This window comes from Taudactylus pleione, unplaced genomic scaffold (genome assembly GCF_031769625.1).
Source record: "Taudactylus pleione unplaced genomic scaffold, aTauple2 ptg000519l, whole genome shotgun sequence".
In the NCBI taxonomy this organism is placed as follows: Eukaryota; Metazoa; Chordata; class Amphibia; order Anura; family Myobatrachidae; genus Taudactylus; species Taudactylus pleione.
In genome coordinates, this window is record NW_028284921.1 from 3,769,751 (window position 1) to 3,892,749 (window position 122,999).

Here is a 122,999-nt window from a genome sequence, read left to right on the forward strand (position 1 = left end):
TTATTTGCATTCACTAAAAAGCTGCAGCTGCCACTATGACTACTATACGTGCAGATTGGCACCAGTAGCATACATATATACATTTACACCAAAGTGTATAGCCATTTGTTTTGTTTGCAAAATACTTATTAAACTTTTAGACATCAATAAAACTTAAAAAATAGTTCTATACTAATAAATCAGACACTGAGGGCCTGATTCAGAGCCGCTCGTAAGCGGCCGCTCATTCGCTCCGAGCGATGTTTGCACATCTGCGCATGTGTATGGGTCGTAATGCGCATGCGCCAACCAGTCATTGCGGTCGGAAATCGTGTGTTCGCAAAATTGCCAGTGCCTACTAATTTGAGTGACAGGATGAGGCGTTTGTGGGTGGTAACAGGGGAAGGTGCTTGAAAACGGGGAGTGGAGATCCGAACGCAGGCGTGCCAAACGGTCAAAACGGGCGTTTTAAGGGTGTGCATAATTAACAAAGCAGCGTCATCGGCCACGTCACTTGGTTGTCTCTTAGCCTGATCTGTTCGCATGATTGCGGTACGAAAATCCAACCACAAGCACTGCGAGCAGTTCAGATGCCTTTCGATGTACTCGATTAATCTAATAAATAGCGAAGATAACGTATGATGCGAACGGCCAGGGGGCGTTTTTACAAAATAGCGAGCGCATATTTCGTTCGCTCGCTCAGACATAGAGGCATCAACAGACCGCAAAGAGCGAGCGCTGTATTTAAATATCCGGCCCCTTTTTCTGAACGAGCGAGCGCAAATAGCGTCCGGCTCTGAATCAGGCCCTGAGTTCATTCATCTCATTTTAAAATTGTTTAAACATGTGCCCAAGAGCACAATATATGCCCAAGCAACAAAGTACCTACAAGCATCAGTACTGCATTAATAAATAGCCAATCACAAGAAGTTTGCTAGTACTAGCAATCGTCATCAGCATCATCCACTATTTGCACTTGTCGTTGATCATATATTGCGGCTCTCTCGGGCATATATACGTCTGTGTTCCAAACTGCAAGTGTTCCCAATTGCATGAACAGGACCTTAGTGTACTCAGCCTATGTGGGAACGCCCCTTCCCTTCCCATCATGCCTCTCTAGGTGCAGGTTAACGTAAGTGCCAAAATCATGCAAATGTGCATATGCTTGCTCCCACTTATCTGGCCATGCACAGAACATTTTACATAAATTGTGCTAAGCCAACTAAAGTAGTAAGTAGCAGTGGCGTAACTAGGGCAGGGCGAGCGGGGCATGTGTAGTGCCGACCGCAGTGAGTGCGGTCAGCACTACACATTTACATAGGACCGGCGCTAGGCTTCCCAGCGCCGGTCCTGTGCTGCACAGCCGAGCCCCTTCCCTCCCCCTGAGTGCTTGCTCAATAGCGCCAGGAGGAGGGAGGCAGGCGGGCTCAGGCTGTGCATAACACAAACATCGTCGCCAGCGCTTGCGGCGATGTGTGTGTTAACCAGCAGCCAATGAGAGTCAGATGACTCTCATTGGCTGCTGCTACTACAGCACACACATCACCGCCGAGCAGCAGCGATGTGTGTGTGAATCAGCAGCCAATGAGAGTCAGAAAGACTCTCATTGACTGCGGCAGCCGCAGCGCCCACTGCAAGAGCCAGCTCCCTTCTGGCTCCTGCAGTGGGTAATGGGAGAAATGATGCAGAGCGCGCCAGCCCGGGAGGACTGATATGTGGACGGCGGTGGGAGCCGGAGCGTGGATTCAGGTAAGAATCTTTCTTTTATTTATTGTTTAATTTCAGTGTGTATTTATCAGGGGGGACTATTACTAAGGAGGGGACGACTACTAAGGAGGGGACTACTACTGGGGGCACTGCTTTGGGGGGGACGATTACTAAGGAGGGGACTACTACTGGGGGCACTGCTTCGGGGGGGACCACTACTGGGGACTACTACTGGGGGGGATACTACTGGGGGCACTGCATTGGGGGGACCACTACTGGGGACTACTACAGGGTGTACTGCATCAAGAGGGACTCCCACTGGAGCCACTATATAAAGGGCACTGTATAGGGGGGACTACTACTGGGGGCACTGCATCAAGGGGGACTCCTACTGGGGCACTATATAAAGGGCTTACTACTGGGGGCACTGCACAGGGGGGACCACTACAGGGGGCACTGAAAAGGGAGGACCACTACAGGGGGCACTGCATAGGGGGGATAACTACTGGGGGCCTGCATAAGGGGGACAACTACTGGGGGCACTGTATAAGGGGCACTACTGGGGGCCTGCTTAAGGGGGATCACTCCTGGGGGCACTGTATAAAGGGTACTGCATATGGGGGATCGCTACTGGGGGGCTGCATATGGGGGATCATTACTGGGGGCACTGTATAAGGGGAACTAATGGTGGGCTGCATAAGGGGGACTACTACAGGGGGAACTGTGTAAGGAGCACTGCATATGGGGGATCACTACTCAGGGCCTGTATAAGGGGAACTAATCGTGGGCTGCATAAGGGGGACCACTACTGGGGGTACTGTATAAGGGGCACTACTGGGGGCCTGCATAAGAGGAACCACTACTGTGGGCATTGTAAACTGGGGGTACTATATAAGGGGTACTACTGGGGGCCTGCATATGGGGGACAACTACTAGGGGCACTGCATAGGGGGGACTGTATAAGGGGCACTGCATTAAGGTGCAAATGGAAAGAAATGTTCCCAGTGACAAGAAAGGGGTGTGTGTCATGTTGACACGCCCCATTTTTCAGTGGCCATGTCCCTTGTGACCCCGCCCATTTTTTGCGGTGCGTGCACATAGTGGGGGTGGGGCTCCATTTTCAAATTTGCCCTGGGCTCCAAATACCCGAGTTACGCCACTGGTAAGTAGCCTGCATCAGGCCCTAGCTGTGTTCATCTTCCTCTGAGGAAAGCACTAGTATTGTGATGAAACGTATAAGGTTTTGAGTGAATTTGAGCAGCTATAATTGCACAGACCTTGCTCTCATTCTAATATGGCTTTCTACTAATTGGGGGACTTTCTTAATTCTTGGATGAGCCCCAACCTCATCACCTTCAGAATGGTAATAATACCAGATTAAGGCCCCTATTCAATTTGAAGCGTTAAGTCCGGATCTGTGTTAAGTTTCCGCTGAGGACGTCATTATCGCCTGTTTTGGTTTTACCCCGTATTCAATTTGAAAGACTTTCCGCCTAGGCGGAAAGTCAATGTAATGTCATAGGCGGTAAAGTATCGCCTATGAATGGCAGGCGGAAAAGAGGGCAGAATTGAGATTTTGGGGTGCAACGTTGCAGGTACCCCGTGCATCCTTCAGACAGTCCCCCAAAGGTAATCTGTGTCAAAAAATGTAAAAAAAAACACTTAAGGACACCCCAAAAAATGACTTTGAAAAAGGGGGCAAAAAAAAAAAGTTGGGGTATAAAATTAAAAACTAGCGAACTTGACTCTAGGGGGGTCCCCAAGTATGCCCCAAGTGTTTTTTTTTATTGCAGGTGTTCGCGGCAGGTGGATTTTACATGATTTTTTCAACTTCACTTTTTCAACTTTAATTGTGCTGACCCCCATTTTCAAGTACCCCAAATTAGCTGGGATAAGTTTTTTTCTGGAAAAATACTCCTAAATACTATTCTGCATCAGGTCTAGAAAAACGCAATTTAGCAGCTATTGAGCCCGTTTAAAAACACCAAATACCTTCAGCGAGCCAAATTGGGGGTACCATAGTGAACCCCCATGTCAGAGCATCATTTGGGGGGTGACAGGCTGATTTCCTCAAAAATGACAGTACTTTCCGCTTGTTACAGTATCACTGGGTGCCGTTTACGCCTACTTTCAAATTGAATAAGGGGTAAAGCGTGTATGCTCGCGATAATTTAACGCCTATCAAACAGGCGAAGTCGGCGTTAAGTCTGGGCCACATTAACTTAACGCGGCTCGGCTCAAATTGAATACGGGCCTAAGTATTTCTACTATTTCCCAGTAATCATCACAAGGGTTAGATGGGCAATAGCATCTCTGTTATTGAAAATATGTGAATTTACTGTATGTGATCTGTTTGTACTGATTTTTACTAAGGTCCATGGATAAGCAGTTTTATTTAGATTTTATCATTAGTTATAAAATGTATTTGTTCTTAACTATTTGGATAATTCTTTAAGCCTGATTATTTAAGATAGAACTTTAGAGTTTACCACAACCACTGACCGTTTCCTTTGTTTGTTCCTAGCAGAGAATACTTAAAATGTTACTGGTGTTTTTTGTCTTTAAGGATTGGTTACTGTAAGTCCATTGCTCCAACACCACATCATATGTGTGACAGTGTGAGTCTGTGTTTGTTGTGTAACCGAGGTGGAAACAGTAGTAAATACCTGAACAGGTTTAAACTGAAAAGTAAGTTTTTTAATGTGGATGTTGGTAGAAATGAACAATAAGATAACTAAGGTCCAGTAATAACAAGCTAATAACTGTAGCAGGAACAAACCGTAGTGGGAATAAATAATTGTCCAGCACGGTGACAGAGATGAATAAGGTGAATCCAGATAGACTGTAAAAGTGAAATGGAAATCCGGGTATGCAGGGTAATGGTTTGAGAGGGATATCCGGAAATGCTGTGATGTTGGCTGTATAGGAATGGGTTAACTGAGGAGACAGGTTCAGGCAGGAGTGGGTCTGGTGGAAGGTGCTGGGCGATCTCCAGCAGAGTGCAAGGGAAGGCAGAGCGGTGCTGGCTGCAGGGAGCCGAAGGCAGACAAGGAGTTAGGGCAAGCACCGGAGCACAGGTCTCAGGGTCAGGAGCGCAGGAACTCTCTCTCACAGCTGACACTGTGAAACACGTTGCACTGGCAACTACAGGGCGCTCCAAACCCCCTTAAGTACCCAGCAACAGAACGTGACAAGCCAGAGAGAGCCGGTGACCCACAGACGATTGGCCTGCTATGTCACATGGCCAAAGACAACATGGTGGTGCCCAGACAGCCATGACGCGGAGATGCCACTAGTCTTACCCATGTCAGGACGGCACAACGCTGGCAGACCTCTGTGTACACGCAATGCCAATCTCCACACACCAGCTCCCCTGCCAGAAGGACCGCGCCACAGCGCCCTCACCGGTAAGGACCGCAAACCTCCACGTCGCGAATCCTGGGTCATGACACAGTGTGTTTAAAGTAGAGATGTACGCAGACCCCATGCTTAAGTTTTGACAAAACCACTCTCAAGTGTTTTGATTCGTATTCGGTTTTCTTTAGAATTGATAATAACAGCTAAAATCATATAATTTTGATGGAGATTCGGTTTTAAAATCCTTGTTTCAAACTTACAGCAGACTTGAGCCGAGACTCAGTTCTACTCGGAACCCCAAAGTTCGGGTGAGTTAATTTTTCAGGAAAACCAAAATACACATCTCTTGTTTAAAGATTGTAGTGTCCTCCTGAGGCACTATATTTTCAGAAGCTATATACTGTTAGAATATTCTCAGTAAAGCACTGTGTAATCTGTAGGAGCTATATAAGTAACTTTTTATAAATAATAATAAATAAAAACATTCATCAATAAATCAATGATGTATATACTACATGTATATATCCATTAGCAGCACTAAGCATTATTGGTTGCTCATCTACTGTATGATAACCTAGTGGTTGACACTTGCTGAGAAGACAACACAAATTAAAAGTGTAAAAGGTTGTGTAGTCCTAAAACTGATTAGCAATGTCTGTTACCCATAGTAACTATACTAAACTGTAATAGACCACAGGAGTTCAAGCATTGCTGTTGTTCTAAAGCTCACATGTACTATCGTATATTGGCGAGGACGAGTGTTTGCGAATTTATACACCCTACAGCATGGTTACTAACAGATAACAAATAATGCCAAGCCTGTGTGCCATGTAACATAGAATAATGCTGGCAGACATAACAACAGAGATTTGTGCTGTCTTCTACCTTTTTACCTTCTACCTTAAACATAAACATTTTAAAACACAGTTAACAATGCAAAAAGTCCATAGAGCAAGGCACAGGGGTATGCTACAAGAAGCTGCTGTCCTTCCATTCCCAATGTAGTGATGAATATTTTTGAAGCTGAGAAACTGCACCACCCGATTATAGAAGCAGCTAAGAACGTCCCAACAATTCCCCTAAAATGAAATAAAACAGATTTTAATGTGAGATCTACATGAAAAACAGTATTTACACTAAAGAATAGTTCGCTACAATAACTAATGACACATATACTAAATATAGTAGTATAGTATATGCGTCATTATTTATTGTTGCTAATTATTCTATATATATATATATATATATATATTATATCTGAAACCCAGTACTGACACATATAATAATAATTTGACCTGGTGCTAGCTTGGCAAAATTGATTTTTTTTTTTTTTTAAAGGTGGCACTCAGGGTCTCAGAAACACACAAAATGTAATTACAATGTATCAGTTTTTAATACAAAACTTTCTTCAGGTATAAAATGAATAGGCAACACACTGGGCCTAAACATACAGCCATGCTCAGCTGATTCTGAGTTGGGAGCAAATAAAAAAGAAAAAAAGAAACTAACTTTGCTTCTGGAGCAAATCATCCTGCATGCAAGGGGTGCAGATTTATTAACTTTTTTCTTCAGGGTAAATATAGTCCACAATACTGGACAACCATATTTGTTATCTAAATCTCACGGGAATTGCCTTGACACCCACCAACTGGCCACAGTGTCCCACAGGGAGGGGGTGGTCACTCTCACACCGCTGCTCTGCATAGTGTAGGGAGAGAGCCTGGGCGCAACCCAGCATCTCCAGAAATGTTGGGCACACCCCCACAGTGATGGAAATAGGGGCATGCCATGAGACCACACCCCTTTCCCACGAGGCCACACCTCGTGATGCTCCAATTTTACCTCCCATATGCATTAGTGCAGGCATCTCACTGTACAGTGACGGCCAGTGTCTTGCCTTTTTTGTATAATCCCTGCATTAAATATTGTAATAAAACTATAACATTGAAATATGTATCTCAAGACGATGTAGACTAAACAGAAAAATAGTATTTATACAAGGTGCACATCAAGCGTGTAAGTGTGCATAATTATATCATATAGTATGCAGCTTGGCAGTGTTAGTAAATGTTGAAGTGACATTACCATATTTGTACACAGGGGGAAATACTGGTTGTGCAGTGCATTGCACAGGGGCCGATGGAAATGAAGGGGTCCGCAGCCGGTGCCCAGGGCCAGCTCTAGGGGTGTTTGACCAGTGCGGTCGCACAGGGGCACCACCCGTGGAGGGCGCACCCTTCCCCAGCATCCCGATTTCAGTGGGACAGTACTGTCCCGTTGTTCCACCCGTGGGCTGAAGTGGCCCGTGGGTGGTCAAATCAGGAGGTTGGGGACCCCCACTGCTCTGTGGTGAATTTAGGTGCTGGACCCCCAGAGTGAGAATGGATGAAGGGATGCTGGACCCCCAGAGTGTGAATGGATGCAGCACGCATACGCGCGGTATCCAATCGCTGACGGGAGAGGGCTGGGGGAAGCAAAGCCAGTGACGGAGGGCTGGGCCTTACCCCCAGCATGACGTTATTTGGAGGTGTGCCATGTGGGCACGCCTCCAAATAACGTCACTTAGGAGGCATGGCCTATGGTAATTAGGCCATGTCCCCAATTTCGGCCTCGCGATGTAAGGGCACCTTATTAAGGGCCGTCACAGGTAGCTCCGACCCCTGGAGCCGGCCCTACCGGTGGCATTATCAGCTGTACTAATAATGAGTCAGACTAACTTATTATTACACAGTCCATATGAAGAAGGAGGAGGAGGTCTGGCTGGAGGAGTTATGGGGGACCCTTCCATTCCCCAGTCCCCGCATGGGCGCCACCACAGCTGGCCACCATTGCCATGACACCACCACCCAGGAGACTCCAGCTGTGGCCATCTGCTTTCACTGCCGGTGCCAGCACCCAGTGGCACCTGATGACTCCAGCAACGTTACCCACGTGATGTAACAGGTTGCGATGTTGCTTGTCAGAGAATTCAGCACTCACCCTGTCTGGACTGTAGTGGAAGAAACCCGCTGCTGCACGATGCTGCTGGAGTGTGTGAGGAGGAGCAGAGGCAGTTGCCCAAGGAACAGGACAAGCAGAGGCCAGGTAAGTTACTGTATCTAGTGGGGGGAGCTCATTACATTATTTACTATAGGCAGGGGGAGGCACAATACATGCTATAGGGACGGGGAGGCACATTCTATACATATACTATAGGGTAGGGTAAGGTACATTATATTCTATACTATAGGGAAGGGGGGGCACATTATATTATATACTATAGGGAGGGGGAGGCACATTATATTATATACTATAGGGAGGGGGAGGCACATTATATTTTATACTATAGGGAGGCATATTATATTTAAAGGTGTAGTTACAGTAGGTAGTGGTACTAGGCCCAGCCCTCCCCCCACCCTCAGAACAAATGATGTCATGATGGGAACAAAGACAAGCTGAGCATCCTAAGGATGCTCCAGGCGGCTGTATGATAGCTTGCCACCAGGGAGAAGCTGAGTGCATGGAGCCTCTTAAAGATACTCTAGATGGCAGCATTCTAGGGTGCATGTTGCTATTTCAGGCACCCTGCATGCAAAATACAGGTGCGACATGGCAAAATTTGTGTCGCCCCTTTGGCCCTGCATCCTGGGCAGTGGCACCACTCGCCAAAAACTAGTTTCGGCACTGGCAACATGACACAAGGAGTGTAACTGATTTTACGCCATTACTAATGGTTGATCATGCGTACAGCCCACTTTACTGGGGAAGTGAGTGGGATCTGGGAAGCTGGTCTACTCTCCAGTAGTTGTCTGAAAGTCCAGAAGGGCTCCCCAAACTTCAAGAGTCTCCTGAATATCCCAGGAGAGTAAGTATGTAATACATATATAAAAATATTTGCTAGTATAAAGGAATATTAGTAGACATACTGTGTATCTATGTATAGAGGCAGTATTTTCTGTGCTGAAATTACCTTACTAATTCTGACATGTATGCAGTACTGTTAGATGCTCTCTGAGCTGTGATTCATTTTGTGGCTCTACTATGATCAATTCCCCTGTATTCTTTATCCGTACTAAAGCAGAGTTATCCAGCCAAATCCCGTGTTGTACTATCAATCGTTATCTAAATGAATCAGTAAGCAACACACGTCCTTTTACATAACTCCAAACATGTGGTCTCTCTATGACCCTCGAGGAATGAAGCATTACATTTTCATTAGTTAAAAATCAAGATGAATTATGTCTTAAAACATTGTTATTTATGGTGGCTATGCCTAACATTTATTTTAATGAAGACATCTATGGTAATGCCCTGTGGAATATATTCTCAGTTTTACTACTAACATTATATTCTGAAGCTAAAATTATCATATGAAAAAAAAACATTTATATGTCTCATCAAAGTTCCTATTTCCATATGATCTTGCTGCTAGGGAAATATTAATTTAAATAAATTGGTATAGTGTAGATCAGCATGTTTCAACCACAGTGCGAGCGGCTGTCAAGTAGGCCGTGAGGTCAGTGCAGTTAGAGATGACTCTACTTGTACTGCTGGGCTTTTAGAGAGGCTCAGGACCATGATCTTTGGAGACGTGGCAACCAGTGGTGTAACTATAAACTTTGCTCCCCCCTGCCAAAAGAGTTTCAGGCGCCCCCCCCAAAAAAACAAACAAACAAACAAACAAACACACCCAAAGATGACGATTAAGGTGTGTGGTTTCATGATACAGTAATGTCCCTTATACATTAAGACACAATAAGTAATGCCCCTTATAACACATTATGCCACACCATAATGCCCTTATAACAAATTATGTCACATCTTAATGCTCCTATAACACATTATGCCACACCGTAATGCCCCTTACAACACATTATGGCACACAGTAATGCCCCTTACACATTATGCCCCTTATAACACATAATTCCACACAGTAATGCCCTTTATAACACATTATGCCACACAAAGTAATACCCCTAATATAACATTATGCAACACAGTAATGCCCCTTACACATTATGCCACACAGTAATGCCCATTACATCCCACCCTGACAGATCTACTTCACAAACCCTCCTTTCTGCTCCTACCAGTCTGTCACCTCAGCTCAAGACAGGTTGAACAGTTTCTATGTCCGTGTAGAACCAGATTATTGGGAACATAACTTATAACCTGTAAACTGACTGGATCTAAGTTGATCCAGCAGACGCGGCTGCGCAGGCTCCTCACACCGCAGGTGACGTCATGACGTCACCCACGTGCTGCGGAACTGGGAACGCTGGCCTCTGATGCGATCCGAGGCTTCCTTAGCCTCTGATCACTTCAGAGGCCAGCGTTCACAGTTGCAGTGGTGAAGCAACGGCCCCCGGTACCCCCAAGCCACATTGCACGCTCGCCTGCACACTGCTCCCTACTCTGAACTGTGTACTCAGTCACTGAGTGTGACTGAGCTACCCCAGCCAATGAGGGTCAGGACAGGGACAACAGTGAGCCTTCTCCGCGGGTTATTTTATTGGGGGCCAATGTGATTTTTTTTTTACTGTGGGGAGCAATGTGATTGTTTGAGGGTTTTTTCTGTGGGGACCAGTCTATGTTTTTTTTTTCTGTGGGGGCCAGCCAATGTAATTGTTTTCTTTCTGTGGGGATGATTTTGTTTTATATTTTTTTCTGTGGTGCCCGATGTGTTTGTTTTTGTTCTGTGGGGGCCGCTGTGTTTTATTTTTTCTGTGGGGGGCAATGTATGTGTTTATTTTCCTGTGGGGACCAATGTCCTGTGAGGGACTGATGGTGTGCCTATGCAACTTTAAAATCTTGTTCAGTGTGCCACGAGTTGAAAATCACTGGTGCAGATCTACCAGTTACCAGTTACTTTTTGGATAGCTTATAGTATATACAGTTGTTATGTTGCTACAATCATTGAATAAATGCAAAGTGACATAAACTGTAATAAGGCCCAAAATTAAATAATATATCCTGCTTTTACAAATGTTATACAAAAAGTGGCTTATGTGTAGTTGGACGCAATTTCCAGCAAAGACATAGGCAAAAATCGTGTCTAGAAACATACGCAATTTGTTTAATATGCAGAGAGATAGAGACCTTTGCATGCCGCAACTATGCATATTACGTAAAATGCAGATGTTTCGTAATAAACACAAGTTGTGTAAGATTACACAAATATCATAAGATGGATGTAGTTATGAGACCGGCGGCCGCAATGCCGCCAGTCTCGGTACCGATTGGGGAATACTGACAAGGGACTTAAGATAGGCATCAAAATACTGACGCCAGTCTTGCTCCCGATGCCAGAACGCCAAAGAACGCCAGGCCAAACGAGGTAAGTCTGGGGCACCCTTAGCGTTAACCCTGGGGGGGATTGGGTTTAGGGAGTGTAGCGGGGTTAGGGTTAGGTATTGGGGGTAGAGGTTAGGGTTAGGCACCCCTAGGGGGTAGGGTTAGGGTTAGGCTCTAATGGTGCATACACACGTAGCGATCTGTCAGCGATACAATATCGCTGACAGATCATTATGCACCCTCCCTGGTAAGCTGGATGATCAATATCGATCATCCAGCACACCACCAAATTTACTGTCAACTCGATCGCGGGTCCCTATAGTAACTTGCTCGATATCGAGTAAGTTAACTGGCATGCACGGCCGATGGACGATATCGCTATTGTCCATACGTGGCCATGCATCGCTGGTCAAACGTAAGTTGGTAGGGACCATTTAAAAGAAAGATTTGAAAGATAACGGTAACAATAATGATATCATTCAAATCTTCCTTTTAAATCGCTATGTGTGTATGCACCATAAGGGGGTAGGGTTAGGTTTAGGCAAGAAGGGGGAGACTTAGGTCTAGGCACTAATGGAGGGTTATGGTGCAGGGTGGGGAGGGTTAGGATTAGGCTACAAGAAGGGAGGGTTAGGGGGAGAAGGAGGGAGGGTAAGTATACTTATCCTATCCCTGTCAGGATACCAACCATCGGGTTGCCGCAGTTGGTATTCTGACAAGAGGCATCCCGACAGCCGGCATTACATACCGATTCCCATATGATATAGTAACAGCCTAAGATACACTATTAGCATAACTTACACTCGTGGTGCATCTCAATCATTTAGTACATTGAGGAAACCCCCTGGCCTGACCTGAGACTATAGGAAAACTCCACTGCATAAATAGAAGTGTGATGGCGCTTTTTAGTGGTACAGTATATTGGGGTCTGTAAGCAGCAAGTCAGCTTTGTTAGGGCCATGTAATGGTGGCATTGATGCCTACATGGACCAAAGAGGTCTGTGTTCTTCTTGGCGCACTAGAGGTCCAGTGTGCCCTTGACGCATCAAGTGCTTACAAGCCGCATGGGCATACGTGCGCCAAGTACAAGTGCTTTTTAACCTTTTAGTTTTTAACCCATACCACTGCTCAGAGTTATAGGAATAGCCCTAATGCTTTCTCTAGGGAATACAGTCCTGTGCTGCCTAGCTAAGAGGAGGTTGGTACTAAGGCAGTGGGTTCCCACTTGTCATAGTACAGCCAGCCCTGACTGGCATAGCCTAGTGTTTTTAATTGCATTCTCAGAGGGATCCCAGTGATACACACTTATGTGCGCACACACCATCCTGCCGATACCAGCCTACCAATGAGCACTAGGACCGATTTCACTTGCTAGTTTTATTAATATAATGATTTATTCCTTTTTTTACATATAAAACAAGGTCTGTGCTGGTGATTCTTACCAGTGGCGCAGATATTGCATGCCTCCTAAATGGTGTACTGTATATACTGTACACCTGCTTCCCATCTGCATAGGACATAAATCTCATTTTAATCCCAAATACTTAAATGTTAAATATCTTTACTGGTGAGCAACATATAATCCTGATGTTGTCATTAATCAATCACCTGTACATTTATATATGAAAAGACATCTAACATGACTATAAAATACAGGCAGATATTAGGTTACTATAACAATATATTATGGTCAAGACAAGTGCGCCCTAAAAGTGCAAGTAGGCCCACAGGTGCAGTAGTGTCACCCCACACTTCATCAACAATGCAAACCAAAATAAATGTCACCACTGGGTTCACAGGTGCTAACGACACCCACTCCCTGTATATGGAGTGTTATATGATTGAAGTCCTCAATAAATGAGAGAGGTCAGAAGATCCAATCCTTCCGGATTCTCAGATTCTGCAGAAATACCAAAAATCCCATAGTATGATTCTGTTATATACAAAGAGTCTTATAAACCATTTAATACAGGAACTCGTATCAGAGTAAGTGGTCTACTTAACATAATACACAATCTCGCATCATAGGGATAGAACAACACCCTGTGCTGCTCTGGCCACACTGCTCCTTTACTTCACCTCCTGCTGTTCTCACCACCAATCCCAGGTCGATTGGTCTACACAAGCAAAGTAGACAGAAAGGCAATGGTACAGTAAAAAGCCAGGCCAGTCCCCTGAAAATAACGTCCACCAGCCAGGTCATGTCCAATTCTCCCTGATGTTTCCTCTTCACCAATGCATTTTGACCCCAGGGTAGTATCTTCCTAAAATCAATCAGGTACTATAGTTTGTCTTGGAGCCTACTATAGTTTTTGTGTTCAGCATACTAGAAGTGTCCTGGTGCAGTACTTACACATTGCTAGAGAGACTTTTGCAAAAATGAATGTTAAATTAAATGGCTTTGCTCTATCCATCTGCTTACAAAAATATAATAAGACTCTGCATATGTCTTGGAGAGCTAGAATGAGCATGTTTCCTGAATACAACCAGTATCGTGCTGAGGGTGAGTAGCTACAGGAATAGGGCACCTATGCCCCTTTGCTGTGCGAGGCATTGTAGAGGGGTGTGGTGAAATCTTTCCTGCACTAATGGGTCCCTACAGAGCCCTGGTGAATCTATACCTGCTCCTTCTCCTCCATAATTGTCCCTGATTACAACACCCTTTGCCAGAGACAGAAAATAGCAAATGGTCATTTGAGTGGTGTCAGCCTAGCTAATTTTGCAACTGAGGCACAGGCTCTGAAATCTCAAAAATACCTCCCTAACAGTGGCGGATCCTACCTAGGGGCTGTGAGGCTGCAACCCCCCCCCCCTCCCCCAGTAAAATCCGCCACTTCAGTGAGCCAGTGCAGTCCATGACTGCACTGGCTTCACTGTGACTGGAGGTGGCTTCTCATAGGAAGCGCCACCTGCCAATCATCCTCCCCGTGGGGATGCCAGTCCAGGCTGTGATCAGCAGAGAGCGGCTTCCAATGGAAGCCACTTCTCTGCCTTTAGGGCAGCCCTACAAGGCTTCTCGGGGCTGCATTGTTTGAGAAGCTGGTGTTAAGTATGCGGATCTAACGCTTGCCAGATTCATTGAGCAGGTGCCGGGACTCAAGCCAGCAGCAGCCCTCCTCAGATAAGAGGGCAGGTATCTGCTGCTCCCTAATGACTTATTTTGTGTCCTCATCTGACAGGAGGTGACTCTGATATAAAGCCTTTAGAATCTTGAAGAACCTGAATGAAGGGCTAGCAGCTCTGATAAACAAGCATGAGAACTTTAATTCCAGGAACTGGATTAGGATGCAACATATTGTCATACTGGGGCTGATTCTGAGTCACACGCAATCTGCAAGCAATGCGCAAATATGTGTAATACTCCCTACACGCATGCGTTACAAAGTTTGTATGCACAAAACTGTTGATAAAAAGTGATGGGTGTTCCTGGGCGATGACAGGGAGGTAGCTAGTACTGCACTTAAAAATGGGCAATAGCATGAGTGTTATGGGATTGTCATGTGCGTGTCAGTGCAAGAGGCTGCGTTCCCAGACGCACAACCACAGGCATAAGAGACCATAGTCAGATGGAGAAACTGCATCTGCCATAGGACTGGTGCAAGTTTCAATGGTGCAACCAACGGAGCATATAAAGTCACACCAATCGGACCTCATTCAGAGCCACTCACAAAATGCAAGCGCTCGCTCTGAATGAGGGCACCCACAACCTTAACGAGCGACCAGGTTGATGGTCGCGCTGGTCAAGACCATCGCGACCATCGGGGCTTGCAACGAGACCCTTGTGGTAGGGTCACATCTGCCGCAAGCCCCAGAGAGCTTTCGGCTCTAATAGAGCCGGAAGCTCTCCCACTGACATCACTGGTGACGTCAGTGGGGCCGCTCACAAATGGCAGGCATTCGCTTCCGTTTGTGAAACCACCCCCCCGCCATGCCTACAAAACGGGGCGAGCTGTCGATCAACATCGACAGCCGCCCTTTTTGTAGTGAGCCCCGGAGCAAGAGAATTTCTCTCTCCCTCCGGGGCCTGCGCACGCCGCTGCGCGTGTGCAAAGCAAAACATTGACCCACTTGCGATCGCTCAGGCACTTGCGAGCGGGTCTGAATGAGACCCTAAGAGTGGGCCTGGATTTGAAATACCAGCACCTTTATCATCGGCACCGCAGGCCAAGGATTCCACTACTTGCATTGGACTCTCAAGCAGACCAGAACCATCGCTAATTAGGATCCTCATTATTGTTGCCACAAGCCGGTAATGACATTTTAATTAGCTGGACATTCATTTCTGCCGGACTCCACTGAATTATCAGAACTGTACAGATTATTCTAGTACCCAAGTGTCCATTCAGATATACCAATACTAGCTTCATATATTTATATATCTATATCTATTATTGCTTGTTTTGCACATTCCAGCTGTCTTGATTTTTTAATTTATGTTTTGTTTTTCACATGAAATTAAATGATGTTTAATACTTTTTACTATTATCATTGTTTCTAGTGCTGTTTCTATTATATTGTTCCTCTATATCCAAGAGACTGGCCATCTCCTAATAACAGCAGCTTGGGGAAACAGCTTTAGCAGCTCCCTATTTACTATCTTTAGTCATTTTACTTTTAAAAACATGTGAGGGGCTTTATCTATCTGTAATGGAGCAGAGGGGTGTTTGTTTATGTTTTTAACAGTGTTGCAATAGAATGTGAAGTATATAATGAACAATGTATTTATGGATTATGGCCCTCATTCAGAGCCACTCGCTAGCGGCAGTACGCTCGTTCCGAGCGATGTTCGCACATCTGCACATGCGTACGGTTTTTAGTACGCATGCGCGAACCAGTCAGTGCGGCCGAAAATCGTTGGTACGCAATATAGCGAGGGCCTGCTATTTTGAGTGACAGAATGAGGCATATGTGGGTGGTAACAGGGGAAGGTGCTTGAAAACGGGGAGTGGAGATCCGAACGCAGGCGTGCTTAAAGGTCAAAACGGGCGTTTTAAGGGAGTGCATAATTAATACAGCAGCGTCATTGACCACGTCACTTGGTTTTTTTGAACTCAGAACTGCTCGCAAAATAGCGGTTGAAAACACCAACCACAAGAATAGCGAGCAGTTCATACGCTGTACGATGTACTCGATTAATCTAATAAATAGCGGACATGACGTATGGTGCGTGCGGCCAGGGGGCGTTTTTATCAAAAAAACGAGCGTATGTTTTGCTCGCTCGTTCAGACTTAGAGGTGGGAACAGACTGCAATTTGCGAACGGATCATTTGAATAGCCACCCCTTGTTTTTGAACGAACGACCACAAATAGCGAACGGCTCTGAATCAGGCCCTATATCCACAAAATTTTGGATTTAGGGGTTTAGTGGTCCTTGCCAGTAACATGAGGTGAGACACATCCAAAGTGTCCATCAGTGCTCAAGACACGCCCCCCATACTCAGTGGCATGCCTCTATTAGCTATCTTTCTGTGCAGCTTACTGCCAGTAGTGTGGACCTGCCCCCAGCTCTGAAAAAAGTGTGTAATGGGTTGGGTGTGAGAGACCGGCCATCAAAATACTGATAGCGGCATCACGATGCTCTGAATCCCAAAGCCCTCCCCCTTCGCCCCTAACCCTCTTTTGCTACATCCTAACCCTAGCCCTCCATACCCCTCACCCTAACGCTAACCCTCCCGGTTAGTGCCTAAACCTAACCCTCCTTCCTTAGTGCCTAACCCTTCCCCCCCCCTTGGTTGTGCCTAACACTAACCCCCCTGTCTGCAGCTTAACCCTAACCACCCCCTCCCAAAGCCTATCCCTAACCCTCCCGTGGTGCCTAAACCTAAAAGCGGGTAATAGGTAACCCAGCCTGCTATACTTATGTTCGGGGTGCCGGCTATCGGGATTCCGGAATCGGCATCTCAACTTATGTTGGGATTCCGATGCCGGGGTTGGGAATTTGACTGGCGGCATCCCTTGTTGAGGTAAATTGACTACATCCTGTATCTGATTACACAGAAGCGAGGCTGAGCTGTTGCTGCCTCATCTCTTGTCTCCCTGCAAAAGTGGGTGAGTGTTAACTATAAAACTTATTACAATAAACAAAGAAGATGTTTATAAGTTATAAATATCTTCTTTGTATTATTCTAATCACTTTATATCAAATCTCAGAAATATGACAAGGGAAGCCTGCCTACCCTGACTGCACGTCCCTGGTCCTTGCCCTCATTCACTTATACAGGAAAAACAGTGTGTATAACATCTTACACAGGGAACATTACAAAATCTAGGAGTTGCTAAAATGTTTTGCTAATGTTCAGCTGGAAATATAATTTTTGCTCTTCTGAACATTTTTTTCTGCTGCTGTAACCACTTTCAAGTTATGAAAATATGTGCCTAATTTTGCGGGATGAAAACACAAACACTTTTGATGAAATTGATGATGACCACAAAGATGAAAATGACTTGAGCAATACCATCGCTCCTGTCATCTTTATCTTCTTTCTTTAAATAACTGGTTTACATCAGAGAGTAGAAATTCAATATACAGCATTCTCCAAGCCTATATATTTTGATGCTCCATTAAACAGTCATATAATATGGTATTTTGTTTCAAATATTTTTGAAAGGGATTTAAATTAGCTTTTATTTTTTAGAAAAAAATAAGCAAGATAGCCCTGCTAGAAAAACAGTTTATATATTTATTTATTTATTTTTATTTGCTTTCAATTTTAATATGGGCAGCAATGTTAATAGTATTTATGACTTACAATTGCTAAGGACATTTTAGATCTAAAGTCGGCTATCACCACCATTTTTCCACTTGAAAGTGAGTGATTGCATTAAAGTACAATCAGATCAATATACAATTGATTATTTTACAGTGCCATCATATTTGTATCAATATGATTGTTTTAAACCAATGTGGTGATTATATCACAGCATAGAAAGATTTGTTTAGTCATTTTAGTTGTCGGCTAATTGGACTTTATTATAGACACATATTAATTTACTTTAAATCAGTCACTTTTCTAAAGCACATTGTCTGATGTTGAATTATCAATCAATCTGGCCATTCTCCGAGATTGCTAGCTATAATGTTTCCCACACACAAATAGTCATTTTATTCAACAATTTAATATGAAATGATCGGACTGAATGTTTTATGAATATACAGTATGGCAAATATACCTTAGTAACTGCTTATAGGGGGCATATCACTTAACATTTAAATCCACCATTAGAATGAAGATTTCCAAAAAGTTACCTGTCATCCTTCCTCCTTGTTCACCGGTTGGAATCAATTATGGCATTGGGTCCTCAAAATGGAGTGCCCAATGTATGAGGAATCCGAAAACCGAGATCTATATTGGTCCATGTCATGCTCTCATCATCCCGCTGTCAAGAGTCTGAGTAGGATCACCACAATGTAGTAACAGAGCTGAGGATATGGAGGATGATGGTTGGGGGTACCCCTTGAGAAACGTTCACTGATGCAGCCTTTGGGCTGAGTAGCCACCTTGAAGAGAGAAGATGTGTCCTCTGGACTGTGTTGCAGTCTTTTGGACTGGTAGAAGGTGCAGTCACAGGACTAGGTAGCAGCCTTTAAGGCTGATGAAAGATGCAGCCACTGGGCTGTGTAGCAGCCTTGATGGCTGGTGAAAGATGCAGCCACTGGGCTACGCTGCAGCCTTGAGGGCTGGTAGAATAGGCAGCCACTGGGCTGTGTTGCATCCTTGAGGGCAGGTGGAGTATATAGCCACTGGGCTGTGTAGCAGCCTTGAGGGCTGGTGAAAGATGCAGCCACTGGGCTGTGCAGCAGCCTTGATGGCTGGTAGAATAAACAGTCACTGGGATATGTAACAGCCTTGGGGGCTGGAGAAAGATGCAGCTACTGTGCTGTGCAGCAGCCTTGTGCCGCCGAGTTGACACAAGTGGTGAAAGTTGCTGGAGTGCGGCTTGTGCCGCCTGGATGACACAAGCTGCAACTGATGCTTGGATGCGACTTGTGCCGCCGAGTTGACACAAGTGGCGATTGTCACTGGGGTGGGACTTGTGCCGCCTGGATGACACAAGCGGCAGGGAAAACTTGAATGTGACTTGTGTCGCCGAGTTGACACAAGTGGTGGATGATGCTGGAGTGTGACTTGTGCTGCCTAGATGACACAAGCAGTAGGAGACACTTGGACATGACTTGTGTCACCGAGTTGACACAAGTGGTGGATGACGCTGGAGTGTGACTCATACCGTCTAGATGACACAATTGGCAGGAGGCTCTTGAAGACAGACAGACTGAGATACTGGATACGCGATCAACATGATGCAAACCTCAGAACTGGAAACACGTGAACGCTATCACCACAGCAGAGCAACGCATCAGCAGGGCAGAAGAAGGAAGGAAGCACCAATCCCATTCCAGCAGAGATGACATACAGTGTAATGGGAGGGCCTCAAGAACAAACAGCATGGCATTTCCATCTCCCAGCAACTGGCCTGTGAGAATCACCAGGAGTACAACAAAATGCGGCTGCGGCTTGTGACTGTACCCCCCCCCCATTCACGAAGGGTCAAGGAACCCCTAGATCCAGGTTTATCAGGAAAGTTCTGAAAAACTTTCCTTATGAGGACAGGAGCATGTAATGCCCCTCAGACACCCAAGAACGCTCCTCCGGACCGTATCCTCTCCAATGAACCAGGAACTGCAAAACCCCACATGAAACTCTGGAATCCAAGATTTTTTCAACAGTAAACTCCTGATGTCCCTAGATAAGAACAGGTGAAGGCCTAACTGACCGTCTGGAGCGGAACCTTGAAGAAGAAAATACCGGCTTAAGTATTGAGCAATGAAATGTGTTGTTGATTTTGAGAGTATTTGGTAACTTCAGACGGAATGGCACCGGATTGATCTGGGAGAGAATTCAAAATGGACCTATGAATTTAGGACCCAACTTCTGAGACTGTTGATGAAGTTTAATATTTCTGGATTATAACCAGACCAGGTCTCCCACCTTGAAATTGCATGGTCTACGACATTTATCAGCCCAACTTTTGGAGTGACAGGATGCCTTGACGAGACTTTGATGAACCCTCCTCCAAATGGGCCGAAGTCTAGAGACTGCTGAAGAGGAAGAAGCCTTGGTTGAAACCATCTCAAAGGAATTAACTCTAGGGTGCAGCCCAGAGTTACAGAAGAATGGTGAAATAGAAGATGATGAGTGGCATGAATTGTTGAATACAAACTCTGCTAGAGGAAGAAGGGAAACCCAATCATTCTGGTATTTAGAGATGAAGCAGCGGAGATACTGCTCCAAAGACTGGTTTACCTGCTCAGTCTGTCCGTTTGACTGGGGATGGTATCCGGAGGATAGACTGAGGTTAACACCGAAGACTGAACAAAACATCTTCCAGAAACGTGCCTCGAATTGAGTCCCTCAGTCTTAAACAATATCCACAGGAAGACCATGTAGTCGGAATATATGTAAAATAAACAGAGATGACAATTCCTTGGCAGAAGGCAGATTGCTGAGTGGAACGAAGTTAGCCATTTTACTAAAACGGTCAACCACTGTCCAGATGACTGAACAATGAGAGAAAGATGGGAGATCCACAATGAAATCCATAGCAAGATGTAGTAAGTAGAAGACCAGGAGGAGTGGTATGAGGAGCTTTGTTCTGAGCACAAATGTTGCAAGCCAACACAAATTCATGGACATCTTGGACCATGGACTGCCACCAGACAAAGCGAGATAGTAACTTAATGGTCTTGGTGATGCCCGGATGACCAACTGCCTTGGAATAAGGAAAATCCAATAGGACAGACTTACGAAACCTCTCCAGCACAAACAACACTCCTGGAGGCTTCCCTGGCGGAGCTTCGGATTGAGAGAATTCACTAAACATCTGGTCAGGGAAAAATGGATTTTGGAAGCAAGTCTCCTCCAGGACAGTGGAAGGCTAAACAGGTTGGAAACTATGTGACAGTGCGTCTGCTTTGATATTCTTGGAGCCAGTGTGAAACGAGATGACATAGTTGAAGCAAGTAAAAAACAATCCCCACCGTGCCTGTCTAGTATTCAACTTCTTAGCGGTCTCAATATAGGACAGGTTCTTATGATCCGCCAACATGGTGATAACATGAATCACCCCCACCAGCCATTGCCTCCAATCTTGGAAAGCCCACTTACTGGCCAGAAGTTCCCGGTTACCAACGTCATAGTTCCTCTCAGCAGATGTGAACTTCTGGGAGAAAAAGGCGCAGAGATGCAATTTATTATCTCTGGAGTCTTTCTGAGACAGGACCACACCAACACCAACCTCGGAAGCATCCACCTTCAACGATGAAGGGAACATCTGAATTGGGATGCCGGAGAACAGGAGCAGAAGTGAAAGTGGACTTCAAAGACTAAACTTCACACTTGGAGTGCTTCGACTGACCAGTTGACAAAATCATCCCCTTTTTTGGTAAGTTCCACAATTGGTGCAACAATAAATGAAAAGGATTTGATGAACCTCCTGTAGTAGTTGGCAAAGCCAAGGAAATGCTGCACTGCTTTCAAGGTGGTAGATTGAACCCTGCCTAGAATGGCTTTGACTTTGCCTGTGTCCATAGAAAACCCTTGGGAGGAGTTGATGTACCCCAGGAAAGATACTTCTTGGACATTAAAATCACACTTCTCTAGTTTTGCAAATAAATCATTCTCCAAGAGTCTCTGTAACACATGCCTCACGTGCTGACGATGTTCCTGCAGGGAGTTCGAGTAAATCAGGATGTCGTCCAAGTAAACAACTGCAAATACTCCCAGAAAGTCCCTCAAAACATCGGTTATAAAGTTCCAGAAGATGGCTGGAGCATTGAATAATCCAAACGGCATCACCAGGTATTCGTAGTGGCCAGAATGGGTGTTGAAGGTTGTCTTCCACTCATCACCCTCCTTGATACGGACAAGATTATACACCCCTCTGAGATCAATCTTGGAGAAGATGGACACTCCACGAAGTCGATCGAACAACACAGACATCAGAGGCAGCGGGTAGGAGTTTTTCACAGTGATGTTATTTAATCCTTGCAAGTCTATGCACGGTCGGAGAGACCTATCTTTTTTATGCACAAAAAAGAAGCCTGCTCTGACCGGTGACTTGGATGGACAAATGAACCCTTTCTGTAAGGCTTCCTGGATATATTCCTGCATTGCCTTGCTTTCAGGTATTGACAGAGCATATAAATGACCTTTAGGCAATCTCGAACCTGTAAGTAAATCAATAGCACAATCATAAGGTTGATGTGGGGGAGTGTGTCTGCCTTACACTTAGCAAAAATCTCAACCAGATCATGATAAGATGCAGGAACCTTGAAGGATACTTCAAATGGAACAGCAGCTGCCAGATGGACTGGAAGAGTGATGCAATGAGACGAACAGGAAGTCCCCCATTTTAGAATCTCTCCAGTCTGCCAGTGTATAACTGGGTTATGTCTTCTGAGCCATGGTAGTCCTAAAATCAACAGAGCCAGAGGACACTGGAGCAGCAGGCAGGTAATATTCCCAGAGTGTTAGGCCCCTACTGACAATCAGATGGATGGTGTCTGAGAGTTAATGGCAACTTGGGATAGTTCTTTGCCATCCATTTCTATAATAGAGATTGATGGCAGATGCGGTTTGGAGACCAATCCCACAGCATTGAAAAAAGAAATGTCCATGAAGTTTGCGGCGGTGCCGCTGTCCAGAAGGCAGAAACAGGTATTTGCAGATCTTTAACCTGAATGACTGTGGGGATAAGAACATAATTATTGGGAGAGGCAGATGCTAGGCCTAGATGCAGCTCTCCTGAAACACCTAGACCTTGCCTTTTCCCATCTTGACAGGACAAATAGCAGCAGTATGTCCTTTCCCTCCACAGTACATGCAAAGACCTTGGGAACATCTTCTACATTTCTCTTCCCGCAGAGAGACGGTAAGCTCCTAACTGCATGGCGTCCTCAGGATCTGGCAGAGTCACCCACACCGGTGACTGAGGGGCAGATGTTGGAAGCTCTTTCTCCAACCTTCATTCCTGAAGCCATCGGTCTATGTGGATGGCTAGCTGCATTAAGGCATCCAAAGTCTCAGGAGCTGAATACTGCACAAGAATGTCCTTAATTTGCTCTTAAAGCCCTAGGCAAAATTAACTCCATAATGCAGGATCACTCCACCCAGAGTCAATTGGCCACTTCCGTAACTTGGGGCAGTAGTCCTCCACAGCTCTTTGACCCTGTTTAAGAGATCTAAGAGTTTATTCTGTCAATGCTGCCATGTACAGATCATCATAAAGGAGACCTAGGGCAGAAAAGAAGTCATCCACTGTTAGAAGAGCACTGTGTGTAGGAGGAAGACCAAAGGCCCAGGTCTAGGGATCTCCTTGGAGCAGTGAAATAACTATACCCACTCATTAGGTTTCAGAACCAGATGACCCAGGTAGAAGCTGGAAATAGAGCTTGCAACTTTCTCTAAAATTTAGGAAGGCCTTCCATTTGCCAGAAAAAATGGCCGTGCAAATTCAACAGAGAACTGGCTGGAACAGGGGCAGCTTGAGACTCCTTGACCCGGAGAGAGAAAGATGCAGTCATTAGGCTGTGCAGCAGCCTTGTGCTGCCGAGTTGACACAAGTGGTGACTGATGCTTGGATGCGACTTGTGCCGTCGAGTTGACACAAGCGGCAGGAGACACTTGATGTGACTTGTGTCACCGAGTTGACACAAGTGATGGATGACGCTGGAGTGCGACTCGTGCCGCCTAAATGATACTAGGTGCAGGAAACACTTAGATGTGACTTGTGTCGCCGAGTTGACACAATTGGATGATGCTGGAGTGTGACTCGTGCCGCCTAGATGACACAAGTGGCAGGCGACACTTGACCGTGACTTGTGTCACCGAGTTGACACAAGTGGTGGATGACACTGTAGTGTACGACTCATACCACCTAGATGACACAAGTGGCAGGAGGCTCTTGAAGACACACAACTGAGATACTGGATACTCGATCAACACAATGCAAACCTCAGAACCAGAAACACATGAATGCTATCACCGCATCAGAGCAACGCATCAGCAGGGCAGAAGAAAGAAGGAAGCACTAATCCCATTCCAGCAGAGATGGCGTGCAGCCTAATGGGAGGACCTCATGAACAAACAGCGTGGCATTTCCGTCTCCCAGCAACCGGCCTGTGAGAATCGCCAGGTGTACTGTTGTTCAACAAGACGCGGCTGCGGCTTGTGACACCCGCCAGTTCAGACCAATACTCTCTGAGGTTCCAGCACTGGTACCTTAAAATTCATTGGCCTGAAGTGTCTCAATGACAAAATCAGTAGGTGAAGCTATAATAGAGAATAGCTTGTATATCGAGCCCTTAATTGTGGGGTCCCTATCAAATCATAGCCTCAAACAGGAATTAGCCGCCCCTTTTTTCTGGGAGTGCAGACGGCAGGCTCTGCATCGTATGGTGATTTGATACTGCGTCTTCGGACGCAGCACTTGGATATCTATTTCCTTCAGATGCCTCCTGCTGCATTAGCATATTTACACACAGCAGCTGTGTCTAAAGACGCAGATGCTGTATGTTCTGTATCCGCAACTGAATCAGGGCCATAGTACACAAACAGAAGCAGTGCAAACAAAACAAGACAAAATGCAAAAGCCTTACAGTACTAAATATTGCATAACATGGGATACAAGCTGTAATAACCACAAAATATCCACAAAAGCGTTGGCAACTGGACCCAGAGGTTTCAGTGCCATCGCAATGAGGAGTACAGAGTGGAGGGTTAGGATGAGAGCTGGAAGGCTTCAATAAAGAAGTGAGTTTTGAGAGCCAATTTGAAGCTTTGGAGAGGGTGGATTGTCTATATGCAAAATGTATAAATCCTAACCTGGGCGCTATGAAAGGCAGCAGATAATAACCTGAAAACAAGTCAACAAGTCTTGCTTATACATAAAGACAAAAACAAAAAGGAATTAATATCTTCCTTCAGTCCTGTTCATGTCAAGCGATCCATCTCACTTCAATATGTGATGAGTTGTGTGTGATTTTGTCATCAACAGTGTCAGAATTCCTCAATTGGAATATATGAAACAAAATCACATCGAAAAACACTTGCTAGGAAAATGATCTGGAATCTATGAGCACACCCTGAGCGATAATTCTAGAATGGCCACCGAGATGAGGTCAAGTTTAAGGTATGGAACGTTTCACCATAAGTAATCACCAATGTGATTAAAAATAATATAGATGCTAACATTAATGCTTACATCCTCTGTTGAACCGTTGCGCAGCTCCAGGAACGCGTTAAGACTTGTGACCTTTTTATATTACTGACCTCCAGAAAATATCCCCTCAAAGCACGTTAACTGGCTACAGTTATTGGTCCATTCAGCACATATACTACTTAGACACCCGCTGACATTAACAGCAGAATATACGAAGCAGTGGCTTCTGGGTTGCAGGTGAATATTTTAAAGGGCACTCTGAGTCAGTGTAAAGCACGCCAGACTTTACACTGACTCCAGGTGCCGTTTTAAATATGTACCTGCAACCAGTGGTGTCACAAGGTGGGTGCGGGCTGCACCTGGGTGTCACCCGCCGAGGGGTGACACCAGGGTGCAGGTTTCCCCTCAGTGACAGGAGCCGGGTGCTGCACTGTAGAATAAAGTGCAGCACTCGGCTCCTGTCACAGTGAGAGAGCCTGCAGTGCCCACACCTCTGGCACCCCCCACCACTCCATAGAGATACACGGGCCAGGGACCGGGTTCGGGCCATGAGGCCACACCCCCTTTCTGAGGCCACACCCCTTTCTGAGGTCACACTCCCTTTTTGGGGCGTGCACAACTTTGCAGAGCACAAGGCATCCCTCCCCGCACCAGGTGTCACCTTGGGGTGGGACGCCAGTGCCTGCAACCTGCCAGGAATCAGCAGCTTATAGAAGTCACTACTTCATAAATTCTGCCCTTAGGCTGGCTTACAGCAGGTGAGAGCCATGAATAGCACACCTACACGGGCTGCCACTGAAATTAGCTGACAACAAAAGTGAATTACAGCCAGACAAAACGGAGATTCAGCAAACACAAGATCAGCATATAGCGTGTGCTTCTGCTGGAAGTACCATATATTGGATGTGTTGACCGAGATAATTGGCCTCTGGCAGGTGAGAGGTGCATAGGATTGCCAAGAGACTGTAATGTGTCTGCACTCAGGGCCTGATTCAGAGCCGAACGCTCTGACCAGAGCGCTCGCTCTGAATCAGTGCCCTCCTCCATGAAAATGGAGCGGCCTCCTGGCCGCTCGCATAGCTGTGGGTGACCACCCACAGCATATGCAAGCGTCCATGATGATGGTCGCGATGGTCTTGACCATCGCGACCATCGGGCTTGCAACGGAGACCCTGCGGTGGGGTCTCGCTTCCGCAAGCCCTGGAGTGATTTTGGCTCTATCAGAGCCAAAATCACTCCCACTGACATCAGTAGTGATGTCAGTGGGGCCGTCTTCAGACGGTAGGCGTTCCCATGGGATGTATGTACACATCTTATGGTCCAAACATAAAATAACAACAAGATCTGTCTTTCAGCCTGCTGGGTATTACTGCACTTTCCTTCTTTTGTCTTCACTTCCTGAGTTTTGTTTACCAAGAGCAGAGGAGTGGAAAAAGACAGGTGAGCTGGTCCCTGATAATCAACATCGACAGCACGCCCCCTTTGGTGCGAGACCCGGAGCGATGGAGAGCCCGTCGCTCGCCGGGTCTCGCGCATGATGGAGCTCGCTCCATCATGTGCATGCGCAGTGGGGGAACATCGACCCGCTTGCGAGCGTCCTGCGCTCGCGAGCGGGTCTGAATGACCCCTCAGTAAGTGGGAGCTGTATAATACAACTGAAAGCAGATTTGGCTATTAATGAGTGTAAGTCCACTGACTGATTTACAAACTGCCAGTCTGTGATTTTTTTTCACCCTGCTAGACAGACCCAGTACAGATATATGGGAATAGGGGATTGTAAAAGATAGAGAAACTTAATCCTATCATGAAAGGTGATATTTAAGTCTGGAGACTATTTTAAGCCAGAATCCACAGAAATACTGGTATCTGACCAGCTGGACTATACTAATATATCCTATTAACTCACAAGAGGAATAACAATTTGTACTGATTCAGAAGATTATATACAGTAGTATGATAAGTACTGATGGTGATTCTGTATAATTATGCAAGCTTGCTAGTTATTTTAATGTTGTAGATGTATGTATGTAAGCAATAAATGTTTTTTATCTTTTAATTATGTACATTTGACTCCATCAATCTTATAGTGGTTGGTTTGCGCAACCTGACTTTTAGCTTTTTGTTACATCAGAAAGGTGTTTGGGACCTGTTGTATAAGGCTAGAGATGAGCGCGTTCGAATCTCAGAGATCTGAACCCACCCGAATTTAGAGATCCGGGGCGAAAACCGAACGTACGTTTGGTTCCCCCACCGGCCCTGGATCTCAAACCGAAGCAAAACCTCAAAGACGAAATCTCGCGGCTCGCAAGCTTTCGTCTCTGCTATATAAGGAGTCCCCATGGCGGCGCCAATTCACTCCGGTTGTGGAGAGTGAACAGGGAGTGTCGGTAGCAGGGCCGCCATCAAGGGGGGACAGCCAGTACTCCTGTACCGGGCCCGGACAGCTGAGGGGCCCGGACGCCGGCAAGCAGAGTTAATTGCTAATTTATTGCCCTCATACAGGACAGCTGAGGCTGCTAAGTGCTGGCCGGTGAGTTCTATGAATGAGTCATCACTCACTGCTCAGCAGTGTGTGATGACTCATTTATTAATGAACTCTCTGGGCAGCGCTGCATGATCAGTGTCCTGCTTCTATTACTGTGATCAGGAGCAGCTGCAGGAGGACCAGCTTATATAATAAAGGTAGGAGTACTGGTCCCCCTCACAGACAGCTCCCCTCTCAGGACCATATCAAATTAGTTACTTCAATCACCTCTGCCTCCATAGTTGCTCCACCCTCAGCTCTCCTCCTCTCCTCCCCCTGCTCTCATTGGCCAGATAATGTGTGCACTACACTGAGGAAGGAAATGTGAGAGAGCAACTGCGGTGCACACACAGAGGTACCTCTGCCCCATCCCTCCCTCCTATACAATCTGCCCCATTGTCCCCTGTACTATACCTAAATCCTGCCTCTGCCCTCCCCTCCCCCTCCTGTACAATCTGTCCCCTGTACTATTGCTGAATCCTGCTCTGTCCCCCTCCCCCTCCTATACAATCTGCCCTGCTGTCCCCTGTAATATTCATGAATCCTACTTCTGTCTCCCCCCTCCCCAAATTTCTATCTCTGTACTCTCCCCATATGTGTCCATATCTGTGCCCCTGTTCCCCCATACCTGTGCCTTTGCCCCCTCTCCATCTCTGCCTCTGCCCGCTTCCCATTTTTGACTCTGCTCCTATCCCATCTGTGTCCTTTACTTAAGTGTGCCTCTCTCTATTTGCACCTCTGCCCCCTTGCCATGTCCATGCTGGACCTGATTCAGACCCGGTCGCTAAGGAGCGATCACTCGCTGCCGGGGCGATTGTTGCTCAATGCGCATGCATCCAATTCGCAGTCTCAGCGATGGGAAATTGTGCACTCATAGCACACAGACTGCCTGCTACTTTGAGTGACAGTGCCGTTTGTGGGTGGATAACAGGGGAAGGTGCTTGTAACGGGGGAGTGTTGTTGCGAACGCAGGCGTGTCAGGCCAACAAAACGTCGTTTAAAGGGCGTGCATAATTAGCAAAGTAGCATCATTGTACACGTCACCTCCATGTATTTCAGCCAGCACTGATCGAAGTGCTTGCGGCGGGGTAAGGCTACCTCAAGGGCTGCGATCAGCTCCGATGCCTCTCGATGTTACTGATTCATCCAACAATCCCAGGAGATGACGTGTTGTGGGGGGAAAGGGGGCGTCTTAACACACTTGCGAGCGCTCAGTGCCGTAGCTCGCTAAGACATAGAGGGCGTCCTTACGTGACGCAGTGCGATCACATAATTTAAATATCCGGCCCTTTTTTTGCAGCGAGAGAGCGCATCTTGAGAGCGGGTGTGAATGAGGTCCAGTGTTCCATACCACATACAGTAATTGAACCTCCGGATGGCAGGTTAGTACAGTTCTGTTGTAAATCATTAGGCTTTTCTCAATTTAAGAAACAAAAAATATGTTTATTCTTTTTTAATATTTAAAGAAAAAAAAAAAAAAAATATATATATATATATATATATATATATATACTCCAGATACCAGAGCTCAACCCCACCCCTTTGCGTCCACCAGACCTTTGGGGGGAAGAACAAAGGGGGTGGGGGGCCCTGCCTTTTTCATTTGTACCGGGCCCCACGATTTCTGATAGCAGCCCTGGTCGGTAGTGTAGGGCTGGTGCTGTCTGCTGTGTCCATCTGGGCTGGTGCTGTCTGCTGTGTCCATCTGGGCTGGTGCTGTCTGCAGTGTCCATCTGGGCTGGTGCTGTATGCAGTGTCCATCTGGGCTGGTGCTGTCTGCAGTGTCCATCTGGACTGGTGCTGTCTGCTGTGTCCATCTGGGCTGATGCTGTCTGCTGTGTCCATCTGGGCTGGTGCTGTCTGCTGTGTCCATCTGGACTGGTGCTGTCTGCTGTGTCCATCTGGGCTGGTGCTGTCTGCAGTGTCCATCTGGGCTGGTGCTGTCTGCTGCGTCCATCTGGACTGGTGCTGTCTGCTGTGTCCATCTGTGCTGGTGCTGTCTGCTGTGTCCATCTGGACTGGTGCTGTCTGCTGTGTCCATCTGGGCTGGTAGCGTGCTGCCTGTGTCGTCAATCGCTGCTGCCTCGGTCAGGGGTGCTCCGGGCCCCAAGTTCTGGACAAAAATATATATATATATATACACACACATATATATATATATATATATATATATATATATATATATTATATATATATATATATATATATAATATATATATATATATACTAAAAGTGTATTTTTTCTGTATTTTTTTTCTGTGTGCGCGTTAGCCGCACTTATTATCAGACAGCAGCAACCTAGTGCTGCCTGTGTCGTCAATCGCTGCTGCCTCAATCAGGGCTCCGGAACCAAAGTTCTGGACAAAAAAAATAAAAAGTGTAAAATCAATATTGTGAGCTGTGAGGTGGTCAAAATTTACCGCAAATGACTGGGATAAATGTTACTAAGGTTAATAATACTGTAGGAACAAAAACAGGCCCAAATGATGTGGTTTTACCTGTTTTTATAATTTTTTGAAAAAAACTCCAGATCCAAAACCAATACCAAAACCAAAACACGCAAGGGTGGTTTTGCAAAACCAGATCCAGATCCAAAACATGAAGGAGATACAGATCCAAAACTGAAAACAAAAACAAAACACGGGGGTCAGCGCACATCCCTATATAAGGCACACACACACACAAACACACACACTTTAATATGATAGATGATGCTCACGCTATGGCTTACATGTAGCCCACAGGTACATTCTCATGTAGGTTTCTTTAGCCAATACCGACTGTCATCTTCACATGGAACTCATAACATGAGAAGAAAAAGAAACCTCTCATAGTGCAGGTATATTAATAAAAAAAAGCACTAATAAAGCTAAGGGCCTAATTCAGACCCGCTCGCAAGCGGGTTGATGGTGGGCCAATGCGCATGCGCGGTATGCGCAACGCGCGTGTGCAAGCCCCATAGCGAGTGAGAAATCACTCGCTCCGGGGCTCGCAACAGAATTGGGCGGCTGTCGATGTTGATCGACAGCTCGCCCCATTTTGTGGGCGGGGAGGGGGGGTGGCTGTACAAACGAAGGCATTCCCGAAGGAACACCTGCCATTTGTGAGCGGCCCTACTGACATCACTCGTGATGTCAATAGTGGACTTCCTGCTTTATTAGAGCAGAAAGTCCACTTGGCATTGCGAGTGCTGAGACCCTACCAAAAGGGTCTCCTCGCAATGCCGATGGTCGCGATAATCGCGACCATCACCAGGCCGCTTGCACAAGCTGTGGGTGGTCACAGGCAGCTGTGCAAGCGGCCTGCAGGCCGGAATTTTTTAAAAAAAGGGACGCCCTGATTCAGAGCGAGCGCATGCAAATAGTGTGCGCCTCTGAATCAGGCCCTAAGAACATATAAAAACAAGAGGTGGGATCCGTACCAGATGGATGTAAGAATAGGATAAACATAGAACAGACAACCAGCACAGAGATGGAGCCCGGGTATTTCTATGACTGGAGCAGCTCTGGATCCTCTGGTAGCAGATGATAAAATGCCCCCTGGTCACTCTTCCCAGTTTGAAGCTTTGGAACGGTGGATTGTCTGATAGGGAGAGAGTTCCAGACATGGAGAGTTGCATGGGCAAATCTAATATACAGCCATGGCCAAAAGATTTGAGAATGACACAAGTATTGGTTTTCACAAAGTTTGCTGCTTCAGTGTTTTTTAGACCTTTGTCAGATGTTCCTATGGTATACTGAGGTAAAATTACCAGCATTTCATAAGTGTCAAAGGCTTTTATTGACAGTTACATTAATTTTATGCAAAGAGCAGGGGCGCCGAGAGGGGGGAGGAGGATCCGGCACTGCTCCCCCTCCCTCTTACATCACAGCAGCCCAGCCAGCACACACTGCTGTGTGCTGGGCTGCACTGGGAGAGTGCTCATGGCTGCTAAAGCAGCAGCCGGAGCAGTCTCCTATGCCTATGGGGGGAGTGATCGCTGATCACGCCCCCCATTGGCTGTGCGCTGGGCTGAGAGGCACACAGCACCCCCCTCGCTTAGCAGCGCTGCAAAAATTATTATTTTTTCTATCTTTTTCTAAGGGGGCGTGGCCACGCTTCCCGCGATTAGGCCATTCCCCCTGTCACCTGGGCGGCCCTGGCAAAGAGTCAATATGTGCATTGTTAACCCTTCTTTTTCAAGACCTCTGCAATTCGCCCTGGCACATGCTGTCAATCAACTTCTAGGCCACATACTGACTGATGGCCGCCCATTCTTGCCAATCAATGCTTGGAGATTGTCAGAATTTGTGGGTTTTTGTTTGTCCACTCGCCTCTTGAGGATTGATCACAAGTTCTCATTGGGATTAGGTCTGGGGAGTTTCCTGGCCATGGACCCAAAATGTTGATGTTTTGTTCCCCAAGCCACTTAATTATCACTTTTGCCTTATGGCAAGGTGATCCATTATGCTGGAAAAGGCATTGTTCGTCACCAAACTGTTCTTGTATGGTTGGAAGAAGTTGCTCTTGGAGGGTGTTTTTATACCATTCTTTATTCATGGCTGTGTAGGCAAAATTGTGAGTGAGCCCACTCCCTTGGCTGAGAAGCAACCCCACACATGAATGGTCTCAGGATGCTTTACTGTTGACATGAAATAAATAAATAAATGAAATAAAAACAGTAAATAAAAGGGAAATACTCAAATTTTGTATACATAAACAGGGCTTACATCAAATTTCCTGGAGAAACCATATAATACGTAGTATAAAATGAAGTCCATTGCTGTGATATTTCTTTAATGGTTTAGGCAGCGTAAGTCAAAAAAGCACTTGGACATCGTTTTTTTCATTGACTTGCTTCACTAAAACCGCTCCCTTCACTGATCGGCTCCCTTTTGTCATACATGAATTTTTCATTTTATATATATATACTATATATATATATATATATATATATATATATATATATATATACATATATATTTCTATTATGTCCAACAGCTCAGCATCAGGCCCAACCAACCTTCTAAAGAGAAAGGTGGAGTATTTGTCCATAGCAACCAAACATCTTCTAGCTAGTATTTATCAAGTACATAGGGTACTGATAACTAGAGGCTGAGGTTGTTTATGGGCAACTATTCCACTTATCCTCTGTAAAAGGCTTGATACATCAACTCTGGAGGACCATTTACCATATCCTGCATTGTAAATGTGGATTGGATATGATAACAGCCAAGGACCTGACTCAGAGATGGTTGGTTACGCTATCCACGTTTGGCGAAGGCAAAATTCACGCACATGCATGACCTTAGGCATGTGTAGTACCTCCAATACCTCTCCGGAAAGCTTTGTGAAAGAGTAGCCTATAGGCAACTATGGGCTAACTCCATCTTCAAATGCTTTGCATTCTGGACCACGGTAAATTCAACAGTATATCTGCCCCAATAGAAACTGTTGCTTTTGTGTTTGGAAATGCAGGGACCACAGCAGACATTGGACATATCTCTCCATGTTATATTCAGGGGATCCTTAATACATACTCATCGACTCTACAAATCTCCTCTCCAGGAGCAGCCCATAGAAGTCTTTAGGCCCCTCCCCTTCACGTGCACAAGTTAGCAATGTGTGGGTCCATGAGGAAGGGGCGATGCTAAATGATATGATTTATATCATTATTGGCTGCCCCCTCCCTACAGACCAGTAAATTCCCTGTAAAATCTACCCATCCTGCCCACTACACTAGGAAGTGAGCGGGATGCGGGACATCTGCCTATTCTTCCAGGGGTCTGGGGGGGTTACCCGAAAAATCGGGAGTCCCCTGCAACTTCCGGGAGAGTAGGCATGTATGCCTTAATATTAGCGGGTACACCCCATCCCCCCACCCTCCGAATGGATGTTTTCAGGAGATATCCCACAAGTATTCTATAATAAATATATTTCCTAATACAGAGTACTAGTTACTGTATCCGACTCTTAGCCAGCCATAGTTTTAAAGCTCTTTTTCTTTCCTCTGTGTTTATATTGGTTTAAACTTTAAAGCATCATAGAATATTCTGTGACAAAGCAAAGTACAAAGTGAGTAATGAGTGTTATGAGATCAGATGTAAAGCCAGACACATTATTTACATGCACTGCATGAAGTATTACAACAACTAGTTCATATTTCTGCATACTTGAAACTGTTGGCATATACTGTATCATGCATATGAGCTGATTGCAGTGCAGCAATGCACCATGAGTAATTTATATGTGTCTGGTGTGGGTGCTGTCATGCAGAGGTTTGGTCAGTGTATTACAGAGAGCGATCAGAAATAGGGTTTAACATCATTCCATTTGCAGCAAGAGCAGAGTTTATAGTGAGAGATATTCCAGAAGATCAGCCCCCACCAGAAGCTGTAATCTGATTATCCTGTGCAATAAACTGCTAAAATCCCCTATGGTGTACGGATTTACTGTACATGGCTGATCTGGTAACAGTAACAGGGAAGCCAAGGATGGAGAAAAATGCATCACATCCTCTGAATGCTCCCTCCCCTTGTACACATTCAGTACTATTTATTGACTGCTAATAAATACAATAAAGGAGACTAGAAACATTTATAGAAACATTGAGCTCAGCAGACATTAAGTGGCTGGTGCTGATTTGGATTTCTGTCCGTTTTCTGACACCTGCACCTCTTTCCCTGCAGTAGTGGGATGGGGAGGGGAGAAGGCAGTCTAACGTAGACTGAGTACAGTAAGGGCCAGTCTGTGTCATTTCAAACCGATGCACATAGATGAATATACACCTGTCAGCAGTTGTTGTAACAATTGTGGGTGCTTAAGGGCTGGTGCAAGCCATACTTGCTTATTCTCCCGAAATGGCCGGGAAGCGACAGAGAATCGGGTGGAGCTCCCAGCGCCTGCAAGAGAGGGCAAGTCTCCTGCACCGGCCGCCACCCATGCAAAAGAACACCATCCCCCCCATGTAGCCGCCCACTTACTGAGTTAAAATGGGCAGTCTGGGGGGGAACGATGTGGCGCTGAATTGTGCCATGGCTCCACAATGTACAGCAGGGAATGGGAGCCGCGATGGCGCGATTGCGCCACAAGCCCCCGCAATGCCCACCATTGCCAACACCACGCCCCTTGCTGCTCCTGAGGGGGCAGCCAGAAAGTCGGCTAGTACTTGCTGCTTTCAGGAGTTTTTTTTATTATTACTATTATTATCCTCAAGCCTAGTGTAGTAGCGGATGTGTATTTTGGTATCAAAACTATAGTTTAAAAACCTAAGGGGGAACTCAATTCAATATGTTGCTGCACGGATATTGCCAATTACGGTAGTGCAGATATCATAGGTTTTCCCTCACACCCCATAGAGGGTATCATAGGTTTTCCCTCACACCCCATAGAGGGTGCGATGCCAGGAGGACGGGACGCGCTGTTCCGGAATGGCACATTGCAACGATGTTGTGGATTTAATTCTCCCTCTAAGTGTACCGGACATATTTCTGATGATCACCTAGTTGTGCGATTTATAGCAACTGCCCATGCACGAAAATGTCTAATAACCCCTACGGTGCATGCGTTACACAGAGTGTATGCACAAACATGCTGTTGTGATAGGGACAGATGGTATCAGAAATGGGGTGAGGGGCATTCCTGGGCGGTTACTGGGAGGTGGCTATAAGTGAAGACAAAAAAAATTCAGTCACATGGGTGTGCTATGAGCGTGCTGTGGGCGTGTCAGTGAAAGCGGCTGTATTCCCCAGACACACATCCCTTGCCATTGAAGGCCAAAGTCAGACAGTGAAACTGCACCTGCTGCCATAGGGTTGATGTAAGTATCAATGGTGCGAGTGATGGTTACAACTAAAGTATCACCGGCAGCGTTACAGTGTGCAGAGGCACAGAATACGGGGGACTCAGTAGTACACCCTGCTCTGCAAATGCGATCCCTTCACTACGTACACTACGTATGCCCTTTAATATTATACTATAATGTTGCTTTTATGTGGCAATGCTTGAAGTAGAAACACAAATCCAGAGCGGATTGGGTATGGCATCCTGGCGGTGAGAATCCTGACAGGATTAGGTAAGTGTCCTAACCCTAACCCCTATGCCTCCCCCTAACCCACCTTTCCCACAGCCTAAACCTAACCCCCCCGCCCCCCCACAGCCTAACTCTAACCCTCCCCCTAGTGCTTAACCTTAAACCTAATCCAAATACTTACCATCGGGATGTCATCGGTCGGGATTCTGGAGCCAGGATTCCGACTCTTGTTGGGATCCGGCACCGGTATTCTGACCACCGACATCCCGACCAGTTGGATGCCGACTACAACCCAACTTAGCATCAGTCCCTAAATGCATAATAATCTATTCAGATATGAACATTTTAGTCATATTTTATCTTTACTGTTAATTGTTTCTAATTTGATAGCAATATTCAATGAAAGAGTTAAAGAAAAGTCAAGGACAAAGTAGCCTAAGTATGTGTCAAGTTAATATCTTGGTAATACTAGCAGCACACAGCCTAATACTCCCAGAATTAGTTTTTCCTTGGTATAAATGACATTCTTTTCCTTTAACATTCAGTTTAATCTTTCTATCAGAAAACACGTATCTATAACTGCAGTCCTCTGACATGAAATCTCATCAAATAATCTCCTTTGGTCCATTTCCTTTATTTAAAAACCCATCGAGCATCATGTGGACACAGCCTATGATGTGAAAGTAGATCTTTATCCTCTAATTGAAATTGTGACACACGGGCACAGTGGGGGAAAGTATAAAAGAGGACAAAATGTGTTTTCAATCTGCCCGTCTTATTTAGTTTCCTACATTATAGCGTAATGTTGCTTTTTTATATGGCAACATTTGAAAAAGAAATGTGAATCCAGGACTTTTGCACATGCCTTTAGAAATGTGTTTGTATAATGTGCTCTAATTACCTTCACATTTTGTATGTCCCAGTTATTCTTCTGCACCGCAGTAAAGGTCATTTATAAACATGGAAAAATATAGGCCTGCAGTGCAAGCATCATGCTAATATCTTTATGGGGCCATGGGGCCTGAAACAGAGATGGATGCAGTTCATATCGCTGCTGTGCCTGAAGGCGCAGCATCGGATTACCATCCTCCAACCATCGGAGATGTATGGCAACCATCGAGTTTGTGTACATCTCTGAATGAGGCTTCATGTTCCTATTTGTACATGATATTTTCAGTAATTATTGCAAAGGGTGCAGCTGATATGGGGCCCAGAGCTTAGGGGGACCCATCTTCCTTATCAAAATGACATGTGTTATATACATTTTTCACTACTGAGTGGTAGATAGAGACCCTTACAAACTTTTGCCATGGGGCCTTCAAATACCTAGTTATGCCCCTGGGTACAGCTGTGGGTTACCATATCAAGTCAACTTGGGAGATACTGTACTTGTCTTACTCTGACTTTGGGGGAGATGTACTAAATCTTGGAGAGAGATAAAGTGGATGGAGATGAAGTACCAATCACTTTGTGAAGCTCCTGTCAAAAGTGAAGCTCCTGTCACTTTTTTCGCAGCTGTATTTTAACAATGACAATTAGGAGCTGATTGGTTGGTACTTTATTTTCCTCTCTACTTTATCTCTCTCCAAGGCTTAGTACATCTCCCCCTTTCTTACTGAATTAACTCAAACTCAATGAATTTATATAAAAACCTATTTAATTAATCCTGGTTATTTCTGTCATTTTGTTTGTTCTAGTCAGTCACTGGTTTAATAGTGTCTATCCTTAAGGCAGTGAATAGATATTTCTTAATCAGGGTGAGTTTTCCTGCTTGCAGCACCCCATTATTGGACACCCGTACTTCCTTCAGACGTTTCCTGTTCCTCAATTGAGTTTTAAAAAATTCACTCCACAATTTACCAGTGACCTTACAAATATTGGTAGTGTTTCCTTCGTTCCTCATGTACTAGCTGGTTCATGTTTATTTATATATAATTACAGTACTTATGTATTTTTAATAAACCTCCACTTTATATTTGCGATTAACTGCATTATTAATCTTATGTTGTTTTCATGTACTGTAATACATCTTGTATTAGTCTTTTATCCCTCAGTTTTAAATTAGTAACTGTCACGATCTGGGCTGTCAAGCTGCCAGGGCCACGGCTCTTACCTTGCCGGACGCTCCGGCGCGGTCCCTCCGGCGGTGGAGCTGGGTCCTGGAGAGCGGCGCTGGGCACAGGGGGTCTCCACAGACTGAGGGGGTCCATCTGGAGAGAGGTGTGAGCAGGTGTGACTGACAGCAATTCTGTGCTGGAGACTGCTGGACGCAGCCATCTTAGATTCTGGTCAGCTGTCTGGTTGGAGCCAATCAGGTCACAGCTGTCCAGGGAATGCTAGCAACCAATCCTGCACTACCTGAGGGTACTAAAGGGCTGTCAAGAGGTCCTCTAGTTGCCAGTGCAGCGTCTTTCACAGCGTATGCTGTGAGTTAGTTCCTGTGCTTCCTTGCTCCGTATGTGCTGCAGTTCCAGAGTGTCTCAGTGTAACCACCTCATAGCTCTGTACCACTCCAGCCCTGCGTACCAGCATGCCACCTGTACCCGCTACCAGCTGCGAACCGGCCGACCCTGGTCGCTGAGTACAGTCCGCGTCCCTTCAGCTGAACTACCCTCAGTGTACCCAGTCACCTCATGAGTCATACTCCATTAAGACTGGCTGCCTTTCAGTTCCAGCAAACTAGCCTCCATTCCGCATCCGACTAAACTCCGGGTCCAAGCCCACGCCAAGCCGTGACAGTAACTGTTAATATCTAACTATTTCTGTAGCCTAACAGTCTCATGATTCCAGGATCTTGGGTAGGACCTTTAGTTTAATATATATTTATTCAGTAATGTTATAGTTTTGGTTTGATTGTGTCCACTGTTTGTATTAAGCAGTCTTATTAGACATTAGTACTATTATTATTTTATGCATGAAATTCATCAAGTGTAAAGTCAAACATCTGACGACAAGCGGAAATGGAATTACTCTCTAGCTGGCAATTTCCCTTAGCTAACTCTGCACCTCATTCAGAGTCGGTCGTAAGCGGCTGCTCGGTCATACGCATCCGATGTTTCCAAACCACGCATGCGTACGGTTAGTTGTGCGCATGTGCGTACGAGACCTTGCGATCCAAAATGCCGTCGATCGTACGGCTTACGAGCAGGAAGTGGCTGCCGAGAGTTGATTGACATGAAAGGGCGTTTGTGGGTGTTGACGGGGGTGGTGGTCTAAAAACGCAGGCGTTCCTCACCGTTTTCAGGGCGTTTTAGGGGCGTACATAAATTTCCTGCTACGACCAACATAGAAGGCCGGAAGTAGTAAAACGTCACTCTGCGAGCAGGTTAGAGGCCTGGCTGATCGTACAGCTTGAGGTTGGGTATGTGCTCTCTCAAGCACCAGAGTACAATCAATACTATCGAATGTGACTGTTATTATGTTTGATGTTTCTATTTTGTGCCACACAATGCAAGCAGCTAATAATCGTTTGTTGAAGCTACTAACACTGCTAATTGGCTTGTAATTGATTCAGTTGCGTTTGCATTAGAGAATAATAAGAATAAATATATTTCTTGGGGATGGTTTATTCTATGCGGTTTTTTGTTAATTTTTGTTGTAATTTGCACACAACACAAGCGGCCGCAACCATCAGAAGAAAATTAACATACAGCGACTGACAACGATTGACTCGATCGCTAGCTGCTATCACTCGCTAGCTAGAGGAGGTGTATTGTTCACGTATGGGTGTCACTTTGGTTGCGACCGACCGGCCGTGCGATTGCTTCCTTTTTCAGTTTTGCGGTCATTAGGCGTACGACTGAGCGGCCGCTTTACGACCGCCTCTGAATGAGGGCCTCTGACTTTGGGGTTCAAGGTCCCAAACAAAAAATCATGTCTGTGGCAAACGCAGGATTTCTAGAGGGGGGTTTCCAAATGCTTGATTTTAAAGCGAGTGTGGCCAGTCCATGAAGAGGGCATAATTAGCACTTATCCAGCTTTAATATGCATCATACAAAGTATATTGTGTTGCATTATTCCTGCATATGCAGGACCAGCGATCACACTAAGCCATTAGATGCAGCATAAGGTCCATCCTCTGTGAGCAGAATGTTTTTTTTCAGATGTGGGCACCATTTCAGAGCATTGGAGCAAGACTGGGAGTCTGGGGTAGCAGTAGAAGAACCTAGCACTGCCCTGGACATATATGTACATATTGGTGTACCTTATGTACTGGATAGTGTATTATTATACAGTAATAATAATTAACCCTATTCATGGTCTATAGCAGTGCACCCCTAACAGTGCATGTTTTCCACATCTCCTAGTTGGTGCACAGGTATATTTATTAGTGGCTGACACATTTTAAAAGATCCACAGGTGGTGCTAATTATTTTATTTGTGATACTGAGAAGAACATAGTAACGTTCTATTATATTACTATTTCTATTGTGGTCATGATGTGTCCTGGGGAGGGGGTTTCCAGGCAGACGGAAACCCCCCTGCGTTTGCCTATGCATGTTGAGGGAGAGTAGTGTCTACTATCTGAGAGCCTTAACTAGGGCTCTGAGCGCCCAGTGCTGGCCCCGCCCCTTTATGCGTGACATCATGACATCGCGCATTAGGGTGAGGGGCCGCTAGCACCTGAAGCTGCAGCAGTGCCTGGAGTGTCTTGAAGACGCTCCAGGCAGCTTTAATTATGGCAGGGTGCCTGCCTTTAGCATCCAATGGACGCTACAGGCAGTCCTGCTGCAGCAATTCTTTCTGCAGGGTGCCGCTCCAGGTACCCTGCAGCAAAAAGCAGGGGCCGTTGGGTGGCGATGGTGCTGCCCGCAAAGCCCTGCGCTCTGTGCACCGCACCAGCTGCACACCCCTAGTTACGGCCCTGTCTGATGGTAATATGTCACTGGCAGGTATTATAGGCCATGATTAACATCCAGTAAGGGGGGTACAGTCAGGCCCGGCGACAGGGGGGAGACTAAGGGGACACCCGTACTGGGCCCCGAGGTCCAGAGGGGCTCCGAGGACTGGTTGGGCACAAAACGGGGCCGCAGATGCTGCTCCAGCCAGCGGGCATCATAGCGGCCACCCAGCCCCAGCTCCATGTCCCTTGAAGCTTGGCCTGGGCAGCGCTGAGCTCTTCCAGGTGGCTCAGCTGCGGCCCGGGCCTGACCGTTAAGTAACGTGGCAGCGTGACATCATAGGTCATATCGCCGCATGTCAAGCAAAAGCTACGGTGTGGAGGGGATGGTAGAGGAATAGGGGCTGCAGAAGGGGAAGATGATGGGACCTGGATATGGAAGAAGGTGAAGAGGGCACAGGAAGCTGATAGGGGCTGGGGTCAGAGGAAGGTGATGGGGGCTGGAGGTAGAAGGTGACATGAGCTGAGGGCAGATGAAGGTGATGGGGGGCTGGAAGTAGAAGGTGACATGGGCAGGGGGCAGAGGAAGGTGTCGAAGCCGGATGATTGGCTGAGACATCTGCACGATGCCATTTTGCGAATGACTGCCCAACGCCATTTTTATTTAGCGTTGTGCATCTCCTATGCAATAGAACACTATTAAAAGTCCTTACCAAAATCATACACCCATTTATTAATACCCATAATAGGAACAACCCTGCAAAACACGTACCACGGTGTACTCCACAAACACATAGATGCACAACATTAACTAGCATCTTTTCTTAATATCCCTAGACTTACACATTGCACACTTACACAGAAAGGTTCCCTAGCATTAAGGTTAATATTCAGGGTTTTATTCATTATTAATTATGTTATGAAGTGACTGTATTTGAGATCTAAGGTTTAGTACATGATAAGCAGACCGTATTTGGTGCTATTCTAAATCACTGTTTATTTGCAGACTTCCAGTTCCATCGGCGAGGAAATCGCAACATGCATCTGCGAATTATGGATCATAGAGAGATAGGCATTGAAATGTACTCTGTAATGTGATGTTTATTAACCAGTTTAAACTTGTTCTTCGGTGGGAAAACACACACACATAGAGCTGTTGGAGGGCTGAACTATTACAATATAAACTTACCTATGAACTGTATCGTAACAGAAGAACCAATGGGATTATGCCAACTTGTTCTATTGTATTGCCTATCTCTGCAAGGGTACATATGCAGGCACCCTGGATCTGGTAGTGAGTCATCTTTCTTTTCTGTTGACGGAGGTTTCATAGTTGATGCTGGGAAATCTGGATCCAGAGCGCATGCGTATGTATCGACTATACATTGTGATTGTATAATTAGCTTGCGCTAATTGTATTTAAATCACAGCGTGTAACTATATGCTTTTTGGTGAATAATATCTTTTTGTGCTTTGAAACCACAATCAAAGTCTGGAAAGCAATTATTTCTTGTGCGACTCACAATGCTAAAGAGCGACATTTAGGGTGTATAAATCTTTAGGTATTCATAAAGGTGATGGGGCAGAAGGTGACATGGCATGGGCTGGGGCAGAGGAAGGTGAAGGGGGCTGGGGGCAGAAGATGACATGGGCTGGGGCAGAGGAAGGTGAAAGGGGCTGGGGAGAGAGGAAGATGAAGAGGCAGAGGAAGGTGATGGGGCTGGGGGCAGAAGGTGGCAGGCTGGGGGCAGACAAAAGTGAAGGGGGCTGGGGGCAAAAGGTGACATGGTCTGGGGGCAGAGGAAGGAGATGGAGGCTGGGGACAGAGGAAGGTGAGGGTGCGGGGGGCAGAGAAAGGTGATGGGGCTTCTGGGCTGAGGATGGTGATGAGAGGCTTAATTTGAGGAAGGTGATGAGGGACTGAGAATGGCTGGCTGCAGACACCATCACTCCTACCCTTGAGGCATCCACAGCACTGTCATCAAGAAGATAAGAACTACAGCCGGTATCATCAGTGACAGAGAGACAGTGTGGTAAGTAATAGTGTATTTTTACTTTATTTAAAGGCTGTAATATCTTTCAGTTAACATTCTCATGCTTCACATATCACACATGCAGGGGAGGGATGTGAGAAGGTAGGGCCCACAGAGCCATCAGTGAACCGGGCCCCGAGATTACAGTACTCTGGGTACAGTAATCTAAGTCAGACAATACACAATGTTAGTCAAGAATAAAACAAAGCACAGCACATCTAGACATCAGTAGGATAAAGTGGACATGATGACAATTAAGGATATTTATACTATATGTTTTTGATGCTAATGAATCATGTCAAGTGACTTGGCAGGTAAGCCATGACTTCTGTATAAATAACTGTCATAATAAATATGGCCAATGTGTCCTACATCATGACTCAACATTACAAGATACCTAGATGAGACAAATAAGGGTGAAGCTTAATCAGGTAACAGATGTTTAAAAATAATACAATGAAAACAGAATTGGGCAGTAAGTGCTGTTTCTTAATTGCTTATGTCTCAAAAATACGGAAAATAATATTTATTCCCCTCACACTTTGCTTTTGTGACCAGGAGATTTTATACTTTGAAATTTACCAATTTCAGATGAGAAAAGGACAAATTTGCATTTTCTTTTACACAATGTGAGAAAAAAAATCAACATATATATGAAAATTAACATATAAAGTTGTACAAACATGACCACAAAAGAATTAGAAGTGAGTAGCTTTTCAAGATTTACAATAATACAGTACATCACTTTCACGAATCAGCCAGATGTAGTCTCCCATAATGTTCTCGTTATACTACCCTTGATAGCGGCCTTAAAACTCCAGTATATCCTGGTGGAAGTGCTCGCCTTGATCCTCCGAGTACTCTTTTTTCCTTGAAATTCCCAAGATGAGCATCAAAACTACTGTATGGACTTTGAGAGGTATCCTGCACCACTCTGTGTCGAAGTTCTTCACCAAAGTTTCAACCAACTGCACATAGTTTCGGCCTTGTGATTGCCCAGGAATCCCCGAACCACTGCGATAAAGCTGGTCCAAGCAGCATATTTGGGAATTCCTTGCACTGCAGGATCTTCTTAATCTGTGGTCCCACAAAAACTCTGGCTTTGAACTTTGCCTCAGACAGCTTAGGGAAGAAGTCTTGAAGGTAATGAAAGGCTACCGAATCCTTAAAAAATTGTTATAATGCATCAGCACTTTCCTGTCCACCAGTGAATCCCAGTTGACATTATTCATCCTTCACACGGAACTCTCTCTGTGGCCAGTGTTGTCTGTTGTAGTGCGCCATGGTGTCCCTGCTGTCCCAAGGCAAAGAAAGCAGGGAGACTTTTTAGGGATATGGTTGAATGCTCTATCCTGGCGGCGGCTGTGATATACACCCAGCTGATCCCCTGTGAGCTTACCGTTCTCACAGACCCCCAACAATGTGAAACAGGATTTGGAGGTACAGTCGGTGTTATTGGTCTCCTCTCTGGCAGAATTGGACTGTTCTGCAGCCCCTGCATTGCTAAGGAGTATCAGAAATGTCCTGGAAAATAAAAGCATTTCAAATATCTATGACCAGGTAACAAAAGCATAGTTTGTGGGGAATAATTGGCATTATCTATCTTCATGGGGCATACTGTAGGTAATTAGGAAATAACACTTCAAACACAATGACAGACAAAAGAATAACATTTGTTACAAAATGTAATAGAGAAATGTAGTCATGCAATGAATTTATCCATTAGGATAGGATTGTATCCCAACAGTGTTTCTACCATTAAAAATAAATCTAGAGGCAGTTAAAGATATGGGTGCCCATGTGCAGTCTTCGTGCGGGCACCCCCGTCTTGCTGGCACATGCACTGAGTAGACCTGGAACTGCGAGTCTACTGCGCATGCACAAATCTCCAGAAAAATGACGCCAGTGCCAGTGGTGGGGTTGCAGCCCAGTCCAAAATTCAAATAGGGGAGCCACACCAACTGTCAGTGAGTCCCAGATGGCTATGTTTGGCGTGGCATTTGCTGTGGCTCTCCTATTTGAATTTTGGACTAAGCTGCACCCCCACTTTTGGAGTAGCACTGGCCGGTGCCATTTTATCAATGATTTCTGATTTACTTGGTGGAGAAGTAAGTAGAGTTTATGGGTGCAGTGTGTGTGGTGTGGATCCTCCTGCGACCATTAACAAGGTTTTCTGCAACATGAATGAAAACTAAATTTTTTGTACATTTTTATGGAATATGGCAGTAAAAATGTTCCATGATTTTACATTTTTTAGATACAAGCAAAAATAACGTAAAAAAACGCTTGAAACTGCTTAAAAATTTGCTATGTTGAATTTTTTTTTTTTTACAAAATCACTATCTTATCGGTTTACATGTGGAGTAGGGGTGAGCGGGTTCGGTTTTACTCGGATCTTTTTATTGGCTATCGCCAAACACGTGTTTTGGATAGCGAATAAAATCGAGCCGAATTTGCGGTAAAGTGGCGATAAGAACCGAGTAAAACCGAGTAAAACCGAACCCGCTCACCCCTAATGTGGAGGGATAGCGATTGCAAACAATGGGGCTAATTCAGCATTGCACGCAAGTGTTTGCACAGTGTGCACATATGGAAGATATGCTCCACAAAGGGGACTTAACATCCAGACAGCACTGTATCTAGGGGTCCGGGCTCCCCTGGCAGGACTTTACTAACTAAGACTACTACTCAGCTGCATTACGTTGTCTACACCATGTTCAGAGTCAAGAACTCACACCAAAAGGCAAAGAGTTAGGCGGATGCAAGCCCCCAAGGGTTTTATATTTGTCAGGGGCTAATTCGGGCAGTGCAACCACCCCTCCCTCCCTTGGCCTGCACCCCAGTGGTGAGTGCCATCCTGGCCAACCAATAATTACAGCCCTGATCCAAATGAATAGTAGGGAACCAAAAAAGCTAAAATCACAGGACCACAATTTATGTAAAAGAAAGGGGCCAGGAGATGAATACCTAGTGCTTTAGAGAGCACATGCAGTATATCTATTTCAGACTAATGTATTACCAAAAAACTGCAAGATAGACGGACCAAACAAGTAATCATTGGCCTATGTGCTGTATCTGTAATACACACCATCAAATGATGATTTAATATAGACAATTATTAAATGTCTAAATTTGTACACTTTACAGGAAAAAAACATGATCTATATAAATAAAGACAAACCATGTCATTTCTGGCACAGAGGAGGTGGCAGCAGCCCAGCTGGCAGCCTCGGGCAGCACTATGGCCATGAATCCCATGAATGCCCTGTGATTTAGCTACATGATTCCTGAACAATTCTATATATATAAATTTGAAAGATACTATTATAATCCATTTGCATTTGTATTGTATTTAAATATGAGTCTGCAGCAATTATTTTGCAGACACGGGGGATTATTTTTATTTAGACTGCCCTGATAGGTCTGTTTTGACATAGACTTACATGTACTGTAGTGGTGGAAAAAAACAAAAAGCTAGAAATAGAAAAGTAAATGAGGGTGATGAAGCATGTGAAAAGCCAGAGATTCCACACAGCTATGGCTCATACATTAATTAGGCAAATAACTTCCCAGCATGCTTAGAGTCATGCATAAACAGGCTGAACTATAATTATGGCCAACATGGCTGCACAAGCAGACCTCCGTGACATTGGAGAGGAATGATTGTTGAGGTACATTTAGCAGCAGCTCATTGATAATATCCTAATGGTGTCAGCATGGAACTCAGAGGGAACAAAATCAATAGCACAGGGCAATATTAGGCAATAGTGCAGTACAGCCCAATATATCTGTGCATTACTATGAAATACAAGTTCACATTCCCACCTGTCGGTATCCTCCTCCTCAGTTACTATTACACAGTATGAACTGTGGTACCTGCCTACCTTTGTTTCATTTTGGCTGTTGGACTACTAATATACAGGGATACCAAGTGCAAAGCTGCAAATATACTAAGACTGACAGATAAGCCTTTAATAATTTCGTTTCCTGAACGTGCATTATTTATTTGTTGGATTTTTTAAAAAAATTGGTGTTTTAAACGGTTTTATACTTCGTGTATATCTCTTATAAATTCCTACTTGAGCATTGAAGTATCCCATGAATGTGCAGTGGATGATGTCTTATGCTGGGCATACACTATGCAATTATCTGTCAGATATCTGTCCAATCTGGCTGGTTGGAATGAAAATCTGGTAATGTATGGGAGCAAGTAACATTAGAAATTTGCTCCCAAACACTAGAAAACGGACCAGATTTTCCTTCCCACCAGACAGATTTGACAGATATCTGACAGATAATTGTAGAGTGTATGCCCAGCATAAGTATTTCCGAGGGAGAGGTGAGTCTTTTTGCATTTCTGGTATTCTGCTATTTCTATTTCACTTTGCACTTTAGTTCCATTTTTATACCACCGATCACTTTATGTGTGAAAGTCCCATACTTTACATCCTTCTCCCCCTCTATTTCTTGACTTATTATTAAACTATTGTGATTCCCATTTTCTGGTATAAATCCCTGGAATCTGGCACCTCTGTCACTCCAGGATCAAAAGCTACTGTACCACCATTCCAGTCACATATTCTATTAAAGGAGGTGCAAAAGATACACAGATGAGCTGAAACATTGTTTCCTTTTGTTACAGTTTTCCATCCACTAGCAGGCGCTATTCCTCATTCACTGTTTTGCATTCTGGTTTACGACACGAACCATATCATTTGAGGACAAGCAGCCACCCTTCATTTGGGGAAGTGGTCTTTGCATAACCAATTTTCTATTTATCTATCTATCCACATATTGTATATATACACCAAACCAGCCATAACATTAAAACCACATGCCAAGGTGGTCTGTGGTATCTGGCATGGCTGTAACTAGGGTAGTGCGACCTGTGCCATGGCACAGGGCACCACAGGGCAGGGGGCGCTGTTTGCGCCTGTTAATTTTCTGTTTATTATCATTCTCACTTTTAGCTTCCTCTTCTATTATCCCCAGCATCTCCTGGCCTCCCCTATCTCTTCCTTGGCCCTTCCCCACGAGGCCATGGCCCCTTTTTTGGGTGTGTTGTCTCCCTATTCTCCCTATTTAAAAAATGGGGGGGCGCCAATGCTCTTTCTGGCACAGGGCACCAAAAAAGTTACAGCTCTGGTATCTGGCATCAAGATGTTACAGACAGGACACATTATCCTGATGAAAGAAGCCACTGCCATCAGGGAATATTGTTGCCATGAAAGAGTGTAGTTGGTCTGCAACAATGTTTAGGTAGACAGTACATTTCAAGTAACATCCACATGAATGCCAGGACCCAAGGTTTCCCAGCAGAATATTGCCCAGAGTATCCACTGATTTAGCTGGTTTGCCTGCATCCAGGACACTTCTTCCCCAGATAAATAATGCACATGAACCCAGCCATCCACATGATGTAAAGAAAAACAGGATTCATCAGACCAGGTCACCTTTTTCCATTGCTTAATGGCCCAGTTCCAATGTTTACAGCAGTGGACAGGGGTCAGCATGGGCACTCTGACCGGTCTGCTGAAATGCAGCTCCATACACAGCAACCTGTGATGCACTTTCTATAATAGCCAGCATTAAAATTATTAGCAATTTGTGCTACAGTAGATCTTCAATGGGATAGAGCTAGACAGGCTAGCCTTCACTCTCCACACGCATCAATGAGCCTTGGGCACCCATGACTCTGTTGCTGGTTTATCAGTTGTCCTCCCTTGGACCACTTTTTGAAGCATTTACCAGTGCATAACGGGAACACCCCACAAGACCTGCCATTATGGAGATGCTCTGACCCAGTCATAAAGCATCACAATTTGGCTCTCAGTCACTCAGATCCTTACGCATGCCCATTTTTCCTGCTTCCAACACATCCTTATACAGATCATGCTTATTAATAGAATGGGTTTATTTAAAATAATATAGGTCTTAGTTTAATGTGTTCATTTACATATCATGTGACTATTATTTAACAATATTTTATCAGAATCAGTGAGCTTGCTGAATACATTTGTTATGCTACAGCTGTAACATAAGTATGTTCCTTTACAGTTTTTCAAGAAGGCAATGGTTAAGAAATGCAGTTTTAAAATATAAAAACTTTGTAATTTGTTGTTACTAATATCATTATTACAATTGTTTTATATATAATTATACCCTATTGTATATTAGTGTATTATTACCAAAACTTGGTCATAGTTTAATTAGGGTCATTCTCTTAACTTCATTTCCCCTGAATAGATCTTGACGACTCAGTTTGCCTTTTTCTTTACAATGGACTACCAGACTGGAAGTAAGTGATATGGTCAGACTAATTATCTTTCACAATGTTCTCAACAAATGGATGTACAGTATGCATGTTTTGTGCCTATGGGAAGAACTGTGCATCCCATAGTACTTGTTTCCATGGGATCTACTTTATAGAACTTAGCTATAAAACCTTCACCCCATCCCCATTTCTTTCCACAGAGCGTATGTGGTTGTCCAATCATTTAATGCACATGACACTGATGCTATCCATATATCAGTGCCTTGTCAGACACCATCTCTAAAGCCACTCAGACAACTATAGGATATTCTGAACCGGCTGCGTATTCCAACAGCAGGGATCAGTTGAGTGACATGGAAGAATGATGCTACATATTTCCTGCACAATTCCAGACATCAGTAGAATCTATAATGGCCACAAATAATGACCTATATCTACAGTATACTTAGTTACTTTATATAGGTGTTTCCATTTTTATTGACCTCTATTTGTACATGCTGTACTTTGGAAATGTAAAATATTTAACATATTGGGCCAAATGTAATAGGGTGAGAGTTTAGAAAATGTGAGAGATTAGCAGTAAACTCTCACATTGGTTGAGTTTTATCTTCAAAATGGGAAAACATCTGAATGAGATTTTAAATCGTGAGAGTATTTTAAGTCTAAAAAAACATGCAAGTTCGCTCTGTTACTTTGTTTTTGGACTCCATTACATTGGCAAAGTTTAAAAAGTGTCAGAAACTCTCACTTTTCTAAACTCTCACCCTATTACATTTGGCCCATAGACTTTTACTGAACAAGGATATTTATTTCTTATGTGTTTGTAGATAAGACAGTTCTTTGCGGATGTAAAATAACAAATTCTTTCACTCCTTCACGATAGATAATCTACATCTGACTCCAGCTGTTGTTTGTGATTGTTCTATAATATAACTCTGCAGAAACATATTCATGTGACTATTAAGCACTATGTAAAATAAAGCGTATCGCCAACTTGTACACCCAGATAACTGCACACATCACAGCTCGCTGCTAATCCTCATGTAACCTTTTGTTACAAAAACTCTCTTTTTCCCCTACAAAAATACCTCTCACAAGTCCGTTTTAAACTTTTCTGTCTTATCCACAAGATCTTACTCAGGAAACACATTTTATCTTTCCTTACTCCACATTTGTAGAAGGTTTGACTGCTCCTATGAATGATCATGCTAGAGATTGATTTGAAAACCGTTCACCACAATTATTATCTGAAGCCACTTTTGCACAACCTGGTAGCCCCCCCTGACAATCACGTGTCCCTCCCTCCCTACCAGATAAATCTCCCTTCTGTTATACTCTTCCTAGAGATGCTAATATTAGAGAGTGAGCACAGTGCATGCACACATTCAGTCTGAGGTCTTCTCATCAGTTTAATTAGCCAGACATGACTTAACCATCTTTGTAAACTTTGTAACCACTTCCTGATGGTTCTGGAATCTTATAATCTGATGCTTCTCAGCAAGGGTAACACAAACTCAGCATGCAATAAAAGTATACTTACAGTAGGGGCCTATTCAACATCCTTAAAGGGCTTGTTATGCTATATATGCGGAAACACTAGTTTTTGCATATTTTAAGTAATGGGCCCGTTTATTATTAGGGACCTGATGGGGCCGCCTAGTATTCAACAAACTCTGAAAAAATAAAGTTTTTGGAGTTTGCCTGCACGATACTACTCCATCTACAGATGGCATTGGTTTCCGGAGCCCAGCTCCTTCCTATGGGAAAGCAGTCTGGGATTGCGAAGAGAGATCAGCCTGGAGTAGTAGGATTAGAGATCAGCTGTCCCAGCGGAATACATACGATTTACAGCGGCATCCCGGAAGAGGAGGAAATCCCGATCGTGAAAGGTAAGTATGTACTAACCTTATTCTATCCCCTAGCCCTAACCCTCCCTTAGGGGTGCCTAACCCTAACCTTCCCCACAAGTGCCTAACCCTAATCCCCCTTATAAGTGCCTAAACCTAACCCCCCCTTCCCCCAGCCTAAACCTAACCTCCTGGGGGGGTGACTAACCCTAAGTCCACCCGGGAACCCTAAACCTAACCCTACCCCCGTGCGGCTGTCCGCACCCGGCGCCCGGCTTACCTTCAATTGATAAGCCGGGTATCAGGCTCCCGACGTAGGTAAAATGACAGGCATCGAGATTTCGACGCCTGTCATATGTACCTTGCCTGGATTAAGCAGTCGAGAAAGCCGGCGGTTGGGATTCCATCCATTGGCTTCCCGACTGCTTCCCATCCCAGCACCTGAGTAGCTCCAGTGTTTTAGTATCCACCTCTGCTATTCACAGTAATCTGGATACTTAATTAATTGGGGGCCACCCAGCCTTCAATGATGAATAGGTCCCACAATCTACATTTTTGTTTATCAAATATTTCACCATATTTTTCATTGACCGTATTACTCACCCTGCATCGTGCTTTAGCATTTTCTGTTACAACTTACTGATAGCTAGTTAGTAGTTTATGGGAGTCTGATTGCTAAACATTTCAGAAATATTATTTAAAGGGAATAAAATAATCAAAGGCTCTCAGACATCTATGATCTTTGACAATGATTTTATGGAGTCAGTTAGTATAGAAAGCTAGAATCAATACAGGAGTAAAATAATACTGTGCATCTATACCTAACAGTCATTCCTGTAAGTAGGGGGAAGGAGTATGTGTTGTGCTGTGTCTCTGACTCTGCATAGTGCTGGGGATCACAGATATTAGAGCTGCATACAGAAAAACACAATTTCTTTCCAACCATAGTCCTAGCACTTCCCATTATTCAGCCCATACTATACCGTTATTACCGTCTGATTCATGTATTAGGCTGCCAGCCAAAGCAACATAAATCAGTCACATTGTTACCAATCCCTATGAAAAGGTTACACCTGACAGCTCTATCAGCTTCATGGGATGTGAAATTGGTACAAATGATATTACAGACAATGCTGAGATTGATGGGGCAGCTTTGTCATAATGTTGCTTAATTCTATTTTACAGAAAAATAAATGTTTTGCTCCAGAACATATTCGTATCCAGATAAGTAAATGTAATCATTTATGTAATAAATAAAATTTTTCTGAAAACATTTTCAAATATAATATTCCTATAATTTGTGCAGTAAAGTAGCAATAATATATTACCTGAGGAGCAGACAGTCCCTGACAACTCCAAATATTTCTTATCTTTTGTTTTCAGCTGGACTGCTAATGTATGACCAAGGTAACAGCAGACATAGGAGCACAACGACGCTCATTCAGACTTATCAGTAGTGTGACAACTGCATTAATATATTTTCATATTTTTTTAATATTAGTATTTAAATGCATTACACCTGATCAGCACAGGACTGAATTCCCTAGGTGAGCCAAGCCCACAAAAATACAGCCAGGTGCATAAATATTGGGACATTGACAGAATTTTCACAGATGGTGTAATGGTAGCATTACTGCCTCACAGCACTGAGGTCGTTGGTTCGATACCCACTATGGCCCTAACTGTGTGGAGTTTGTATATTCTTCCTGTGCTTGCGTGGGTTTCCTCCGGGTACTCCGGTTTCCTCCCACACTCCAAAAATATATTGGTAGGTTAATTGGCTCCTAACAAAATTACCCCTAGTGTATGTATGTGCGTGTGCATGTGGTAGGGAATATAAATTGTAAGCTCCACTCTGGCAGGGACTGATGTGAATGGCCAAATATTCTCTGTAAAAGTGCTGCGGAATATGTGTGCGCTATATAAATAACTGGTAATAAATAATAATAAAATAATTTTCATATTTTTGCCTCTATTCACCACCACAATGGCTTTGAAATGAAACAAACAAGATGTGCTTTAACTGCAGACTTTCAGATTTTATTTGAGGGTAATTACATCCAAATCAGGTGAACGGTGTAGGAATTACAACGGTTTCTATATGTGCCTCCCACTTTTTAAGGGGCCAAAAGTAATGGGACTATCAACTCAAAAGCTATTTCATGGACAGGTGTGGGCTATTCCCTTGTTATTTCATTATCAATTAAGCAGGTAAAATTCTGTCAATGTCCCAATATTTATGCACCTGACTGTATGTGGGAGAGAAGAGGCAGGTACTAATTACTAAGGAGTGCAAATGATCCAATGATAATCAAATGGTAAATCCAAGTGTCCAGGGTGAGCATGGTGTTAACCTACGCATTTCACTGCTCTAGACAGCTTTTTCAAGGTGAAACGTGATCATTTGCACAGCTCAAATCACTTACAGCAGCGACTTTGGACTTTTTATCATCATCACCAGCCCACTCCATCAACATCAGGTCCGGTCATCTGCGTTGGACAAACCTCAGTGTGGGACCATTGCTAATTAAAGGACATTCTGGAACTTTCAATTCAGTGGGTAATTATACTCAGCACTGCTCTGCTGCTTAGCTGGACTGCTCTATACTACACAGTGCTATAGGATTCTTATCATTAATAAGTGTCCCAGGGTATTTAGCTGCCTATTGTTGCTTTTAACAGTTATTTTTGCTCTCATACATACAGTATACGTATTTATAGCAATAGTGTGTGTTTATATGACTTTATTGTATAATAATTAAACCAACATTTATGTGCTAATACAGTGCTGCTATTTCTTTGTTTTTATTTTTCATCTATTGGAGATTAACTGTCTCCTATTTGCAGCTGCTGGGAGCAGCACTTCATGCCAGTGCCCTTCTATATTTATTTATAGACCCACTGCCAATATCAATTCTGTGCCCATTTCCTGGCTCCAGGCTGTGGGCCTGATTAAGATGTGGGTGGTATTGCACAGCCGCAAGGAGGAGTCTGTAGGAAGCAGAAGCAATCTAACAGCAATTGCAATCCAAGTGCAGTGTCCGAAGACACTGCATCGGACCGCCATCACTTAGGCGGCAGCACCGGCTACTCTGAGTAAGCTTCAGATGACTCAGGTTGGCAACTTGCGAGGCCAGGAAATCTGCATCCACTGACACAGATCCTGACCTCTGCACTCCCAGAAAAAAGGGTTGACATGGCTCCGTTCCTGGGAAAGCAGCACAGACATGCCCCCTCTAGACCCCCCCAAATGCCGCAGCATGTCACTCATGCTGTGGTTTGGGTGATGTACAGTATGAGAAAGAGCAAGATTGACATACTAATCTGAATCAGTGTGAATCCTGTGTCCTTACAGTTCTGTGAAGTCCCAGCTCTCAGTCCTGCAGTTATGTTCTATTCAGCTCACCAGTGCTGTCTGCTCTGTTATTCACCATTGCAGCAGCTATCAGTGCTGCCTCCCACTTCCAGCGCAGACACCAGTACTTACCTCTGCTGTAGCTATAAACACTGTCTCCAACTCCCAGCACAGAACACCAGTACTCACCTCTACTCACCTCTGCTGCAGCTATAAGCACTGTATCCAACCCCCAGCACAGACACTAGTACTCACCTCTACTGCAGCTATAAGTGCTGCCTCCCACTCCCAGTGCAGACACTAGTACTCACCTCTACTGCAGCTATAAGTGCTGCCTCCCACTCCCAGTGCAGACACTAGTACTCACCTCTGCTGCAGCTATAAGCACTGTTTCCAACTCCCAGCATAGAACACCAGTACTCACCTCTGCTACAGGTATCAGTGCTGTCTCCAGTACTCACCGCTATAACAGCTTCCAGTGCTGTCATCTATATCCAGCCTTGTCTGCAGTCTATCTGTAAGATTCTTGTGGATCTTCCGCTGCTCCACCTACTACAAGTAATGTCTGCATCTGTTCTCTCTCATGAGGAGGAGCTTCATAAAACCCAAGTCTCCTTCACTCCACTCACATCTCAGGCAACCTAACAGTCCCTGAATCAAGTTCACCTAATTCTAGTGCCCTGACATTACTAGAATGTCCTCTATTGAATGTCAGTGTCAACAATGCTCTTCCTATTATATGGCACTCACAAGAAAGTTTTCTTTAATGTTTGGAGGTCATAAGGATGTCCTCTGTAATTTGTATTATTCATTACGATGCATTCTGCATTGTATATAAGTCACTTGACTTCTCTCTATATAGTTTAGATGAGACTAGTAGGTGTTGTATTTGAATATGGATCTTTGACATAACAATTTTTCAAATACATATTATTGGCTACCACCTGGCCGAAGTAGCATAGATAGACCCTTGCCGATCAAGCTACTGCATAGTAGATCTAACGGAGTGCAGTGAATGTTCTTCTCCAATCTGATACGTCCAGTGTAAAGAACTTTTGAAATTCACTTTCAATAGAACAGCAGCATAATTCTGCTATTAGCAGTGTCTTCAAAGAATGGAATTCATCTGACTTCATACTGGTTACCAGCCCAGGGGCACAAATGCTGGGGGATCAGCAATGCATGTTAGATTTCGTCCAAGCTATGCAGACTTTGCATATACCTCTTCAGGACTTGCTTGGGCTATCTTGTCCAGAGTTATTGGGTGCTGCCAAGGAGATTGGAGCCTCTGTGGTTTATTTTAGTTGCTGTTGATCTCGGCAGCATGTCAGACCTTAGGCCACAAGGTCCAATGGTGATGGAAAGAGTGCTTAGACTTTTAGGAAAGAGACTTGGGGCCTGATTCAGAGCCGGACTCTCTGACCAGAGCGCTTGCTCTGAATCAGGGCCCTCCTCCATTAAAATGGAGCGTCCCCCTGGACGCTCGTATAGCTGTGGGTGACCACCCACAGCATATACGAGCGTCCAAAAAGATGGTCGCGATGGTCTTGACCATCGTGACCATCGGACTTGCGACGGAAACCCTGCGGTAGGGTTTCCCAGCCACAAGCCCTGGAGTGATTTTGGCTCTATCAGAGCCAAAATCACTCCCACTGACATCACTAGTGATGTCAGTGGGGCCGGCTTCAGACAGTAGGCGTTCCCATGGGAACGCCTCCGTCTGGCAGGCACGCCCCCGGTACGCCCACCAAAGGGGGCGTGCTGTCAGTCACCATCGACAGCACGCCCCCTTTGGTGCAAGACCCGGAGCGACAGCTTGGCTGTCGCAGTCCGGGTCTCGCGCATGCGCACGACGGAGCTCCCTCCGTCGTGCACATGCGCAGTGGGGAACATCGACCCACTTGCGAGCATACTGCCGCTTGCGAGTGGGTCTGAATGACCCCCTTGGTGTTTAGCATGCCTATACTGTGTTCCAAAGCAGGTAGGGTATCCAATAACCAGTAGGTGATAATAGCAGTATCACAAAGCAGTTAGCATGTGCATCAATTCTGCTCTTTCACTAAACCCAACTTAGATTCTCTACCTTATTGTGGAACAGCAGCTACAGAAAAATCTCTTAGGTTACTTCTACTGCGTATTTTTCACTTGGAGTATCCTGACTGGATAACACAATACAGTATGTAACACCTGCCCTTTAGCCTGGTTATTTAACTGGGTATTGCCATGCAGTCTCTCACACCTTGTTTGGCTAGCAGGGACTGCTAACTGTTAAGTTAGGGACACCTGGGCCCATGTAGCATTGGACATCCATTTGTGTTTTGCACCATATGGCATGAAATGTTTGGCCCAACTTAGGTGATCCTCTACAGGTAACGATGCATACTTTTCCCTATATTTTGCATCTTATTGTATCACTTTTGTCACAAACAAATTGGTATAAAATTTTATATAAAGTCCCAGGTTAAGCCTAAGGATACGTGGCAAGAGACAAGGCGTGACCACTCGTATCGGAACTACAGTATGTCTTCTGCCTTATTTAGCCAGATTTATGACTTAGTCTCACACAGAACTACAAGTAATGCTTTACAATGTACTTTTGTAGCATTAGCTAGTAAGACGCATAAAGAAAAAGAAGCTTGGTGCAGCTAAGTCACAAAGTCAGTGGCGCACCAAACGGAGCATTTTGGCATGATTATTTGAGTAAAGGTATGTATGTGACTGTATTTGAACTCTGAAGATATACTGGGAAAGACACACACAAAGAAGAGTAAAGTTACATGTACAATATATCTTTAGTTAGCTGAAATGTGAGATATACTTTAGTCATTCAATCAATTTTGTGTTGCATCAGTCCTCTCTACCACCATATGTCTGGGGATAACCGTGTGTTAGAGCCCTCTACTTTGCACCAGAGGTGGACACACACCCAAGTAAGGACCGCTTTCAGAATTTTTCCCAGGGCCATTTAAGTTTAAAATCTGCCTCTGACCATAATCTTTCTGTATAAAGTGATTGTGTACTAAGAGTAATTAAGAAATGTGGATTTATTGTTATACTGGCCAGTGTTTGTCCTGCACTCACAACTGAAATACACACACAAACTTTGTAGTTTTGGACATAATTAGATAATTGAACGTGACTTGAATAGCAAGCCAATGGCACACTTTGTACATACAGTATGAATAATATATGGTTAACACAACATTACTTACTGTAAAGAAAACACTATGGCAAAGCAGGACAGTATCACCATAGGAAGAAGGCAGTAACCCAAGACACTGGCAACACATCCATGTGTGACACCTGTGACGCTCATCAGATTTAATAAAGCATGAATTCCCAGGCAGCCAAGTATACTCATTGTGTACACGTAGCCAAAATGAATCTTTCCTGCCTGTAGACAAAAGAAGAAATATCACTGAATTGGTTTCTTTTCAATAAAATACAAAACAAATGTTTTTTTCCTTATTTGCTCTAGGTCTTTCCATTTCCCACTTATTCCTTATTGATTGTAAAATTGTAGTTGCTAAAGTCTGTTTTTCAATAGTGTGTGCTTAGTATACAAATCTATACTGTGTTAACTCTGAATCTAAGATTTTACAAAATGATTTTCCTAAAGTAGCAATATTATAACACAAAACACAACATGAAAGAATAAATTAATTTGCTTTACCTAAACAAAAAACAAGTATAATAACGCTTCATTAAAAAAATCGAAATAAATAAATGATGGTGTATGTGAAGGAAGCCCTGGCATATCTGTAATGGGTGCAGAGGTTGCAGTGCACATGGGCACACCCTGCAGCCATATAATAATACTCACCTCTCTGGGGATGCATGTCGGTGCTAATGCAGCAATAGAAATCACTGGGGAACTAGCATGGCGGAGATTTGTGCATGCGCAGTAGAGAAGTCACCGGGAACATGGTGCAGGCGCCATGTTCCCAGAGACCTGCCATTCCACACTATGGCCAGGATGTAATAGCCTCAGATATTGCTAAATTGGTGGGGTTCTGGCATACTTACTGACTTTATTCATCTCCTTTCCCACCTCTCTAGGCCCCACTTCCCTGAGGTAACCAGCCATGGTGCCAACTGGCCTAGGTCTGGTGTAATCATGGTGGGTAGACTCCCACCCTGTGGGTCTCCTCTTTATGGTTCCACTAGCCCTGGCTGGTCAAGCCTAGTGCTGTTAATTGGAAATGTAGGGGGGACCCCACATTCTTTGTCCCCCATTGTTTCCAATACCAGACACTAGTGCTGGTTATTCTTAAAGGGGGGAACCCTACACATTTGTTTCTTTTAAAGTACTTATTTAAAAATATCATTGAAACAGATGGAGTACAGCTAGATAGCTGAACTAGTAGCTATATCGCTGCTCTCAGGCTCATCTGTTTAGCAAGTTATTCTGGCATGTTTGCCATGTTGGCTATTACATTCAATGTGTTTAACATTAAAAATCCCTGGAGATCGTGTTTTGTGATGGCAAGAACGGGTGAGGTGAGAATCTTAAGAGTTTTGTGGTATTCGCATTCTATTTCATACGGTGACTTGAAGCGCCACGAAACGCGGTAGATTTGCTTTCTTTTACTACATTCACACCGTATTACATTTCCCCTATAGTGTTTTTTACATGCAGACAGTACAGCACTTGCTAGCTGTTACTTTCAATAGCTCCAAAATATCATTATAAACGCACACAGAATAGTCAGTTTATACTATGGCAGGTACTTATCTGCAATATGGGATTTTCATTAGTATTTAGAACCATTCACAAGGGATGCATAATTTGTTTCATTGGCATATGTAATAGCTTCTCGGGAATATAAATTAATGTTATTTCCTCATCTTCAGCATACAATATCTTCTGAGTGTGAAAAAAATACCATCCACAGCTTAGCGACCGACCAGGGTGATGGTCGCGATGGTCAAAATCATCGCGACCATCGGGGCTTTCGACAAGACCCTAAGGTTGGGTCTCGGCAGCCGCAAGCCCCACGGAGCTTCCTGCTCTGATCGAGCAGGAAGCTCCCCACTGACATCACTGCTGATGTCAGTGCGGCCGCCCACAAAACTTCCTTAAGGAACGCCTCTGTTTGTGAAACCACCCCCCTGCCCCGCCTACAAAACGGGCCGAGCTGTCGATCAACATCGACAGCCGGCCCTTTTGTAGTGATCTCGGGAGCGAGAGAGTTTCTCTCTCGCTCCGGGGCTTGCACACGCGCAGTGCGGCCGCTGTGCATGTGCAGGGCCTAACCATCGACCCAGTTGCAAGCGCTCAGTGCTTGCAACCGGGTCTGAATGAGACCCTTTGTCTCCACAGTTTAGAATTATATCCAGCACTGCATTTGAAGTGGATGGGAAAGAAGTGGTTGTAGAGCAGCTTTGCATTGACTAAATTGATAGCTGCTCCCCTTACATGAAAGTCATTATCATTCTATTATGGGGTGAGGAAATCCTGGTCCTTTCACCATCTGGTATGTTGGAAGGAATTCATTCACCTTAGTAATTCTACTTGCCTGTAACACTGTGCCAGTGAGGATGAGTTTGTTGCCCCGCCACCCACAAACCTTAATCTCATCATTATTTAAGACATAAATGAGACTTAACCACAATATTTTACAAGAAAGATGTAGAAGGTAAAATGAATGAAGTAGGTGGTCCTAAAGTGACATTAGTTAGAATTTCCCCTAGGCACCTGTGCCCACAATCCTGTAGGATCATTGAACAGCGGCAGTTTACAAATTCACAATTGCCCTTATATTTCCTATTGTGTCTTTATGTCTCATTATGGGACACACTCACTGCAGATGTCAGACCCAGTCGAGCAATTTTTTCTTCTGCGCAAACGTGTAAGTCGCACTGCGCATGTGTCCAGATAGAGTGCGCACAGGGGCGGAGCTGCAATTGAGGCGCACGGGATACACACGGTCTCAAAAATGTGGTGGCCATTAAATAGCGGTGACAGGGAGGCGGCTTAGCGCACGCACGGGGATGGTCTGTCTTATGGGCGTGTTATGGAAATATCACTGGCATGTGAAAGTGGCCGTGTACATAGACACTCAACCGCTCACATTGGAAGCCTTACTATGATGGTGACACTACACATGCCATGGGGCTGATTCAAGTTTCGATGGTGTAATCGATGATGCATCTTACTACACACCAATCTGTGTTTCAGCACCGACAGACCTCTCAGTCCTTGCACATTCAGATGCATGAACATACAACAGGGTAGGGCTTTGTAGTGGCATTTACATAAAGTTGCAGATGGGTGACCGCCAATAGGCGCATACACAGACGCGACTGCGTATGGATCAAAATCAGACCCTATATCTGTGCACAGTACAAGCGGCATAACTTGTAGTGCTCTGCTGGTCACTAGTGGTAGTGCAGCAGCTGTAACTTACATCTATAGGCACTTATTGCCAGTGAACTGATCCCCCCTGAATTTCATGTTTAGAAAGTGAATCCTACACCCTTCATTTCCTTATATACCACATTTGATAGAATGCAATGGAGTGTCCATATAGTTGCAACCTGGGCTGTACAGCAATATGTTCCAGTGAAATAAACACTTTGGTGTTGGTGTATTGGTTTTCACAAAGTTTGCTGCTTCAGAGATTTTAGACATTTTTGTCAGATGTTACTATGGTATACTGAAGTAAAATTACAAGCATTTCATAAATGTCAAAGGCTTTTATTGACAATTACATTAAGTTTACGCAAAGAGGGCCTGATTCAGAGCTGAACGCTCTGACCAGAGCGCTCGTTCTGAATCAGGGCCCTCCTACCTTTTTTTGGAGCATCCTCATGGATGCTCACATAGCTGTGGGTTACCACCCACAGCTATAGCGAGCGTCCATGATGATGGTCGTGACCATCGGGCTTGCAACGGAGACCCTGCGCTCGCTCTGAATCAGGGCCCTTCTCCATGAAAATGGAGCGTCCTCCTGGACGCTCGCATAGCTGTGGGTGAACACCCACAGCTTATGCGAGCGTCCATGATGATGGTCGCAATGGTCAAGACCATCGTGACCATCGGGCTAGCGACGGAGACCCTGCGGTAGGGTCTCGCTGCCGCAAGCCCTGGAGTGATTTTGGCTCTATCAGAGCCAAAATCACTCCCACTGACATCACTAGTGATGTCAGTGGGGCCGGCTTCAGACAGTAGGCGTTCCCATGGGAACGCCTCAGTTTAGCAGGCACGCCCGCGGCATGCCCACCAAAGGGGGCGTGCTGTCAAGCAACATCGACAGCATGCCCCCTTTGGTGCAAGACCCGGAGCGACAGCTTGGCTGTTGCAGTCCGGGTCTTGCGCATGTGCACGACGGAGCTCCCTCCATCGTGCGCATGCGCAGTGGGGCAACATCGACCCGTTTGCAAATGTCCTTTGCTTGTGAATGGGTCTGAATGACCCCCAGAGTCAATATTTGCATTGTTCACCCCTCTTATTCAAGACCTCTGCAATTCGCCCTGGCATGCTGTCAATCAACTTCTGGGCCACATACTGACTGATGGCCGCCCATTGTTGCCTAATTAATGCTTGGAGTTTGTCAGAATTTGTGAGTTTTTGTTTGGCCACTCGCCTCTTGAGGATTGACCACAAGTTCTCAATGCGATTAAGGTCTGGGGAGTTTCCTGGCTATGGACTCAAAATTTCTATGTTTTCTTCCCCGAGCCACTTGGTTATCACTTTTGCCTTATGACACGGTGCTCCATCATGCTGGAAAAGGCATTGTTCATCACCAAACTGTTCTTGGATGGTTGGGAGAAGTTGCTCTTGGAGGATGTTTTGGTACCATTCTTTATTCATGGCTGTGTTTTTAGGAAAAATTGTGAGAGTCCACTCCCTTGGCTGAGAAGCAACCCCACACATTGATTAGGCAAGAATGGTGGCCATCAGTCAGTATGTGGCCCAGAAGTTGATTGACAGCATGCCAGGGCGAATTGCAGAGGTCTTGAAAAAGAAGGGTCAACAATACAAATATTGGCTCTTTGCATAAACTTAATGTAATTGTCAATAAAAGCCTTTGACACTTATGAAATGCTTGTAATTTTACTTCAGTAGTAACATCTGACAAAAAGGTCTAAAAACACTGAAGCAAGAAACTTTGTGAAAACCAATACTTGTGTCATTCTCAAAACATTTGGCCATGGCTGTATACATTGTCTCGTAATAGAGTTGCTACTTCTCTTAATATTTTCAGTAGAAACAAAATTGTGCAGTGTCAATTGTAGTACATTGTGTTCTGCTAAAGAAGAATACAAGTGACTAATACCATCTATCACCTATAATTACCATTCTGCAATTCCTAATTAAAAAATATTTATTTGCTTGAGAGCCTCAGAAATGTGCTTGAAGAAAATCCTTTCAAAATAAATTGGATAATATTGTTTTTTTTTTCCACCACGAGATATGATTGTTTCCTGAATTATTTCACACTTGACTTGTTTACCAAAGACAAATTCTTATTTACTAATAAAGCATACTAATAATTCTGAGTAGCAAGGGCGGCCAGACAGGAGTAGAAGATGGAAAACTATATTATAGCCCGGACATTATTTTAAACCCTGCATTAGCATATTGTTACACATACTGTATATACGTGATATAATTATGCAAGATAAACTGCTATAGTTGATACATGAAGCAATTATCCGTAATAAATGCATGGTTATACCAGCAAGAGCGTGGAGCCAAGTGCAAAACAGAACATCAGAGGTCCTGTGAGGTCAGTTTCATTCATAATACTGCCATCTGCTGGCTTCCAGGGGTTCAGGACTGTTAATGTCTTCTGCCAAATGTGATCAAAATTAATGCCCAGTTCTGCAATAAAAAGAGAAATTGTAGGCAACTGTGTTACACTTTATAGTTCCCTGATTTTTTTTTCTTTTTATTGGTATGTAAATTGGAATATCTTTTTTTTTTTTTATAAGAACCATACAATGGTGATCAAAACAATAAGGTGCGAGCCTGTTAAAAGTTAAATCATTATCACTACAAAACTAATTGTTATGCTGAATTAAAAAGAACTGATTGCTACTGATTCATTTCTCAGAAGAATTGCATATGTTTGCCATAACTTTCAGCATGTTGGTTCACCGAAATGTTGGGACACTGAATAAATGAAATAAACTAGTTGTTCAAACATTCAGGAAAACTTCTGCAGCTATTGGTTTGTATGTAATCTGCTGTTTTGAAAGTGGTGTGTAATCAGGGACACTGTGGGGCTGGTGTGGAGTTGGTTGTATGGATCATTGTGTTGTGTGAAATGCGTGTGTCCACGCTGCACATGGGCATTAAAGTGACTTTCTTACAGGGCGGCAGGGATGTGCAAGTGGCACCTGCATGTGGCTTGTAGGGTGCATAGAACAGCACCCTGCAGCCACTAGTTCTATTGCGTCCCTTAGCGCCACGGGCAGACACCCTGCAGCATGTGTAGAGTGCTTTACTAACTGCTAGGCGTGACGTCAGTTTCTCAGTCTGACCAGTCTCCTATGTAAGCGGTTGATCATCTCTGTATGGAGCTACTTTTGCTGACACTAACGGACAGAGGGCCTGATTCAGACCCGGACGCTAAGCCGCGAACGAACGCAGCAAAAAAGGGCTGGGTATGCAAATGCCGCGATCGCACTGTCTGGTGTAAGGATGCTCTCTATGAGCGACGGCAGAGTGAACGCATGCCAGTATAAAGACGCCCACTTTTCTCTCTTAACACACATAATCTCCAGGAAGTGTATGAATAATCGGAACCATCGAGAACCATCGGAGCAGCACGCAGAGCTTGAGGTAGGCCCTACCCGACCACAAGCACTGCGATCACTGCAGGCTGAAATACAACCAAGTGACGTGTACAATGATGCTTCTTTGCTAATTATGCACACTGTTTAGATGCCCAGACACGCCTAAAACACCGTTTAGACGCCCAGACACGCCGGCGTTCACAGCACCACTCCCCCGTTCACAAGCACCTTCCCCTGTTACCACCCACAAACTTCGCTGTCATTCAAAGTAGCAAACAGTCTGTGTACTACAAGCGCACAATTCCCGAGAGCAGTGAGTGACTCGTGCATGCGCATATCAATGCATACGCATGCGCAAACGTGCGATTGTCGGCCATAGCATTCGTTTGCAGCTTAGCGTCCGGGTCTGAATCAGGCCCAGAGTTTTGTCAGTATTGGTTTTTGGTCCTGTGTGGCCTATATTGTGAGGTATGCATTTTAATAATTTTTAATAATATTAATATAATGTGTATCTGATAAATCTATATATTTTCAAAAAAGCAACAGAACTGTAGACTGCATGATGCACATTGCCAGTGGTCTAGGGCAGTAGTAGCCAACATCGGTCCTCGAGAGCTACTAACAGTTCACGTTTTCCAGACCTCCTACCTGGTGCACAGGTGTAGTCATTTCTCACTAACACATTTGAAAAGATCCACAGGTGGAGTTAATTATTTCACTTGTGATTCTGTGAGGAGACCTGGAAAACATGCACTGTTGGTAGCTCTCGAGGACCAGGGTTGGCTACCCCTGGCCTAGGGCAACTACACAAATACTCAATTTAAAGAAAAGCAGCTTACGTCCAAGTGCTGCTGCAACATTGTGTTCTACAACCTTTAGAACTCATTCACTTTCTGGTGGCCTAATTTAAGCATTGTAACGTATATTGTAGCTATTTGGAACATGTGCATCAGAAGCAATGTATACCTCATTATTTACCCTGTGTCATGGTTGTCGGTGTTTGTTGATCGGGACTTCTGATATGTCAAGATGAGACCTCTGCTCATTTAAGAAATACCGGTAAATAAGTAGCACTTGCAGGAGGGAAGGGATCCAAGACCAGGAACTAGGCCAGATTACGGAATTGAAAACTGCAGCTATAGAACCCTGGAACCGATTGTGGAGAACTTAACCCCCAAAACCTGAATCCAGGGACTGGGAACTGGAACTTACTACTGTTAACTCAGGCCTGCGAGCTGATTACAGGCTCATAGACCTGGAATCTACACACTGATACACAGAACTGGAAATGGAACCTGTTAGTCCCGGCTGCCAGATACTCAGAACTCAGAGACCAGTCACCTACCACCGATGGTATGCTAGTAGACGAACCGATTACTTGTGGCACTTGCAGGGTGATATGCACTAAATATAAACAGAGCACTTGCTGAGAACTTGGAGAGTGCAGCAGGGGTGTTTCAAGAGTGGAGGGGGTCTGTGTGCAGTCTCAGTCCCGGGCCCCCTCCTCTCAGTCCGGCGGCCGGCAGCACACTGAGTGCAGACCCGCACTGATAGACTCTGGGCACTAGAGTGTGCCCAGAGTCTACAGTGCATGCACAGGTCACCGGGAAAATGGCCGCAGTGGCCATTTACCCTGTGCTTTCTATGAGCAAAACACCGGGAAAATAGCTGTGGTGGCCAAATTTCAGGCATTTTTTTTACTACGCTGACACCGGCACCGACATGGGACTCAGGAGTGGTAAGTATAATATGGGTGCAGGATGTGAACCCAGGGACCAGTGTGCACCGCACACCCTGCACCCATTATAAATACGCCCCTGGAGTGCAGAGTTCTTGATGAGAAATCAGGTACTTGGAGAGTGTGGAGCTCTTGCTGTGGAAACAAGTGGCACTAAGTGTAAATTAAGCACTGTATGAGCAACAGGCATGTAGGGGCTCTATTTATTAACATTATTTTTACTAAAATAAAGTGAAAAGGGGTGTTTTCACACCCTTTTCACATTATTTTAGTTTCACCTAAAGTTACTAAAGGGCAATTGGAGTAGAATTCGTAAAATTCTACTCCAACCCCTAATTATCACTTATTTTTAGTAAGCAGATCGCATTTCCCATAATTGTAATGGGAAATGTGATCTGGCCAAAGCTGCTAAAAATAAATAGTGAAAAAATACCGGGGAAAGCCCTGTGATAATAACGCCACCTGGAGGTGGCGTCATCCAGGGTCTTCCCCAGTTACCGGACTCCTGCTCTGCTCTAAACAGACCACACGCTGATACAAAAACAGTAAAAAAAAATAACTTACTTGAGTCCAGGAACCAGAGATCGGGGCTCTGGTGATGTCCTCCCTCCGGTCAGTTGGTCTTCCATCGTGCACTGTGGCCCGGTCGTCACCTGACCAGGTCCCAGTGCATGATGGGATTTCAGCTGACCGGAGCCACGGAAAACATCACTGGAGCACCGATCACCGGAGGTAAGTGTAATTAAGGGAGGGGCGGTTGCGGGGGGTCATGATTGTGGGGGGCAGGGCTTAGCATCGGGGGACGGGGCTTAGTGGCAGCTGAGCGGGCACTTGTCACAGTATTTTTTGCGAAAATACCGTGATAAGGCTGCAGAGGGGATTCGCAGGGACAGAGCTTTATAGTAAATCCCTGTGATATTGCCTGAATTTGCAATGCAAATTCAGTCGGTAATATCACACCACAATCTGCATTCAAAATGCGGATTGTAGTAAATAGAGCCGGTCTCCAGAGCTAGTCTAAATAGGGTGCTCTCAGTTCCAATTGGATGATCAGATCATGTGCTCACAGCTTCTGGAATCCGACTGGACTGGGGGAATCACATGACAGAATCTAACATGGCCACACCTATGCAACCAAACTGTTTGCTTACAATGGAAAGACAGTGCTTCATGGGCGCCGTCAGACAGGATAAGTGAGGCTAGGACCCCGATGTGTGAAACCCTGTGATCTATTACAGCATTTCAAGGTTATTACTACCATCATTGTCATAGCAATCATGTTTCTCCTAAAAAACATAAACAAATAACCACGGGGTGTGGAGCTATATTAAGAGTGTTTTTTCCTACATTGGTGTGCCTTACAGTATTCTACCTGACAGTGTTTCTCAATTTGTTTCTAAATTGTGAAAATATTTTTTTTTCTAAGGAATGATTATAAAATCCAGGATATGGTAACCATTGTACTCCAGATCATCATCCATTAGAACAGAAGATGGAGAGGGATTGGTGCAAGATAGGAACCAGAGGTGCTTTCTGCCAATAACAGTGCAGCAATTAATATTAGTAGCTCCAGACCCAAACGATGCCATCGATTTATACAGAAGCATAAGAATGGAGACAGATGAGCACACCTGAGACCAGAGAAATAAATTCTATTTTGCATACTAACCAATGAATATGGCCTGTGAGGCATGCTAGCCACCAATGAATGGGGTCTATGTGGTACACTAGATACCAAAGAATAGGGTCTTTGTGGTACACTAGGTATCAGAGATTGTAGTCTGTGTGGTACACTAACTACCAGAGAATGGTGTATGTTTGATACACTAGTTATCAGAGAATTGGGTCAGTCACTAGCCACTAGTGAATGGGGTCTGTGTGGTACACTAGCCTTCCAGAGAATAGTGAATGCATGATACACTAGCCACTAGAGAATGTGTCTGTTTGGTACACTAGCCACCAGAGAATAGTATATGTGTGGCACACTAGACACCAGAGATTAGGGTCAGTGTGGTACACTAGCCACCAGAGAATGGGGTCTGTCTCTAGCCACCAGAGAATTGGGTATGTTTGGCACACTAGGTACCAGAGAATGGTGAATGTGTGGTAAACTAGCCACCAGAGAATTTTGTCTGTGTGCACACTACCTACCAGAGAATGGGGTCTGTGTCTAGCCACCAGAGAATTTGATCTGTGTGGTATATTGGTATGCTAGTTACTAAGGAATGGAGTTTGTGTGGCACACCAGAGAATAGACTATGTATTGTATACTGGTCATCAGATGTGGATCTGCATAGTATACTGGTCAGATTACTAAATTATCACTCCAAATCCAAATTACAATGTCTTGTGAATACACTGCCCATGTAAAACTAAATTTATAACTTAGGAAACCAGACTTCCTACACAATGTACATCTCTTATCTCTTCATCCAGAGATTGACGTACAGTATTTGGATGTGTAGTAGAAATAGGTTGGGTTTGAAATCCAGATGCCGCAAGCCCAAAGGCTGAAGATCCCGACAGGAGAGGCAAGTAACCTAACCCTCCCCTTCTCCCGCCCCTAACCCTATCTTAGGGGTGCCTAACCCTCCCCCCGATGGTGTCTAACCCTAGCCCCCCTTCCCCACAGCCTAATCATAACCCTTCCTGGGAGCTGCCTAACCCTAAGTCCTCCCGGGGGGGCCTAAACCTATCCCTCCTGTGGCTAACACCTAAAACGTGCCGGCTTACCTTCGTTCGGGAAGCCGTCTGCCGGGATTCCGGCGTCAGGATCTAGACGGGCGTCGGGATTTCACCACCTATCTTTAGTCCCGGGTCGGGATTTTGATCCCGGGATTTAGACAGACGGCTTCCCGGCCGTCGGTATGTTGACTACATCCCGTAGAAATAAGTCGGTTCCATATAATAATGCATGGAGGCAATAGAAACATCTATGTTGTAATGCATAGTCCAATAGACCCTTGGGTTTAAAATAGAAATATAGCTTTAAATGTATTATATAATACACAAGAGTGCAGGTGAGCCAGCATCATTACCTTCCAACAATGGCAGTTCATCTTCAAAGTTGTCACTCTTCTGCAATTTATAAAATGTGCTATATGATGGTTCTTCATAAATGTACCCTGTTTGTTCCATAGGAGATGAGATCATTCCTTTCTGCATAAATTCTGCCTCTCTTGGCCTACGCAGTCAAACAATAACTAGAATGAGCAAATAGCATTTACAAAGCATCTGTATGTACTAATGTAATTCATAGTTTTCTGTAGCTAGCAATCCATTCTTTGTTACTCTATCTGGTTCTGTGTGAAGGCAGTCAAATCCCATTTACAGCTTACTCACATGTTTCCCCCATACACGCTGCTCCTCCCAGTAAGATAAGGACCTTCGCCAGTGTCTTCAATAATATAATCTGATTGATAAAAATCTGAATCAAACTGATCCATTGCTGTGACTTTTATGATACTTGATTTACCTGGAAAACAAAATCAAATATTTCTGAAATTAGAACCTATCTTTAGTATAACATTATCAATTTCATGAGGTCTTCAGTAGGGGTGTGCACCGGCCACTTTTCGTGTTTTGTGTTTTGGTTTTGGATCTGGATCTTTCTTCGTGTTTTGGATCTGGATTGGTTTTGCCAAAACCACCCTTCCGTGTTTTGGGTTCTGGGTTTTGTGTTTTGGATCTCTATTTTTTTGAAAAAAAGCATAAAAACAGCAAAAATCACAGAATTTGTGGGTTTTTCTGCTCCTATGCTATTAACCTCAATAACCTTAATTTCCACTCATTTCCAGTCTATTCTGAACACCTCACACCTCACAATAGTGTTTTTATGTCCAAAAGGTTGCACCGAGGTAGCTGGATGACTATGCTAAGAGATACGAGTGGGCGGCACAAACACGTGGTCCATCTAGGAGTGACACTGCAGTGGCAGACAGGATGGCAGTTTGAAAAACTAGGCCCCAAACTATACATAATGCAAAGAAAAAAAAGAGGTGCAAGATGGAATTGTCCTTGGGCCCTCCCACCCACCCTTATGTTGTATAAACAGGACATGCACACTTTAACAAACCAAACATTTCAGCGCCAGGGTCTGCCACACGACTGTGGCTGAAATGATTGGTTCGTTTGGGCCCCCACAAAACAAGCTGGCAATTAATCTGTCCCTGCACAAACTGGCTCTACGGAGGCAAGATGTCGTCCTCATCCTCCTCATCCACCGATTCCTCACCCTCTTCAGTGTTGTGTACATCCTCATCCTCACAGAGTATTAATTCGTCCCCGCTAGAATCCACAACCACAGGTCCCTCTGTACGTTCTGGAGGCTGGTCTCCCTGGAAGAGTTGATAATTCATTTTATGAACATCATCTTCTCCACATTTTTTTTAAGCAACCTCCTACGCCTTTCGCTGACAAGGTTCCCGGCTGCACTAAACACTCTTTCGGAGTACACACTGGAGGGGGGGCAACTCAGGTAAAATAGAGCCAGTTTGTACAGGGACCTCCAAATTGCTTCTTTTTCCTGCCAGTACAGGTATGGACTGTCTGACATGCCTACTTGGATGCTGTCACCGATGTAATCCTTTAACAGACAGACACACGCATGTCGCTGTTGCTTTGAGGATGCAAGTGCGGCTACAGCCCACACAATTCACAAAGACAGAAAAAAAAAGAAGAATATTTTTATTGTTTGTGGAGCGCACTTTGAGGGTTACACCACCCTTTAACAGACAGACGCACGCTTGTCGATGCTGCTTTGAGGATGCAAGTGCGGCTACAGCCCACACAATTCACAAAGACAGAAAAAAAAAGAAGAATATTTTTATTGTTTGTGGAGCGCACTTTGAGGGTTACACCACCCTTTAACAGACAGACGCACGCTTGTCGCTGCTGCTTTGAGGACAGTATCATATGCAGTGACAGTAGACTTGTCAGAAATTGTTGGCACGTCCTTCAGTCCGGACCAGATGTCCAAACCAGCCCTTGACTTATGACACAGGCACACGCTTGGCGCTGCTACTATGTTGATGCACGTGCGGCTACATCGCACACAAGTCACAAACACATTAAAAAAATAGTTTTTTCTTTTTTGGAGCACTTTGAGAGTTACACCACCCTTTAACAGACAGACGCACGCTTGTCGCTGCTGCTTTAAGGATGCAGGTGCGGCTACAGCCCACACATTTCACAAAGACAGAAAAAAAAAGAACAATATTTTTATTGTTTGTGTAGCACACTTTGAGGGTGTCACCACCCTTTAACAGACAGACGCACGCTTGTCGCTGCTGCTTTAAGGATGCAGGTGCGGCTACAGCCCACACATTTCACAAAGACAGAAAAAAGAAGAAGAATATTTTTATTGTTTGTGTAGCACACTTTGAGGGTGTCACCATCCTTTAACAGACAGACGCACGCTTGTCGCTGCTGCTTTGAGGATGCAGGTGGAATCTAGATGGGATTTGGAACCGGGGACACACTACCTCCATCAATTGTCTAAATCCCACTGCACTAATGGCGGATACCGGACGCACGTCTAACACCAACATAGCAGTCAAGGCCTCAGTTATACGTTTTGCTTCAGGATGACTGCTGTCATACTTCATCCTCATCGCTAGGGACTGTTGGAGGGTCAATTGTTTAGTAAAAGTAGTGATGTTCCTACTTCCTCTCTGGGATGATGAACAACTACCAGCAGCAGCAACAGCACTAGGAGGAAGTGGTTCTTGATCTTTCCCTATTTTATTTTTATCGGAGAAAGTTTGGTCCTCCATTTATGTTATATTGATATATACGTGCGGCTAAGGCGCACACAAACACAGAAAATATTTTTTTATTTTTGCTGGAGAGTAGTGCACTTTGTGGGTTACACCACCCTTTAAGAAATGAGCCAGCTGGCTCTTTACTTATGGGACACAGGCGCACGCTTGGCGCTGCTCCTTTGTTGATGCACATGCGGCTACTGCGCACACAATTCACAAACACAGAAAATATTTTTTTTTTTGGTTTGGACTGGAGTGTACTTTGGGGGTTACAGCACCCTTTAACGGTCAAGCCAGCCGGCCCTTTACTTATGACACAGGCGCACGCTTGGCACTACTGTGTTGATGCACGTGCGGCTACTGCGCACACAATTCACAAACACAGAAAATATATTTTTTTTTGGTTTGGACTGGAGTGTACTTTGGGGGTTACAGCACCCTTTAACGGTCAAGCCAGTCGGCCCTTTACTTATGACACAGGCGCACGCTTGGCACTACTGTGTTGATGCACGTGCGGCTACTGCGCACACAATTCACAAACACAGAAAAAATATTATTTTTTTAGCACTTGGGGGGAGCACCCCTGATGGACAGAGCACCCCCTGGACAACACTACAGCACCCCTTTAGGACTGGGACGCTGCACAGGACTTTGGAGTGGACACAGCCCCTATGGAGAACTGACTGCACAACACAGTCCAGCCAGCCCCTAAGAACTTTGAAGTAGTGGACACAGTCCCTATTAACAACAGCAGCACAGCACAACACAGCCAGCCCCTATGGACTTTGAAGTAGTGGACACAGCCCCTATGGACAACAGCAGCACAGCGCAGCACAGCACAGCACAACACTACTCTGCACTACACTACACTACACTACACAGCCCAGCCAGCCCTAACATCCCACCCTCCCTCTTCACTGTCCACAGCCTAGTGAGAAAATGGCGCCGACGCGGGTACCTTATATAGGATCCAAAACCCGCGAGACCCGGAAGGCGGGATGATGACGTTTTGCCTCGATTTCAGATCCAAGTCAGGCGGGAAAAGTCGAGCCTGATTCGGATCGGCCTCGGATCAGGGGGGCTCGGGGGGGTTTGGATTTCAGAAATCCGAACCCGCTCACCCCTAGTCTTCAGTGAACATACTGTAAATTTCGGCAGAGGAATGTATTCATAAATCAATTACATGTATGTACAACTGTTTGCCAGTCATTTTGTCTACATTCTTAGGTATAAACATGGTGATTATTGACTGCTGTGCAATAATAAAAATCTGTCTTCTTTACAAATTACTCCATTATCTAAAATCCAGTTTTTGCCATTACAGAATTGTGCATTAGAAAATAGATGTTTTTTTTCCTACAGATTTTGACCCTGAAATAGAAGTGGAAAAACAGAAAGGCTTGTGGGATAAATATATATGCATATCCATACTGAATATGTGCACCATTGGTGTATCAGTATCTGAGACTTGTGGCCCTGTACGGCTGAAGAGGTGCTACAGAGGCAGTCAAGTATTAACTGAGTAAAAGTACAGTACAGTAAGAGTGTGCTCAGGTAAGCATACCTGCTGGAGATGCAATATAAATGACATGGTCACATCCTACGGTACACTTGTTAGTTACCTTTTGTATGTACTGGAAACAAAGATACGTGGTGGGTGTGACTATTACAGCACATTCTGGCTGCTTCTGATTGGCTGCCGTTTTCACCAATTTCATTCATTACAGCTAATTATATTAAGTTGCCACCAACTATTCGGATTACTTATTGGTCTTTTGGGCTACTGCAAAAACAACCTATAGGATCTTTAATGTGATAAACAATGGATTTGGGGAATGTTTATGTTCTGACATTTTTAAATGAATAACGTGACATCCATGTTCATTTATAACACTGTCAAGACACTATTCCCGTTTGTGTATACATTTTTTTAAATTTTCTACATATACTGACAAGTTTTATCACTACGCTATAATTAGGTGTAATTAAATGGGTATGCCTGATGTGAAAATGCTGCTCTTTTTGATTTGACAGTATCTGAAGATACATGCAATATATACAATCTTTACCCATACAATCGGACTTCAAAAGGGCTAGTAGTAGTTTAGAACCCATATTACAATGGGTCTTGGTCTTCTCTCTCTCTGTCCACTGTCCGTCCTCCATACACGCATCCCATCCTACTGTACCTACCCCGTGCCAGGTTTTCTTCTCCTCACCTGGTCTGTCATGTCTCCATTGCATGGTCCCCTGGATTCATGAGAGCCCTCACCGCACACACTCAACCCATTTAGTATACTTACCTCTTTGGAGTCCAGCACTGGCACTGCACAAATCACCTGGAAAATGGCGCTGCCACCATTTTCCCGGAGATTTGCGCATGTGCAGTATAGAAATCACCGGGAACATGGTTCAGACAGTTAAGATATTGGAACACAAGGAAAGGACCTTACCTGGTCACCCATAGATTCATCAACAGGCATCCACTGCAGCCAGAACTGGTCTGGACATCTGAGATGCAGCAAGCCAGCCACCTGGCCTTTCAATAAAAGGACAATGCCCTTATCAAGTGCAAAATATATACAGTCAGGAGCATAACTATTGGAACATTTACAGAATTTTCATATTTTGGCCTCTATTCACCACCACAATGGCTTTGAAATGAAACAAACAAGATGTGCTTTAACTACAGACTTTCAGATTTAATTTGAGGGTAAGTACATCCAAATCAGGTGAACGGTGTAGGAATTACAACGGTTTCTATATGTTCCTCCCACTTTTTAAGGGGCCAAGAGTAATGGGACAAACTAAACAATCCTAAATCTAACTTTCAGTTTTTAATACTTTGTTGCAAATCCTTTGCAGGCAATTACAGCCTGAAGTCTGGACTGCACAGACATCACCAGACGCTGGGTTTCATCCCTGGTGATGCTCTGCCAGGCCTCTACTGCAAATGTCTTCAGATCCTGCTTGTTCTTGGGGCATTTTCCCTTCAGTTTTGTCTTCATCAAGTGAAATGCATGATCAATCGGATTCAGGTCAAGGGATTGACTTTGCCATTGCATAACATTCCACTTTTTAGCCTTAAAAAACTCTTTGGTTGCTTTTGCAGTATGCTTCGGGTCATTGTCCATCTGCACTGTGAAGCGCCGTCCAATGAGTTCTGAAGCATCTGACTGAATATGAGCATATAATATTGCCCGAAACACTGCAGAATTCATTCTGCTGCTTTTGTCACTACCACCACCATGCTTCACTGATGAGGTGGTATGTTTTGGATCATGAGCAGTTCCTTTCCTTCTCCATACTCTTCTCTTCCCATCACTCTGGTACAAGTTGATCTTTGTCTCATCTGTCCATAGGATGTTGTTCCAGAACTGTAATGGCTTTTTTAGATGTTGTTTGGCAAACTCTAATCTGGTCTTCCTGTTTTTGAGGCTCACCAATGGTTTACATCTTGTGGTGAACCCTCTATATTCACTCTTGTGAAGTCTTCTCTTGATTGTTGACTTTGACACATATACACCTACCTCCTGCAGAGTGTTCTTGATTTGGCCAACTGTTGTGAAGGGGTTTTTCTTCACCAGGGAAATAATTCTACTGTCATCCACCACAGTTGTTTTCCGTGGTCTTCCGGGTCTTTTGGTGTTGCTGAGCTCTCCGGTGCATTCTTTCTTTTTAAGAATGTTCCAAACAGTTGATTTGGCCACACCTAATGTTTTTGCTATCTCTCTGATGGGTTTGTTTTGATTTTTCAGCCTAATGATGACTTGCTTCACTGATAGTGACAGCTCTTTGGATCTCATATTGAGAGTCGACAGCAACTGATTCCAAATGCAAATGTCACACCTAGAATCAACTCCAGACCTTTCACCTGCTTAATTGATAATGAAATAACGAGGGAATAGCCGACATGTGTCCATGAAATAGCTTTTGAGTTGATAGTCCTATTACTTTTGGCCCGTTAAAAAGTGGGAGGTGTCACAAGCGTGGAATTTAGGAGCTGTGTTCCCGGACTGGGCCTTGGATCTGTATTACTTGGCGCAGACGCTCGCTGGAGGAGGCTTGGCTTAATGAAGTTTCTCCGCATGAGAGGGTGCAGCGAACTGACAGGAGTTTGAGGAATGCGGCAGTAACGAGATAGCTAGGAAGCTACGTGGAGGCTGGATAGCCTAGGGTAGACGGTAGCTGAGTGGCTACGTGGAGCGGCTGGATAGCCGTGGGTAGACGTTGGTAGCTGAGCGGCTACGTGGAGCGGCTGGATAGCCGTGGGTAGACGTTGGTAGCTGAGCGGCTACGTGGAGCGGCTGGATAGCCGTGGGTAGACGTTGGTAGCTGAGCGGCTACGTGGAGCGGCTGGATAGCCGTGGGTAGACGTTGGTAGCTGAGCGGCTACGTGGAGCGGCTGGATAGCCGTGGGTAGACGTTGGTAGCTGAGCGGCTACGTGGAGCGGCTGGATAGCCGTGGGTAGACGTTGGTAGCTGAGCGGCTACGTGGAGCGGCTGGATAGCCGTGGGTAGACGTTGGTAGCTGAGTGGCTACGTGGAGCGGCTGGAGTGCAGTGGGAAGGCTACTTAGCTAAACTAAGAAACTAGTTGCACTGGCAACTTGTGTGAGCATTGGGGATCCTTTTATAGTGGACACTGGGAGCTGACAGGCTGAGAGAGAAGGAGAAGGCTCCTCATTGGTGGTAGTGGGGTTACATGGGCAATCCAAGATGGCCGCGCCCATGGACCGGAGGACAGCGCTTCCTGGAGGTAGTCAGCGGGGACCAGCGGTGAGCAGGAGCCGGCGTGGGAGCAGCACAGCAGCGGGACCCTCCAGAGGACAACAGCGGAGACTGCCTTGGGAGAAGAGGAAGGAGCATACAGCGCGGGAGCCGGAAGACAGCGCGGGTCAGCGCCCGCACAGGTAAGCAACGGGGTCTGATTCTGGGGTCTCCAGGCCGGCGTGTGACAGTACCCCCTTCTTCAAGGGTGGCCACCAGACACTTCCTTGGTTTATGAGGAAATTTCACATGGAACGCTTTGACCAGATGGGGTGCATGGACATCAGAGGCATTTATCCAGATTCGTTCCTCCGGACCATAATTCTTCCAGTCGATAAGGTATTGAAGACGGTTGTATCGACAACGGGAATCTAAGATTCTGTCAACTTCGAACTCCTCTCCCTGCTGTGTTTGAACACTAGAAGCTTTAGGCAGGACCTTCTGAAATCGGTTTAAGACTAGTGGTTTTAAAAGAGAAATATGGAAGGAACTTGGAATGTGAAGAAATGGAGGAAGCTTTAACTTGTAAGCCACAGGATTCAAGACTTTGATGATTGGGAATGGACCAATGAATCGCGGAGCAAATTTCATCGAGGGTACTCGGAGTCTTAGGTTTCGGGTAGAGAGCCAGACCATATCCCCAGGTCGGAAATTTGGAACCGCTCGTCTTTGGCGGTCAGCAAATCTCTTGTACCGGGCTGACGTTTTAGTCAGAGAGGAACGAACCTTTTCCCAGATGTTGGAGAATCGTTGAAGGGACATTTTGGCCGCAGGCACATCTAATGTGGGAAGAAGAGGGAAATCTGGCACTCGAGGATGTTGACCAAAAACTGTAAAAAAAGGAGTTGAGCTGGTGGACGTGTGATAATGATTATTGTGGGCAAATTCGGCCCAAGGAAGAAGTTCAATCCAGTCATCTTGGGAGGAGGAGACAAAAGTGCGCAGGAACTGTTCCAGGTCTTGATTGACCCTTTCGGTCTGACCATTGGTCTGGGGATGATAAGCGGTAGAAAATTTGAGTTTTACCTGAAGGGCTGAGCAGAGTGACCTCCAGAACTTCGCTACGAACTGTACTCCCCTGTCGGAGATGATCTCTTGAGGAAGGCCGTGGAGCTTGAAGATCTCTTTTATAAAGCTCTGGGCGAGTAGAGGTGCAGACGGAAGCCCAGTAAGTGGTACGAAATGAGCCATTTTAGAAAAACGATCCACGATAACCCAAATTGTGTTGTGGCCCCGAGATGGAGGAAGATCAGAGATGAAATCCATAGATAGGTGAGTCCATGGCTTAGATGGAATTGCAAGAGGTTGGAGTTGACCGTGTGGAACCCGCCGAGGTATCTTGTGTTGGGCACATTTGATGCATGAAGACACATAAGACCTAACGTCCTTTTTCATCGAAGACCACCAATAGGACCGCTGGATAAATTCTAGGGTTTTATCCATACCCAGGTGACCAGAGAACCGGGAAGCATGAGCCCAATGCAGTAACCTCTTGCGGAGTTCCGGAGCGACGAAAGTCTTCCCAACCGGGGGTATAGAAGATAATTGGGTAGAGGCGAAGGAAGCGGAATTCAAGATTGGTTGGGGCTGTTCCATGGGTAGATCAGGGTTGCTCGTCATGGAACGGGAGAGTGCGTCGGCTTTGAGGTTTTGTGAACCGGGGCGATAGGAGACTTTGAAGTTAAATCTGGAGAAAAACATTGCCCACCGGGCTTGACGAGGGTTCAAGCAATTTGCAGATTTAAGATAAAGGAGGTTCTTATGGTCTGTAAAAATGGTAATGGGGTAATGAGCTCCTTCTAGAAGATATCGCCATTCTTCGAGGGCTAGTTTCATGGCGAGTAACTCTTGATCTCCAATGGTGTAGTTCTTCTCTGCAGGCAAAAACTTCCGGGAAAAGAAACCACAGGGATGAAGTTTTTCATCTTTAAATCGCTGGGAGAGCACTGCACCGACACCTTCAGAGGATGCGTCCACCTCCAGGATAAAGGGCCGGGTGGTGTCTGGTTGCTTTAAGATGGGAGCGGAGATGAAGGCTTGCTTAAGAAGTTGAAATGCAGAGGTAGCTTCGACGGGCCATATAGTTGGATCTGCTCCCTTGCGGGTGAGGGCTGTAATCGGAGCTACCAGAGTTGAGAGACCTTTTAGAAACTTGCGATAGTAATTGGCAAATCCTAGGAATCTTTGTATGGATTTTAAGGAAGAAGGAAGAGACCAATCAAGAATGGCTTGTAGTTTTGATGAATCCATTTGAAGGCCTGTTCCGGAGATAATGTATCCCAGGAATGGTACACTTGAGACCTCAAACAGACACTTCTCTAATTTGCAAAACAGTTGATTGGACCGCAACCTCAGAAGGACTTGTTTGACCTGGTCTCGATGAGTTTGGAGGTCTTGAGAAAAAATCAAAATGTCGTCTAAGTAAACGACCACACACTTGTACAAGAGGTCCTGGAAGATTTCATTGACGAAAAACTGGAAGACGGCCGGAGCATTACAGAGGCCGAAGGGCATAACGAGATACTCGTAGTGCCCATCCCAGGTGTTGAAGGCCGTTTTCCATTCATCGCCTGGACGGATACGAATTAAATTATAGGCTCCTCTTAGGTCGAGTTTGGAAAAAACTGTGGCTCCCTTGACTCTATCAAATAACTCTGTAATGAGAGGAATAGGGTAGCGATTCTTAATAGTTATTTCATTAAGACCCCGGTAGTCAATACACGGGCGCAAGCCACCATCTTTTTTTTTTTACGAAGAAAAATCCAGCCCCTGCTGGAGACGTGGAAGGTCGAATGAAGCCTTTATTTAAGTTTTCCGTAATGTACTCCGACATGGCCTGAGTCTCAGGGAGAGATAGAGGATAGGTTCGGCCCCTAGGAGGATTCTTCCCGGGAATCAGATCTATGGGACAGTCCCAATCACGATGGGGAGGTAACAGGTCTGCGCTCTGTTTGCTAAAGACGTCCTGAAACCCATCGTAGGCTTTGGGCAGGTCTGTAGAATCCCGTACAACGGAAGATCTGATAGGTATTACCCGCTGAAGGCAACCTTTGAAGCAATTGGAACCCCAGGAGATTATTTGCAAGGTGGTCCAATCGATTTGAGGTGAATGTCTCTGTAGCCAGGGTAATCCGAGGACTAAAGAATGAGAGGCTTTGGGAATCACTAGGAAGGATAGTTGTTCGGAATGGAGCACCCCAATGGTAAGTTTAAGTGGTGTTGTACGATGGGTGATGGTTCCACTAGAAATGCGACTACCATCGATGGCGGTTAAAGTGATGACTCGAGGCAACGCTTCCATGGGGATTTGATGCTTCTGGACAAATTCAGTAGTGACAAAGTTCTCTGTCGCTCCGGAATCCAGGAGAGCTAATACAGCTTTGGAACCTCGAGGACACTTTAAATGAGCCTGGATGGTGGAATCAGACTTCCTTTGTGATTCAATGGCAACTCCTAACTTAACCTCTCTTTCATAAGTTAGGAGGAGGCGTTTCCCGGACGAATGGGACAAGTTTTAACTAAATGTTGAGAAGATCCGCAGTACATACAGAGGTTCTGCCTCTGCCTTTTCTGACGCTCCTCAGCCGATAAATGAGAGCGGTTGACCTGCATGGGTTCTTCGCCCAGAGGAGGAGAGGGTAAGCGGGAAACTGGACATGGCCTTCCACGATCAAATCTGCCTCTTTCCAAGGCACGCTCCCTGTGACGGAGATCCACCTTGTTGCAGAGAGAGATTAACCCATCCAAACTGGTTGGAAGGTCACGGGAAGCTAAGTCGTCTTTGAGCCTTTCAGAAAGGCCACTCCAGAAGGCAGCGATGAGGGCATCCTCGTTCCAATTGAGTTCTGAAGCCAGAGTCTGGAACTGGACTACGTATTGGCCGACGGTCCTGCTGCCCTGATGGAGGCGTAGAATATCAGCTGATGCGGAGGTGGTTCTTCCGGGTTCATCAAAGATTTTGCGAAATGTAGCAACAAATTCGGGGTAGTTGGAGAGCAGGGGATCCGACTTCTCCCAAAGGGGTGAGACCCAATCGAGTGCTTGGCCAGAGAGTAGAGAGATGATATATGCCACCCTGGTTCTGGCCGTCGGAAAGTTGGCGGATTGTAGCTCGAATTGGATTTCGCATTGATTTACAAAAACCCCTGCATAATTTGGGGTTGCCATCGAACTTGCTCGGAGGGGAGAGCTGAAGATGAGCAGGAGGTAGAACCGGAGGAGCAGGTGACACCACAGGAGGAGAGGTGGCTAGGGAGCCAGCGGGAGCGGGATGAGCCAGTAAGGACTGAATGTTGTCCAGGCGTGACGACATATCTTGGATAAATTGGATCAGCTGAGCCTGAGAGGTCTCCTGTCTTTCCAGACGGGATAGTACATCCTGCGAGGCTTCTATCCCAGATCCTTGACCACTTGCAGAGTCCATCTGGCCAGTGCAAACTGTCACAAGCGTGGAATTTAGGAGCTGTGTTCCCGGACTGGGCCTTGGATCTGTATTACTTGGCGCAGACGCTCGCTGGAGGAGGCTTGGCTTAATGAAGTTTCTCCGCATGAGAGGGTGCAGCGAACTGACAGGAGTTTGAGGAATGCGGCAGTAACGAGATAGCTAGGAATAGACGTTGGTAGCTGAGTGGCTACGTGGAGCGGCTGGATAGCCGTGGGTAGACGTTGGTAGCTGAGAGGCTATGTGGAGCGGCTGGATAGCCGTGGGTAGACGTTGGTAGCTGAGCGGCTACGTGGAGCGGCTGGATAGCCGTGGGTAGACGTTGGTAGCTGAGCGGCTACGTGGAGCGGCTGGATAGCCGTGGGTAGACGTTGGTAGCTGAGCGGCTACGTGGAGCGGCTGGATAGCCGTGGGTAGACGTTGGTAGCTGAGCGGCTACGTGGAGCGGCTGGATAGCCGTGGGTAGACGTTGGTAGCTGAGCGGCTACGTGGAGCGGCTGGATAGCCGTGGGTAGACGTTGGTAGCTGAGCGGCTACGTGGAGCGGCTGGATAGCCGTGGGTAGACGTTGGTAGCTGAGCGGCTACGTGGAGCGGCTGGATAGCCGTGGGTAGACGTTGGTAGCTGAGTTGCTACGTGGTGCGGCTGGAGCGCAGTGGGAAGGCTACTTAGCTAAACTAAGAAACTAGTTGCACTGGCAACTTGTGTGAGCATTGGGGATCCTTTTATAGTGGACACTGGGAGCTGACAGGCTGAGAGAGAAGGAGAAGGCTCCTCATTGGTGGTAGTGGGGTCACATGGGCAATCCAAGATGGCCGCGCCCATGGACCGGAGGACAGCGCTTCCTGGAGGTAGTCAGCGGGGACCAGCGGTGAGCAGGAGCCGGCGTGGGAGCAGCACAGCAGCGGGACCCTCCAGAGGACAACAGCGGAGACTGCCTTGGGAGAAGAGGAAGGAGCGTACAGCCGGGAGCCGGAAGACAGCGCGGGTCAGCGCCCGCACAGGTAAGCGACGGGGTCTGATTCTGGGGTCTCCAGGCCGGCGTGTGACAGGAGGCACATATAGAAACCGTTGTAATTCCTACACCGTTCACCTGATTTGGATGTAATTTCCCTCAAATTAAATCTGAAAGTCTGCAGTTAAAGCACATCTTGTTTGTTTCATTTCAAAGCCATTGTGGTGGTGAGAAGAGGCCAAAATATGAAAATTCTGTCAATTTCCCAATATTTATGCACCTGACTGTATATTTTTTTTCTACAGTGTAGTGGGTCTGTCAGTCATAACTCATTAACCCTTTAAGTTCTTTTCCTATTACTACCTTTGCCATCTTTAGCGCAGAAAAACATTATTTATAGCCTCAAATCGCATTTTGGCTTAAAGGTTATTTAAAATATTTATGTGTTTGCATTTCCAAATACAACTATAAGCAATGGCACTGTATCAAATGTATTTAACCCTAAATAAATAAATTAATAGTCAAACAGAACTACCCAGTGCACCATACATTATGCATATCTTATGACATTTCCCAGTACACTAAAAACAATACATACAAGCACTTGCAAGAATAAGTTAGAAAGTAAAGTAGAAGATAAGAAACAGTATTAATATTTATTGATTGGATAACAATGTAAGAGACGGAAATGACTAGACTTGGAAAACAGCTGTAAGGCGGATTGTCTTCCAACTTTGATCACTTAGCAAAATAGTTAAATAGTGAAGTGTGTGCTACAGATAAAAGGCTGGTTGTACCAGTAAAGATGAATGTTGTGGTTCTTATATAAGTTCATTAAACAATACATAAGCTGCAGTAGAATCTATTACTACTGGTGGTGCACAACATAGTATGTTAATCTGATAATGTGCAGGATAACATTTAGTTTAAAACGTTAAAATGCTTGTTCAATACTAATGAGCTTTTTAACTCTTAAAATGACCTGGCACATACCTTATAGAAGACTAGACTTTAGAAGTGCAACAGTTGTTTTGCAGTTCCTATAATAAAGATCAGTGTTCTATTTATAATGGTCTATATTTGGTTGAAGCACACGTGCTTAAGACAGGAAGATCGTCTAGTTGCAGTGTGCCGAATTTAGACACATGAAAAAACATATACAGGCGTAGAGACAGACACACAAATAAATGGAGCTTAGGCAAATGCAAGCAGTAGAGTGTGATATCCAGGTGCCGGACAGGGCTGATTCTAGACAATGTGAAGCCCGCATTTTGTTTGTGTCCCCCCAAAAAAACTAGTTTTTACATCTAAGGACAATGCTTTCAATGTTATGCCTCTTCCACCAAAATGTCACTCCTTAAATTGGAAAGTGCATATTTATGTATGCAAGTAACCAGTGGCCGATTGGGATGGAAAACCAGCACAGGAAATTTATAGAAGCATCCCTAATGGGGATGGGGTCTGTTGAGGGGGCGCGATCCCTCCTCATAGGACCTGATTCTGAGTTGTACACAGTTGTGGCCTTCCTTGCGTCTGCGACTTTATGCTAATAACGCTACAATGGCCTTTCCTGGTGTACAGCCGTGCTTCCAAATATGCAAGAACTGAGACGCCCACTGTCAGTGTCTACAGACACTGCAATTATGCTTTCTGCGTCTTTAGATGTCACCATCAGTCGCACCACCTATGCTAGGTGCAGATCATCCATCTGAGTATGACCTCCAATGTGAGCAATTCAGCGTCTCTATAGCCAACCCCTTGTAACTGCCCAGGAACTCCCAACACATTTCTAGTACACTTCTTGGTGCATGCATCTGAATCCATATTGCAACTCTGTAAGAACACCATCAGGACACATGTGCGGTGTAACTCAGATGCATGCGCAAATGATAGACAACGCACAAGAAAAAAATAAAAACACATTGGCCCTCACAGAAAAAAAAAACATATTAGCCCCCACAGGAAAAAATAAAACACAATGGCCCCCACATAAAAAAAAAACCAAGCACATTGGCCCCTAAAGAAAACAATAAAACACACTGCCCCCCACAGGAAAATATACAAACACATTGGTCCCCATGAGAAAAAAACAACACATTGGCCAGATCAGAAAAAAAATAAAATATATTGGTCCCCACTGGAAACAAACACATTGGCTCCCACAAGAAAAAAAATAAAACATATTAGCCCCCACAGAAAAGAAAAACAAACACATTGGCACCTACAAAAATCAATAAAACACATTGGCACCCACAGGAAAAGAAAAATACATTGACACCCGACAGGCAAAAGCATTGGCCTCCGCAGGAATAAAAACAACATTGGCCTACACAAGAAAAACAATAGGGTGAGCAGTGTACACCCATGGGGCAAGGGGGGGTGTCCATGGGCTAGGTGGTACAGTATGCCTAGGGGTCAGGGGGTAGGGTATGGTCCAGAGGCCGGGGGTAGGGTGTGTTATATATACTGTATATATAAAATCCTGTGTTGACTGGCACTCCTAATAGTTCTGCACTTTGCCCTGGTGCCTTTTGCTGGTGGTCTGTAGGCCAAGAAATAACAGACGGCATTCAGTGACTCACAAAATTTACAACAGTGTATCATAAGTCAATGTTTCAGGGCCGTGTGCCCTTTTATTAAGACATCACGTGAGTCAAGACATTTTGTGAGTCCCTGAGTGCTGTCTCCAGTATTACTTGGACGAATATATATATATTGTAACACGGGGTATTGAAATGAGGACTCCAGACAGGATGCAGTCAGGAAGCCGACAGTCGAAATGTCTAATCCTGGCAGGGGTCTAATGACAGGCGTCAAGATCCCGACGCCTGTCATTTTACCTACATCGGGAGCCTGACGCCAGGCATACCGATCGAAGGTAAGCTGGGCATGGACACAGGGCCGGATTACCAATGGGGCGGATGGAGCTTCAGCTCCAGGTCCCCAATCAAAATAGGCCCACAGCCTGTGTGACTAATCTGCTGCTGTAGACAGGATTTTATTTTCCTGCTACAGCAGCCTGCCAGTGACCGTCCAAGGCCCCGCCCCCATGAACTGCGACCTTCCCCCCCCCTCCACCCAGACGCATTACCGCCGTTACCGGTGGGTCATACATCCATGGCGGCTGTTACAGGTGTCTCTAGCCCTTCCTGCGCGGCATTCTAATAGTGACACAGCGCCTCCACGGTGCTGCCCCGCCACCATCGCTGCCGGAGCAGCACATACACACAGGCAGTTGCGTGAAGAATCATCTGGAGGTGAGGTCATCTGCTGATAACTGGGGCATGCAGGCTGACTGGCTGAGGCACAGACAGCAAGAGCAATATTGCCGGGGGCAATATTATACGTATTATACCTGTAGGGGCAATGCTGTATGTTTTGCTGTGGTAATATTGTGTAAACTGTATCTGTGTGGGCAATGCTGTAAATACAGAATTACCCACACAGATATAATATACACAATGTTTGCCCCATAACAGCAGTATACACAGCATTTCCCCCTACAGATGTAATATACACAATAATATTACCCCAATACCAGTATTATGGGAGTAATCTGTGGGGGCAATGCTGTGTAAACTCGCAATTTATATATAGATAGATATAGACTGGAAGGCGGCACTCGGAAAACAACAACCGAACTCTGGCAGTAAAGCATGGTGAAGCATAGTATTACTGCCAGAGTTCGGTTGTTGTTTTCCGATTACCGCCTTCCAGTCGATGCATGTTGGATCCTTTATTCTTTTGCGGGGACACTTAGGAGGGCACCGGGACTTTACCTATTTAAGGATGGAGTGCTGCCTGCTATATATATATATATATATATATATATCCTTACTAACTTTGCAGCACAAAGAAACAGTATAACCCATGGATGTAGCCTGACACAGGTAGTGACTTAATCAAGCATTCCTTCTTTGGGCCAGCACGGATTGTGTAATGGTCAGCAGTGGCGTCACAAGGCGGGAGCGGGGGGTGCTGCCCGCACCCGGGTGTCACCCGCCGAGGGGTGACACCAAGGTGCAGGATCCCCCTCAGTGACAGGAGCCGGGTGCTGCACTATAGCATTAAGTGCAGCACTCGGCTCCTGTCAGTGAGGGAGCCCGCACTGCCCATGCCCGCACCTCCTGCACCCCCCGCCGGGCATCACCCCATTGATACCTAATGTATAATTTTGTTAACCACGGCCACGAGCCGGGTTCGCGCCGCGAGGCCACGCCCCTCCCGAAGGCCCGCCATGCGACGCCACGCCTCCAACACACCCCCTCCCGAAGGCCACGCCCCCATTTCGGCAGGTGCCGAGCGCATGGCGTCCCTCCCCGCACCGGGTGTCACCGTGGGGAGGGACGCCACTGATGGTCAGCATTACTGCCTCCCAGCATTGAGGACCAGGGTTTGAATCACACCATGACCCCTACCATGTGGAGCTTGTATATTCTTTCCATACTTGTGTGGGTTTTCTCTGGGTACTCTATAGTACCAATTGAAAGACAATTTCTTATTTCTGTCAAGGTGGTTATGTGGCATTAATGGATGGCTGGTAACGGTCACTGATAAGTGAGCCATTTCGTATCCAAAGTATATTGGCTGATATTTGTGCATAATACATGTGTATATAATGCACCCTGGGCCTGATTCAGGGCTGCACACAATGCCGATGATGACTTATTTGAGCAATGTTTTGCTACTGCGCATGCACGAAAATCACTATAAATTGGTACACTGCATGCGTCACACTGTGTGTACGCACAAAGACGCTTGTGTGACTGAGATGCACGGTATCAGAACTGTCTTGAAAATGTGATGAACGTTCCTGGCCGGTGACTGGAAGATGGCGATTACTGCGCACAAATGTCAGCTTTTGGATTTCTTGTATCATAAATGTAAAAGTCTGAGTGTTGACAAACAGCTAATTTTTTTGTGGAGGATGGGGAGAGTGGACCCAATGGATCTCTGTCAGTCTGCTAAATGCAGGCTATATGGCGCTCTATTGTCTAAGGCAAATGTATAATTATCCAGTATATTTTATGTTAATAAAATCAAAATTGTTGCATTTTATTAATAACCATAGTTTGTATTATTTATTTTTTATTCAGTGGTCAATAATATAACAGGTGATCTATGCTTCATATTAGCAAAGAAGGGAGGGAGATTGAGGTGGTTGAAGGTAGGCGAGTAGCTATCTTTGCTGGTGCTAGCCACACCCCACAGTACAGGCCACACCCCCACAGTACTGGTCGCATATCACTAGTCATACCCTCACATCAGTCGTCACACCCCCTGCGGCGGCACACAATAGGCCCTTCATAAATTTCAGCTCCAGGCCCATGAGGACCATAGTCTGGCACTGCATGGACAGCCGCGGGGGGGGGGGGGGGGGTGTTAGGGGCTCCCAGGGGGAACTTAGGGTTAGGCACCCCCCTGCACCCCCCTGGGAGGGTTAGGGTTAGGCACGCCAGGGGGAGGTTAGGGCTAGGCACCCCCCAGGAGGGTTAGGTTTAGGGAGCGGGAAAGGGGGGGTTGGGTTTAGGTACTAGGGAGGGAGGTTAGGGTTAGGGGGGGTTAGATTAGTTAGTAGTTACCTTTAGCGCAGTCGGGATCTTTACTGGTACCGGGCTTGCGGCATCGGGATGTGACATAGGTCCGGCAGTATTTCATACCCATCCCCTCCAGACAGGCAGGTACTTGGTAAAGCAGTATCTTATAATGGTAGCAGACACTGCACCTTAGCATATGTGAGCATAGGCCTGGATACAGACAGGCACATAACAGAAAATAAGCAAATAAACATAAAAGTAAATGTCCGAGTACTCCTTGTGCTAACGTCTGTGGACCTTCCAGGTCCTGGCACCCTAATGCTAACCATCACCCCTGGCCTATCACCTGGCCAGGTTGACCGGCATCAAGAGCAAGGAGCATCAGGTGTATGAGAGTTTTAAACTCTTTCTCTGCTGCTCAGTGATGAGTTGCAGTTGGGCCTGTGCAATTGTGAAAACATGGAGTTCCATATTCTTTTGTGTCTGCAGAATGTGTCGGTATTGTTTTCCTCTTCTACTGTGACAACCTGGAATTCCACACCTCCACTGCTAATGCAGACAGGCTCTACCCCAGCCTCCCTTGGAGAGAGCTGATTCCACCAGAATGATGACCCCCTCTCACCACAATATATATATTGTGTGTGTGTGTATATATATATATATATATATATATATATATACTAGGGGTGAGCGGGTTCGGATTTCTGAAAAAGTCCTGTGCAGTGTCCCAGTCCTAAAGGGGTGCTGTAGTGTTGTCCAGGGGGTGATCTGTCCATCAGGGGTGCTCCCCCCAAGTGCTAAAAAAATAATATATTTTCTGTGTTTGTGAATTGTGTGCGCAGTAGCCGCACGTGCATCAACAAAGTAGTGCCAAGCGTGCGCCTGTGTCATAAGTAAAGGGCCAGCTGGCTTGACCGTTAAAGGGTGCTGTAACCCCCAAAGTACACTCCAGTCCAAACCAAAAAAAAAATTATTTTCTGTGTTTGTGAATTGTGTGCGCAGTAGCCGCACGTGCATCAACAAAGTAGTGCCAAGCATGCGCCTGTGTCATAAGTAAAGGGCCGGCTGGCTTGACCGTTAAAGGGTGCTGTAACCCCCAAAGTACACTCCAGTCCAAACCAAAAAAAATATTATTTTCTGTGTTTGTGAATTGTGTGCGCAGTAGCCGCACGTGCATCAACAAAGTAGTGCCAAGCGTGCGCCTGTGTCCCATAAGTAAAGAGCCGGCTGGCTCATTTCTTAAAGGCTGGTGTAACCCACAAAGTGCACTACTCTCCAGCAAAATTAAAGAAATATTTTCTGTGTTTAGCCGCACGTATATATCAAATCGATATAACATAAATGGAGGACCAAACTTTCTCCGATAAAAATAAAATAGAGAAAGATCAAGAACCACTTCCTCCTAGTGCTGAAGCTGCTGCCACTAGTCATGACATAGACGATAACATGCCATCAACGTCGTCTGCCAAGGCCGATGCCCAATGTCATAATAGAGGGCACATACAATCCCAAATGACAAAGTTCAGGAAAATGACCTTGAAAAAAACATTTAAATCAGCTGAAGAGAAACGTAAACTTGCCAATATGCCATTTACGACACGGAGTGGCAAGGAACGGCTAAGGTCGATCCCTAGTATGTTCATGACTAGTGGTTCAGCTTCACATGACGATGGAAGCCCTCCTCCCACTAAAAAAATCAAAAGAGTTAAGCTGGCAAAAGCACAGCGAAGAACTGTGCTTTCTAAGAAGATATCACAAATCCCCAAGGAGAGTCCAAGTGTGGTGGTGGTTGCGATGCCTGACCTTCCCAGCACTGGACGGGAAGAGGTGGCTCTTTCCACCATTTGCACGCCCTCTGCAAGTGCTGGAAGGAGCACCCACAGTCTACTTGCTGATATGCAAATTGAAGATGTAACTGTTGAAGTACAACAGGATGAGGATACTGGTGTAGCTGGCGCTGAGGAGGAAGTTGGCGAGGAGGATTCTGATGGTGATGTGGTTTGTTTAAATCAGGCTCCGGGGAAGACAGTTGTTGTTCGTGGGATGAAAAAGCCCATCACGGTCATGCCTGGGCAGAAGACCAAACATTCCACCTCTTTGGTCTGGCAATATTTCTATCCAAATCCGGACAACAACTGTCTTGCCATATGTACCTTATGTAAAGGTGGAATAAGTAGAGGTAGGGACGTTAACCACCTAGGAACATTCTCCCTTATATGGCACCTGCAGCGTGTTCATTATAAGTTACTGTCAAGTTCAGAAACTTTGGCTAAGACCGTAAGCAGTCCAGGGACACCTAAATCCCGTTGTCCTGTTGTATCCAAGCGCCTGCAAACCACACCGTCAACTCCCTCCTCGTCAATTTCCTCCTTAGTCAGGATCGGAAGTAGTCCTGCAGGCCATGTCACTGGCATGACTGACTCTCCTATCCCGGATTCCTCCGGAGGATCCTGCATTGCTACGCCTCCTGCTGCCGCTGCTGCTGTTGCTGCTGCTGGGAGTCGTTCATCATCCCAGAGAGGAAGTAGGAACACCACTACTTTTAGTAAACAATTGACCCTCCAACAGTCCTTAGCGAGGAGGATGAAGTACGACAGCAGTCATCCTGAAGCAAAACGAATAACTGAGGCCTTGACTGCTATGTTGGTGTTAGACGTGCGTCCAGTATCCGCCATTAGTGCAGTGGGATTTAGACAATTGCTGGAGGTAGTGTGTCCCCGGTTCCAAATCCCGTCTAGATTCCACTTCACTAGGCAGGCAACACCGAGACTGTACAGAAACGTCAGAAAAAGTGTCCTCAGTGTCCTGAAAAATGCTGTTGTACCCAATGTCCACTTAACCACGGATATGTGGAACAGGGCAGACTAAGGACTATATGACTGTGACAGCCCACTGGGTAGATGTATCACCTTACGCAGCAACAGCAGCAGCATCACCAGTTGCAGCATCTCAGAAACGCCAGCTCGTTCCAAGGCAGGCTACGCTGTGTATCACCGGTTTCAGTAAGAGGCACACCGCCAACAACCTCTTAGAGAAACTGAGGGAAATCATCGCCCAGTGGCTTACCCCACTTAGACTCTCCTGGGGATTTTTGATATCTGACAACGCCACCAATATTGTGCGGGCATTACATCTGGGCAAATTCCAGCACGTCCCATGTTTTGCTCACACAATAAACTTGGTGGTGCTGAATTTTCTGAAAAGCGACAGGGGCGTGCAGGAGACGCTTTGGGTGGCCCGAAAAAATTTCAGGCCACTTTCGCCATTCAGCGGCTGCGTGCCAAAGACTGGAGCACCAGCAAACACTCTTGAACCTGCCCCACCATCACCTGAAGCAAGAGGTTGTGACGCGGTGGAACTCAACCCTCCTATATGCTTCAGAGGATGGAGGAGCAGCAAAAGGCCATTCAAGCCTATACATCCACCTATGACATAGGGAAAGGAGGGGGTATGCACCTGACTCAAGCGCAGTGGAGAATGATTTCCGTGTTGTGCAAGGTTCTCCAGCCCTTCGAACTTGCCACACGTGAAGTCAGTTCAGACACTGCCAGCTTGAGTCAGGTCATTCCCCTCATCAGGCTTTTGCAGAAGCAGCTGGAGAAAGTGAAGGAGGAGCTAAGACAGAGCGATTCCGCTCGGCATGTGGGACTTGTGGATGAAGCCCTTCATTCGCTTTGCCAGGATTCCAGGGTGGTCAATCTGTTGAAATTAGACCACTACATTTTGGCCACCGTGCTCGATCCTAGGTTTAAAGCCTATGTGGTGTCTCTCTTTCCGGCCGACACAAGCCTGCAGAGGTGCAAAGACCTGCTGGTGAACACACTGTCAGCTGAAGCGGAACGTGACACGTCAACAGCTCCTTCTTCATTTTCTCCCGCAACTGGGGCTGCCTGGAAAAAACTTAGGTATCCTAAGCAACCCGCTGGCGGTGATGCAGGGCAGGTAGGACCAAGTTTGGACATCTGGTCCGGACTGAAGGACCTGGCAACAATTTCTGACATGTCTACTGTCACTGCATATGATACTGTCACCATTGACAGAATGGTGGAGGATTACATCGGTGACAGCATCCAAGTAGGCATGTCAGACAGTCCATACCTGTACTGGCAGGAAAAAGAGGCAATTTGGAGGCCCCTGTACAAACTGGCTCTATTTTACCTGAGTTGCCCCCCCTCCAGTGTGTACTCCGAAAGAGTGTTTAGTGCAGCCGGGAACCTTGTCAGCGAAAGGCGAAGGAGGTTGCTTCCACAGAATGTGCAGAAGATGATGTTCATCAAAAGGAATTATCAACTCTTCCAGGGAGACCAGCCTCCAGAACGTACAGAGGGACCTGTGGTGGTGGATTCAAGTGGGGACGAGTTAATACTTTGTGAGGATGAGGATGTACACACTGAAGAGGGTGAGGAATCGGTGGATGAGGAGGATGAGGATGACATCTTGCCTCCGTAGAGCCAGTTTGTGCAGGGACACATTAATTGCCAGCTTGTTTTGTGGGGGCCCAAACGAACCAATTATTTCAGCCACAGTTGTGTGGCAGACCCTGGCGCTGAAATGATTGGTTTGTTAAAGTGTGCATGTCCTGTTTATACAACATAAGGGTGGGTGGGAGGGCCCAAGGACAATTCCATCTTGCACCTCTTTTTTTTCTTTGCATTATGTACAGTTTGGGGGCCTAGTTTTTCAAACTGCCATCCTGTCTGCCACTGCAGTATCACGCCTAGATGGGTCACGTGTTTGTACCGCCCACTCGTGTCGCTTAGCATAGTCATCCAGCTACCTCGGTGCAACCTTTTGTACATAAAAACACTATTGTGAGGTGTGAGGTGTTCAGAATAGACTGGAAATGAGTGGAAATTAAGGTTATTGAGGTTAATAATAGCATAGGAGCAGAAAAACCTACAAATTCTGTGATTTTAGCTGTTTTTATGCTTTTTTTCAAAAAAATACAGATCCAAAACACAAAACCCAGAACCCAAAACACGGAAGGGTGGTTTTGGCAAAACCAATCCAGATCCAAAACACGAAGAAAGATCCAGATCCAAAACACAAAACACGAAAAGTGGCCGGTGCACACCCCTAATATATACACATACAGTATATGAGAGATATATATATATTAGGGATGAGCGGGTTCGGATTTCTGAAATCCGAACCCACCCGAGCCCCCCCGATCTGAGCCGGGAACTGAGTCCGGCTCGGGTTTTCCCGCCTGACTCGGAACTGAAATCGAGGCAAAACGTCATCATCCCACCTTCCGGATCTCGTGAGTTTTGGATTCTATAAAAGGTCACCGTGTCGGCGCCATTTCTCAATCTGGCTGTGGACAGTGAAGAGGGAGGGTGGGAGTTAGGGCTGGCTGGGCTGTGTTGTGTTGTACTGTGCTGCTGTTGTCTATAGGGGTTGTGTCCACTCCTCCAAAATCCATAGGGGCTGGATGGGCTGTGTTGTGCTGCTGTTGTCCATAGGGGCTGGCTGGACTGTGTTGTGCTGCTGTTGTCCATAGGGGTTGGCTGGGCTGTGCTGTGCAGTCAGTTGTCCATAGGGGTTGTGTCCACTCCAAAAGTCTATAGGGGCTGGCTGGGCTGTGTTGTGCAGTGTCCCATAAAGGCTGTAGTCCTAAAGGGGTGCTGTAGTGTTGTCCAGGGGGTGATCTGTCCATCAGGGGTGCTCCACCCAAGTGCAAAAAAAACATTTATTTCTGTTTGTGAATTGTGTGCACTGTAGCTACACGTGCATCTACAAAGGAGCAGCGCCAAGCGTGCACCTGTGTCATAAGTCTGTTAAAGGGTGGTGTAACCCCCAAAGTGCACTCCAACATTTTTTTAAAATTCTTCTTTTCTGTGTTGTGAATTGTGTGCACTGTAGCCGCACGTGCATCAACAAAGGAGCAGAGCCAAGCGTGCACCTGTGTCATAAGTAAAGGGCCGGCTGGCTCGTCTGTTAAAGGGTGGTGTAACCCCCAAAGTACGCTCCAAAAAAAAATTCTTATTTTCTGTGTTGTGAATTGTATGCGCTGTAGCCGCACGTGCATCAACAAAGGAGCAGTGCCAAGCGTGCTCCTGTGTCATAAGTCTGTTAAAGGGTGGTGTAACCCCCAAAGTGCATGCCAAAAAAAATAAAAAATTCTACTTTTCTGTGTTTGTGTGTGCCTTAGCTGCACGTATATATCAATATAACATAATGGTGGACAAAACTATGTCCGATAAAAATAAAGTAGGGAAAGATCAAGAACCACTTCCTCCTAGTGCTGAAGCTGCTGCCACTAGTCGATAAAATGCCATCAACGTCATCTGCCAAGGTCGATGCCCAATGTCATAGTAGAGGGCATATAAAATCCCAAATGACAAGGTTCAGGAAAATGACCTTAAAAAAACATTTAAATCATCTGAGGAGAAACGTAAACTTGCCAATATGCCATTTATGACACGGAGTGGCAAGGAAAGGCTAAAGGTTTTTCCCTATGTTCACGACTAGTGGTTCAGATTCACCAGATGATGGAAGCCCTCCTTCCGCTACAAAGATCAAATGAGTTAAGCTGGCAAAAGCACAGCAAAGAACTGTGTGTTCTAAGAAGATATCACAAATCCCCAAGCAGAGTCCAAGTGTGGTGGCGGTTGCGATGCCTGACCTTCCCAACACTGGACAGGAAGAGGTGGCTCTTTCCACCATTTGCACGCCCTCTGCAAGTGCTGGAAGGAGCACCCACAGTCTACTTGCTGATATGCAAATTGAAGATGTAACTGTTGAAGTACAACAGGATGAGGATACTGGTGTAGCTGGCGCTGAGGAGGAAGTTGGCGAGGAGGATTCTGATGGTGATGTGGTTTGTTTAAATCAGGCTCCGGGGGAGACAGTTGTCTGTGGGATGAAAAAGCCCATCACGGTCATGCTATCCAAAGACAACAACGGTCTTGCCATATGTACCATATGTAAAGGTGAAATAAGTAGGGGTAGGGACATTAACCACCTAGGAACATCCTCCCTTATACGTCACCTGCAGTGCGTTAATAAAAAGTTACTGTCAAGTTCAGAAACTTTGGCTAAGACCGTAAGCAGTCCAGGGACACCTAAATCCCTTTGTCCTGTTGTATCCAAGCTCCTGCAAACCACACCAACAAATACCTCCTCATCAATTTCCTCCTTAGTCAGGATCGGAAGTAGTCCTGCAGGCCATGTCACTGGCATGACTGACTCTCCTATCCGGGATTCCTCCGGAGGATCCTGCATTGCTACGCCTACTGCTGCCGCTGCTGCTGTTGCTGCTGGGAGTCGTTCATCATCCCAGAGAGGAAGTAGGAACACCACTACTTTTACTAAACAATTGACCCTCCAACAGTCCTTAGCGAGGAGGATGAAGTACGACAGCAGTCATCCTGAAACAAAACCGATAACTGAGGCCTTGACTGCTATGTTGGTGTTAGACGTGCGTCTGTTATCCGCCATTAGTGCAGTGGGATTTAGACAATTGATGGAGGTAGTGTGTCCCCGGTATCAAATCCCATCTAGATTCCACTTCACTAGGCAGGCGATACCAAGACTGTACAGAAACGTCAGAAAAAGTGTCCTCAGTGTCCTAAAAAATGCCGTTGTACCCAATGTCCACTTAACCATGAACATGTCGACAAGTGGAACAGGGCAGACTAAGGACTATATGACTGTGACAGCCCACTGGGTAGATGTATCACCTTACACAGCAACGACAGCAGCGTCACCAGTAGCAGCATCTCAGAAACGCCAGCTCGTTCCAAGGCAGGCTACGCTGTGTATCACCGGTTTCAGTAAGAGGCACACCGCCGACAACCACTTAGAGAAACTGAGGGAAATCATTGCCCAGTGGCTTACCCCACTTAGACTCTCCTGGGGATTTCTGATATCTGACAACGCCACCAATATTGTGTGGGCATTACGCATTCGATATGGGATTCCGGCTACCGCATGACCAGCAGTTTGATTCCCAGCTGCGGCAGCCCGACAAAACAGCGGAGCCCGGCAGCAGAAGCCCGACAGTGCTGGATATCCAGATCGTCCATAAGGTAAGTATAAACTAACCTAACCACCCCCTCTAACCCTAACCCTCCTTAGGGGTGCCTAACCCTAACCTCCCCCCCAAGTGCCTAACCCTAAGCCCCCCCTTCCCCGCTGCCTAAACCTAAGTCCCCCTGGGGGTGCCTAACCGTAAGTTCCCCCCCAGAGGTGCCTAACCCTAACCCTCCCTCCCCCTAGCCTAACCCTAACCCTCCCGGGGGGTGCCTAGCCCTAATTTTCCCCCGGGTGCCCTAAACCTAACCCTCCCCTCCGCTCGCGGCACCCGGCATCCCTTCGATCGGGATGCCAGGCGACTGTCTCCCGGTGTTGGGAAAATGACATCTAGATTTTAGACGCCTGTCATTTAACCCTAGGCGGGATAGAGCATTCGGGAAGCCGGCGGTCGGGATTGCGGCCGCCGGCTTCCTAAATGTATCCCGGGCATTACATCTGGGAAAATTCCAGCATGTCCCATGTTTCGCTCACACAATAAATTTGGTGGTGCAGAATTTTCTGAAAAACGACAGGGGCGTGCAGGAGACGCTTTGGGTGGCCCGAAAAAATTTCTGTCCACTTTTGCCATTCAGCGACTGCGTGCTGAAGACTGGAGCGCCAGCAAACACTCTTGAACCTGCCCCGCCATCACCTGAAGCAAGAGGTTGTGACGCGGTGGAACTCAACCCTCTATATGCTTCAGAGGATGGAGGAGCAGCAAAAGGCCATTCAAGCCTATACATCAACCTATGACATAGGCAAAAGAGGGGGTATGCACCTGACTCAAGCACAGTGGAGAATGATTTCCGTGTTGTGCAAGGTTCTCCAGCCCTTCGAACTTGCCACACGTGAAGTCAGTTCAGACACTGCCAGCTTGAGTCAGGTCATTCCCCTCATCAGGCTTTTGCAGAAGCAGCTGGAGAAAGTGAAGGAGGAGCTAAGATGGAGCGATTCCGCTCGGCAAGCGGAACGTGACACGTCAACAGCTCCTTCTTCATTTTCTACCGCAACTGGGGCTGCCAGGAAAAAACTTAGGTATCCTAAGCAACCCGCTGGCGGTGATGCAGGGCAAGCTGGACCAAGTTTGGAGATCTGATCCGGACTGAAGGACCTGGCAACAATTTCTGACATGTCTACTGTCACTGCATATGATACCTATCACCATTGACAGAATGGTGGAAGATTACATCGGTGACAGCATCCAAGTAGGCATGTCAGACTGTCTGTACCTGTACTGACAAGAAAAAGAGGCAATTTGGAGGCCCCTGTACAAACTGGCTCTATTTTACCTGAGTTGCCCCCCCTCCAGTGTGTACTCCTAAAGAGTGTTTAGTGCAGCCGGGAGCCTTGTCAGCGAAAGGCATAGGAGGTTGTTTCCACAAAATGTGAAGATGATGTTCATCAAAATGAATTATCAACTCTTCCAGGGAGACCAGCTTCCAGAACGTACAGAGGGACCTGTGGTGGTGGATTCCAGCGGGGACAAATTAATACTCTGAGGATGAGGATGTACACAACACTGAAGAGGGTGAGGAATCGGTGGATGAGGAGGATGAGGACGACAACTTGTATCCGTAGAGCCAGTATGTGTAGGGACAGATTAATTGCCAGCTTGTTTTGTGGGGGCCCAAACGAACCAATCATTTCAGCCACAGTCGTGTGGCAGACCCTGGCGATGAAATGATTGGTTTGTTAAAGTGTGCATGTCCTGTTTATACAACATAAGGGTGGGTGGGAGGGCCCAAGGACAATTCCATCTTGCACCTCTTTTTTTTTCTTTGCAGTATGTACTGTTTGGGGCCTAGTTTTTCAAACTGCCATCCTGTCTGCCACTGCAATGTCACTCCTATATGGGCCACGTGTTTGTGCCGCCCACTTGTGTCGCTTAGCATAGTCATCCAGCTACCTCGGTGAAACCTTTTGGCCTAAAAACAGTATTGTGAGGTGTGAAGTGTTCAGAATAGACTGGAAATGAGTGGAAATTAATGTTATTGAGGTTAATAATAGCATAGAAACAGAAAAACCCACAAATTCTGTTTCAAATATCTGTTTTCATGCCTTTTTTCCAAAAAAATACAGATCCAAAACACAAAACCAATTCAGATCCAAAACACGAAGAAAGATCCAGATCCAAAACACAAAACATGAAAAGTGGCCGGTTCAACAGAGTAGAGTAGACTTAGGGGGTCATTCAGACCCGCTCGCGAGCGCAGGATGCTCACAAGCGGGTCGATGTTGCCCCACTACGCATGCGCACGACGGAGGGAGCTCCGTCATGCGCATGCGCGAGACCCGGATAGCGGCGGGCTCTCCGTCGCTCCGGGTCTCGCACCAAAGGGGGCATGCTGTCGATGTTGATTTGGTGGGCGTGCCGGGGGCATGGCTGCCAGACGGAGGTGTTCCCATGGGAACGTCTACCGTCTGAAGCCGGCCCCACTGACATCACTAGTGATGTCAGTGGGAGTGATTTTGGCTCTGATAGAGCCAAAATCACTCCAGGGCTTGCGGCAGCGAGACCCTACCACAGGGTCTCCGTCGCAAGCCCGATGGTCGCGATGGTCTTGACCATTGCGACCATCATCATGGATGCTCGAATAAGCTGTGGGTGGTCACCCACAGCTATGCGAGCATCCAGGAGGACGCTCCATTTTCATGGAGGAGGGCCCTGATTCAGATCGTGCGCTCTGGTCAGAGCGTTCGGCTCTGAATCAGGCCCTTACTTAATATGCTATATATGCTAATATGCTATATATAAATATTCTATATGTTTCTATTGGTGCCTACCTGGTGAAGCAGCACACCGAGCACAGTAATATTTGGCCACTGCCTCCCCGCTGCTGGGCACTGGTAGCTTGGCACTGTGTGCAGCATCTGCTGCTGCCGAGTGTGACATCTGTGAGGAGGCTGGAGGCAAACCGCGGAGGGGTTGGAGTTGGAGCCATCAGTGGTGACTGACGGCTCCATAAAGGCTTATGGGAGGAGTGGAGGAGTTTCCCCCATTGGACATTTTTTTTTTTACTTTATGAAGCTTCTGCACTTGCGCAGAAGCTGTGCATCTGCCTCATCGGAGCTTAAGCTCCGATTGCGGAAGTGGGATGGGGCACCGGAAGCCCAGGGAGGGAGGTCAGTTAGTGAACGGTGGGCTGAGCGGCCACTGGCCACCAAAGACACCGACCCAGTGGGAACTAGCCTGGTGTCCCAGCGGCCCAATCCGCCCCTTCAAGTAACATTATAATTGAAATATGGTCAACATAGCCAACAAGCAGTGTTCTAGGAAAAAAAATATAAAATAAAAATATAAAAAAGGGATGGCCATCAGTGTCACACTTTGTAATTTTTCTGCCACCCGTCTGAGTTTTTTATGTGGTCCCCTCAAACAAGTTTTTGTCACTTGAGTGCCCCTTGTTTTATATTTTGCAACCCCGGTTTATCTCCTGTGCTTGAGAGTCTTTCTTACCTATTTGGTGGTTTCTGTGCCACTGGGAACTTCTAAAGAAATTGAGCCTCTCAGGTTAGACAGTATCTAGAGCCGGCATTCAGTTTACAATGCATATAGGAGATCATTTGATACGGATGCCACCTGTTTGTGTAGAAATAATATGCCATCTTCATACAACAAAGGTTCAACCAGAAAATACATAGTAATAGAAGTTTTGGAGCAGGGTAAAAAGTGAGCTTCTCCGATCAAACAACCTGGAGAGAACCATCCTCCTATGTCTCTCCAGTGCCATTCCTCTGCATCTCTATGTCTCTTGCAGGTCTTCAGTATCATCCCACTGCATTTATTCAGCACCACCTTCCTGTCTCTCCAGCACAATCCTCCTGCATTTCTCCAGCTCCCCTTCCATCTGTCCAGCTCATACCATGTGTCTCTCTTGTTCACCCCCCTCTGCATCTCTCCAGCCCACACCAATGTGTCTCTCTTGTTCACCCCCCGCCATCTCTCCAGTTCATACCCTTGCATCTCTCTTGTTCACCCCCCTGCAGCTCTCCAGATTAAACCCCTGCATCTCTCCAGCTCACACCCTTGTATCTCTCCAGCTCACACCCTTGTGTTTCTCTTGTTCACTCCCCTGCATCTCTTTAGCTCACACCCCTGTGTTTCTCTTGTTCACCCCCTTTTCTCCTGTGTCTATCTAGCAGTGAAATCAATAGCTGGGGAGGCACACATGTATAAAAACACAGTTTTCATATCAAAACTCTGGAGCATGCCTCCCCTGACTGCACGTCCCTGCTGTCTAGTGCCCCACCGGTGTCTCTCCAGCCATTTCTTCTACCTTTTTATCTTCAGGCCATCACAGTGAGTAGCAGGGTGGCTGCTTCTTCTATTTGCAGCAGCGCTGTGGAATCATGTAAACAATGCCGGAAAAAAATCCATGGACCTGCCGCGACCTGAGGAGGGAGATGCAGTCACGGCCCAGCAAAGTACCCTAGCACCACATACTTAATCTACTGATATGGGAGGCAGGAGGGGCTCTCTAACTCACTGTGTAGGGTTGTGGCAGATGCGGAACTAGTTCTGCCTTGTTCCAGACGCTTTAACCTCTGGCTGCGCATCTGGCCGGCTGCCAGGCAAGGCAGCGCTGGCACGGTGGCTGCAGCTGTGCCTCCCAGGCCACAATGGCCTGGGAGATAGCCCTGCTCCTTGCACTGCCCCTTATGCTGGAAGCTCCACACAGTTCAAATACACTGTAAAGTATAGAGAAAAGATGATGTATTGTAACTAGAAGCATTTACACTTTTTTCAAGGTGGTGTGAGACTTTTCAAAGAACAGAATATGTATATAATGTTTGTATTGCCATTTGTGAAATTAAAATGTGTACCATCTATAATTGATGGACACACACATGGCATACAAGGTGTAACAGAATTAATTGTATACTGAAAAAAAGCAAACAGTTCGTACATATCATGCTAATTTAAAGCTTAGCAACATAAAAGAGATACTACACACATACAGTATGTAAAAAGACACATACTGAAAAGTTTGTTCAAAATAAGATGAAAAGATACATCAACTGAAACAGTATGGGGGTGCATTGACCGTAGGTTCCAAGCTTTACTGCAATATCTACAAAGGAGGGCCACTGAGAGTTGTCTTGGCCGTGGTGTTACTAGAGTCCCCTCACTCCAGGCTGTGCATGCAGCCTTAATGTGTATGACCATGTCGACCAACCCCTAGGCTGTGCACAGCTTTAGCAAAGGGTGCTAATCAAGGAGTCTCATGACCACATGAACAAATAGGAATTTATTGGTCCATGCAGTCACTTTGAACAGATGTAGCTCATGTGGGGTTGCTGTTCTACTGTCAGAACTATGTGACTTGGCTGTCATGTGCATCTTTGATAGCTATCTACTGGGAGTAACCATACATGCTGTATGTGTGTATTCCAATGAGCACACAATTCTATGAATTAGCAGCTCCACCATTTTGCGAGTGACAGCAATCTCACTATGTGAGAGTGCTGCATCTGCAGTTAACCACAGGGTGTGATGACATACCATATTTCTAATTCGCAAGGAAAATATCCATTAAGGCGTCAGCCTTAATGATCAGAATTTAATTGCTTTTTTAAGTTTCAGTGGCACAAAATCAGTAGGTTTTGTAAAATTTCAGATCAAGAAGCCTTAATGGGACATGTGAAACCGTAAGGTTTTTTGTCTATGGAATTTCATTGCTTTTTTATAATTTATTAACCATCAGGGTTTTGAGGAGCAAACTGGGCCACCTGCATGGCAGAAGGACAACAAATACAGTAGCACAGGTGGAGAAGCGGACAGCACACAGGAGGTGTTTTGGGAGTGCAGAGGGAGAGACGGCTGCGCGGACAGGCTGCAGGTGTGTGAAGCAGTAACAGCAGCAGGGGTGCGAAGCACTGGCAGCAACAGGGCCGTGCACAGGAGCATCAGAAGGCAACAGAGGGACTCACTGGCACTGGGCAAGCACTTGAGAAAATCAAATCAATAAAACACAGATGCAGATGCATGGATGTATAAGTGAGATCCATCTATGCATCTGTTAAAAAATTAATATGTAATATAAAAAAAAAATTATGTGCCCCAACAGCAAAACCAGCAGCAGGCTTTGGAGCCCCAGTGCTGGTTCTGCTAAATACAGGGGACAAGCGACATAGGGGTTCCCTGTATTAAGCACAACCAGCACCAGGCTAATCAGAGCCAGTCCTGGTTGCCAAAGTACAGGAGACAAATGACGTAGGGATCAGCTTGAAAAAAATTGAATTCTCCCATAGAGAACTCCCAAGGGGGGCATGGTGTTTAAGGGGCTACACCTCAAAAGCTATTCGAAGTACAAAGCTGAAACTTGGCATGGGCAAGTAGAACTGTCGCTTGGTGCTGCATGCCAAATTTCGGGCAAAATCATAAAAAATGAGGATTTGGGAGTAATCTAAATTTCCAACTGTCACTTTTTTCTGACACTCTCAATTAGGACCACTTTTCTGCTGTTCTCTATGGGGGATTTTTAGGAAGGCATAAGTCAGGGTAGGAGGCGAATATAGACTTGGGTTTGTTTTATTAGGTAGCTCTTGTTCCAGGGTAGGGCCTTTTGGGGTTCAGGTAATTGAACAGTTACAGATTTAAACTATTACCTCACAATTGCGCCATTATAGAGATAGGAAGTTTCAATTTGTTGCGCAGACTCAGTAGGTGCCTTCAGTAGGTGTATTCACTGTGGCTTCACTTGGGTGCACCAAGATGGCTGGTCAGTGCGGGAGGTAATGGCGGTGGGACCCAGGGGAAAGAAGCGGCCATTAGAGAACAGCAGAAAAGTGGTCCTAACTGAGAGTATCAGAAAAAAATGACAGTTGGAACTTTAGATTGTTCCCAAATCCTCATTATTTCTTTTTTTGCCCTAAAATTTAGCATGCAGCACTGAGCAACAGTTCTACCTGTCCATGCCAAATTTCAGCGTGGTACTTCTTATAGCTTTTGAGGTGTAGCCCCTTAAACACCATGACCCCCCCCCTCTGGAATTCCTTATGGAGAATTCATTTTTTTTCAATTCAGCTTTAATATAAGAGCACATCTGTGCCTTTATTTATATATATATATATATATATATATATATATATATATATATAGAAGAAAGGTGAATTAACCCTAAAGTGACAAGTTTGCTAAACACATATAATACATACTTGCCTACCTTTCAGAATCTCTTCCCGGGAGAAGCCCGTGTAAGAGAAGCAGCAGGGGGCCGATGGGGGCGGGGCCTAACGTATCACATCATTAAGCCCTGCCCCCTGAAATTTACATAGGGGGCGGGGCCAAATGCTGTGATTCATTCAGAATCACATCTTAAGCCCCGCCCCCTTCACGGAGACCCGCGATCGCCGCGGGTATTCTCCTCATTCTGCCCACTTCACTAGGAAGTGGGCAGAATGCGGGAGAAATGCCTACCCTTCCGGGGGTGCGGGGGGTTACCCGAAAAATCGGGAGCCTCCCGCGAAAACCGGGAGGGTAGGCATGTATGATATAATATCACTACAATAAATATTCAATAATGCATCTAATTATGAAGTTAATACATATTAAGCAAACATAGGGCCTGATTCAGAGCCGAACGCTCTGACCAGAGCGCTCGCTCTGAATCAGGGCCCTCCTCCATGAAAATGGAGCATCCTCCTGGACGCTCGCATAGCTGTGGGTGACCACCCACAGCTTATGCGAGCGTCCATGATGATGGTCACGATGGTCAAGACCATCGCGACCATCGGGCTTGCGACGGAGACCCTGCGGTAGGGTCTCGCTGCCGCAAGCCCTGGAGTGATTTTGGCTCTATCAGAGCCAAAATCACTCCCACTGACATCACTAGTGTGTTCCCATGGGAACGCCTCCGTCTGGCAGCCACGCTCCCGGCACGCCCACCAAAGGGGGCGTGCTGTCACTCAACATCGACAGCACGCCCCCTTTGGTGCGAGACCCGGAGCGATGGAGAGACCATCGCTATCCGGATCTCGCGCATGCGCATGACGGAGCTCCCTCCGTCGTTGCCCCACTGCGCTTGCGCACATCGACCCGCTTGCGAGCGTCCTGCGCTCGCGAGCGGGTTTGAATGACCCCCATAGTATGCAACATATTTTCAATAAATAATATTGAAATAAGTTTAAGAGCCAAGCCTTTGCCCCTAATGAATGAATAAATAAATAAATAAATATAAGGTGAACCAAAAGTGCTAGTGCAGAAATAACTAAATATATAAAGAAACTGTAAAATATAACAATTTAATAAGGCACCATAAAAACACTCAAAAATACTAAAAAATAATGCAACACCTTAAGGATTGGCATATTCCCATAGGGTACACTGATAACACTTAAACAAACGTATGGCATCAAGGCAGTATTAAGATTATGATAAATAAATATTGATAAAAAGGAATAAGTTAATAATTATAGCAGCTTATCAGAGGTAATATTCCAAAGTTCATGAGACATGCAGCAAACACTCCCAACGCGTTTCGTCCTATGACTTCAATATATATTCTGCCACTAACTCTGTAGATTGGTGCTAAAGAAAGATATAACCAAAAAACACCATGTCTAAAGCCAGGTACACACTAGACTATATGTCATCTGATCCGACGAATCAGATGACATATCGTCGACATCGGCCAGTGCCTATGTCGCTGCTGATGAGCGCTCCGGCGCATCATCAATGGCATTGCCCATTGGACCTGAATGCAGCATGGCCCCAGTCTAAGCACTTGCCAATGCAGGACCCCCTCCGGGTCCCGTCATTAGCGAGATCGTGCTGGGTACACATCATTTAGTGTGTACCCAGCATAAGTAATAGTAACAGCATAAGTAACAGCTACATTACAGTTACTGACAGTTGCTTCAAAATCTGACCAAACATATGCAACTGATTGCCATAATTCCCTGACCCCTCCTACGCCAAGGTCTGAGCAATGGGGAAATGTTAGACATCCCTGATTTGCTGTTCCAATCAAAAAATTATCCGGTTCGCCAAATTGGGAAATTTTAACATGCAGAATTTTCCCGATTCCTTGACGGATCACCAATCGGCGTTGGAAGTTAGGGGTATAGGGGGCGCTGATGTTTGGGCCCCTTTAGCAGTGCCGTATCTTTAATGGGTACAGGGTGTGTGATGCACACGGTCTAGTGGGGGCCCGCACCGCACACCCTGCACCCATATTATCTAATACTTACATCTCCGAGGTCCCGCGTTTGGTGTTTCAGCCCTGCACAAAACGCCAGAAAATGGGTGGCGCAGCAATTTTTCCGGCATTTTGCGCATGTGCAGTGAAGAAATCGCCAGGAAAATGGCAGTAGACTCTGGGCACACTCTAGTGCACAGAGTCTACTGATGCTGCGGCCGGTGGTCAGACGTGTCAGTCTGCTGCCGGCCGCAGGGAGAGAGAGGAGGGAGCCCCGGATGGAGAATGTACACGGGCCCCCTCCTCTCTTAATACGCCCCTGCCCTTTAGCCAATTAATATATAGATGATGGTCTATCAACAGTATGATGATATGCCTGAAAGCATATCTGCACATATTACTTGTCAATGCTGATTCTTAAGATCCATCCGACTTAGGGCCTGATTCAGCAAGAAACGCACGAATGCAGACGCACATACCGGCCACTGCGAAAACATGCTAATGAATGCATACGCACGGCAATCGCAGCAGAATAAGCAGACACCCAGCACTACATAATACCACCCACTTCCCTTTACTTGCTTACTCTACACCTGGCAATACAGCAGAAACATCGGTAACATTGAGAACCATCGGACCCATACGCACAATAGTGGTTGACTTGACCCTTCCGCAGACATAGCGAGACTTCCTGTCTGCAACTAGACCTCAGGCTGTGTCCGCCACAAGGGCTTAATTATGCACACCCCTGAATTGCCGTCCAAACTCACAGGCACGCCTGTGATTGCCTGATCACTCCCCCGTTACCACCCACAAACGGCACTTCCTGTCAATCACTTGTCCCTGGGGCTGTATACTCCCTGCATACGCATACTCCATTGCACTGGCCGGTTCGCGCACGTGCACTGCGATGCATTCGCATATGCAGAGCAAAACCATTGACCGATTGCATGCGTCTGCATCCGTGCGTTCCTTGCTGAATCAGGCCCTTAATATATATGTGTAATAAGTTTTTTGAATGCAATTTGCAACTGTATTTTTATTTGCAAATGCATCAAACTCAGCATCAGTCCCGAGGAGTTTAAATCTCTCAGCTACAGGTAGGATTTTTGGATGGTCATTACCGCCTTCTGCTAAGTTAAGTTTGAGAATTTATATAGCCTAAAGTAATAAAAAAATACAGCTAGATGATAGGCAGCTGGCTAGTGCTACCTGACAATATCATTAGGTTTTATTTAGAGTGCTTGCAAGCAAACAAGATGTTACTTTAAAATTTTCTCTAATTTCCCTAGCTCTCAATATCTCTACCATAGAAGTTGATTGTATTAGCTGTAGATAAAATGGCGTATCTATAATGGGTGCAATGTGTGTGGGGCACATGGGCCCCCCGGGTCCAGGGGGCCCCGCACCGCACACACTGCACCCATATTATTTTAGACTTACCTGTCCGTGGTCCCACATTGGGTGTCTGCGCTGCTCAGAACACCGGAAAATGGCTGCCGCGGCCATTTTTCCGGCTTTCTGCTCATGCGCAGCAGACTCCGGGCACACTCTAGTGCCCGGAGTCTACTAAGGCTCCGGTGGCTGGCTAGCCACGTCAGTCGGCTGCCGGCCACCGGGGAGAGAGGAGGGGGCCCCGTACAGGGAGAGCACATGGGCTCCCTCCTCTCTTAAGACGCCGCTGTGTAGATATGATTAATATATTAAGTTTTGCTAGCAAAGGCAGATAAATATTTAATTATGACCATTGTACTTTAGCATGGCAATGACAGAAGGAAGAAGAGGAAGAATGAGTAATTTAATTTTTAGGGTGAGTATTTTTTTCTGATTGGCTTTTTTCTCTATCAGAACCTATTCATAAAACCTTTTGGAACTAATCTCAACGGAATCGCTATAATCCCGACAGTTGGGATCCAGGTGGTCAGAATCCCGACAGGGTTAACATACCGACACGTGGTGGTTGGTATGCTAACCTTCTCCTTACCCTAACCGTCCCTCCCTGGTGCCTGAACCTAACCTCCCACCCTAGTGCCTAAACCTAACCCTCCCCCCATAGTGCCTACCCCTCCCCCTAGTGCCTAATCCATAAACCTAACCCTCCCCCCAAAGCCGTTATTTACCTTCAGCATCCCAGGCGGGCGTGATGCCGATGCCGGGATTCTGACGGGCGTCAATATTCTGGTGCCGGTATTGTAAGTGTCAGCATCCATTCCGCCGGGATGCCGAAAGCATACTATCTCAACGGGACTCCACTCCTGCAGTGACAACCAGTCTCCTAACCTCCACAGCTGAAGAACTGGAACTCCACTGTTTATTTAGTTTTGCTACTTCTGCTGATGGCCTTAATGTACTACTGGATAAAAATATCTGCCTTTCAAGACTTTTTCACCTGTAGTTCAAAAGCCCAACCTATATGCCTTCCTTGAAGTGCTTGGAGATGTAGAAACCCTGTTAATGCACTAAAACATTAAAGACAAGTTTAAATAGTAGAAAGGCAACATGAAACAAAATATGTGGTTGGGATTTTATTGCATCGCTAGCTGCTGTTTGAATTTTACCCATGCTTATTCATGTTCCATGTATCCAAATGAACAAAATCTTCAAGGACAAAAATATAACTGTAATATAAAAAAGGGTATTTGCTAACATAAAGGCAGAGAGGCAATTGTAGTGTCTATAGAGGGCAGTACAGAGGGTGATATGTCAATGAGTAAAGGATGGGGCCTGACATTGGATTACAGCATGTTTATTATTAGCAGTAGTAACAATTGCAGTACTAGTAGCAGTATTATTCATTATTAACTATTATTATTTGTTACTATTAAAATACATTTATATAGTGCCAGCGTATTCCATTGTGCTTATAAATACATGAGGGAAAGTGCTATATTTGCAGACTGATCCAGCCAGATTGCAAGTGTAAAAGGTATTTGGTGGATTATATCATCCAGTAGTGTTGGTCTGGGGTCAGAGGGTTGTGTGAGTGTAGGAAGAGAACATGTGTAAATTTTGTGTAAACTGTGTAATTACTTGGATAAAATAGCAATTAAATTATTTTTGCAAAGGATTCTGTAGCAAGATTGGTGCCATTTAATCAGTCAATCAATGGCTTCTATGTGACTGGGTGCAGATATGCCAGAATGTGTACCAATTTGTTAAATGTTGACCTTTTGAATGTGCCGCCCATTTAACCATGTCGACTTAAATACATGTCTACATATTGGGGTCAATCTTCTGATTGTTTACATTCAGAATGCGTTGACCTTCTGGTGTCGGCCTTTTTAATGTCGACCAGTCAAGCAGATACCCAATGCGTACATTGGTGTTGTCACACCTTTTGCTTCTGACATTTCAACCTGATTGTACCAATTTTAGGAGACTGATTGAGTAGAAAGCTTCCACCTTCTTATGGCTTCTTCCTAGGTCACCTCTACCAGATTTTTAAAATCAAAGTGAGTCTAGAACTACACTTAATTTCGCGATCTGTTCTTTTTCATGTGCAATAACAAAATCATCCACATATTAGAGCAGATACATCTATTTCCCTTTTTCAATATTTGAGTATAGGCATGGATCAGCTTTACTTCTTGTGTAATCTTGTTCCAATAAAACTGTGTTCATTTTACCATTCCATGCTCTTGCCGATTGCTTAAGACCATAGAGCAATTTTTGTAATTTGCAAACAAGATGTTCTTGGGCCTTTTTGATATAGCATTCAGGCTTACAATTCTTCTTCTAGATCATCATTAAGAAATGCAGTTTTGATGTCATAATGATTCAGAAGTGCACGCAACCTGCATGCACTACTGATGTTTACATAAAACACAAAATATAGGGGTACTCTGTGCACTAAGGTGGCTGCTATGGAAGAAATCAAACGGTGGGTCACCTACCACCAACTTGAGAGTTAAGGTGCGTACACATGTAACGATTTTTTGAACGATTTAACTATAACGACGTAGTTATCGTTCAAAAAATCGTTCAGTTTCTGAGTTATAATGATGAACGAAAATCGTTCAAGTGCGCTCCCGTTTGTAGTTTGTAGTTCATTTCAGACTGACCAACATAACGATTTTCATTAAGGCAAGGAACATTTTTCGTTCATCGTTGTAAAAATCGTTTATTACACTTCAAAATATCGTTCACTTTTTCAAGGGAAAATCTGACAGAAAATCATTGGTGACAAAATCGTTATGTGTGTATGCACCTTTAAACACAAAACATACATGATAGCTTCCAACTGCGCTCAATCTCTATCGTAATCACGTACAGTATAATCCTAAATAACAGTACATAGGTAAGTATCCGGTAGAGATAAACAATATAAGGGTTCTTATACAGAACCTAATTTTAATCATATAATTACGGCAACATTGATGGTAATAAATCTGTAAAATAGAGGCACCCTTTCATAAAGGTAACTTCTATTCCTTTATGAAACGGTACCTCTGTTTTACAGAGTGAGTACGATATGATCCAACACCTGACAGATTTATTACCATCTTGAAAACGTCCTTATTGTTGAACATAACCTACTACACTATTGGTCCTTTCTCTCTTTTTTTCTTGTTTCCCTTCGAGGATCATTTATGGAGAGAATTATGTAAGAAAGGGAACATTGGGACTAGGGGTGAGCGGGTTCGGATTTCTGAAATCCGAACCCCCCCGGGGCCCCCCCGATCCGAGGCCGATCCGAGTCAGGCTCGACTTTTCCCACCTGACTCGGATCTGAAATCGAGGCAAAACGTCATCATCCCGCCTTCCGGGTCTCGCGGGTTTTGGATTCTATATAAGGTACCCGCGTCGGGGCCATTTTCTCACTCGGCTGTGGACAGTGAAGAGGTAGGGTGGGAGTTAGGGCTGGCTGGGCTGTGTAGTGTAGTGTAGTGTAGTGTAGTGTTGTGCTGTGCTGTGCTGCGCTGCGCTGTGCTGCTGTTGTCCTTAGGGGCTGTGTCCACTCCTCCAAAGTCCATAGGGGCTGGCTGTGTTGTGCTGTGCTGCTGTTGTCCATAGGGGCTGTGTCCACTCCTCCAAAGTCCATAGGGGCTGGCTGGACTGTGTTGTGCAGTCAGCTGTCCATAGGGGCTGTGTCCACTCCAAAGTCCTGTGCAGTGTCCCAGTCCTAAAGAGGTGCTGTAGTGTTGTCCAGGGGGTGTTCTGTCCATCAGGGGTGCTCACTCCAAGTGCAAAAAAATAAATATTTTTTCTGTGTTTGTGAATTGTGTGCACTGTAGCTGCACGTGCATCAACAAAGGAGCAGCGCCAAGCGTGCGTCTGTGTCCCATAGGTAAAGGGCCGGCTGGCTTGACCGTTAAAGGGTGCTGTAACCCCCAAAAGTGCACTCCAAAAAAAATAAAAAAATATATTTTTTTGTGTTTGTGAATTGTGTGCGCAGTAGCCGCACGTGCATCAACAAAGTAACGCCAACCGTGCGCCTGTGTCATAGGTAAAGGGCCGGCTGGCTTGACCATTAAAGGGTGCTGTAACCCCCAAAGTGCACTCCAAAAAAAAATATATATATTTTTTTTTGTGTTTGTGAATTGTGTGCGCAGTAGCCGCACGTGCATCAACAAAGTAGCACCAAGCGTGCGCCTGTGTCATAGGTAAAGGGCTGGCTGGCTTGACCGTTAAAGGGTGCTGTAACCCCCAAAGGGCACTCCAAACAAAATAAAAAAATATTTTCTGTGTTTGTGAATTGTGTGCACTGTGGCTGCAAGTGCATAAACAAAGGAGCAGCGACAAGCGTGCGCCTGTGTCCCATAAGTAAAGGGCCGGCTGGCTCATTTCTTAAAGGGTGGTGTAACCCACAAAGTGCACTAGTCTCCAGCAAAAATAAAAAATTATTTTCTGTGTTTGTGTGCGCCTTAGCCGCACGTATATATCAATATAACATAAATGGAGGACCAAACTTTCTCCGATAAAAATAAAATAGGGAAAGATCAAGAACCACTTCCTCCTAGTGCTGTTGCTGCTGCTGGGAGTTGTTCATCATCCCAGAGAGGAAGTAGGAACACCACTACTTTTACTAAACAATTGACCCTCCAACAGTCCTTAGCGAGGAGGATGAAGTACGACAGCAGTCATCCTGAAGCAAAATGTATAACTGAGGCCTTGACTGCTATGTTGGTGTTAGACGTGCGTCCGGTATCCGCCATTAGTGCAGTGGGATTTAGATAAATGATGGAGGTAGTGTGTCCCCGGTTCCAAATCCCGTCTAGATTCCACCTGCATCCTCAAAGCAGCAGCGACAAGCGTGCGTCTGTCTGTTAAAGGGTGGTGTAACCCTCAAAGTGTGCTCCACAAACAATAAAAAAATTATTCTTTTTTTCTGTCTTTGTGAATTGTGTGGGCTGTAGCCGCACCTGCATCCTCCAAGCAGCAGTGACAAGCGTGCGTCTGTCTGTTAAAGGGTGGTGTAACCCCCTAAGTGTGCTCCAACCAGAATAAAATAATCTTCTTTTTTTCTGTGTTTGTGTGTGAAATGTATGCGCAGTAGCCGCACCTGCATCCTCAAAGCAGCAGCGACAAGCATGTGTCTGTCTGTTAAAGGGTGGTGTAACCTTCAAAGTGCGCTCCACAAAAAATAAATTCTTCTTTTTTTCAGTCTTTGTGAATTGTGTGGGCTGTAGCCGTACCTGCATCCTCAAAGCAGCAGCGACAAGCGTGCGTCTGTCTGTTAAAGGATTACATCGGTGACAGCATCCAAGTAGACATGTCAGACAGTCCGTACATGTACTGGCAGGAAAAAGAGGCAATTTGGAGGCCCCTGTACAAACTGGCTCTATTTTACCTGAGTTGCCCCCCCTCCAGTGTGTACTCCGAAAGAGTGTTTAGTGCAGCCAGGAACCTTGTCAGCGAAAGGCGTAGGAGGTTGCTTCCACAAAATGTGGAGAAGATGATGTTCATAAAAATGAATTATCAACTCTTCCAGGGAGACCAGCCTCCAGAACGTACAGAGGGACCTGTGGTGGTGGTGGATTCCAGTGGTGATGAATTAATACTCTGTGAGGATGAGGATGTACACAACACTGAAGAGGGTGAGGAATCGCTGAATGAGGAGGATGAGGACGACATCTTTCCTCCGTAGAGCCAGTTTGTGCAGGGACAGATTAATTGCCAGCTTGTTTTGTGGGGGCCCGAACGAACCAATCATTTCAGCCACAGTCGTGTGGCAGACCCTGGCGCTGAAATGATTGGTTTGTTAAAGTGTGCATGTCCTGTTTATACAACATAAGGGTGGGTGGGAGGGCCCAAGGACAATTCCATCTTGCACCTCTTTTTTTTCTTTGCATTATGTACTGTTTGCTGCCTAGTTTTTCAAACTGCCATCCTGTCTGCCACTGCAGTGTCACTCCTAGATGGGCCACGTGTTTGTGCCGCCCACTTGTATCGCTTAGCATAGTCATCCATCTACCTCGGTGCAACCTTTTGGACTTAAAAACACTATTGTGAGGTGTGAGGTGTACAGAATAGACTGGAAATGAGTGGAAATTAAGGTTTTTGATGTTAATAATAGCATAGGAGCAGAAAAATCAACACATTCTGTGATTTTAGCTGTTTTTATGTTTTTTTTTTTAAAAAATACAGATCCAAAACACAAAACCCAGAACGCAAAACACCGAAGGGTGGTTTTGGCAAAACCAATCCAGATCCAAACACGAAGAAAGATCCAGATCCAAAACACGAAAAGTGGCCGGTGCACACCCCTAATTGGGACTACACCTCTTCCATTTCATGACATAGGAGGACTATTGGACCAATAAAGTATTGCATTAGTTATATGATTAAAATTAGGTTCTGTATAAGAACACTTATATTGTTTATCTCCACCAAATACTTACCTATGTACTATTATTTAGGATTATATGTGATTAAGATTAAGATAGAGGTTGAGTGCAGCTATCATATATGTTTTGTGTTTAACTGATGTTTACATAGTTGAGGAATTATTTGCAACTGCGCATAAGCAAAAAAAAAAAAACCCTATGGTACAAAGATGCCTTGACGCGGCCCAGTGCTTAAACATATCTTTGCAAATACGTGCAACAAAGATCTCTGAATTTCTATTCTCATGTAGTATTCAACTGTGATTGGACCTTTTGCAGTGTGCTAGGGGAACACTTTTTTTTCTAGTCTAGAGTAAACCCCTCCCTTAACAAGCTCCTGTGAAAGACTATTACGTTTATCTGTGCAACCACTATTTTGTATGATGACACTGGTTTCAAAATTAAAATTACAAATTTCTAACAATTATGTAAACAACCCTTAAGCTGGGTACACACGTAAAGATTTTCTGTCCAACCATCCAACTAGTTGATTGGTTGGAATGAAAATCTGGTGAGGTATTAAAGCAAATGACAATCAGCAATTTGCTCCCAAATGCCGGAAAATGGACAAAAACTGTTGTTTGAATAAATTGTTTAGATCAAACATTTAACAAACTTGTCTGAATGACCATTTTCATCTGTTTTCTGGCATTTAAGAGCAAATTGCTGATCATCAGTTACTCCCATATGTTACCAGATTTTCATTCCAACCAATCAACTAGTTGGATGGTTGGACAGGAAATCTTTACGTGTGTACCCAGCTTAACAGTGAATCCAGCAGAGAATGTAGCATGGAATGGCACCAAATTGGAAATAGCAGCACACAAATAAGACATCGAGAGATGGAGATACTGGAAATTGTTTGGAAGTTTTAGTTGAATCGATTTTAAGATGAAATAGTATTAATAGAAGCGCTTGTAAGTAATTCAAATGCTTAGTGATAGTGTGATGGATGTATTATTGCTAGATGTATAATATTGCTTAACATGCTATATTGTGGTGTGATATATAAGTGTTTAAAAAGCCAGCATAGTTAAAACATAGACAAACACTTCTATTAATATTAATACTATTTCCTGTTGCTCAATTGGTCGGTGTGCTGACCACATTAAATAGAAAGCTGCTCACACCACTCTGGGAGCGCATGATAAACTCTTACTAGAATCGATTTTAAGGTCAATTTGAGATGTTATTACAATTTAGGTTAGAAATAATATTTGAGTATGGATAATATTTGTTGTAAAGAAACTGATAAAAATACTATAATAAAATAACTGAAAATCAATCAGGCAAGATTTTACAGTTCATTTAGACATCTTTAATTACAGATCACAAATGTAAATGGCAAACACAAATTGCAAATACGAACCTCAAACCGCAGACTGCAGTCATATCGGAATTGGTATGAAAAAACCGCCGGCCTCATGGCGGCAGCCCAACAGGAGCAGAGAGCGACGCAGCGGAAGCCCGACAGCGCTGGAAATCCTGATCGTGGATAGGTAAGTATTTACTAACCTAACCTAACCCCCCTAACCCTAACCCTCCTTAGGGGTGCCTAACCCTAACTTCCCCCCCAAGTGCCTAACCCTAATCCCCCCTCTAAGTGCCTAACCCTAACCACCTCCTTCCCCGCTGCCTAAACCTAAGTTCCCCCCCGGGGGTGCCTAACCCTAACCCTCCCTCCCCCTAGCCTAACCCTAACCCTCCCGGGGGGATGCCTAACCCTAAGTCCCCCCCGGGAGCCCTAAACCTAACCCCTCCCCCGCGCGGCTGTCCGCTCGCGGCGCCCGGCATCCCTACGATCGGGATGCCGGGCACCGGTCTCCCGGCGTCGGGGAAAGGCGGGCGTCTACATCTAGACGCCCGGCATTTCACCCTTGCCGGGAAATGGCAGTCGGGAAGCTGGCTGCCGGTATATAGGCAGTCGGCTTCCCGATTGCCTCCCGTCATACCAGATGGATCCAGATGATTTTGTTGTGGACATGTTAGCAGACGTGTGGGGAATCACAGAGCGGACCATGCAATGAAAGATAGATAAATAGTGTTGCTGTATGACAGAATATTGTACAGAGGGCCTGAGTCAGAGATGGACACCGATGTTTACGCAGTTGAGCGATTATCAATGGTCTGCGCATGCATCTGAGTTGCACTGTGCATGCATCAGGTTTCAGTACCAATGTCACTAGCAGTAAGGATATTTTTGCAAAGTGGTTGATAGTAAAGGACTGGTTGTGGGTGGCAATGGGGGTGTGTGCGGGTGGTAGGAATACAAATGCAGTCTCTGCCTGCGTCTCTGAACCCGTACGCAGTAAAAATGGCTCTGGCGGCCTTTCTGCACAACCATAGGGAGGACGGTTATCGACTGATCCACAAACGATGCTGCATCTCTGCACACAGTCACTTGAAATTGCGTAGTTGCCAGTGGACGTCTCAATACAAATCCCGGCAACTGAAACATTTGCATATTTTCACACAGCCGCTGCATACAAATTCACAGCTGCAGCAAAATGAGCGTACATCTATGTCTCAGGCCCAGTATACTATCAGATGTTTGGGAATGTAAATGGGTTGGGCATATCATTGTACAGACAGGTTCAAAGGGCATGAGACAGAATATACAGTATATGTGAAAACTGATAACTACATACATTATAAAACCTGTTTATGCACTCTCCTATGTTTGTACAGCACTCTGCATTTTATCTACCTTAATTTAAAAAAAATACACTTATACAGAGACGTATCAAGAGAGGAGGGTCCAGTGTGCAATCCTGCCCGGGGCCCCCTCCTCTCTCTCCGGAGGCTGGATTCGTCACCGCAGCAGTAAACTCTGGGCACTAGTCTGTGCCCAGAGTCTACTGCACATACGCTGGTCACCTGGAAAATTGCGCGTCCACCATTTTCCCGGCGACTTCCCTACTGCGCATATGTAAAATGTCTGGAAAATGGCCACGCCAGCCATTTTCCAGGTGTTTTGTGCAGCGCTACAGCCAACGCAGGACTTTGGAGGGGTAAGTATTAAAAATTATGGGTGCAGGGTGTGAGGTGTGGGTCCCATCCTGGACCCAGGGGCCTGTGTGCACCGCACACCCTGCGCCCATTATAAATATGCCCCTGCCTTGATAAGACTAAACAATAGTTTTAACAATAATTTTTGTATAGATTTTATTTACTACTAGCCTTCATACAGACTGAGCAGCATTTTATGTATCCCTGATGTGGCAGAGGCCTCTGCTTTAAACTGGTAACTAGACTGTTCATCCATTAGTAATTGAATGAGCTACTGTAATTTTTTATGCAATTAAATATTTATAAAGCCTTGTGAAAGGTGATGTTTTATGAGGTAACAGAAATTGCTTTTCTTAAATAATATCCCATAATAATTCAGTCACCAGTCATGTCTTGCCGAATCCTGCTGAAAGATGCCCGGATTTATTGTGCCTTGCTTTCCTCTGTGTGAAAAATATTTCACTGGTAGCCATCTTTGTTTATTTATTGCCTCATACAGCCATACAGTATTTTACGAAAACATGATTGATGACGCTGCATTTTGTATTTCAGGCTGTTTGAAGCATCTGATCTTATTCCCTTGCTATTATATGATAAAATAATGAAAGGATGCTGAAAACGGAGAAATAATAAATATATAAAACTGGTAACTTCAATACTCCTAAGAAACAAATAATTTGTGAAGTATCATCTCTCCTCATTCATACTTGCCAACTCTCCCTGATTGTCAGGGAGACTCCCTGAAATAGTAGCAATCTCCCTGATTCTACCTTACCCCCATTATGTAGCCACTATGTGCTTGAGAAAAAAAAAACACAGAGATATACATTCATAATCAGAGCCTTTTCCCTGCATTTGCTATAAGGCACAGTGGGGGAAAATTAATTCAACGCGAATTGAAAAGCGCCGGGAGCGAGCTCCCGGAGCTATTAAATTCAGTGCACTGTGGTTGGAGAATGCCGGTTCTCACGCCTTAACAAGGGTGTTAAGACGTGGTAACCGGCATTCTCTCACCAAAGTGCAGGACGCGCGGCTGTTAGCACCGCGCTATGCAGAAATACAGCTGCGCACCGGCACTTTGGTCGGATTTCTCCTCGCATCCCCAGGGGGGTGTGAGAAGAAATCTTTAGCTTGCCCAAACAGCGCAGTGTATTTAATAGCTTCGGGAGCTCCCTCCTGTTGCTATTGAACATCGCGCTGAATTGAATTCCCCCCAATGAACACTATGGCTACATCCATTTTCATATAAGGTGTCTATTGGTCACTTATATGGAACCCCTTGTAAAACACAATCGATGAGCAAACCCTGAAAAGTATCAGTGTGTTTTCAATAGAGATGTGTGGTTTGGTTCTCCAGAGTTTTGAATCAACCCGAATTTCGTGAATCTGAACAGAGTTGCTGTTCTGATTTTCCCACAATTCTAAATTTGAGATTTCAAATCCGAATTTCAGGTTTTGGATTGCAAAAATTACATGATTTTAGCTGTTTTTATAAAGATTAAAAAACAAAACAAAAAAAAAAAAACAAGATTTAAAACCAAGGGCTCTATTTATTAACATTATTTTTACTAAAATAAAGTGAAAAAGGGTGTTTTCACACCCTTTTCACATTATTTTAGTATCACCTAAAGTTACTAAAGGACAATTGGAGTAGAATTCGTAAAATACTACTCCAAGCCCTAATTATCACTTATTTTTAGTAAGCAGATCGCATTTCCCATAATTGTAATGGGAAATGTGATCTGGCCAAAGTTACTAAAACTAAATTCTGAAAAAATACCGGGGAAAGCCCTGAGATAATAACCCCACCTGGAGGTGGCGTTATCCGGGTTCTTCCCTGGTTGATGGACTCCTGCTCTGCTCTAACGGGCAGAGCAGAGGCCGTAGCCGGCCCCAGTGATCAGCTGTGTGGTCTAAACAGACCACACGCTGATACACTGGTAAAAATAATAAAAAAAAATAGTAAAATAAAATAACTTATCTGAGTCCAGGGACCAGTGCTCCGGTGATGTCCTCCCTCCAGTCAGCTGGTCTCCCATCCTGCACTGGGGCCGGGTCGTCACCTGACCGGGTCCCAGTGCAGGATGGGATGTCAGCTGACCTAAGCCACGGAGGACATCACCGGAGCACCGATCACTGCAGGTAATTAAGGGAGGGGAGTCGCGGGGGGGGGGGTCCGCGATCGTGGGGTGGGGGCTAAGCGGCGGGGGGGTTGGGGCTTAGTGACGGCCAGTCGGTACATGCGCGGGCACTTAGCCCCAACCCCCCCGCCGCTTAGCCCCCAAGGGATTTTATCGTAAGGGATTTTTAGTATATTCCTGTGATATTGGGAATTCAGTCAGTAATATCACACTACAAGCTGCACTCCCAATGCGGATTGTAGTAAACAGAGCCCCAAAACCCTTGAGGGTGGTTTGGCAAAACCAAATCACAAAGATGAATCCATATCCAAAACGAATACATGGGGTCAGCAAACATCTCTAGGTATCATCAAAAAGTAACTCTTACTACTTTGGGGCTCATTTACAATTGGATGAAAGTCAAATTTATGGCACGCCTCTCAGATGTAGCAGGACACGTCCACTCTACCGCCGCGCTCATAGGTGTTGCTGTCACAATCTCCCTGAAACACTTTTTCAAAAGTAGGCAAGTATGTCGTCATTGAATGCCAATTACTAATCTGATGTGAAGTGTACAAATGGCTTTTATTCTGCTGTGTGCCTCAATTTGCGCAAATGCAGCACTATTTTAACAAAAGGACATATATTTCTGCACAGGATGATTAAAGGAGATGGATGTTCCTTGCAAAGCATGTAGTATTTAAACCTCCCAACATTTCAAAATGCCAAATTGGGGCATACTAGTCCACACCCCCAATCTGTCAAATGTTTGCCTGAGCTGCCTGAACACCACGAAAATCTGGCCAGAAATGCCCAATTTTTGCCTATCCCCCTTTCCCGGCCCATGAATCAGGGCTGAGGGCCTGATTCAGACCCACTTGCAAGCGCTATGCGCTCGCGAACGGGTCGATGTTTGGCCACTGCGCATGCGCACGCCGGAGCCAGCTCCGACTTGCAAATGCGTGAAACCCGGCTAGCAATGGGCGCTCCGTCGCTCCGGGTCTAGCACCAAAAGGGGGCGGCTGTCGATTTTGATCGACAGCTCGCACCATTTTGGAGGCGGGCAGGGGGGGTGGCCCTGATTCAGAGCCGGCGCTCGCTCTGAATCAGGGCATTTTTTTTATTTTTTGGTGTGGCCTCTGGGCCGCTCGCATAGCTGTGGGTGACCACCCACAGCTATTGCGAGCGACCAGGTGATGGTCTCGATGGTCTCAGACCATCGCGATCATCGGGGCTTGCGACGAGACCCTTGCGGTAGGGTCTCGTTCCCACAAGCCCCAGTGAGCTTCTGGTTTTTAATAGAGCCGGAAGCTCACCACTGACATCACTCGTGATGTCAGTGGGGCCACCCACAAACGGCAGGGGAGCCAACAGCTGAAAGGCCCAAACGGGAGGCAATCGAGAAGCCGACTGCCTAAATACCGTCAGCCGGCTTCCCGACTGTCTTATCCCGGCAAGGGTGAAATGCCGGGCGTCTAGATGTACGCATTTCCCCGACGCCGGGAGACCGTCGCCCGGCATCAAGATCGTAGTGGTGCCGGGCGCCGCGAGCGGACAGCCGCGGGGGGGAGTGTTAGGTTTAGGGCTCCCGGGGGGGACTTAGGGTTAAGCACCCCCCCGGGAGGGTTAGGGTTAGGCTAGGGGGAGGGAGGGTTAGGGTTAGGCACCCCCGGGGGAGACTCAGGGTTAGGCACTCCCCCGGGGGACTTAGGTTTAGGCAGCGGGGAAGGGGGTGGTTAGGGTTAGGCACTTAGAGGGGGGATTAGGGTTAGGCACTTGGGGGGGAAGTTAGGGTTAGGCACCCCTAAGGAGGGTTAGGTTAGTGGATACTTACCTATCCACGATTGGGATTTCCAGCGCTGTCGGGCTTCTGCTGCGTCGCACTCTGCTTCTGTCGGGCTGCCGCTGATGGGAATCGAACCGCCAGCCATGTGACCGACGGTATTTCATACCAATTCCCGTAACGGTCCCCCTTACAAGACAGGACTCATAGTAGCTGCTACTCCTGTCGACCCTGTTAGTTACCCACATGGCCAAGAATCAGCGTACTGTACTTACCCTAAATTGATATTTCAGGCTATCTAATACATAGGGGCAGAGAGGCGGGGACCAGTGTGCAGCCTCCGTGCAGGCCCTCTCCTCTCCAGCAGCACAATAGATTCTGGACATGAGCAGGTCTCCGGGAACATGGAGCACGCATTATGTTTTTTCTGTCTAGAGCACCAGCCAACCAGGGGCGGACAGAACAGAATACAGCTGGGAAGCTGAACATTTCTCGTGCACCTCCCAGCGCCTCTCTCCCCCTTCCCTCTCCCTTTACTTCAATACGAGCCGATGTAAGATGGGTGGGCGGGGTTTTATCCTCTGCGTCGTGCAGGCACCCCGGCACCCTACACGCCAGCATACTCTTCATAATGGTTGCGCTGGCGCTGCAGCCAACGCCGCACTCTGGAGAGTTAATATAATTATATGGGTGTATGGTGTGCCTCCCACCCTGGACCCAGGTGCCCATGTGCATCACACACCCAGCACCCATTAGAGACATGCATATGCCAGTACACTTATGCCTGGAATCATACACTAAGCTCTAAAATATTGTACAGTGGTTTGCATTCCTGTCTCACAGCAATGGGGAAATGGATTTGATTCTGACCAGGATCCTATCTGTGTGGATATTGTATGTTCTCTTAGTGTTTATGTAGCTCACTTAGTTTACTCTAGGGGTGTGCACCGGCCACTTTTCGTGTTTTGTGTTTTGGTTTTGGATCTGGATCTTTCTTCGTGTTTTGGATCTGGATTGGTTTTGCCAAAACCACCCTTCCGTGTTTTGGGTTCTGGGTTTTGTGTTTTGGATCTGTATTTTTTTTTTAAAAAAAGCATAAAAACAGCTAAAATCACAGAATGTGTTGGTTTTTCTGCTCCTATGCTATTAACCTCAATAACCTTAATTTCCACTAATTTCCAGTCTATTCTGAACACCTCACAATAGTGTTTTTATGTCCAAAAGGTTGCACCGAGATAGATGGATGACTATGCTAAGCGACACGAGTGGGCGGCACAAACACGTGACCCACCTAGGAGTGATACTGCAGTGGCAGACAGGATGGCAGTTTGAAAAACTAGGCCCCAAACTGTACATAATGCAAAGAAAAAAAAGAGGTGCAAGATGGAATTGTCGTTTGGGCCCCCACAAAACAAGCTGGCAATTAATGTGTCCCTGCACAAACTGGCTCTACGGAGGCAAGATGTCGTCCTCATCCTCCTCATCCACCGATTCCTCACCCTCTTCAGTGTTGTGTACATCCTCATCCTCACAGAGTATTAACTCATCCCCACTGGAATCCACCACCACAGGTCCCTCTGTACGTTCTGGAGGCTGGTCTCCCTGGAAGAGTTGATAATTCATTTTTATGAACATCATCTTCTCCACATTTTGTGGAAGCAACCTCCTACGCCTTTCGCTGACAAGGTTCCCGGCTGCACTAAACACTCTTTCGGAGTACACACTGGAGGGGGGGCAACTCAGGTAAAATAGAGCCAGTTTGTACAGGGGCCTCCAAATTGCCTCTTTTTCCTGCCAGTACAGGTATGGACTGTCTGACATGCCTACTTGGATGCTGTCACCGATGTAATCCTCCACCATTCTGTCAATGGTGACAGTATCATATGTAGTGACAGTAGACATGTCAGAAATTGTTGCCAGGTCCTTCAGTCCGGACCAGATGTCCAAACTTGGTCCTGCCTGCCCTGCATCACCGCCAGCAGGTTGCTTAGAATACCTAAGTTTTTTCCTGGCAGCCCCAGTTGCGGGACAAAATGAAGAAGGAGCTGTTGACATGTCACGTTCCGCTTCAGCTGACAGTGTGTTCACCAGCAGGTCTTTGCACCTCTGCAGGCTTGTGTCGGCCGGAAAGAGAGACACCACATAGGCTTTAAACCTAGGATCGAGCACGGTGGCCAAAATGTAGTGGTCTGATTTCAACAGATTGACCACCCTGGAATCCTGGCAAAGCGAATGAAGGGCTTCATCCACAAGTGCCACATGCCGAGCGGAATCGCTCCGTCTTAGCTCCTCCTTCACTTTCTCCAGCTGCTTCTGCAAAAGCCTGATGAGGGGAATGACCTGACTCAAGCTGGCAGTGTCTGAACTGACTTCACGTGTGGCAAGTTCGAAGGGCTGGAGAACCTTGCACAACACGGAAATCATTCTCCACTGCGCTTGAGTCAGGTGCATACCCCCTCTTTTGCCTATGTCATAGGTTGATGTATAGGCTTGAATGGCCTTTTGCTGCTCCTCCATCCTCTGAAGCATATAGAGGGTTGAGTTCCACCGTGTCACAACCTCTTGCTTCAGGTGATGGCGGGGCAGGTTCAAGAGTGTTTGCTGGCGCTCCAGTCTTGGACACGCAGTCGCTGAATGGCGAAAGTGGCCAGAAATTTTTCGGGCCACCCAAAGCATCTCCTGCACTCCCCTGTCGCTTTTCAGAAAATTCTGCAACACCAAGTTTATTGTGTGAGCAAAACATGGGACGTGCTGGAATTTGCCCAGATGTAATGCCCGCACAATATTGGTGGCGTTGTCAGATATCACAAATCCCCAGGAGAGTCTAAGTGGGGTAAGCCACTGGGCGATGATTTCCCTCAGTTTCTCTAAGAGGTTGTCGGCGGTGTGCCTTTTACTGAAACCGGTGATACACAGCATAGCCTGCCTTGGAACGAGCTGGCGTTTCTGAGATGCTGCTACTGGTGACGCTGCTGCTGTTGCTGCGTAAGGTGATACATCTACCCAGTGGGTTGTCACAGTCATATAGTCCTTAGTCTGCCCTGTTCCACTTGTCCACATGTCCGTGGTTAAGTGGACATTGGGTACAATGGCATTTTTCAGGACACTGAGGACACTTTTTCTGACGTTTCTGTACAGTCTCGGTATCGCCTGCCTAGTGAAGTGGAATCTAGATGGGATTTGGTACTGGGGACACACTACCTCCATCAATTGTCTAAATCCCACTGCACTAATGGCGGATACCAGATGCGGCTACTGCGCACACAATTCACAAACACAAAAAAATATATTTTTTTATTTTGTTTGGACTGCCCTTTGGGGGTTACAGCACCCTTTAGTGGTCAATCCAGCCGGCCTTTTACTTATGGGACACAGGCGCACGCTTGGCACTACTTTGTTGATGCACGTGCGGCTACTGCGCACACAATTCATAAACAAAAAAATATATATTTTTATTTTGTTTGGAGTGCCCTTTGGGGGTTACAGCACCCTTTAACGGACAAGCCAGCCGGCCTTTTACTTATGGGGCACAGGCGCACGCTTGGCGCTGCTTCTTTGTTGATGCACGTGCAGCCACAGTGCACACAATTCACAAACACAGAAATTTTTTTTTTATTTTGTTTGGACTGCCCTTTGGGGGTTACAGCACCCTTTAGTGGTCAATCCAGCTGGCCTTTTACTTATGGGACACAGGCGCACGCTTGGCACTACTTTGTTGATGCACGTGCGGCTACTGC

The 122,999-nt window shown here is 45.6% G+C and overlaps 1 protein-coding gene across 2 annotated transcripts; it reads right to left on the reverse strand.

Annotated features, from left to right (window-relative positions):
- Positions 1 to 4,394: 4,394 nt before the first annotated feature.
- On the reverse strand, positions 4,395 to 82,865 carry YIPF7 (Yip1 domain family member 7). 2 transcript variants are annotated; one of them, XM_088450550.1, is made up of 6 exons: positions 82,822 to 82,865; positions 69,245 to 69,377; positions 68,941 to 69,086; positions 63,102 to 63,247; positions 57,630 to 57,811; positions 4,395 to 6,122 (listed from the first exon to the last, which is right to left on the reverse strand). In XM_088450550.1, exons 2-6 carry the CDS (start codon positions 69,346 to 69,348, stop codon positions 5,960 to 5,962), a joined length of 741 nt encoding a protein of 246 aa, XP_088306676.1. In that variant the 5' UTR covers positions 69,349 to 69,377; positions 82,822 to 82,865; the 3' UTR covers positions 4,395 to 5,959. The 2 variants fall into 2 exon arrangements, with proteins under 2 accessions (XP_088306676.1, XP_088306675.1); XM_088450549.1 differs by lacking the exon at positions 4,395 to 6,122 and adding an exon at positions 43,636 to 44,465.
- Between the last annotated feature and the right edge of the window lie 40,134 nt (positions 82,866 to 122,999).

Coding starts and splice junctions, on each gene's coding strand:
- YIPF7 (XM_088450549.1), bottom strand. CDS start 69,348: ATGGATCAGTTTGATTCAGATTTTTATCAATCAGATTATATTATTGAA. Junction 63,248..68,940: donor TGAACTGCCATTGTTGGAAG/GTAATGATGCTG, acceptor TTTTTATTGCAG/AACTGGGCATTAATTTTGAT. Junction 44,466..57,629: donor GCCATAGTGTTTTCTTTACA/GTAAGTAATGTT, acceptor TTTATTTTCCAG/GACATTTCTGATACTCCTTA.